This window comes from Panthera tigris, chromosome E2, assembly GCF_018350195.1.
Source record: "Panthera tigris isolate Pti1 chromosome E2, P.tigris_Pti1_mat1.1, whole genome shotgun sequence".
NCBI classification, from domain to species: domain Eukaryota; kingdom Metazoa; phylum Chordata; class Mammalia; order Carnivora; family Felidae; genus Panthera; species Panthera tigris.
Genome location: NC_056674.1, coordinates 18,662,775 through 18,801,091, shown reverse-complemented (window position 1 = coordinate 18,801,091; position 138,317 = coordinate 18,662,775). Strand labels below are relative to the sequence as shown.

The 138,317-nt window shown below is 44.7% G+C and overlaps 4 protein-coding genes, 3 long non-coding RNA genes and 4 pseudogenes across 12 annotated transcripts; 6 read left to right on the top strand and 5 right to left on the bottom strand.

Moving 5' to 3' along the window:
* Window positions 1-1,408: 1,408 nt before the first annotated feature.
* On the top strand, window positions 1,409-3,745 carry LOC102960135 (annotated as a pseudogene).
* Window positions 3,746-22,279: 18,534 nt separating this feature from the next.
* On the bottom strand, window positions 22,280-24,124 carry LOC102949561 (major allergen I polypeptide chain 1). Its single transcript, XM_007096744.3, has 3 exons — window positions 24,076-24,124; window positions 23,625-23,812; window positions 22,280-22,403 (listed from the first exon to the last, which is right to left on the bottom strand). The coding sequence occupies exons 1-3, from the start codon at window positions 24,122-24,124 to the stop codon at window positions 22,374-22,376; spliced, it is 267 nt and encodes an 88-aa protein (XP_007096806.1). The 3' UTR covers window positions 22,280-22,373.
* Window positions 24,125-27,421: 3,297 nt separating this feature from the next.
* Window positions 27,422-29,969, top strand: LOC102950065 (major allergen I polypeptide chain 2). Its single transcript, XM_007096745.3, has 3 exons — window positions 27,422-27,810; window positions 28,324-28,505; window positions 29,751-29,969. Exons 1-3 carry the CDS (start codon window positions 27,750-27,752, stop codon window positions 29,835-29,837), a joined length of 330 nt encoding a protein of 109 aa, XP_007096807.1. The 5' UTR covers window positions 27,422-27,749; the 3' UTR covers window positions 29,838-29,969.
* Window positions 29,970-41,148: 11,179 nt separating this feature from the next.
* ZNF181 (zinc finger protein 181) lies at window positions 41,149-52,889 on the top strand. 3 transcript variants are annotated; one of them, XM_007096747.3, is made up of 5 exons: window positions 41,149-41,418; window positions 42,076-42,152; window positions 47,242-47,362; window positions 47,599-47,685; window positions 48,889-52,889. In XM_007096747.3, exons 2-5 carry the CDS (start codon window positions 42,144-42,146, stop codon window positions 50,364-50,366), a joined length of 1,695 nt encoding a protein of 564 aa, XP_007096809.2. In that variant the 5' UTR covers window positions 41,149-41,418; window positions 42,076-42,143; the 3' UTR covers window positions 50,367-52,889. The 3 variants fall into 3 exon arrangements, with proteins under 3 accessions (XP_007096809.2, XP_007096808.2, XP_015399594.2); XM_007096746.3 differs by having other exon boundaries at window positions 41,335-41,412; XM_015544108.2 differs by lacking the exon at window positions 41,149-41,418 and having other exon boundaries at window positions 41,876-42,152; window positions 47,602-47,685.
* A 681-nt stretch (window positions 52,890-53,570) lies between these two features.
* On the bottom strand, window positions 53,571-65,078 carry LOC122234264. The gene is made up of 3 exons (XR_006212033.1): window positions 64,814-65,078; window positions 60,875-61,003; window positions 53,571-54,294 (listed from the first exon to the last, which is right to left on the bottom strand). It is a non-coding gene; the product is annotated as an uncharacterized LOC122234264 (long non-coding RNA).
* A 545-nt stretch (window positions 65,079-65,623) lies between these two features.
* Window positions 65,624-81,077, top strand: LOC122234261 (proline-rich protein 36-like). Of its 4 annotated transcripts, none has more exons than XM_042970066.1 (3): window positions 65,624-66,623; window positions 68,516-68,690; window positions 81,041-81,077. In XM_042970066.1, exon 1 carries the CDS (start codon window positions 65,624-65,626, stop codon window positions 66,311-66,313), a length of 690 nt encoding a protein of 229 aa, XP_042826000.1. In that variant the 3' UTR covers window positions 66,314-66,623; window positions 68,516-68,690; window positions 81,041-81,077. The 4 variants fall into 4 exon arrangements, with proteins under 4 accessions (XP_042826000.1, XP_042825999.1, XP_042825998.1 ...); XM_042970065.1 differs by lacking the exon at window positions 81,041-81,077 and adding an exon at window positions 70,708-70,994 and having other exon boundaries at window positions 68,653-68,753; XM_042970064.1 differs by lacking the exon at window positions 81,041-81,077 and adding an exon at window positions 70,708-70,994.
* A 102-nt stretch (window positions 81,078-81,179) lies between these two features.
* On the top strand, window positions 81,180-117,480 carry LOC102960700 (annotated as a pseudogene).
* Window positions 95,734-97,588, bottom strand: LOC102960410 (annotated as a pseudogene).
* Window positions 106,746-106,875, bottom strand: LOC122234424 (annotated as a pseudogene).
* Window positions 117,481-119,335: 1,855 nt separating the features above from the next.
* LOC122234262 lies at window positions 119,336-123,304 on the bottom strand. Its single transcript, XR_006212030.1, has 3 exons — window positions 122,945-123,304; window positions 120,823-121,063; window positions 119,336-119,734 (listed from the first exon to the last, which is right to left on the bottom strand). It is a non-coding gene; the product is annotated as an uncharacterized LOC122234262 (long non-coding RNA).
* Window positions 123,305-125,189: 1,885 nt separating this feature from the next.
* LOC122234265 lies at window positions 125,190-130,299 on the top strand. The gene is made up of 3 exons (XR_006212034.1): window positions 125,190-125,446; window positions 125,576-125,693; window positions 128,585-130,299. It is a non-coding gene; the product is annotated as an uncharacterized LOC122234265 (long non-coding RNA).
* The last annotated feature ends 8,018 nt before the right edge of the window (window positions 130,300-138,317 follow it).

Genomic DNA, 138,317 nt, shown 5'->3' with positions numbered 1-138,317 from the left:
GGAGTGGCAGGGTGCCTTCTCCCTTTCTTTTTTCTCTGGCCCGGAGAACACTGCCGGGGTCCCCTCCCTGAGCCTGGCTGTGTGTGTCACAGGTTGACCTTTTCCTGTCCTACAAAGGAGAGCCTTGGAGGCTCTCCTTCTCCAAGGACATCAGGCCCCTCCACCCCCCCGCCCCGGGCCAGAGGGACGGTGGCCCTGAAACATCTGGTACTTGGCAGGGAAGTGCCCAGTAGTGGTGTCAGTGTGCCTGTCACATACTGACCTGTCTGTGCCCAACCACTCACCTGTCATTCCCGTTGTCCCACACCAGTGCACACCCTCTCCACGTCTGCTGTGCAGGTGGACCTGCATGTCACACACACCTGCCCTGCCCACTGGTTACCCCACCTTACTTGCCTGCGTTTACCAGCCTGTCCCAGGCACCTGTGTGATGCAGCTGGCTCACTTCTCTGTGACGGTGCCTGGGCCATCGGTGTCCTTGGCCACAGTCAGCCTTGTGGACCTTGTGGGTGGGGCTCGAGCCCAGGAGAGGCATTTCACCAGGCCCAGTGTGTATCATCCTCCTTGCATCCCAAATTGTTTTGGAAACACCGTCTTCCACCTGAGCCAGCAGTGCCTCCTCACCTTGGCCCTCTGCCTGGTGTAGATTTCAGCCCGGATCTGTCATTGCAGCCAGATGGGGGCTTTGAGTCTCAGCCTGCCCAGCTCGGCTCAGCTATCTCCCGCCATCCCCGCAATGTGGTCTACCATGACCGTGGGGAGAGGGCCTTCCTCTGATGGGGGACAGGTCTTTTGGGGAGTGGAGAGGAGTGCCTATGGGGATCAAAGAAGGCTGTGTCTGCCAGGGGACAAATTGACGAGGCTGGTGCCACGTAGACTGGGAGGCAGAAGTGGTTGTGTGTGGGGGTCGGGAGCCATTCATGTGAGCGAGGCACCACAGGGTCCTAGGGGAAGACCACAGCAGCCCTGGGTGGGGATGGGGGGGTATCTCACTGCTAGGGGTCAGGGGAGAAAGATTGCATTTAGCTGTGAGGCAGGCCCTCCTTTCCTCCCTTCCTCCCTGTCCCCTTCTTCCTTCTCCCTCTTCCTTCTTGTTCGTTCTTTCTTTCTTTCTTTCTTTCTTTCTTTCTTTCTTTCTTTCTTTCTTTCTCTCTTTCTCTCTTTCTCTCTCTCTCCCTTTCTTTCTTTCTTTCTTTCTTTCTCTCTCTCTTTCTTTTCTTTCTTTCTTTCTTTCTTTCTTTCTTTCTTTCTTTCTTTCTTTCTGTTATTTTTTAAAGGTTTTGTTTTTGAGTAATCTCTACACCCAACATGGGGCTTGAATTTATGACTCCAAGATCAAGAGTTGCATGCTCTCCCAATTAAGCTAGTCACGTTCTCTCTTCTTTAAAAAAAAGGAAAAAAAAAAAAAAAAAGACTGTTGTATTTGGTCTCACTGGAAAAAAAAAAAAGAACAATTCACTGGCTTTTGGACGGAGCAAATTTATTATCCCTTCTGTGGAGTGTAAAGATGTGGTAGAACACGTTCTTTGTGGGAGTGTAAAATGAAAATTCTGCTTTGCCATATGGAGACGCCCATTATGTGGAGGAGACAGTTGGATAGTTAAGTTCGGAGCTCAGAGAGGAAGTCAGGGCTAGAGACAGAGGTGTTCAAAATCATGGGTGAGGTCACATGGAAATAGGGTGAGACAGAAAAGGGAAGGGGCCCAAGCCAGAGCCGTGAGGTGCTCCCACATCTAACTCTTGGCAAGGGGGATGGAGGGGGACTGGCTGGGATGACGGTGGATTAAGGTGGCATCAGAGAAGCTTGTATAAAAAGGATTGAGACAGGAAGGCAGGGTCTGCAGCAGGGGCTTTGGAAAGATGGAGATCACTGTGACCTTGAATCAAGTTGTTGCAGTACAGCAATGGGGTAAAAGTAGATCCGAGTCCATTGAGATGAGAGGAGGGAAGGAAGACGAGGCAGGCAGCTCTTTCAAGTATATTGGGAGGAGGTGCACAGGTGAAGGGAGCTTAGGGCAGGGAGAGTTCTTTTAGTATGCAGAATCCTGTCTGAAGCTCCTTGTCCATGTCTGTAAGAGCATGTGTACCCCACATGGGCATTCTCAGGGTTGTCTTACCCACCAGATCCCAGTCTCCATGGGGACAAGGTCTGTGACTGCGGTAGTCACAGCTGTGTCCAGTCCCTTGCCCAGCATCTGGCTCCTAACGTACTGAGGTACTGGTGAATGTTGGTTAAGTGAATCGGTCAATACATGTAAAGCACTGAGAACACTAACAGGTGCATAATAAATGCTCAGTAAAAGTGAGTTACTGTCGTCCGGTGGATGGGGAAGTCACTGAAGACTGGATGGCAGCAGTTCTGGAGACCATGATGCTCCTGTGGTAGACTGACCAGGGTGGTGGCTCCAAGTCCTGAAGGATGAAGAGGTTAAAGACGCCCAGCAGCACCATGCAGGCCAGCTTTGGGAGTCCGCACTGCAGCCCTGAAACTGGATCGCGTCACCATCCAGGAGCTCACAGCTCCATTATTTGCCCCAGCCCTGGTGAAACCAGGAGAGACCCTGGAGGAAGGGGCTAACTCGGGAAAGGAGTCATTTATTGGACATCACCAGGATGGTGTCTCTCAGATTCATCCTTCCAGCCACAATGATGTCTACAGTAGGTGCCAACAGCTTCGCTTTGACTGGGGAGGCATCCGGTGGTGGTACCGTGGAGAACATTAGGCAGAGACTGGGCACTGGGGGCCTTTTTGACCTCCGGTCGGGCCAGAGAGATGTAGATCACCACTCTGTGAGGGTTGCACAGATCCTCTTTTAGACCAGCTCGACACTCAGCTCAATGTCACTGAAAATGAGTGTCACAGCTGCAAATGCTGTTGAAGATCTCTGAGCAAATGAATGAGGATGACTGAACAGCTACAGACAGAGCTAAATGAGATAGACTGGTAGGAAAGCTTGAGAATGCCCAAGCTGAGGCTAAGACTGGATCCAGAGGAAGCTCAGTACCATAGGGAATACAGAGAACATAAACAACAACAGCCAGAACTGGATGATGAGCTGAAGAATGTAGAAAACCAAATGCCCTATGCCCAGATGCATCTGGGCCAGCTGAAGAAAACCGGTTTCTTCAGTGCAACCTTTCATGTCTGGCACAGAGGACAATATGGTACAATCAGAACCTTCAAACTGGGTCGCCTGCCCAGTGTCCCTGTGCCATGGAATGAAGTTAATGCACTTGGGGCTGGAAAGCATTGCTGCTGTGCACCCTGTCCAGTAAGATATGTCTGAAATTTCAGAGGTATCAACTTGTTCCCTGTGGAAACCATTCCCACCTGGAGTCTCTGACAGACGGGTCTAAGCAGTTGCCATTGTACTATCCTGGGACAAGTTAGACCACGTGATGATGGAGATGTTGAGAAAGATGAAAGGAGAGGTTGAGAAAGGGTGAGACACATTTTTGTCTTCCTCACAGGAAGGCGAGATTGAAGACCCAGGAACCAGTGTGGCTCCCATTCCGTTGAAACCCAGTTTAGCCCTGACAGACAGTGGACCAAAGTTCTTAAGTTCATGCTGGCAGATTTTAAGTGGGGTCTTGCTTGAGAATAGTTTCATAACAAGACTTCTTTTTTCCCTTACAGAGATGCTCGCCTCAGAAGCTTTACATTTTGTTTGGTTTGCAACAAGAAATGTTTTAAATTAAACTCAGATAACATCAAACAGCATATTAAAAAAATTTTTTTTAACGTTTATTTATTTTTGAGAGAGAGAGAGACAGAGCACGAGGAGGAAAGGGAGACACAGAATCCAAAGCAGGCTCCATGCTCTGAGCTGTCAGCACAGAGCCTGATGCGGGGCTCAAACTCACAAATTGTGAGATCACGACCTGAACTGAAGTCAGTCGCTCAACCAACTGAGCCTTCACGGGCGCCCCTCAAACAGCATGTGTTTACAATACTAGAAAAGAATAAATCCACAAGTCCACTTTATTTTAAAATATTGAACAACAGGGGCGCCTGGGTGGCTCAGTCGGTTGAGTGTCCGACTTCAGCTCAGGTCATGATGACTCGGTCCATGAGTTCGAGCCCCGCGTCGGGCTCTGTGCTGACAGCTCGGAGCCTGGAGTCTGCTTCAGATTCTGTGTCTCCCTCTCTCTCTGCTCCTCCCCCCCTCATGCTCTGTCTCTCTCTCTGTCAAAAATAGACATTAAAAAAAATTTTTTTTTAAATATTCAACAACAGTTTCCAGAGGAAAAGCCTGCCATGTATGGCCATGTATGAATGTTCACTCTGCTCTGTTAAAGACATGAAATTGTATTTGTTACTGTTTGAGACACAGTGTGGAGAGGTTTGATTATCTGTAATAAAAGATTTGCTGCAGTCTGAAAAGAGTGAGTTACTGTTACAACTTAGGTAAGCAAAAGTAAGATAAGGGATTTCCGCAGTTTGACTCTTCGTGGGTCCCTATGTGGGACAGTGTCTGTGTCACTTCAGCAATGGTATGAGACTTTGCATGTGTGGGCATACCCTGTGTCCATGAGACCTGGGACCACTTGCTGGGGAAGGGCACATGACCCAGAGACGAGGTACAATGTGTGAAGACCTCTAGGCTCCTACTTTTATGGTTCCGGCAGACATTAGTCTGTTTGTTAAGGTCACAGCAGCGTTCCTGACTTAGGTCAGGTCCCTCCTGAGAAGAGACCACTGACCCAGCTGCACATCACTCCCAAGACCATGTCCATGTGGGAGTTGGGTCTTCAGGGCCAAGCTTCTCTGACCAGCCCTCTGTGCAAGTCCTTCCCTGGGTCTCATGGCTATTCTGTATCTCTTCCCTTCCTCTTGTGCTGCGGGGGTTCATCTCACCCCTTGGTGCTGCTTTGAGCCTCCCTTGTGTGGTCTTGGTTGTCTCCCTTCCCCATCCTGCTCAGGCTAGGGCAAGACCCTTCCCTATGTCTTCATCAGGAGGAAATGTCTTATATCTGGTAAGAAGTTGCTATGGCCAATGTCAAAGAGGTTGCTGCCTGTGTTCTCCTCTAGGATTTGGATGGTTTCCTATCTCACATTTAGGTCTTTAGTCCATTTTTTTTTTAAAGTAGGCCCCATGCCCAGTGTGGAGCCCAACATGAGGCCTGAACTCATGACCCTGAGATCCAGACTTGAGCTGAGATCAAGACCCAAGTGCTTAACCAACTAAGCCACCCAGGCACCCCAGGTCTTTAATCCATTTTGAATTTATTTTTGTGTGTGATGTAAGAAAGTGATCCAGTTTTCATTCTTCTGCATGTTGCTGTCCAATTTTCCCAACACCATTTGGTGAAGAGACTTTTTTCCATTAGATATTCTTCCCTGCTTTGTCAAAGATTATTTGGCCATATAGTTGTGGGTCCATTTCTGGGTTTTCTATTCTGTCCCATTGATCTATGTGTCTGTTTTTGTGCCAGTACCATACTGTCGTGATGACTACAGCTTTGTAATCTAGCTTCAAGTCCGGGATCACGATGCCTCCAGTTTTGCTTTTCTTTTTCAAGATAGCTTTCAGTATTTGAGGTTGTGTGTGGTTCCATACAGATTTTAGGATTGTTTGTTCTAACTGTGAAAAATACTGTTGATATTTTGATAAGATTGCATTTAATGAGTAGATTGCTTTGGATAGTATAGACATTTTAACAATATTTGTTTATTCAATCCATGAACACGGAATGTTTTTTTTCATTTCTTTGTGTCCTCTTCAATTTCTTTTGTAAGTGTTTTCTAGTTCTCAGTGCAGATCTTTTTCCCCTTTGGTTAGGTTTATTCCTAGGTATCATATGGTGCCAGTGCAGTTGTAAATGGGATCAGTTCCTTGATTTCTCCTTCTGCTGGCTTCATTTTGATGTATAGAAATACAACAGATTTCTGTACATAGATTTTGTATCCTGTGATTTTACTGAATTCATGTAATACATGAATTAGTTTTAACAATTTTTTGGTAATCTTTTGGCTTCTCTGTTTACAGTATCATGCTGTCTGCAAATAGTCAAAGTTTGACTTCTTCCTTGCCCATTTGGATGTATTTTATTTCTTTTGTTTGATTGCTGAGCCTACGACTTCCAGTACTATGTTAAATAACAGTGGTGAGAGGACATCTCTGTTTTATCCCTGAACTTAGAGGAGAAGCTCTCAGTTTTTCCCCATTGAGGATGATATTAGCTGTGGGTTTTTTGTATGTGGTCTTTATGATGTTGAGGTTTGTTCCCTCTATCCCTACTTTGTTGAGGATTTTTATCATGAATGGATGTTGTACTTTGTCAAATTTTTTTTTCTTTCTGCATCTATTGAGAGGATCATATGGTTCTTATCCTTTCCTTTGTTAATATGGAACAAAGTGTATCACGTGAACAACATGTATCACGTTGACTGTTTTGTGAATATTGAAACACCCATGCAACCCAGGAATAAATCCCACTTGATCATGGTGAATAATTCTTTTAATGTGCTGTTGGATTTGATTTGCTAATATTTAGTTAAGAATTTTTGCATCTGTGTTCATCAGGGATATTGGCCTGTAGTTCTTTTTTAGTGGAGTCTCTGTCTGGTTTTGGAATCAGGATAATGTGGCTTCATAAAATGAATTTGGACATTTTCCTTCCATTTTTATTTTTTGGAATAGTTTGAGAATAGGTATTAACTCTCCTTTAAATGTTTGGTAGAATTCCCCTGTGAAATCATCTGGCCCTGGACTTTGGTTTCTTGGGAGAATTTTGATTACTGAATCAAATTCTTTGCTGGTTACCGGTCTGTTTAAGATTTCTATTTCTCCCTGTTTTAGTTTTGACTGTTTATGTGTTTCTAGGAATTTATCCATTTCTTCCAGATTGTCCAATTTTTTGGCATATAGTTTTTCATAATATTTTCTTATAATTGTATTTCTGTGGTATTGGTTATTATTTCTCCTCTCTCATTTGTGGTTTTATTTATTTGGGTTCTTTCTCTTTTCTTTTTGATAAATTGGGCTAAGGGTTTATCAATTTCATTTTTTTTTCCAAAAAACCAGCTCCTGGTTTCATTGATCTGTTCTACTTCTTTTGTTTGTTTCTATATCATTTCTTTCTGCTCTAATCTTTACTATTTCCCTACTTCTGCTGGCTTTAGGCTTCACTTATTTTTCTTTTTCTAGATCCTTTAGGTGTAAGGTTAGGTTGTTAGAGATTTTTTTCTTGCTTCTTGAGGTAAGCCTGTATTGCCATATAATTCCCTCTTAGGACCACTTTTGCTGCATCCCAAAGGTTTTGGACCATTGTGTTTTCATTTTCATTTGTTTCCATATATATAGTTTTTAAAATTTTTAATGTTTTTATTTATTTTTGAGACAGAGAGACACAGAGCATAAGCAGGGGAGGGGCAGAGAGGGAGGGAGACACAGAATCTGAAGCAGGCTCCAGGCTCTGAGCTGTCAGCACAGAGCCTGATGCAGGGCTCGAACTCATGGACTGTGAGATCATGACCTGAGTTGAAGTCGGACGCTTAACCAACTGAGCCACCCAGGTGCCCCATTTCTATATATTTTTAAAATTTCTTCTTTAATTTCCTGGTTGACTCATTCATTCTTTGGTAGGGTGTTCTTTAACTTCCACGTATTTGTGGTCTTTCCAAAATTTTTTCTTGTGGTTGACTTCAAGTTTCAAAGTGTTGTGGTCAGAAAATATGCATTGTGTGATGTCAATCTTTTTGTACTTGTTGAGGCCTGATTTTTGTGACTTAGTATGTGATCTCTTCTAGAGAATATCCCATGTGCACTTGAAAAGAATGTGTATTCTGCTTCTTTAGGATGAAATGATCTGAATATATCTGTTAAGTCCATCTGTTCCAGTGTATCATTCAAAAGCATTGTTTCCTTGTTGATTTTTGCTTAGATGATCTGTCTATTGTTGTAAGCGGAGTGTTAAAGTGCCCTACTATTATTGTGTTATTACCAATGAGTTCCCTTATGTTTGTTATCAACTGTTTCATATATTTGGGTTCTCTCAATTTGGGGACACAAATATTTACAATTGTTAGATCTTCTTGTTGGATAGTCCCCTTTATTATGATATGATGCCCTTCTTCATCTCTTGTCACAGTCTTTGGTTTAAAATCTAGTTTGTCTTGGGGCGCCTGGGTGGCTCAGTCGGTTAGGCGACCGACTTCGGCTCAGGTCATGATCTCACGGTTTGTGAGTTTGAACTCTGCATCAGACTCTGTGCTGACAGCTTAGAGCCTGGAGCCTGCTTCGGATTCTATGTCTCCCTCTCTCTCTGCCCCTCCCCTGCTTGTGTTCTGTCTCTGTCTCTGTCTCTCTCAAAAATAAATAAACATTAAAAAAAATTTAAAATCTAGTTTGTCTTGGTGCCTGGGTAGTTCAATCAGTTAAGCATCTGACTTCAGCTCAGGTCATGATCTCACAGTTCATGGGTTCAAGCTCCACATCGGGCTCTGCACTGGTAGTGTGGAGCCTGCTTTTGATTCTCTCTCTCTGCCCCTCCCTGACTTGTGCTTTTTCTCAAAATAAATAAATAAATTAAAAAAAATAAAATCTAGTTTGTCTGATATAAGTATTGCTACTCTGACTTTCTTTTGACATCCTTTTGAATGATAAATTTTTCTCCATCCCCTTACTTTCAATCTGCAGGTGGCTTTAGGTCTATAATGAGTCTGGTAGGCAGCATGTAGATGGGTCTTGTTTTTTGATCCATTCTGACACCCTGTGCCTTCTGATTAGAGCATTTCATCCATTTACATTCAGAGTGATTATTGACAAATATATTTAGTACCGTTTTGTTACTTGTTTTGTTGTTCCTAGAGGTTTTCACTGTCCCTTTGTAGTCTTTGTCATTTTTGGTCTTCCTTTCACACTCAAAGAGTCTCATTTCATATTTCTTGCAGGGCTGGTTCAGTGGTCACAAATTCCTTTAGTGTTTGTTTGTCTGGGAAGCTCTTTATCTCTCCTCCTATTCTGAATGACAGCCTTGCTGGATAGAGTATTCTTGACCACAGATTCTTCCCATTCAACACATTGAAAAAAAAAATATATATATATATCATGCCTCTCCTTTCTGGTTTGGCAGGTTTCTGTGGAAAGATTTGCTGCTAACCTTATTGGTCTTCCCTTGTAAGTTAGGGACTTATTTTGTCTTGGTGCTTTTAGGATTTTTTTTTAAATCTCTATATTTTGCAAATTTAACTATGCCTTAATGTTGGCCTGCTTTTGTTGATTTTGATGGGGGTTCTCTGCACCTCCTGGATTTAGATGTCTGTTTTCTTCCCAAGATTAGGGAAGTTTTCAGCTATAATTTCCTCAAATAAACCTTCTGCCCCCTTATCTCTCTCTTCTTCCTCTTGGACTCCTACATTAAAATATTATTGTATTTGATGGAGTCACTGAGTTCCCCAAGTCTACTTTCTTGACCTAACATTTTTTTCTCTCTATTTCACTTTTTTAATGTTTATTTATTTTTGAGAGAGAGAGAGCAAGCAGGGGAAGGGCAAAGAGAAAGGGAGACACAGAATTCAAGGTAGGCTCCAGGCCCTGAGCTGTCAGCACAGAGCCGAACACAGGGCTTGAACTCACAAACCACAAGATCATGACCTGAGCTAAAGTTGGACACTTAACCAACTGAGCCACCCAGGCACCCCTTCTCTCTCTCTTTTAAAAGTTTATTGGAGCACCTGGGTGGCTCAGTCAGTTCAGCCTCCAACTTTGGCTCAGGTCATGATCTCACAGTTTGTGAATTTGAGCCCTGCATCGGGCTCTGTGCTGACAGCTCAGAGCCTGGAGCTTGCTTCAGATTCTGTCTCCCTCTCTCTCTGCCCCTCCCCCACTCACACTCTGTTTCTTTCTCCCTCAAGAATAAATAAACATTAAAAAAATTTTTTTTAAGTTTATTTATTTTGAGAGAGGGAGAGAGAGAGAGAGAGAGAGAGAGAGAGAGAGAGAGAGAGAGAGAAAACATGAGCAGGAGAGGAGCAGAGAGAGAGAGGGATAGAGAGAATCCCAAGCAGGCTCTGTGCTATTGGCAGGGAGCCTGATGTAGGGCCCGATCCCATGAATTATGAGAGATCAAGCTGAACTGAACTGAGTTGAAATCAAGAGTCAGACACTTAACTAACTGAGCCACCTGGGTGCCCCTTTTTCTCTCTACTTAGTGCATCTCATTATTTTCCATAATTCTATGTTCTATATCACTTATTTGTTCCTTTGCTTCTTCCATCCTTGTGGTCATTACATTTAGTCAGTCTTGAATCTTAGTTATTGCATTTTTCGTTTCTGGCTGATTAGTTTTCAGCTCTTTTATCTCTGTGGTAAGGGATTCCCTGATATCATCTCTGCTTTTCTCAAGCCCAGCTAGTATCCTTGTGATTACTCCTTTAAATTCTGAACCAGGCATATTATTTATATCTGTTTCAATTAGATCCCTGGCCATGACCTTTTCTTGTTCTTTCTTTTGGGATGAATTCTTCCATCTTGGCATTTTGTGTAGGTTTCTGTCTTCTTCTCTGTGTAAGGAAAGCCAGTTATGTTTCTTGCTTCTAAGAGTAATGGCTTTATGAAGAAGAGATCATATAATGTTCAGAGCCTGGTGCTCCAGGAAGTGTCTCTGGTGCATTCTGCTGCTGTGTTATGGCTGCTGTATCCCTCAGCTCAGTCTTCTGCAGAGTTTCTTCTTGCCTGCTGTGGGGAGTGTTTTGGACCTTGGCCAGAGTGTGGTGAATGTGCTCTGGTCTGTTTGTGAAAAGAGACCTGATACTATTTCCACTGGAATTGAAGCTATGCAGAACTCTGTGGTCAGTAGATGTGGTGCGTGCAGGGTTTTATGCTGGTCTTCTGGAGGAGGAGCCTCTGTACTGGTCCCATGGCACATTTGCTTGAGTAAAGCAGTATCAGCAGAGTGCACGGGGTTGGACTTGGTGTAAGTGGGTTAGGCAGCTAGTGTGGGCTCTGTGTTGTTTACTGAGGTTGGTTTATGCTGAAGGGCAGAGGAGGGGAATGGTACAACCCCCTCCTTTGTCTCTGGAGAGGAAAGTCTGTGCTTGCTGCTCTCAGGGAAGCAGTTTCTCTGAGAGCAAACAATTTCCCCTGGTGCATCACAGGCGTTTTTCACATTGCTGATTTCACACTGTCTCTGGGTTGTTTGTCTGCTTGGAGCAGCACAGCACACCTTGGGCTCTACCCTAGCCGGGCCTGCTGCTTTTTAAAATTCCAAGCTTCTGGGTCCTGCTGTGGCACGGACCTGCACCGGTCCTCTGGGAAAGGGACTCTCTAGGCTGGAACTGATGCAGGTTTGACTCAGAAGGCCAGTCGTGCCAGAGCTCAGAGCCATGGGATTTGGAGCAAACAGGCTAAACAGCCAGTGTTCCGGTTAGCTGCCCTCAGCAGGTATCTGTAGGCCAATGCTGAGGGGTAGAGGGAAATGGCGCCTGCTGGTTCTCCTCCCTCCACCCCTGCCCCACCAGAGGCAATGCCACCTCTCATAGATGCGCTCCAAAAAGTATGAGCAGTCTCTCCCCATGTCCCTTAGGCGATCCAGAGATCTCACAGTCTGCCCCAGGGTTTTTTGTCTGCCTCTGCTTCAGGAGTAGGACAGCATCCTCAGGTCTCTATCCCAGCCAAACCTGGGGACCTTGGAAACTCTAGTCTTTGAACCCCACTGATTGCAAAACTGGCAAAATTCAGCCCTTCTCGTTTTCAGGGCCAAATGCTTTGGGAAGTGTGCTTGTACGTATCCTTGTGTGCTCCCCTGTCTCTCCCTTTTCTCCATGACCAGGGCTCCCTTCCCTTCATAGCACCCGCAATCCGTTTCTCCCCAAACCATATCTCTGCATTTCCTACCTTCCTCAAAGTGGGCTCTCCTTCCAGCTGTGCACTTTGTTCTGTCAGTCCTCAGGTCAATTTCTTGAGTATTCTGAATGATTTGATAGTTATTTAGCTGTGTTCCAGGGATGAAGGAAGCCTAGACTCCTCCTACTATGCAGCCATCTTAGCTCCCCTTTGAGTTGTATGAGTTCTTTACATATTTTGGATGTTAACCCCTTATTGGATATATTGTTTGCAAATACCTTTTCCCATTCAGTAGGCTGCCTTTTTAAAAAATTGTTGGTTTCCTTCACTCTGCAAAAAGCTTTTTAGTTTCATGCGGTCCTGTTTGTTTATTTTTGCTTTTGTTGTCCTACTTAAAGAGATAGATCCCAAAAAATATTGCTAAGACTGATGTCAAAAAGCTTACTGCGTATTATTTCTTCTGGGAGTTTTATGGTTTCTGGTCTTACATATAAGTCGTTAATCCATTTTTAGTTTATTTTTGTATATGGTGTAAGAAAGTGGCCATCTTTCATTCTGTTGCATACAGCTGTCCTGTTTTCCCAGTACCACTTGTTGAAGAAACTGTCTTTTCCCCATTGTATGTCCTTTCCTCCTTTCCCTAGGTTAATTGAACATATAAACATGGGCTCTGAGCTCTCTATTCTGCTTTTGTGCCAGTACTGTGTATGTTTTGATTACTGTAATTTTGTAGTATAGTTTGAAATCTGGAGCATATGACTTTTAGTTTAGTTTAGTTTTGTTTTGTTTTTCCTCAAGATTGCTTTGGCTATTAGAGGTCTTCTATGGTTCCATATATATTTTTTAAGTTTATTTATGTATTTTGAGAGAGAGTTTTGCACCCCCAATTCCATATACATTTAACTTTTTTTTTTTTAAAGTTTACTTTTGAGAGAGAGAGAGCACACAGGGGAGGGGCAGAGAGAGGGGGAAACACAGAATCTGAAGCAGGCCCCAGGCTCTGAGCTGTCAGCACAGAGCCGATGCAGGGCTGGAACCCACAAATCATGTGATCATGACCTGAGCCAAATTTGGATGCTTAGTCAACTAAGCCACCCAGGCACCCCTTATTTTAAGTAATATTTATAGCCAACATGGGGCTTGAACTCACAACCTTGAGATTAAGAGTCGCATGCTTTACCTACTAAGCCAGCCAGGCACCCCAATTCCATATACATTTTAAGATTATTTGTTCTAGTTCTGTGAAAAATGCCATTGGAATTTTGGTAGCAATTGCTTTGAGCCTATAGATTGCTTTGGGTGGTGTGGACATTTTAACAATGTTAATTCTTCCAATCTATGACCATGGCATGTCTTTCCATTTTTTGTGTGTCATCTTCAATTTCTTTCTTCAGTATCTTTTAGTTTTCAGAGTACAGGTCTTTCACCTCCATGGTTAAATTTATTACTAGATATTTTATTCTTTTTGATGCAATTGTGAATGGGATTATTTTATTTCTTTTTCTGATAGTCTGTTATTAGTGTATAGAAATGCAATATATTTCTGTATATTGATTTTGTATCCTGTGGCTTTACTCAATCTATTTATTAGGTCTAATAGTTGTTGTTGTTGTTGTTTTGGTGAAGCTTTAGGGTTTTCTACATATAGTATTACATTACCTGTAAATAGAGGCAGTTTTACTTCTTCCTTTCCAATTTGGATGCCTTTTAATCTATTTTCCATTTTATGTTTCGATGTCACAACTTACATATTTTTATATTGTGCATACATTGATGATACATTGTAGCTACAGTGTTTTTTATACTGTTGTTCCTTAACCTTTATATTAAAGTTAGGTTATTAACATACCACCATATTATAGTATTAGAGTAGTCTGACTATGACTATATACTTACCTTATCAGTGTGTTTTACATTGTCATGTGTTTTCATTTTACTAAGTTGTGCCTGCTATTTTATCATAAAGAACTCCTTTCAGCATTTCTTATAAGGCAGGTGTAGTGCTGATGAATTCCTGCAGCTTCTGTTTGTCCAGGAAGGTCTTTGTGTCTCTTTCGTCTCTGCAGAACAGCTTTGGTGGGTGAAACATTCTTGGTTGGCAGTAACCTCCCCACCCCCCCCACCCGCCTTCAGCATCTGAATATATTATTCCTGGCCTGGAGGGGTCTGCTGATTAATCTGCTGATGGTCTTATGGAGATTCCCTTGTATTTGAGGATTCCAGAGCCTCACCATTTGCCTAACAGGACTCTTCCTGGTCATCGCATTTGTCAGACTTTGCTCTTGGTGGTTGAGTCAAGCTGTCCAATCATCTTTAATATCTCCACAACCCAGACAAGTGTTATCTATCCAACTGGTATTATTCATGCCGAGGCATAACAGGGTTTATTGTGTTGTAAATTTTCAAAATTTCATATTTTCCTGCTGCCTCTGCATCCTCACAAACAGGTTGCAGTGTCCATCCCTGGTCCCTGGGCTGGGGAAAAGGCTGGTCCCTACCACAAGTTCCCCTTCTTGCCTTCCTGTGACTAACTTAGTGACATGAAAGTGTGCCAGTGAAATGCCCTCAGGCCTTTTGCTTCCAGACCCCGTCCTTATCCCTGACAAAGGCTCTTGCCTGTGAGTCCTCTGTGTCTCTTGACTCTTCACTTCCTTGGTGGAGCCCGTTCCCTTTGTGCTTCTCCCATCTGGTCCCCTGTGAGAATAATAACGCTTTAATTCCGTATGCCTCTTTGAATATAAGTTCCACAGCCGTGTTGAAGTGATCCTTAACGACCCTATGGGGGGACCTGCTCCCCCATTTACAACAGACTGTGTGCAGACTGCCTGTGTGGCAGTCTATGGGAGCAAATCAGCTGTGACCCTGTGTTACCCCTTTTTGGAACACTAGATCTTTGAGTCCTACTAAACAACCCTCGGTCTCCTCCTACTATTCTCCTTTTCCACCATTTTGTTGAAATCTCAAATCCTCTAACAAGCCCCTTCTAATTGACTTTGGTAGGTAAGGTGATCAATTTCGAAATTTCTTTATCCTCCATCTGGTTGGTCACTGGTGAGAGAGGACATGAATGAAGATGCCCAGTCCACCATCTGTAACTGGAAGCCCCTATGGTTTTATCCCAGTGGTGCCATGTGTTCTTTTGTGTGGACGCGTTTCCACCTTGGGCCGTCTTCCCGTTAGCTTTGGGGTGGCCAGGACCCTAGAGACGAGGCTGGGTCGGCCAATTCTGAGGAGGTATGGACTGGCATTGTCATAGACAATGGCAGTCAAGGAAATGAAAGTCAAGAAATTTCAAAGTCAAGACAATGAAAGACAAGGGGCTTGGCCTGAGAGGCTGTGAGAAGATATCTGCCTTCTCCTGGCAATTGTCCCCTTCGACGTGTGTTCTAGGACCTGCAGTTCCCACGGGTCTTGAAGGTCTGAACTGGATAGGGGGTATTTACTGCCCCAAGACACACCCCAGCACTCCCAGTCTGTATTGGGGTTTTATGCAGAGAGATGCTTCTAGCAAAACCAACACTCTGGTAGTGGTTTCCAACCACTTTCTGTGGAAGAACCTCACCATCCACTTGAAAAAAAGTCAATATAGCTTCGCTTTAAAAGTGCCTTTCTACAAACACCGTGTGTTCATCGTAGCCCATTAGCGAAATTTAAATAATCTATTTCTTATAAGACATCATCTGTTTTCCTAGCGGACATTTAAGATATTGCTCTTGTAAACGACGTAGGGATAAGAAATATTCTTGTGTCTGTCCTTAACTATTTACCTAGGGTCAAGACATAAAAGTGGAAATGACAGTTTGAGGGATTTTCAGATTTATAATGATGTTGATTCACATTGCCACTTACCCACTGCATCATTCATGCCCACGGACATTTCTGTCAACCATATGAAAACACTTGCTTTCTGACACCCTCGTTATCCCTGGATTTTGCCAATTAAAAAAAAAAAAGTCTGTTCTGTTTTGGCGAGAATGTCTTATTTTGCATTTTTTGACTATTTATGAGGATGCACATCTTTGCTATGTGATGGCCATGTGCCTCGGTCTCCTGTGACTTTCCTATTTATGACCCTTTCTTCAGTTTGAATGTTCTGAAATGTTTATTCTCGAAGAACTTTAAGAATCAATTCATCACATAAGAGAATAAATATGTGGTAGAGGTTTGACTTGAAATGGTTTCAAATTCTAGATTACTTTGGGCATAATGACATTTTTATTTTCATTTATAAAACGTATTGTATATCAATAATACTTTATGGATTAGGATCTTACTATGCCTCGCGTCTTTTTCTGGCTCTGTTTCATCGGTCCAAATTCCAGAATGATGATAAACAACAGTGGGGACGGAGGCCTGTTTGCTTTTCTTCTGGCTGTAACAGAAGGGTCACAGAGGCAGGTGACATTCAGGCTGCACTGTCAGTCTGCTTTTGGCGGTTGATTTTGTGAATGTGATCGTGGGGTTGTGATGGGTTGTCTGGGTGACTCTGCTCTGTGTGTGTCTGAAGGAGAGATCTGGGGTGGGGGCCGCAGGATAGGGGTAGGGGACACTTCCTGATATGGCATGGTCTGCGTGACTCAAAGAGAGGGAAGAAATGCACTGCAAACAGACTACAGAGAGAAGGCACCAAGGTCTGAGGGCAGATCTGAGGGCAGAGCACTTGCTTAGCAGATTTCATTCTGCAACAGAGACTCGAGAAAGACTGTAGCAGATAAATGTGGGATCAGGGAGGAGTGCAGAGTGGTCCAGGCCGGTGAGCACAGCCCCAGGGGGCTGGATCTTTGCTTTCCCCTTTCTGTCCTCCCTCCTCCTCTGCCCCCGAGAGCACTGCGGGGCTGTCCTCCCGAAGCTGACGGGGCAGTGACAGCTGGAGGTCCTCAGCAGCAGGAGGGTCGCTCTGCAGGACTGAGAGAGCTGGGAGGCTGCCTAGGACATGAGGCCACTCTGGGCATCCCAGGGCTGGAGGACTGTGGCTCTGACATACTTCACCACCTTGGAGGGTGGTGTTTGTGTACCTGGCACACACTCACCTGTTTGTGCCCAACCTCATGTGTCTCCCATCAGCCCACACCACATGCACACATTGTCCACAACTGCCCATGTCATACACGTCGATCACACACCTGGCACATGACTGGGCACATGACTGCCTCACGAACCCCATTATACTTGCCTGAAGTTAAGTGCCAGCACGAGTAACTTCACTTGCATGACAGAGCCCGGTGACACACTTTTCTATGACAGTGCCTGGAGCAAAGGAGGGTTTGTACCTTCAGCTCTGAGGTCCTGGGGGGTGGCGGTGGCTGGAGGCAAGGGAGATCCCTGTGCTTGAGATTATCTGCCTTTTATTCCACTTTATGGAAGGTGGTGAACTTGAGTAGAGCTGAGAGTGGATGAAGATTTACAGCACCCTCAGCCAGGCTCCCTCTGGTTCTCAGTGCAAGTTCTGGACATGGGGCTTGGGTGCTGGCTAGATTCCTCAGTTGTGTGGGTCTCAGGCAGGGACTGTTTTCCCTGAAGCCAGACAGAGGCATTCCCGCCCTGCTCTGGTCAGTTTCTCTGTGCCGCTGCTTTGCGCAGCTCTACCTCTCGCGTATCCACTTCTTTGCCTGTTCTCTGGGATGGAGGGGTCGCACCGACCCTGCCAGTAAGACGGCAGATTGAAGTCATCTTACGTGAAGGATGATGAGGCAGAGGACTAATTCTGACTGAGGATAGTCTTTTTTTTTTTTTTAATGTTTATTTGTTTTTGAAGGAGAGAGAGAGACAGAGCGGGAGCAGGGGAGGGTCAAAGAGAGAGGGAGACAGAATCCAAAGCAGGCTCCAGGCTCGGAGCTGTCAGCAAAGCTGTCGATGTGGGGCTCGAACCCATGGACCATGAGATCATGACCTGAGCTGAAGTCGGAGGCTTAACCGACTGAGCCACCCAGGCGCCCCTAACTGAGGATAGTCTTAACAAATGTGGGAGCATAGGTTGACCCTGACTCCGGCACTCCCTCCCTGGGGGTGTGGGGCACTTACAGTGACGCTGTCTCCCTTCCCAGCAAAACTTCCTATATGACTATTCTTCCGCCTCTCATGTTTTACCATTTGGCTTTCATTCCACATCCCTGCTGCAGTGGCTCCTGAGGAGGTCACTGCTGGCCTCCATTTATCAGATGGGCACTGCCTTGACCTCGTCTGGGGAGATAGTTCTCCACCAAGGTCATGGTGAAGTATACTGAGAGAAGACAATACAGACATGATATGTTTTAGAGATAGATTTATTAGGAAATCTGGTGGATTGGTTGTGAATGGTGAAGGAAAGGGGGAAACCTAGGTTCCAGAGGTACCATTTATTGCAATGGGGGAAGACTTCCCATGGTTAGGAGGATACATGGTATTTTGGTGGAAATTAGGAATTACATTTTGGACTTTCTTATTTTTTTTTAAATTTTTAATGTTTATTCATTTTTGAGAAACAGAGAGGGACAGCATGAGCAGGGGAGGGAGAGGGAGGGAGACACAGAATCTGAAGGAGGCTCTAGGCACAGAGCCATCAGCACATAGACTGGTGTGGGGCTCGAACTCATGGACCATGAGATTGTGACCTGAGCCAAAGTCGGACGCTTAACCGACTGAGCCACCCAGGTGCCCCAAAAGTTTAATTCTTTAAAGCCATCCCCTTTTCAATTTCTGATTGGTAATTTGTGTCTTCTTTTCTTCTTGATCAGTGGTACAGGTTTATCAACTTTAATTGATTTTTCAAAAAAACAGTTTTTGGTGTCATTGATATTCTTAATTTTTTAAAAATTTTATTTTTAATGTTCTTTTATTTTTGAGAGAGAGAGAGAGAGACAGCGTGTGAGTGGGCAAGGGGCAGAGAGAGAGGGAGACACAGAATCTGAAGCAGGCTCCAGGCTCTGAGCTGCCAGCACAGAGCCGATGCAGGGCTTGAACCCACGAACTGTTAAGATCATGACCTGAGCTGAAGTTGGACACTTAACTGACTGAGCCTCCCAGGCACCCCGATATTCTTAATTTCTTATCTGTTTTCTACTTCATTAATATCATACTTTCTTTTCTTCCTGAATTGGTTAGTAAGTATACTATAACGTTTATAGTAGAAGTGATACATTGATAAGCATCTTACCTTATTTCTTATTTTAAGTGGACCTCTTGTAATATCTTACCATCAAGTATGAAGTTTGTCATAGTTTAAAAATTTTTTTTCTTTAAAAACATTTAAATTTATTTATTAATTTTTCTTTCAAATTTTAATTTAAATCCTAGTTAGTTAACATATAGCGTAGTATTGGTGTCAGGAGTAGAATTTAGTGATTCATCACTTACATAGAACACCCAGTGTTCATCATAACAAGTGCCCTCCTTAATGCCCATCACCCATTTAGTTTTGTTTTTTTTTTTAATTTACATCCAAATTAGCATAGAGTGCAACAATGATTTCAGGAGTAGATTCCTTAGTGCCCCTTTAGTTTTTTTTTTATAAATGCACTTTATCATTCTCATGAAAACCTCTTTTATTCCCATTTTGTTAATTTTTGAAAATCGTAAGTGTCCAGTATTATGAAACTTTTTCTGCACCAGTTTAGATGACCATTTGTTTTTCTTCTCTTTTAGTCTCTTAAGGCAGGGAATTCTGTATTTTGTAATGCTAAGTTATGTTTACATTCTTGGAACAAAATAAACTTTCTTTTTTTTACAAAGTATATATTTTTATACATTTTTTAGGTTAGGCTTGCTCATACTTTGTTATTATCTGCATAGTACTGAATTATCCCCAAACTGTTCAAGAGGAAATGAAAACTCTTGTTCCTGTGGTTAAATACATAGAGCAATGTATTCCACGTGGGCTTGTGCTTTTAAATTGTTTTACTGTCTTTTTCGTGGGCCTTTGAGGAGGAAAAGAGAATGAGAGATTTATTTTTCACTATGTTTTTCCCACTTCAAGGCATTTGCTGAGCGGTGGAGTGTTTCGTAAGCCTGTGCTTATGCAGGGAGCACATTGTGTACCGCTGCATGTGGGCACAGTTTCCCTGGACCTTGGTGATCAGCCTGCAGCCTGTCTTGCCTTGTTCCTCCTGGACTCCTTTCAGGGTCTCTCTTAGTCTGGGGCTTCCCAGTAATCTTAGGCCTTGCTTTATTTTTTCCCCCCAGGCAACTAGACCAAAATGGGTTAGATAGCTTGCTGATTTATTCTGATTCCTTCTGTGTCTCTCTTGAAAGAATGTAGTATGGGCTCACCCCTCATGGCTTCAGTCTGGAAGATGTGCCTCGGGCTCTAACAGTCCTGTCTTCTTGCCTTCGGCAAATGTCTTTCACTGTACTTCGTCGCCTTTCCTTCTTGATCAGGCAGATGGATGTCGGTCATCATGTCAGTTTGAGTTCCCAGCAAAGAAGACCCAGACACAGGGACATGAGGGCAGGCACTTTATTTGGGAAGCGACCTCAGGGTGCTCCAGTAAAACAGGAAAACGAGAAAAGCCGCAAGATTGGCCAACTGGGACTCAAGACCACTGGGCACCTATCAGAGACCGTATGGAATTCACTTCAGAACTGACCCGCCAGAAGTTGAGGAGGCTGGGGTCCGAATTGTTTCAGGGTTGCCCTGTAGGCATGATCTGCTTCGCACATGCAGAGGGAGCCGAACAGTGTTCAGCAAGCTCCCAGGTGGTGGAGAAAACCAGCGAACAGTGAAGAAAGATGCAAGTGTTTGAAGAGGGAAGATGTCTCCAAGAGGGGATTATCCACCACCGTTTTGGGCGAATTTAGGTCAGACCACGGGGAAGTGGGGCGGGGCTTTTATGATCTCGGAGGCAAGGTCATGTGTGAATCAGAGATCAAAAGCCTCACCCTTACGTTCCTGACATTTACCTTTCAAGCCATCTGAGGTTTGGATGTCAGACAGAAAGGAATTTAGAAGGGCATCTGACCCTGATTTTTCCTTGGCCACAGATTAGGTAAAGAGTCCATAGGTTGCAGGAAGGCAGCCAGAGGGGAGGGATTACACAGAAAGCGTCCAGATGTCGTAGGTGCCAGCAGTCCCCAGGGAGTTCTGTGCGAGTCTAGAAGCAGTTGGGGGACTGGTTGTGTCTTGGTGAGGACAAACTGCCCGTTGCTCATCGCCTTCTCACCTTTGGGTGGGGTGCCCCTCACTCCCTACACTTGCTGTGGACCAGGGTGAGTCTTCATCTATGACATTGGAAGACCCGGCCCACTCATCTGGGTGACAGTTCTCCTTCTGTAAGCCCAAGAACTTTTAAGTATGTATGGTGGGGGAGTGGTGGAATACACACCCTGGGTCACATATGGGAGGGTGATGAGAAGGGTCTCTGCCCCACAACCTGCTTATGACCTCTGGACTCCCCTTGCTACCATGGGGGCAGTGCTCCATTTCAGAAGTAGCCCCCAGCCAGACCCTGGGGGTCAGAGTGGTGGGCCATAGGCCAAGAGCCAGGTCTCACTCTGGGCAAGGTGGCCTTCCTCTCCTGTCCCCATGACGTGCTCCACAGAGAGAGAGAGAGAGAGATCCCCTCTGGGAACCTCTCCTCAGCCTCTTCACCAAAATGATCACAGAGATACCCCTCCTGGGGGAAGCCCTGTGGTGTAAGTTCAGCAGACTCTTTTCTGGGGGAGTGCTCAGGTGGTGGGGATGGAAGTGTAAGAGAGGAGGCAAGGATCCTGGCCAAGAGGAGACAGATGAGGGCAGCAGGGCCTGAGAAGCCTCCGGAATCATGGCCATAGAGCAGAGCCACAAGAGGAGTTCTGAAGCTCCAGGACCCTGGACATCCACTCTGAGCATTAGACCCAACTTGTAGTGTGTTAAGTACAAGGGGGCAGCTGAATCCACAGTTGGGTGGTCGGCACTAGGGTAAACTGAGGTGCAGGAGGTGACGGGGTTCACCACTCGCACCTTGACCCTTGTTCTTTCTCTCCATCCAGGTGCTTGGGACAGGGGCTGTTTCTCACCCATGATTTTCTGTGGCCCCACCAAAGAGGCCCTGGAGAGGGGAGGTATTTCCATTTTATAGGTGGGAATCAGAGGCCCAGAGGACTAACACGTGCACAGCCACACGGTGAGCTGAGCCGTCTCTCGCAGTGGGTGCACAGATGCCGCAGGTCCTGACGCCCGGGAGCCTGTAATCTTTGGCAGACACTTTACCTCTCCGAGCCCCAGTCTCCTCGCTTGTAAGACTGGGATGATTACTCCCGTCTCTTGAGGTCACTGGGAGGCTGAAATTTGGTAAATAATGCATGTGAGGTGTGGACCCTGGTCCACGGAAGTGCTCAGACATGCCGGCTGTGCTAATGATCATCACCCCTCCCCCCACCTCTGGGATTCAGGGGAGGAAGGACATCTGACTGCATTCAAATCTAGCCACGGTTGGAAGGCACACTGGTGGTGCCCCTGCTGCAACACCCCTCCACCCCCCAAGCCCAGCCCAAGGAGCAAGCACTCTCCATGAATTGCAAGGCTTTTATTGCTGGAATCTTCTAGTCAGACACCTGGACATGGCAGGCTGCTGAGACTACTTAGTGATCAGTTCAGTGGCTTCTTTAGGGCTCCTGGCAGTGATGGCTCCATTAACACAGAGGACTTGTGTATATTTTGTCCTGCAAAGAGAAAGTCAGGAGACCTGGTGAGACCTCGAGGGGTATGAGAGACATCAAGCTCTACTGAGCACACACTGGACACTTTGTGGGGAGGAGCCTGCAGGCTTGTTTGGAGGGTGGCTTCTGGATCTGAGCAGGCCAAGGTGGTTCTTCCCAATCTACTGCACAACAAGAGAATCCCAGGGTGTGCCTAGAAGCTTCCTCCAATGAAACAGAGTAAAGGAGAGGGGGGACTATGATGGGATGGAGGGCAGTCTCGGATAGAAGTGGTAGACTTGGATAGAAAGAGGCTGGCAAGAAGGTCCTGGCAGGGCTCCAGATGCACCTGTGGGCATCTGGGAGACTCCAGGAATGAGCTGGTCCAGCCTGCTTCCTCCTTCTGTCCTTTGGACACTTGTTGCTGAAGCAGTAGCTTGTTCCTACTTTTGGGACAGCAGAGAGAGGATTCACTGGAATTCTCCACTCAGGGCATCCCAGGCCTGGGCAGGGCAGGAGGAGGACTTTTTGGAAGCTGCCTCTCCTCTCCTCCCCTCCCCTCCCCTCCCCTCCCCTCCCCTCCCCTCCCCTCCCCTCTCCCCTCCCCTCCCCTCCCATCATCCTCTCTCTTGGTATGTGAGGCACAGAATGGCAGGGCAGGAGGAGGGCTTTTGGAAGCTGCCTCGTCTCACCTCCCCTCGCCCCTCCCCGTCCCACCCCTCCTCTCCCCTCCCCTCCTCCTCTCCCTCAGTATGTGAGGCACAGAATGGCCCTCTGGGACCCAGGGAATGAAGACACATGAGGGGTTTTTTTTTGGGGGGGGGTTGGAATATGGAACTTGAGGAGTTAAGAGAAAAGGAACTGATGTTTGGAGATAGGAAGCACCTAGTGCAAACAGTTTGAAGATCCAGTCTCACGTGCTGGAGAGGCTGGAGTCAGGAAGGCCAGAGCTGAGGGCCTGACACTGAGGCCAAGTGATGCCAGGGACACAGGAGGGCCTGCAGACTCCCAAGCTGGTGGCCAAGCAGCGTTGAGCAGCCTGGGCCAGCCCCAAAGCTTGAGGGGTAGGCTGAGTCTTCCCCACATGATCCCCTCTACTTCCCCAGCCATGGCGTCTTTCTCCTCCCAGATTCCCAGGGAAGGGCCATGGTGGAGAAGAAACAGGAGCACCCCCTGCCCCTGCACTGCCCTGAGCAGACCCCCCAGACAGGCATCAGAGGCACAGACACACAGAGCTAGACCCACCAGCACGCTGAGAGCATTCTCCTTATCCTCTTCTGTCATTTTTGCATCAACGCAGTTCTTCAGTGTTCTGGCATTGTCCAACACCACAGATCGTGCATTGTATTGTGCCACTTGCTCAACATATTCGTCAGGGGTTCCCGTCAGGAATAGGTCGACATTCCTCTTCACAGCTGAGCAAATTTCACAATCTGGAACACAAAGACAAGCCGACCCTCCCTTTTGAAAGACCTTCATCAGGACACATTCTTCCCTTCCCTTTCCCGCCATGCTCAGAAGTGCCCTGGGAAGGTGTTAGAACCCCTGGAGAATGTGTGTCCCCAGACACTCATGTCCCAGACACCTACTTCCACCCGAGATCAAGAGCAAGGCAGCCCAGAGAAGCACGAGAACACGAGCCCCCTTCATGATGCAGTGGCAGGTGCTCCCTCCCCAGCCTGGAACCCTTTTATACCTGCTGTGGCCCCAACAGTAGGGCAGGGTGGGAGGGCTGCGTCTAACATCCTTTTCCAGGAGGCACCGCCAGGCCTCTCTGGGCTGCAGCTCAGAATTGCCTGGGGGCTGTGGAGGGAGGAGATGTATGTGTGGGCAGGATCCTAAGTCCCCGAGTCAACAGATGACACTACCTTGGCTGCCCTTCCCCGTCTTGAGGGCTCTGTCCAAGTGTCAGCTGACACCAGTAATTTCACAACTGAAATTTTCTAGGTTGATTGGGGAAAGGGGCAAGAGAATCTCCCAAGTCAGGCCTCCCGAATGATGGCCAATGTCAGCCTGTCATTACATGTGACCTTGAAGATGGTCTGGTCTCAACTTACGGATTTTTCAGGAAACCCAGTGCTTAGCTAGTGGGCTCACGGCTAGCAAGTACCAAAAGAAGGCCGGTCTCTGGTGGCTCCTGCCCTGCCTTCATCATAATCTGTGTCCTTGACCTGCTGCTCAGTGGCCTCCCTTGAGCCAGTCTCCTGAATCTGATTCTGGAGCCCTGAACCCTCCCCTACATGCTGGCGCCCAGGTTCTAGTTGTCTCTTGACCGAGTCCTGTCACCTGGTCACTTTAATAGCCCCTCAGACAGACACAGAAATATCATTTCCCCCCAACTGGCTTCTTCCTTTGAGTTTCTCTATACTGTTCATAGTATTCACACCATTATCTCTCTGGAGATACAATCCGAGGAAAAGCCAGACTGCTTCTGTGGCCTGGGACCGTCGTGTGCTCTGCGTATCCAGCGCCCCACCAAAGACCTGCTGCTTTTCTGAATCTACTCCTGCCATTCTCTCCTCCCTCACGGGTCTCCTTTCTGCTTCTTGACCATGCCAGGGCCTTTGCACGAGCTGCTGCCACTGCCCAGGATGCTCTTCCTAACAAGTATATGATTCATGGCATAATTGCTCAGGGCTCCTCAAACGCCGCCTTATCAGAGAGACTTTCCCACATGCTTGATCCCTTATGTCAGGGCCCCCCACCTCCCCCAGCAGCACATGCTGTTCTCTCCCACTTCGTCTCCCTCCATAGCACTCCTTGTCATTTGGTGATCGTCTTCCCCTCCCCCTTAGACGTATAACGAGCTCCAGGAGAGTGAGGGCTCTGCCGTGTGTGCTGCTGCATCCCCAGGATGGGGAGAGGGGCCAAAATGTAGCAGGGACTTCACGAATGTTTGTTAGATGGAAGAAAGGAATATCTCATTTCTGTGGAGTTGATAACCGAGAACATTTGTACTTAATGCTTGCTTGCTGGAGGTACCTTGCTGGGCCTTTTCTCTGAGTCTCTGTGACAGAAGGAGGTTTGCTGGAGCCCAGAGCTGAAGGTAAGACAAAAGTTTTCTGGTTCCAGTCAGAACTCTATGCCAAACAGGATTCACATCCGGTAACTTCTCTTGGCTAAGAGGAACCGAGTCCTGAGCTCCAGCTGTCAGTTAGCCACCATGGAGCCACTCCAGTCATGAGGCCCCAAGGTCATACCTATGATGGTCACCTCATGACGAGCTCAGGTCACTGCAGATGTCTCTCAGAGGTTCCTGGGCACCTATCCGCCTGGGAACACAAGCTTCATGTGCCCCAGACCGGCCATGCTTGCTGTTTCTTCACTGGGACAGAATTTCAGGGTGGTCAGGGTGCTTGGGCAAGGATCACATGTCTGCTGTCCTTCACTAGGCCCTTCCTTCCAGTTCTCCCCAGCTCTGTGAGATGGTGAAGCCAGATTTTGGAGTGCTGGAGCAACACAGTCAGGATGCTGATGTCCGTGCAGACCCACTGGGTGCCACAAGTCCGTCTGAGATATCTCTTCATGTGGGGACATTCGCCGAGGTCAAGGGCACTTGCTGGCTGAAGTCTTGCCAGTATATGCAATCCTTTCCTCATGCAAGTGTTTGGTTTTTTTTTTTTTTTTTTTTTTAATGCATTTTTATTTGGGGATAGTTCTAGACTTACAGAAAAGTTGCAAAGATTTGTCAAAACTGACATTGGCATATTACTACTAACTAAATTCCAGACTTTATTCGGATTTTACCAGTTTGTTCATTAATATCCTCTTTGTGTTCTAGAATCCAGTCCACATCCTACACACACTGCCTTAATTGTCATGTTTTCCCAGTCTCTTCTGGTCCGTGATAGTTTCTTAGTCTTTCCTTGTTTGTCATGGCCTTGATAGTCTTGAGGACCAGGTATTACAGAATGTCCACTAAGCTGACTTTGTCTGCTGTTTTTCTCATAGTTTAAGAGTCTGAACTTTAGGTATGGGGTTTAGGGAGACACCAAAGAGGTGAAGTGTCGTATCGTCACGTGGTAATGTGTATCATCCCTGGTTACGTTAGCCTTGATCATTTGATTAATGTTGGCTTTGCCACGTTTCTGCATGGTTTTCCCCTTCTCCTACCTACTCTTTGGAAATGAATTATTAAGTCTAACCCACTCACAAGGAGGGCAGGCAATGAGCTCCACCTCCTTAAGGGAGAGTACGTATGTGTATTATCTAGAATGCTTTTGTAAAGAATATCTGTCTCTTATCTCCTTATTTATTTATTTAAACATTTATATCAGTATGGACTCACACATTTAATTGTATACTTTGGGTTATCAACCAATACAATGTTATTTCTTTTGTTTGCTCAAATTGTTTCAGATTTGGCCACTGGGAGTTTCCTTCTATAATTTTCATGGACTATCTCATCATGTTTGTGCCAATAAACTACTTTCCTAGATTAGAAGGTTGAGTTTAGCTCTTGAGAGCGTTTAAGCACCTTTGGTTGACCTGGTACCTTGGTATGTGGAGCTCCAACCCACAGTGGACATAAGAGACAAACTGTACAACCCCACAACTATTCACTAATGTTTCTGGATGGGCTAGTAAGTCCAACCTCCTCTTGGGATTAAGTTTACTGATGGAGGAGGGTGAGACAGGGCCAAAGCTGGAGCTACTGGGAGTCAAGAAGGTGCCCAGGCATTTGCTTCCTTAAGGGTGAGAGGGAAGCAGGTGACATGATCCTAATTTGGAGCGTTACCAGCCCTTGAGGAGGCCTACATGCCCAAGCATCCTGAGACTCCCCTAGTAGGGAGTGATTTGTAGCCCAAGGATGGGGTCCACCCATTCTCAGGGCTTGATCCACAGACTGCAGCAGTTAAGGTGTTCAAGAGGCTTGAGTTGGGACTAGCACCCCATACTTATCTCCAGGACTTAAACTTGGGCACAAGTAAGGTTTTTGGATGCTCTTTTGTCTACCCGTAGTGGTGTAGACCTGTCCTTGACCCCTCCTGTGATTTTCATCTCTTTGTCTTGGGAGAGTATCGCATTTGGGAGCCAGGATAGTTTGAGGGAAGGAGTAGCAGGAAACAGGGGTGACAGTTGGAGCCGGGACAACAGAGCAGTTGGCTCAGCATGGAATCACTTAGACACGTCACCTCCAGTTGGTCTTTGGCAAAGAAAAAACCACATCCTCTCCACGAGCTTTGGCCTCAAGAGTAGGAAGGGCTTCCCACTCTTAACAGCCCAAGGGCTGAGGGAGCCACATGTGCCAGGTCCCTGCCCACAGGCCTTTGGAGCTTCTAGGGGGGGTGTGGACTGGGCTTAGGGTGCTAGTAGTTTATAAAGCAGCAGAAATCCTGTCCTGGGCAGAGCATTCTAGCAGCTGACACGATGAGGGGGGCACTGCTTGTGCTGGCATTGCTGGTGACCCAAGAGCTGGGCGTCAAGATGGGTGAGAGCAGATGGAGGGACAGATGACCTTCCTGATCCTTGCCCTGCTCTATCTCACTCCTTCACCTCCCATGGTGATCTCCAAACAGGTTCTAGCCACAAAGTTAGGCAGCAGCTGGGAGATCATTGTCCAGGAGTCCTCCAGAACCCCCCTGATGTTTTTAGTCGTTGAATGGAAGGAGAGGTTTGGAGATGGAGGGGTCATTAGTTGTGCACACAATAGGGGATACTTAGTTGGGGGTAGTGGTGCTTATTTGAAAGGCAGAAACAGGTAGGCTGGGATGCCCGGAGGCACCGGTCAGGGGTCTCTCCAGCTGCTCTCTTCTGCTGAGAGTGCCACATAGAAAATGTTCTGTCTGTCTGGGATGTAAGCAGTCCTGGGAGTGGGCAGATCTCTGCGGAAGGTGAGTCAGAAGACCCTGGATATACGTGAGTTGCTTTCAAGTGGTGGGCAAACAGGAACCTCCTACTCTGCTGATTCTTTTGTTAAGGTGTTTTCTGTTTGTGTCTTCAGCGGAAACTTGCCCCATTTTTTATCACGTCTTTACTGCGGTGACCTCTGGAAATGAATTAGTGTTGGACTTCTTACTCACGGTAGTCAATGCTACTGAACCAGAGAGAACAGCCATGAAAAAAATCCAGGATTGCTACGTGGAGAACGGATTGATATCCAAGGTCTTGGATGGAATAGTCATGGTAATTTCCTATCCTTCCCCGCCTCCCCAACCTTCACGTTGCGCGTGCAGCAGATTGTAATATTCCACATACAGACCATGCAGTCGGGGGCTACATGGCAGGTAAGAGCTATAAACAATCAAGCACATAAACCTTTGCTCCACTCTACAGCACATAGAATACGCAACCTCATGCCATGAGCACATCCAGCCTGTTCTTCTACCACACGTGTCCCTTGTGTGCGAATTACCTTACGCACAGTTGGAAAATAGGGGCCTAATATCGGTGTGGCATAGAAAGCGTGTTGACTCATAGGATTTTTTCTTTCTAGGTTAGGGGTGCCAGAATTGCAGGAGTAGGATTTTCACCTTCCACAGGGAAGAGAAAGTTCTTCATTCAGCTCCTGCACATGTAGGAGCCTTGTCAGTTCTAGTTGAGGAATTTTGAAACTAAGGCACCTGCCCTCAGACTCTCTTCCCAGGAAGGGACTCCCTGGCTTTGGGAAGCTTCTGGTTTTTGGCTTCTGTTTTACTTCCCCTTGTGCCCGCCTTGATGGCTGCTATTCCTTTGGTTCAGAGTCTCACTTCCATCTGTATCATTTCAGGGTCTAAAGTCAGATTTTCCACTCTGCTGTTCTGGTGCCTGAGGCCCTCGAGGCAGCTCCTAGCTACGTGCAGCTGCACCCCAGCGCTAGTCAGTGTACTTCTGGTGAACTACCTTTTTCTGTTATTTTTCTTGTTGCACAGTTAGGTAGATTTTGGTTAGTCTGCCTCTTACCTCTACTTGCCCTTAAGTGCTGCTTCTGTAAAATGAGAGCTTTGTGAAGAAGTGGAATTTCTTGCATGATTACGGGCACCCAGGGCACATGGGATTGTTCACAACACACACATACACATTCCATACGTCCAGTACACCTGACAGATGAGTCTCAGGTGAGGGAGACATCGCATGGACCCAGACTCAGCTACCTTGCCCCTCACCCATGCCCAGCCCCCATCACGCCCTCCAGAATCTTCTCCTCTTCTTGCCTCCCTCACTGGTTGTTCAGACTCCCTCCTGGCACAGGTGCGTGGGTAACGGGGGGAGCCGTCTCCATCCTGGTCTGACTGATCGCCGCCCTCTCTCCAGAAATCGGTCTGTGGGCTAGAGGTTCTTGCTAGGGATGAGTGGAATCACTGTGGACGAGGCATGAGGTGATCCTGGGGGAATGGATAGCGCTGCCATGCGCTCAGGTCTTCTGTCCCTCCTCGTCTTACTCTCTCCCAGGCAACCATCAGCTCCAGCAAAGACTGCATGGGTGAAGCAGCTCAGAACACCGTAGAAGATCTCAAGCTGAACACTTTGGGGAGATGAATCTTTGCCGCTGATGCCCCTTCTGAGCCCCATCCTCCTGCCCTGTTCTCCTTTACACCTAAAGCTGGAATCCAGACACCTGTCCTCACCTAATTCACTCATAATCAGGCAGACTGGAATAAAAAAACTGCATCTTAGCACCCCTGGGTGCCCCGTGTCTGTGTTCTGTGCGGGAAGCGTGGGAGGCCTGGCAGGAGATCCTGGGACATGGCAAAGGGAGGTGACATGTGCTCATTGAGAGCATGGGGACTGGAGGCAGGCTGAATCAGGAGCACATGTGAGCGGTTTCCTCTTCCTCGGGCCATTCTCTCATCTGCAAAATGGGGATTATGTGCGAGGATTAAATTAAATCACATACATGTAACCCCAGGATTCATCACCATGGAAGGATAAAAATGTTGTCCACGTAGCATATTTCCAACTGTGGCATTTGTCACAGCAGCAGAGCCTCTAGTCCCTTAAATGTCATCCTGGCAAGGGCACCTGGGTGGCTCAGTCGGTTAGGCGACTGACTTCAGCTCAGGTCGTGATCTCAAGGTTTGTGAGTTCGAGCTGGGCATCAGGCCCTGTGCTGACAGCTCAGGGCCTGAATCCTGCTTTGGAGTCTGAGTCTCCCTCTTTCTGCCCCTCCCCCACTTGCACGTGTGCAAGCGCTCACCCTCTCTCTTAAAAATAAACGTTAAAAAAAAATGTCACCCTGGCAATTTAAGGGTGGCTCAGGTGATGACCTGAGTGGGTTTATCACAAATCCTCTCTGTGTCTCAGTGGTATTTGCCATTTTCTGCTTCGTTTTTAAAAAATTTCTTAATGTTTATTTTTGAGAGAAGGAGAGAGTGCACACAAGTGGGAAGGGGCAGAGAGAGGGAGAGAGAGAGAGAGAGAGAGAATCCAAAGCAGGCTCCAGGTTCTGAGCTGTCAGTGCAGAGCCTGACACGGGGCTCAGACCCACGAACTGTGAGATCATGACCTGAGCCGAAATTGGACACTTTAACCGACTGAGCCACTCAGGCACCCCACCATTTTCTGCTTCTTTGGTAGATGTCTTCTGAGGAGGCCAACCTTTCTGCAGGAACTCTCAGTTCCACTGCTGTTCTTGGGTTCTGCCAGCGGAACCATGACCCCTATGCAGTCTTGGCTCAGGAGGAAGGGAGAAAAGAAGTGGATGGAAGAAACTAACCCAGAGGGAATGGCTGTCATGGGGGAGATCTGGCTCTTCTCTGGCCTAGTGGTTGAATTGAAGCATTTTAATTCACCTGTTTACTCATTTTACATCTGGGTTTCACACCTACCAAGTCTGCTAGACCTAACATTAACTGTTCAGGTCAGACTAAAGGTCTACAATTTTAGTGAGAAGTACAAAATAGAATTTGAATTGATAAGGGGCTAAATCATATCCCGTATATGTAGGGGATAAATTGACACTATAGAAATGTCAACTATTCCCAAAGCCATCTAAATTAATCTTTGTTCTAATGAAGATTGATTTAAAGTTCCTCCAAAAGAATAAATTCTTGAACTGATATCAAGCAAGACAATTTAGAAAAATAAGAACCATGAGCAAGATCTCTCTCACTAGGTATCACAACATAGGTATAAGACTAACAATTAATCTAGTTTCAGTAGAGAAATGGATGGTCATTGTGATAGAAGAGAAAACACATAAATAGACTCAAAGAAAGTTTAAGATATAATAGTGACAGCTTATTGAGTCATGGAGAAAGAATGGATTTTTTTTAAGTGGCATTGAACAAAATGACCAAAATATTTAACAAATTAAGATGGATCTGCCAAGCCTTTCCCTGTGGATTAATGACTTGATTGCCAAAGTTCCAATAGTTAATTAGCCATTTGTCATGAGTGATCTCTCTCTCTCTCTCTTTTGACTTCCGTGATATCATAGTCTGTTGGTTTTTCTCTCTCTTATCGGGGCATCTTTCTCAGCTTTTTTTCTGGTTGCTTGTGTCTTATACAAGCGATCATTGCCTTTGCATCCCTTTTCTATACAGACTTACTTTCTTCCAAATTTAAATCTCCAAACCCAGTACTAAAACACTTAAAGGCACAAAACTGGCTCTCACTAAATATTTGTTGAATTAATTAATATTGAAAAACCCTAAATTCCTCCTCAGGCCCAAATATACAGAGGACTTAAATAAACAAAAGATTTGAATGGGAATTTTGAACAGCATAAATAAGTCATTTCCCTCCAATAATAACAGTTTATTTATGTTTTATAAACTGGATTTTTGAACAGGATTTTTTTGAAGAAAAAAGTACTTTATTTAAAAAATTTTTTTTGAAAGAGAGAGAGTGAGCAGGGGAGAGGCAGAGGGAGAGGGAGAGAGAATCTTAAGCAGGTTTCATGTCCAGCGCAGAGCCTGACATGGGACTCAGTCCCACGAATCTTGAGATCATGACCTGAGCTGCAATCAAGAGTTGGCCACTTAACCAACCGAGCCACCAGGCGCCCCTGAACAAAAATTTTAAAACAAAATCAGGGGCAGCAAGGCCTATGAAATACTAAAATTTATTTATTTATTTATATTTGACAGAGAGAGCACACATGAGCAGGGGAGAGGGACAGAGGGAGAGGGAGAATCCCAAGCAGCCTCCATGCCCAGCATGGATCCCGACTCGGGGCTCGACCCTGGGATCATGACCCGAACTGAAACCAAGAGTTGGATGCTCAACTGACTGAGCCACCTAGGTGCCCCTATGAAATATTAAAACATAAACATCACAAGCAGATAAATGGACTGTGAAAAGAAGGCCAGACATAGATGTAAATAATCATGGATTTTATGATAAAGGTAACTTGCAAGTAAGTGAAGAAATTAGGATTATTTCATAAATGGAATGGTGCTGGATCAATTGATTGAACATTTGGGGAAGTCGAACTATTGGATACCTCACTGACAGTTTTCTTCAAAATAAACTCCAGATAAGTTAAAGTCTTACATATTAAAAGATGTTTTAAGGTTATTTATTTTGACAGAGACAGAGACAGTGCAAGTGGAGGAGGGGCAAAGAGAGAGGAAGACACAGAATCCCAAGCAGGCTCCGCACTGTCAGCATGGAGCCCAACATGGGGCTTGAACTCATGAAACCATGAGACCATGACCTAAGCCAAAACCAAGAGTCAGACACTCAACTGACTGAGCCATCCAGGTGCTCCAAGGCTTATATAAAGAGTGAGACAAAAAAATCCCATAAAAGTCTTGGAAAAAATTGTAGAACATTTTTATAACTTTAAAGAAGACCTTCTCAAAGATATGTGTGTGTGTGTGTGTGTGTGTGTGTGTATAATATAATCATAACATATATTATTATATATACATACAGAGAGTATAATACTTTTAAAAAATTGTTTTAGAAAGACAAAGTGTGAGTAGGGGAGGGGGACAGAGGGAGAGAGAGAGAATCTTAAGCAGGATCCACACTCAGTGGGGAGCCCAAAGCAGGGCTTGATCCCATGACCCTGGGATCATGACCTGAGCCAAAATCAAGAGTCAGATGCTCAACCGACTGAGTCACCCAGGCACCCCTGAGAGTATAATACTTTTATGATACTTTTTTTTCACATTGCAATTCTATTTGGAATAAAATTCACTCTCTAAAACAAAAGAATAGAATAACAATCTAGATTGGGATTGATAACACTTGTAGAAATAAAATGTATGACACATCGCACAACTGCCAGGGGAGAAGAATGGATGCTTACTGTTCTTATGGTATTTTTTATACCATATGTGAAGAGATACGATATTACTTGAATGTTGATTGTGATAAGTTAAAGATGCATACTATAAAATAAAACCACTTTAAAATCACTAAAAAATAAGTGAATATATAACAAAATATTGAATTGTAAAAATAGTTCAAGGGATGCTTGGGTGGCTCAGTCAGTTAAGCATCTGACTCTTGATCTCAGCTCAGGTCATGATCTCACCATTCATGAGCTTGAACCCTGCATCAGGCTCTGCGCTGATGATGTGGAGCCTGCTTGGGATTCTTTCTCTCCCTCTCTCTCTCTCTGCCCCTCCCCCACTTGAGATGTCTCTGTCCCTCTCAAAATAGCTAACTAAATAAAATAATTCAAAATTAGGCAGAAAAAGGACAGATGGGACAAATGGGAAATAAATAGCAATGCTGTAGATATAAATCCAATATATGAGTAATCACTTTAAATATAAATGGTTTAAAAATTCTTTTTAAGAGATGGAAATTGTTAGAGTGAATACAAAAGGCTCCAATATATGCTGCCTATAGGAAACCCACTTTAAATGTAAAGACAAAATATATACGCTAAAAACATAAAACAAATGTCATTTGCATCTTCTCTCTTTTTATTCTGATCAATGTGGCTAGATGTTTAGGAGTTTTTTGAAAAGCCACATATAGGGTCTCATAAATTTGTCTATTATTTTACAGTTATATATTTGAGTGGCTTTTACTCTAGTCTGTTATTTTTCTTCTTCTGCTTACTTTGGATTTTGTCTGCTCTTTCTTTTCTAGTTTCTTAAGAGAGAGTCACTGATTTGAGATCTTTATTTTCTAATATTGGCATTTAGTGCTATAAATTTGCTAGCAGTATCCTACAATTCTTAATGAGTGTTCTTTGATTTTCATTCAGAACAAGGTACGTTCTAATTTCTCATTTCCTTTTTGACTTGTGGATTGTTTAGGAGTATATGATTTAATTTCCCAATATTTGAACACTTGCCAAATATCTTTTGATTACTGATTTCTAATTTAAATTGATCGAGAGAAGATGCAAATGACCAAATTAGACTGCTTTATAGATTTTTGTCTCATAGTGCTTTAGAGATGTCTTCCATAGACCATAATTTCTCATGAGAATTCAGCTGTCATTCTTACGACAGTACTCCTGTATATGTAATGTGTCATTTTCCTCTGGAAGCTTTTATGATTTCCTTCTCTCCGCTCCCCAATTTATTGAGATATAATCGACACGTAACATTGTGTAAGTTTAAGATGTATACTGTGTTGTTTTGATACATTTATATATTACAAAATGATCACCACCATAGCGTTACCTGGCACCTACATCCCATTACATAATTACCATTGCTTTTGTGTGATGAGGATATTTAAGACAGACTCTCATAGCATTTTCTTTTCTTTTTTTAATGTTTATTTATTTTTGAGACAGAGAGAGACAGAGCATGAGCGGGGGGGGGGGTCAGAGAGAGAGGGAGACACAGATCTGAAACAGGCTCCAGGCTCCGAGCTGTCAGCACAGAACCCGACGTGGGGCTCGAACTCACAAGACCGTGAGATCATGACCTGAGGTGAAGTCAGACGCTCAACCGACTGAGCCACCCAGGCGCCCCTCATAGCATTTTCAAGTATGTAATATAGCATTTTTAGCTATAATCACCATACTGTACATTAAATCCCTAGAACTTGTTAATTTTATAATTGCAGTTTGTACCCTTTGACCAACGTCTCTGATTTTTTCCACCTCCAGGACCTGGTTAGCTCTGCTGTACTTACTGTTTCTCTGAGTTCGGCTTTTTAAAAATTCCACATATAAATGAATGTATATAGTATTTGTCTCAGCCTAAGATTTTACTCAGTGTAATGCCCTCAAGTTTCATCCAAGTTGTCACAAATGACAGGTTTCCCTTCTTTCTCTGCCTGAAAAGTATTCAATTTCTCTGTGTGTGTGTGTGTGTGTGTGTGCCTATTGGCCATCTGTATGTTTTCTTTGGAAGAGTGCCTATTCATTTTCTCTGCTTTTTTTTTAAAAAAAGGGTTTTTAAAATATTGAGTTGTAGGAGTTATTTATATATTTGAGATACTAACCCCTTACCAGATAGATGGTTGACAAATATTTTCTTCAATTCCATAAGTTGCCTTTTCATTTTGTTAATTTTTTTTGCTATGCAGAAGATTTTTATTTTAACTACCACATTAACCAGTTAATTAATTAAACTTCCATCCTTGTCTTTATTCATACATATTTCATGTAGTCACAATCTGGGCAGAAACTATTTTCATCCTGCCTTTTTTTTTCATCTGTTACATAAACCTGTTTCATGTTTCTCTATGCCTTTGTTTTCCCTTGAAATGTCTGTGTACTTTTTTTTTCTTTTCAAATTTTTATTTAAATTCTAGTTAGTTAACACACAATGCAATATTGGTTTCAGGAGTAGAATCACTTACATACAACACTCACTGCTCATCATAACAGGTGCCCTCCTTAATACCCATCATCTATCAAGCCCACCCCCACCCACCTCCCTCCATCAACCCTGTTTGTTCTCTACTGTTAAGAGTCTCTTGGGGTTTCTCTCCCTCTTTTCTCTTCCTCCCCTCCCATATGTTCATCTGTTTTGTTTCTTAAATTCCACATATGAGTGAAATCATATGGTATTTGTCTTTCTCTGACTAATTTCCCTTAGCTTAATATACTCTAGCTCCATCCATGTTGTTGCAAATGGCAAAATTTCATTCTTTTTGGTTGCTGGGTAATGTTCCACTGTATATATATGTACTATATCTTTTTGATCCATTCATCAGTCAATGGACATTTGGGCATTCTCCATAGTCTGACTATTGTTGATAATGCTGCTATAAACATCAGGATGCATGTATTTTGGTATTCTTTGAGTAAATACTTGTTAGTGCAATTGCTGGGTCATGGGGTAGTTCTATTTTTAGCTTTTTGAGGAACCTCCGTACTGTTCTCCAGAGTGGCTGTACCAGTTTGCATTCCCACCAGCAGTGCAAGTGGGTCCCCCTTTCTCCACATCCTTGCCAACACCTTCTGTTTCTTCTGTTGTTAATTTTAGCCGTTCTGACAGGTGTGAGGTGGTATCTCTTCATGGTTTTGATTTGTATTTCCTCGATGATGAGGGATGTTGAACATCTTTTCATGTGTCTGTCAGTGATCTGGAAGTCTTGTTTGGAAAGTAGTGACTTCATAAAGAGGTCCTGGAGTGCCCTACAGTGCAGTGTCCCCTGTTTTAGAACCTGGCACTTCAGGAGAAGTGTTGCTTCCACCCTGCTGTTGTTTGGAGTCACTTTTCCTTGCAGGACAGTCATCTGCATGACTCTCTGCCTGTTGTGGGCTCTGCTTGTTCATCCTCCCTGTTTGTGGGCTCCCTGGCATGAATGTCTGTTTTTCACCTTTCTCAGTGCTACTGGTTCCCTCTCCACGACAGACAGCTTTGCTCCCAACCACGTCTTCACCCTTCCTACCTTCTCTGATGTGGCCTCTTTGCTATCTTTAGTTGTGGAGTTTGTTCAGCGAGTCTTCAGATTGTCCTCTGGGTTAATGACACTATTGTGTCATCTAGTTGTGTCTATGGGATGAGGTGCACGTAGGTTCCTCCTGCTCCATCATCTTCCCAGCCCCATATGTTCTTACTTCTTGTGGAATAGCCGTTAGTTCCTTTTATAGATAAGATTCCTGGTAGTGTGTTCCTATGTCAAAGGATACATGTACTGTAAATTTTAAAATACATTAAATAGATTACTCTTCAAGATATCTACAAAAGATTGACAGCTCCACCAGCAATTTAAGGTCCTGTAATAGTTGATCTTGAGTTATTTTACTTCATGACACATTTTGACTTTTGTTCTAAGGGGTTATGTTACATTTCTTGCTAGGGGACAAGAAGTTTTTCCCATGCTGGAGAAATTGAAGGCGGTATTGTGTGGTTGTAATAAGTAGTATTCTGTCCAACTTTCCTGCAATGTGAAATTTTAAGTTCCCCAACTTGTGTAGAGTTCAGAAAGTTTTTTTTTAAACAGAATCCAATTTTAGGATGAGACCTAGTTGTGCTAAATATATTGCTTCATCACCTGCTTATGATAGGCATGGTCAGGTTTCTCTTAACTGTGTGTATGCAGTTTTAATAATAGGTGTTCATTTAGAATGGCATCTCTAACGTATGAGTGGCATTCGTAAATATGAAGAGTTACGTGGCTTTGGGCAATAGAAGGCTACCTCCTGCCCCAATATTTAAGGAAGTACGGTTAAATAGAGAGATTTAGCAGGGCTTATAACAATGAGTGGATACATGAAGAAAAAGATAGGAAAGCATGGCATTATACTTGGCCCCTTGTTACATGTGAGTACTAGGATTTCTTTTTTATTTTTAAAGTTTATTCATTTATCCTGAGAGAGAGAGAGAGAGAGAGAGAGAGAGAACATGAGTCAGCAGGGGGAGGGGCAGAGAGAATCCCAAGCAGGCTCCATGTTGTCAGTGCAGAGCCCAATGCAGGGCTCAATGTCATGAACCGTGAGATCACTACCTGAGCCAAAGTCAGACACTTAACTGAGCCACCCAGGTGTGCCCACAAACGGGGCCCTTGACACCGGCCCTTAGTTTTCCTCAGGGAACCTGGCCAACCTGCCAAAGCAATGGCTATACACTGTTGGTCGACGTATGCACACTTGACACTTCCCACTGAGTTCACCCTTTAGTGTGAACCTAATGCTGGTCATCTAAATAATCGGAGATGTAGGATGTCAGAGTTCCTCAAGGATGGAAAGAGAGAACATGAAGGTTTTCTTTGGAGGCTCTGCACAGGTTCTACACTGGGCATTCTGGGGTCAGGCCTGGGCCAGACTGGGAATGGAGAGGTCTTCCAATCAGTGACAGAACTGGGACTAGACGCTTGGATTCAAAACTTTGGCCTATAGTGCATGTGTGTAGGCTTATTACAAAGTGACAGATGCAGGATGGGACAATAACAAGGATAAGGATCTCTACCAGAGGCCTCAGCAGGAATCTCTCTCCCCATGGCAAAATTATGTCATTTTTTTGATGTCTCTGGAAGCTAGAGTTCCAAACTTACTTATTGCCATGAGTCTTGGAACAGTTCAGAATCAGTATGAACCAGCTTTTCTTCTCCCAAATTCATATTCTCAAATTTGCCCTGGATTAATTTCCAGCAGCAAAACCATTTACTGTAAATAGTGAGTAACGGAAAACGAAGGCAGGGCTAGTGGAGGAGTGGGTTCAGTATGGCATGTATTTTCCTATCTCCTTACTGATTTCTTTTGGCCCTATTTCCTTTCTCAAGTGACTGGCATATTTAAAACCAGCTTGCTTATTACGCCTGTGACTTCCCACTGCACCTGCCCCTGGATTTCTCTTTATTCTCTACTCATTAGAGTGCATCTATCCTTTTTGGAGTGCTCACATGTTAGGGTTTCAGCTTTGAAGCAAGTTCTTTAAGAGCTGGACATAAAGAGCTACTGAAACAAAAGGACTAGCCCTCTATTTAAACTTCTCACAACAGGGCACCTGGGTGGCTCAGTCAGTTAAGCGGCCAACTTCGGCTCAGGTCATGATCTCGAGGTCCGTGAGTTCGAGCCCCGCGTCGGGCTCTGTGCTGACAGCTCGAAGCCTGGAACCTGTTTCAGATTCTGTGTGTCCCTCTCTCTGACCCTCCCCCGTTCATGCTCTGTCTCTCTCTGTCTCAAAAATAAATAAATGTTAAAAAAAAAAAGTTAAAAAAAAAAAAAACTTCTCACCTCTGCCCCAGCCCCATCTAGTCTTTTATGGTTAGCCACTCCCCTCACCCCACCGTGAACTTAATTTATGTGCCAAATATCTGAAGGCTTATAATGGGAAGACTTCATAATTCTCTCAGGAAGGTTATGAGAAAAAGCAGCAACAATGCAGAATCCGTATGTAAAATTTACTGGATGGACCAAGCAGGAACTGTTATATCTAAATGTAGTTTAAAGTGTTTGCAGACTGGTAGTAATCCCAGAACTTGTCTGAACTTGTCTAGAACTTGTCTGGGGCACCTGGATGGCTCAGCTGGGTGTGAGCGCGCGCACACACACACACACACACACACACACCATCTTCTTTATCCATTCATCTGTCAATGGTCATTTAGGCTCTTTCCACACTCTGGCTATTGTCGATAGGACGGCTATAAACATTGGAGTGCATGTGCCCCTTCGAAATAGCACACCTGTATCCCTTGGATAGATCCCTAGTAGTGCAATTGCTGGGTCGTAGGGTATGTATTTTAATATCGAAAAGGCTTTTGCTCTAAAAGAACGATGACCCAGAGATGTGCAATTCTCAGAGAAGGAAATATTAAAGCCAACAGACACATGAAAAGATTCTCAACCTTATTAACGATAAAAGATATGCAAATTTAGACCACATTGAGCCACAATTTCACACTTAGCAGACTGGCAAAATTTGAAAATTTCACAAAATCAAGTGCTGGCAGTAATAGCTGGCAACCAAAATAACTATCAACCATGCTGGGAGTGCAAATTGGTACAATTTTGGAATACAATTTGTCATTGTATAATAAAGACGTGGATGGGAATATATTTTGCATTGGCAAATCTTTTCCTCTTACACATTGTAAGCCTTAAGAAGAATCTAGGTGGTGTCACAGTGTTTTTGCAAACTACTCTTGCTATAGGAATTAAGCACCACACCCACAAGATACATACCGAGGTGGAGGCACACTGATGAATCTGATACACATAAGTACTTGAAATACACAAGAAAATTCATAGCCACACAATTTATCATTTAAAAATAAGTACAATTGAAATCAACAATTACAAATTAAAAGAAAGTAAAGGATAAACCCACAGATACACCCGCAGCAGGCTGCTTTGGCCTGCGGACAACTGCAGGTGGCGCGCGTTTGGGTGGGCGGGGCGAGGTCAGCGCTTCTGGAGACAGAGGTGGGGGAGGCTCTGCCCGTTATCGGAGGAGTGAAGGTCTTTTTCCTCAAAGCGTTCGCCCGAGCCTGTCATTTCTGAGTCCTTCGAGGACCTGTACACGTGACGGCGGCAGTCAGTGTCACAGCCGCGACGCGACCGCACACATTTCCGGGAAGTAGCGTCTGTGCGCTGACAACTGTTGCCATGAAAGCCCGGACACAGGGCATTTTAGGGAACGACAGGACTGGGCAAGCGGACGCCGAACACTCAAGACCCTCACGTGCTGACCACAGTGGCCCAGGCTTTTGTACGAGAGGAGACCTTCCGCTGGCAGAGGCGAGCTCTCCGCCGGCACCAAGCAAGGGCGGCCCACGTCCCGGCAGGAGGACGTACGCGTGAGCAGACCGGCGACCCGGAAGACCTTTCGCGGCCGCCTAATTTTCTGGGAAGTGTAGTTTCGTGGTTCGGGCGCCATTGTACTTAAGAAGCAAGCAGAGGGCGATCCTGTTGTCCCCTGGATACTTCGCGTGCGCGTCCCGGTGGAGCAGCTCTGCGACGAGAGCCATCCGCCGGGGCGTTCCTCAGACAGCGCGGCCGTTTTTCTCGCCGGGCGCCCGGAGCTCGCACGGCCGCGCAGCCTTCTGGGAAGTGTGGTTTTACGGGGGGACGTACGAAGCGCCGGTAACTCGTCCCTGACGCGGAGGCGTCTGGGAAATGCCGAGCTGGTGTGGGCTCCGTCCTCCGTCCACCCCGCGATAGTGTCGGGAAGGCGGCCGAATTTTCCAGGGATAGTGCGGTTCTCGTGACGGCGGCGGCCCTGGTCCGCGGAGGTGCGGGCTCTGGTCCGCCCGGCCCGGGCCTCGGGGCCAGGGAGGGCCCGCCGGAACTCAGGCAAGTGTGAGTCCCAGCAGGGCGGCGGGGCGCCGGGCACGCTGGTGCCTAGTCTACCCCGCGGGGGGAGCACCGCCTGGGCCTTAGCCTCCTGGACCTCTCTGTAAAAGGGGTATCGCTTACCGCCTAGAGCTGTGACAAGGAAATGGGCGAGTGAGTGTGCAGGGTACGCACTGAAAGAAAACCCCATCCGCAGTGGTGTTTAGCCAGTCCGGTCATGAAACTGACGCTTTTCACGTGTGCAGCCTTCAACAGATGGGTTCAGTATCGCTTAGTTTCAGTTTTCTCACCCTTTAGAAGAGAAATATGGAATAATGTGAATGTCCACCATGCATAGTTGTGAAGATTGAACGAGCTCTTCACATGATTGCTGTTGTTCTGTGAGCCTGTCTCTTGTGTGTGTGTATAAAATAAGTGTATATTTATGTGTATATATATATATACACACATAAATATACACACACACACATATATAGTAGATTTACACACCGTTGGCGCCTGGTGAATGATTACCTCGTGCTAAGGAACACTCTGCTAGTTCAGGGGAAGAATGGAGTCTTAGAAAGTGATTCCCAGTGTACTTTTCCTTGCAAGTGTGTTACAGAGCTGCAAGATAAGCCTCATTTTTCATGGCTTCTTTTTTGTGTTGATCTGCCTTCTCAGGACACTACTCTTCTTTAAGACAAGAGCCTGAAAAGAGGACTGTGTTGACTATTGGAAATTGCAAAGCCATGTTCCAGGTAAGTCGGTAAGATCCCCGGATCTTCCTGAAACACCTTAGCAGAATTCTTGAGTGTTTGCTTTGCTTCTCTTGCCAGTTCCTACCTAACGAAGTCCATTTAGGGACCGGATCTATGATTCCTTTCATTATAGCAAAGGATGGAGCCCACAGAAGAACTCCCAAAGTACTGTCTACTCTCAGTGCTCCTCTTCTGCCATTTTTCTGCTTGAAGCCTCTGTAGAATCTTGAGCAAAAAAAAAAAAAAATTTTAATTACAATTCAGAATTCATGTTTAGAATTTTAGATATGCTTTACAGTTGTCAAAGCAGTATCATGTGGTCTCAGTTAATGGTATGCCAGTCCTTTCAGTTGTTCAAGTCAAGAGATGTTTGGAGTCCTCTTTGATTCTTTCCTTTCTCTTGTAACACATTCAGACGCCCTAGTTGAATCTGAAATACATCCCGGATATCTACAGAATCTCACCAGTGGTTGCAACATCACCATCACCACCACCGCCACCACCATCCTGTCATTCCTCATCTTAAAACTCTTCAGTGACCCTAACTCAAGTCAGAGTTCTATAGTGACTTAAAACGCTTTGTGCAGGGGCGCCTGGGTGGCTCCATTGGTTAAGTGTCCAACTCTTGATTTCGGCTCAGGTCATGATCTCACATTCGTTAGATCGAGCCCTGCATCGGGATCCTTGTTGAAACCTAAGAACCTAAGAGTCTCTCTTTCCTTCTCTCTCTGTGCCTCCCCTGCTGGCTTCTTGCATTTGTTCTCTTGAAATAAAGAAAGAGAGAGAGAGAGAGAGAAAGAAAGAAAGAGAAAGAAAGAAAGAAACCAAAATGCTTTGTGCAATTACGCTTTTATTCCTCTGATCTCATCTTACTACTCTGTCTCCTTGTTCCCGTGAGCTCTAGCCACACTGGCTACGGCTTCCAGGCCTTGGAAATTGCTGTACCATCTGCTTGGAATATTCTTTCCCCAGATATGTAGAAGCTTGATTCATACCCCCTTCATAGCTTTGCTCAGTGGTTACTTTCTCAGGAAAGCTTCTCCTAACACCTGCAGTCAACTTTTCTAACAATCACTTCTACTCCTCCTCACTGCTTTGTTGTTTTCCAAAGTGGTTATCACTCACTAGATAACACGCTATTTAGTAAGTGCATATGCTCGTTGTTGGTCTCCTCCCTCTAGGAGGGATTTTTTTCCCCCTGTCTTGACTGTTTTCAGGACCCAGTGTGGCATCTGACACAAAACTGATGCTTGGTTGTTCAAAATAATAAGTTTTCACCATAGCCGCACTTTTGTTTTCATGGAGGAAGACTTTATTAATTATAAGGGAATGGGAATATAAGGAATTAAACAATTATAGTAAACATAAAGAGGGAGAGAAGTATAGAGAAGAACAGAGAAGGCTTAATACAGCAAATCAGGTACTTAAAACATCTGACCTTCTGGCTCGGGAAACCCTGCGGTGACCAGCCCAGTTGGAGTCCCAAGGGTCCTGGAAGGAGCATCCTCCCCTCAGGTGAGACTTCCGAGTAGCTATCCTACCAGGGCAATATATACATATACTACCCTTGTGTGATTTATGGTTAGTCATTAAGTTTGCCCAAGTGCAGTGCTGAGCAAGCTGTTTTTGTTTCTCTTATCGTATCTCACCCAGGAGCCTGGCATCTGTATATTCCTTTTCCCTTCCTGATCCATTCTGGGAGGCCAGCCTGATTTGGCTCAAGGAGGAACATGAGGCACATTAATCCCTCTTGGCGTCAGGAACAGAAGGGCCAGTTTTGATCTTGAGGCCAGATACAGCATACAAGCTGACTAAGCCCCCATGATTTGTATGTGTGGCTCTGGGCAGAAATGCGAAACAAGTCACATGAACAGCTTTACACGGAACATTGGTAAATCGTTGTCGAGTGAATGAACTTTGAAACAAACGGTTAGGATCCTTGAAAAAAAAGGGTAGGATCATCAGGTGGAAGGTGAAGCCTGGCATAGTGTTAGTGGCATATGTACATGTTGGGCAGAGTCTGGTTTCTTGGGAATATTATTAGATAACTAGGGAAAAAATTTTTTTTTTTTTAAATTTTTTTTTTTCAACGTTTTTTATTTATTTTTGGGACAGAGAGAGAGACAGAGCATGAACGGGGGAGGGGCAGAGAGAGAGGGAGACACAGAATCGGAAACAGGCTCCAGGCTCCGAGCCATCAGCCCAGAGCCTGACGCGGGGCTCGAACTCACGGACCGCGAGATCGTGACCTGGCTGAAGTCGGACGCTCAACCGACTGCGCCACCCAGGCGCCCCGGGAAAAAACTTTTTAAGTAAAAGCTAAAGTGAACTAGTTGCCAACATCATTCATTGATACATTTTGTAAACACTTGTGAAATATCTGTTGGGAAGAATCTTACATAGGTTTGAGCGTCCTATCCCGTGACATGTAGGACTTCGTAATCTAGTGCAATACTAAGAGAACTTTTCTTTTCTTTTTTCTTTTCTTTTTAGTCTTTTATTTCTTTTCTTTCTTTCTCTTTCTTTCTTTCTTTCTTTTCTTTTCCTTCCTTCCTTCCTTCCTTCCTTCCTTCCTTCCTTCCTTCCTTCCTTCCTTCCTTTCATTTGTTTTACTTATTTAGAGCACAGGAAGGGCAGAGAGAGGAGAGAGAGGGAATCCCAAGCAGGCTCCTCACTGTCAGCGTGGAGCCTGATGTGGGCCTCGAACTTGTGAACCATGAGGTCATGACCAGAGCCAGAATCAAGAATTGGACACTTAACTGACTGAGCCACCCAGGCACCCCCTAAGAGAACTGTGGTGGAAATGTTCTTTTTGTGTACCGTCCAATATGGAGCCACCAGCCCTATGTGACTATTGAGTACTTGAACTGTGACTAAAGTGACTCAGGAACTAAATTTTAAAGTTTAATTTTTTTTTTTTTTTTTTTTTTTTTTTTTAAATTTTTTTTTTTCAGCGTTTTTAATTTATTTTTGGGACAGAGAGAGACAGAGCATGAACGGGGGAGGGGCAGAGAGAGAGGGAGACACAGAACCGGAAACAGGCTCCAGGCTCCGAGCCATCAGCCCAGAGCCTGACGCGGGGCTCGAACTCACGGACCGCGAGACCGTGACCCGGCTGAAGTCGGACGCTTAACCGACTGCGCCACCCAGGCGCCCCTAAAGTTTAATTTTTAATTTTTATTAATTTAAACGTACATAGCCAAATGTGGCTAGTGGCTACTGTTTTGAGCCAGTACAGGGCTGGTAGAAAAGTAAGAAAGCATAAGAAATTAAGATAGGTGCTGGAATAAAGATCCTAAGTTCTTCTGGGGACAAAGATGAATGAATATCCCAGGCTGCCCAGGCAACTGAAGGGGCAGGAAGAGTTGAAGCATCCCTGAGGAGGCAAGGCTGGAACTGGTTTTGGTGACCCAGGGTACCAGGGAGGCAGAGATAGGAGTGAAGTTATACCAGACTGAGAGAACTTCTTGAGCACAGGTACATAGGGCTAAGAATCTTTCAAGGAACTGTGAAAATTTTCTAAAGTGGTGGTTCTCCAACAGGGGTGATTTTGTCTCCTTTAGCCCTACCCATAGGGGACATTTGATAATGTCTGGAGGAAACATTTTTGGTTGTCACAGCCCTGGGGTGCAGCGGAATGGGTAGAGGCTAAGGGTGCTACTAACTAAACACTCTGCAATGCATAGGACAGCTCCCACCACGATTATCCAGCCTGAAGTGTCTGTTGACATTGGTCAATAGACCAATGTACTTGAACTGTGACTTCAGCTCGGGTCATGATCTCACGGTTCGTGAGTTCAAGCCCTGCGTTGGGCTCTGTGCTGACAGCTCAGAGCCTGGAGCCTGCTTCTGATTCTGTGTCTGCCTCACTCTCTGCCCCCTGTCCTGTTCACACTCTGTCTCTGTCTCTCAAAAAGTGAAGAAATGTTAACAAAGATTTTTTAAAAGTAAATAAATACACTTAAATAAATAAAACCAAAGACCAGTATCACTAATGAATATACAGGCCGAATATCCAAATAAAATAATAGAATATTGAATCAGCCACTTGGAGTGAAAAATGTATCATAGCCAAACAATGTCCACATCATCAATGAAAGATGATAATAATGCCATTTTAAATGTATACATTTTTTGCACATATTATAGTTTGACTAATGAGTAAGCTGTTACTGAACATTTAAGCTTTTTCTAAAGGTTTGCTATTTTAAATAATATCATGAATGGGTACTATTTTCTTAGAATATTTTCCTTGAAATGTGTTCTCTGATTCTTTGCCTGTACTTTTCAATGTTTTTTTTTTTTTTTTTTTTATTTTAGTGTTTATTTTTGAGAGAGAGAGAGTGCACAAGTTGGGGAGGAACAGAGAGAGAGGGAGACACAGAATCCAAAGCAGGCTCCAGGCTCTGAGCTGTCAGCACAGAGTCTGACGTGGGGCTGGAGCCCACAAACCCTGAGATCATGATCTGAGCCGAAGTCGGATGTTTAACCGACTGAGCCACCCAGGCGCCCCTCTTTGCCTGTACTTTAAGGTCCAATTCAAGGACTGCCTATGGCATGAAACTGTTCTTTAGTTTTCTTGCCCATGGGTCTCAATTTTTTTAAATTTCAGATCATCAATACAAGGTTTAATTATATACCATAAATGGTTTTTGTTTATAAACTAGTTACATATGTATCTTTCTTTAATATAAAGATGTCTTTTTTCTGAACCTACTGGATCATTCTTTTGAACCTTATTGGATCATCATTTTTTATTTACCTGTCATGTAAGCTATAAAAAAAATACAACTAAGTACTTGACTGTATGCTGTCACATGTTGAATGCTGATTTTAAAAATTTTAGAATTTTCTTCCCTTTGGCAGAACAAACTCTCCTGAAGCAAAAGCTCTCATATTTCTCTTACCCTTATTGTAAAACAATGCCAAACACATAATTATCCAATTACTATGTAACTTAGATCCCTGATCATTGCTATAACTACTGAATCTTGTTCCCTTTCTTCTACAACCAGGGTAATTTTGTTCCTTAGTCAGTGACAGAAGTGGCCCTGGCTATGACTGAGCCTAAATATGTTTGCTCTTTCAGGTGACATTTAGTGATGTGGCCATAGACTTCTCTCATGAAGAGTGGGGATGGCTAGATTCTGCTCAGAGGGATTTATACAAGGATGTGATGGTCCAGAATTATGAGAACCTGGTTTCTCTAGGTAAGCACAGCTCCCTCTCTACCCCAGTGGGGGAGACTTTCTGTCAATTACTGGAGATCCTCCTGAGTAAATGGCTGAAATTTTGTTTCAGTTCCCAAGGATGTGTAGAGTTCTTTTGTGCCCTGCCTGAAGCTTATCTTCCCATTTCAGTGAAACTTCCTTTCGTTCCTTTTATGATGATGGCCTCTCCTTCATGAGGACCACAGTTTAAACAGGTTCTGTATTTTTCCTGTAAGCAGGTCTTTCCATACCTAAGCCGTATGTGATCAGTTTATTGGAGGATGGAAAAGAACCTTGGATGGTGGAGAAGAAACTGTCAAAAGGTATGTTTCCAGATGAGTCGTGGAGAATCAGGCAAAAGAAGTCTTTGTTAAACATGCTTGTGGAAAGTATGGAGGCATTTTTGCATATTTTAGGGGTACTCTCTTCAGAGATCCCAAATGTAACATATGAGGGATCCTTAGATTTCAAAACAGCCATTCCTCCACCCCGGGTTATTATCTTTCTGCATTACTTATGTTATCTAAAAAAAAATGGAGGTTTTGCCATCATTATAATTCAGATTGTTATTTTATTTGCAACAAAATAAAGCAAATTATTCTCTTTAAGTCCACTTAAGGAAAACTATACCAATGGTTTTAGGCAAAGAAAGGCTGTCAGTGAGATGGCAAATGAGTTTTCCCCTAAGGCTGAGCTTCGAGGGTCAAATGTGGACATGAGTGATAGAGGAAGTAAAGAATGTATAAAAAAGTTTCTAGGAACAATGTTTTCTAATGTCCAATAAATGATACGATTTTACACAGATCCTACACAAACAAAGCCTAAATCTTTTAGAACGGTAAAGAATATTTATTTTGTTCGTTGTTAACTGTGTAATGCAGTACTATAAATTGTGCATTTTGGGGAGATGGGGTGGCTCAGTCAGTTGGGCATCCAGCTCTTGATTTTGGCTAAGGTCATGCATGATCTCATGGTTTATGGGATCAAGCCCCATGTTGGACTCCGGACTCAGCATCGAGCCTGCTTGGGATTCTCGGTTTCCCTCTCTCTGCCCCTCCCCTGTCTCAAAATAAATAAATAAACTTAAGAAAATAAATTGTGCATTTTAAGCATACTAACTGACAGTAGTAAATTGAGAATAACTGAAGGTTGGAGAACCAAGGCTGTGAGACCAAAATGTGGTCTTTCACATAAATGTAGGTACAGAATAGAACGTTGGCTTGGAATCCAGAATACCTTGTGCGTTTTTTTTTCCTTACAGTTTCACTTTTTTTCCACAGACTGTTTGCCTGTATTTAACTCATTTTCCTTATTACTCTCTGTTCCCGTCTCTCTGAGCTGTCTCTGTTTTCTGCTCCATTTGAACTTTGTTCAGAAATGATTGAATACATGAGAATTGTCAGTTATGTGCTTTCTGGGGATGAAGATGTGCTCTATTTTTCCTCTAGTTCTCTAATCCTTCCATAGAAGTTTCTTTTTAAGAAGTACAGAAAAAAGCAGTGTTTTGCTTTCTTGATATATTTCAGATTGGGAATCAAGATGGGAAAACAAGGAATTATTAATGAAGGAGGATATTTATGATGAAGATTCACCCCAAATGGTAATAATAGAAAAAATTACAAAACAGAATCATGAATTTTCAAATTTTAACAAGGACTGGGAATTTATAGAGGCGTTGGAGGGGAAGCATGAAAATCAGGTAGAACATTTCAGACCTGTGACCCTCACCTTTAGAGAAAGTCCCACTGGGGAAAGTATTCACAAATTTAGAAGCATCCTCCATTTAAAGTCTATTCTTTCTGAACCACAAAGAATTTCTGCTGAAGGGAAATCACATAAACATGATATATTTAAGAAGAGCTTACCAAAAAAACCTGTTATAAAAAATGACGGTATCAATGGTGGAAAGAAACTTTTGAATTCTAAAGAAAGTGTGGCAGCCTTCAGCCAGAGCAAATCTCTTACCCTTAACCATTCTTATAATAGAGAGAAAGTCTATACATGCAATGAATGTGGGAAAGCCTTTGGCAAGCAATCCGTCCTTAATCGCCATTGGAGAATTCATACCGGAGAGAAACCATACGAATGTCATGAATGTGGGAAGACGTTTAGCCATGGCTCATCCCTAACTCGACATCAGATAAGTCACAGTGGAGAGAAACCTTACAAATGTATTGAATGTGGGAAGGCCTTCAGCCACGTGTCATCACTTACTAATCATCAGAGTACTCACACTGGGGAGAAACCGTATGAATGTATGAACTGTGGAAAGTCGTTCAGTCGTGTTTCACATCTCATCGAACATCTGAGAATTCATACTCAAGAAAAACTCTATGAGTGTCGAATATGTGAGAAGGCCTTCATTCATAGGTCGTCTCTCATTCACCATCAGAAGATTCACACTGGAGAGAAACCTTATGAATGTAGTGAATGTGGAAAAGCCTTTTGCTGTAGCTCACACCTTACCCGACATCAGAGAATTCACACTGTAGAGAAACAGTTCGAATGCAACAAATGTCTGAAAGTCTTTAGCAGCTTGTCATTTCTTATTCAGCATCAGAGTATTCATAATGAAGAAAAACCTTTTGAATGTCAGAAATGCAGGAAATCCTTCAACCAGCCAGAATCACTGAACATGCATTTAAGAAATCACACTAGATTGAAACCTTATGAATGCAGTATATGTGGGAAAGCGTTCAGTCATAGGTCATCCCTGCTTCAACATCACAGAATTCACACTGGAGAGAAGCCCTATGAATGTATTAAATGTGGGAAGACCTTCAGCTGTAGTTCAAACCTTACTGTACATCAGAGAATTCATACTGGAGAAAAGCCATATAAATGTAATGAGTGTGGGAAGGCTTTTAGCAAAGGTTCAAATCTTACTGCCCATCAGAAAATCCATAATGGAGAGAAACCCAGTAGTGCAATAAGTGTGGAGAAGCCTTTAGGCCACATGAACCTTTCTACGTGTGAAAAACCATATAAGCGAGAAACTGTATGAATGCGATATTTGTCATAATACACTTAGCCATAGATCCTTCCTGAAAATTTATACTGGAGAAAAGTCTTTTGAATGTAATGAATGTGGGAAGGTCTTTAGCAGTAAAACAAGCCTTACTGTCTATCACAGTTCACACTGTAGAGAGAATGTTTATTGCCTTCATAAAGGCAATAAATACGGGAAAGCCATTAGCCACTGTTAATCCCTTAATTGACAGAAGTAAGTACCACAGGAGAAAAACCCTATATATGTAGCATATGGGAAAGACATTAGGCAATATGAATCTCTTATTGAACACACAGGAGAGAAGCAATATGAATATAAAAATTGTGGGAAGTCCTTCAGTGAAAGTGTATCCCTTATTCTGTCTCAGTTCACACTGGAGAGAAAGCTTGTATGAGAAATGTAGCAAACTGTTCGTTGTGTTATCTTGCTAGACCTCACAAGATTAATGCTAGAACAGCCTGAAAGACGTAGGAGTTATGTGTAAATCTTTCTTTACAATGATGTTATTTGTAAGCAGTTCTACAGGAGAGCAAATGAGTAGATTATAAATGAATATGCATTTCTTATAGCAATAGCAAACAATTTTACTCGAGTCCTGCATAGAAGTTTCTTTAGCTAATGGGCATGTGAAGATAATTTAGTCACCCAGTGGATCCAGGAAATGTTTTAAAGTTAAAAATTAAAGCTGCAAAAGAAGTAAAAGGTGGTGTGAATAAAGTTTTTGGTCTCTAATAAAATCAGTTTGTATATAATGAACTCTTTCACTGTGACACTGATATTTCTTGCAAAGTTTTTTACTTTCCTCTTGAAGCATTAAGCCTTACTGTGTGCTTTAGCGGGAGACTAGCTAAGCTAGAGAAAAATGGCTTGATCTCTGTGCTGAGAATATCCTTATTTTCGTGAAGATAATTCACAGTCCATTTCCAGTTGGCTTAATTCACACATTTTAATTTTTACCAGTGCAGCGAGAACATAGCCAAGAAACAACAAACTATGAAAGATCAGAGCAGGCTTAATGGTGGATGTGCTCTTCAATCTGAATCTTAAAGGATGAGTACTAATTACCTGTGTGTGGGCACATACACTCTGGGAGTCGTTCTAGGCAAAGCACACAGGCCTGTTCTGTCATGTTAACTCTATCTGGACTCCATGATCCAGAGTCTAGTTTCATGCTTTGTGGCTTTAAGGTATCCCTGCTGGGAGCATGACTGATAACAGCAACAGTCACTTCTCCATCCTGGATCATAGTTATGGGAGTTTACATTGAAATTAATAGTACAGAGCTGTCCCCATTACCCTTCCTCCAGCCTGCCTACCAAGTTTGAAAACAGCTACTTGTAATATGTGCCTTCTTGAAATGCTTGAGAGGCATTTTATTTTCTACACTGAACCTTGACAGATAATTACGGTTTGTAAAGGGGCTGGCTTCAAGTAGTCTTAAGTTTTAGATAAATGGAATAGTCTTACTTGTCTCATGGTTTCCTATCTTGTGACTAGAAGGATAGTACAGAATCCTGTCTGGATTGGATTAGGACTGTCTGGACACTTGGGAGTAAACGACACTTATATAGCTTATATTTCAGGTTATGCTCTCTATGGTGTTTCGTGTCATAAGAAAGAAATTATTTTAAAAAGGAGTATTATATCACATGTAATTGTGATGTGGAATGAGTGATAGGGTTTCCAACTTTAGACAAAATAGTATATGTGCAACCCTAACAAAGCCAAGAGATGAAGGCACATTCCATAGCAATTCTCAATAGAGATAGTAGATTTGGAATGGGATGGTGAGTTTTTAAAAAGCAGACATTTATCTTTCCTTTGGTTTAGTTTTATTTAAGAGATTGTGAAATTCTAAGGAATGTTGAAGGATCTTTGAGAGACTTAAGCACAGCATGGTGTCAAGGATTAAGAACTGTTATAATTATGGATAGATTGGCCACTATATATGTACAGTTGTGGGATAATGGCAAGTGTTCTGTTTCTCCCATTCTTTGTCCTTCCTCCTGTCTCAAGCACTGGTACCACACAGTTGAAGGAGTACTTTAATCCTAGATTTTATTTGCTTTCACTACATGTAGTTTGATGTTACCTTGTTATTTTGTTATGAGAGGATTCATCCAAATATTCAAACTTTGAATGAATTAAACACATACAATTAAAAAGCATAAGCATGCACATGATAACGTTTTACAACTCTTGGTTTAAAGTGCCTTCACAGTGATACTGTGGTTCAGGTTGTGCAGATTGTTGTGTTAATCCTCATACCGGTTTTCTAGCAAGATAGTTTAATGTTGATCTGGCTGCATTTCAGGGACGAGAGACACACAAAAAAACTTCATGCTGTTCTGCCATCTTGGCCCCTCTCTTCACAGTAATACTGAACTAGGAAAAGCAAGCCAGGGTTAAATCAAGACAGTGAGGACTTAAAGTGGTGAGAGTGTATTACCTTGCTGCAGATTGGGCTAAGATCATGATGTTACAGTGTCACTGATGGAGAATCCTACTCCATCATTTCTGTTAACCATTTCTTGAGCATCTGTGAGCCAGGTAAATAAAACACACTCTATACCTTTCAAGAGCTCAAAAGTGTATGCGTGCATGTGTGTGAAGACTATGCCCAGAAGTCATGTCACCCGACTATAAACCCAAGTTGCATGTATACTGGCTTTATATGATCTTGGACAAATTACTTCAGCATCTATAAATGGTGATAGTAATACCTCACAGGATTTTATGAAGATAAATGAGTTAATTTGTATAAAATGTTTGCAGTGTCTTGTACCTCAAAAGCATTCAGTGAATATTAGCTCTTAATTTCATCACTCTTATCTACTTACCGTTTCACTTTTCGCGGGGTCCTTATAAGACACTCCCATTTCCTTCCAACACATCCACCTTTCATATTTGAGCCATTTCCAGAGGGAATATGTTTATTACCCCGTATACTCCCAAGGAGACACAAAGAGCACCAGATAAGAGAAGATGAGACGAAAATCCACCTGGGCTGCAGGAAGGAAGAATGGTGCCCTAAAGATGGTTTTGGAGAAAAGGCAGAATAAGGGAGACATTGTCAATTAAACAGTAATGTTTTGAGAATGATCTTTTTTCTTTTCTTTCTTTGAGCAGTACTGTGGACCTAAAATACTCAGTAAACCATGTTGTAAACAGATGTGCTCTCATCAGGCTTTGATGTTCCATTTATAGAGCACAGGCAGAGCAGATTTAGCATAATCCTTAAGGGTCCTAGGATTTTCAGAATGGTAAATGAACACTGGTTTCTGCTTAAAGTCATCAGCTACATTTGCCCTTAATAAGAGTCAGCTTGTCCTTTGAAACTGAAGCCAGGCATTGACTTTTCTCTAGCTATGAAAGTCCTAGATGACATCTTTTTCCATTGAAGATCTTTTGCTTAGTGTAGCCACCTTCAGTAATGATTTTAGCCACATCTTCTGGACAACTTGCTGCAGCTTCCACATCAGAACTTACTACTTCACCTTGTACTTGTACAGAGATGGCTTCTTAAACTGCACGAATCCACCTCCGTTAGCCCCATTTCCTCTCTGTAGCTTCCTCGCCTCTCCCAGCCTACCAAGAACTGAAGAGTTCGCACTCTGGATCAGGCTTTGGTTTATGGGAATATTGTGACTTCTGTTCACACATTTGTGTGTTCACTGGAGTAGCACTTTTAATTTTCTTCAAGAAATTTTCCTTTGCATTTACAACTTGGCTGTTTGGTGCAAGAGGCCTAGCTGCTTTCAGCCTAACTTGGCTTTTGACCACCTTCCTCACTAAGCTTAATCATAGCTTTTGATTTCAAGTGACAGATGTGTAACTCTTCCTTTCACTTGAACACGTAGAGGCCATTGTAGGGTTATCTGTTGGCCTAATTTCAATATTGTGTCTCAGGGAACAGGGAGGCCTAAGGACCAGACAGAGATGAGCAGGTGGTTAGTGGAGCAGTCAGAACGCACTATTGGTTAAGTTCATGGTCTTATATGTGTGCAGTTTCTGGCACCCCAAAACCATGATGACTGTAACATCAAAGATCACTGATCACAGATCACCATAACAAATATAATAATAAAGAAAAAAAATATTGTGGGAATTACCAAAATGTGACAGAGACATGAAAAGGCAAATGCTGTTTGAAAAATGATGTTGACATTTGTTTGATGCAGGATTGCCACCGATCTTCATCAGTTTGTAAACAATGCAATATCCGCAAACCACAGTAAAGTGAAGTGCAAGAAAATGAGGTGTGCCTGTATAACCTCGGGGAAGTCCTTTCATTTCTCAAGCCTTGATTTCTACATCAAACCAAGATTAATTCCTATTTTACCAGGTGTTTTTGAGAATTGAAGAGAAAATACTCCTAAAGCAAACAGTGGAGTGCCTGGTACATGTGAGTTGCTTGGTGTGTTTTTCTTACTTTTATTAATCCTCCCACTGACTATGAGGTGAGTGTCATAATCATCTCCATGGCATTGTCAGCAACCTGAGATTCGACAGCTCTAGTAAGTTTCCCAGAGTCACACATCTCAAACGTAGGCTAAATTTGAACACCACCCCCCCCCCCCGAGACCATGCAACTGCCTCATGACGGTACTGTGTCTCAGAAGATTAAGGTTTCTTTTGCAACCACACAGGTCCTCTCCTGCCTTTTTGAACAAAAAAATATTCCCTTTAGCATGCTGTTCCTTCAGCCTAGAATGCCCTTCTTATCCCCCTTTTTACCACGCTCATCTGTCAGAGTGACTACTGTTCACCTTGCAAAGTTCACTTCAGTTGTCACCCAGGCTTGCTCAGGCACTAATTGAGGAAATGAGGGATAAAAATGCTGTCGGTCATATAGAAAACCAAGAGCAAAAAGGCAGAAGTTCTTGCTCTCCAGTAATTACTTTTAATGTAAATAGATTAAGTTCTCCAATAAGAGATTGACAGAATGGATTAGAAAAATGTTCCAACCAGATGCTGTCTACAAGTGAGTCACAGTGGGCCCAAAGACACAAATATGTTAAAAGAGTGGGAAAAGCTCTTTTATGCAGAGAGTAACCAAAACAGAGCTCTGGTGCCTATATTAATATCAGACAAAATAGACTTTAAATCTAAAAGATTTCAAGTGACAGGATCACTGTATATTACTAAAATGTTCAACACAGGAAAGATATATACCAATTATAAGCGTTTGCACATCTAATAACAGGCCCATAAAAATATGTGAGGCAAAGTTGACAGAATTGAAGGGAGAAATAGACTGTTGTATTAATAGTTGGAGACTTCAGGACTCCACTTTAAATAATGGGTAGATCACCACACAAAAGATAAAGGAATAAAGGACATAAACAACTCAACAAGCCAACTACACCTAACAGACAAATAACATTCCACCTCAAAACTGCACCATACACATTCTTCTCAATTGCACATGGCATATTTTTCATGATGGATTTATATATTAGCCCATAAAACAAATATCAATAGCTTTAACATATATAAAGTAACTTTGTTGATCATAACAGGAGGAAGTTAGAAATTAAGGAAAAGTGGACAATTCACAAATAAGCAAAAATTAAACTATACACTCATAAATAACTGTTATGGCCTCAATGTGTCTTCCCCCAAGTTCCTATGTTGAAGTCCTACTGTCTGATGTGTTGGTATTAAAAGGTGGGGCTTCTGAGAGATGCTTAGGTCATAATGGTAGAACCCTCATGAATGGGATGGGTCCTTTTAGAAAAGAGATCCCACAGAACTCTCTTGTTCCTTCTGCCTGTGAGGATACAAAACAAATCCTGCAACCTGAAAACCTGACAATGCTGGCACCTTGATCTCTGACTTCCACCCTCAAGAACTGTGAAAAATAGGTTTATCCTGCTTACAAGCTATCCAATCTCTGCTATCTTGTTATAGTAGCCTGAATGGACTAAGAAAACAACCAATGGGTCAACGAATAGATCACAAATTAAATCAGAAAATACTTAAAGACTAATGAAAACACAGCATACCAAAATTAATGTCGTATAGCAAAAGCAGTGCTAGGAGGGAAATTTGTAACATAAATTGCCTATATGAGAAAAGATCTGGGAATCCATAACCTAACTTTACACCAAAAAGCTACGGAAGAAGGAAATAATAAAAGACAAAGTGGAGATAAACCAAATAGAAAAACAGAGAAAATCAGTGAAACCAAAAGTTGGCTCTGAAGAAAATCAACAGAATTGACAGAACGTTACCTAGACTGACACAAAAAAAGAAAACACAAATAACCAGAAATGAAAATGGAGATCTTGCTACCAACCTTACAGAGGTAAAAAGGATTATAAGACAATATTAAGAACAACTGTACACCAACAAATTATTTTCTTTCTTTAAATTTTTATTTAGATTCCAGTTAACATACAGTGTAATATTGGTGCACCAACAAATTATATAATCAAGAAGTGGTCAAATTCCTTGAAACACAAAGATTACCTAAACTAACTCGAGGAAATAGAATGTTTCAACAGATCTGCTTTATAAAAGTTAAAAAAAAAAAAAACAGATTTACTCTATAAAAAGTAAAGAGATTGAGTCAGTAATCAGAAACCTCCCAACAAAGAAAAGTCCTGTACCAAATGGCTGTACAAGTGAATTCTACCAAATATTTAATGAAGATTTAACACCAATCATTCTTCTCAAGCTTCTAAACAATTAGAGGAAAAAAATTCTCTATGAGAACATTGTTCTCATACCAAAGCCAGATAAAGAAATCACATGAAAAGAAAATTACAGAGCAGTATTCTTTGTGGATATAGATGCAAAAATCCTCAACAAAATATTAGCAAATAGAATCCACCAGTATATTAAAAGATTTATTCACCATGACCAAGTACAATTTACCCCAGTAATGCAAGAGTGAGAAGAAAATCAACCAATGTAATCCATTCCATTAATAAAATGAAGGAGAAAACTCACATGATCATCTCACTTTATGCAGAAAAGGCATTTGACAAAACTCAATAACCTTCATGATAAAAATGCTCAGAAAACTAGGAATAGAGGGAAAACTCCTCAACATGATGAAGGCTATGTGTAAAACCCACAGCTAAAATCATCTTCAGTGGTGAAAGACTGAAAGCTTTTCCTCTAAGGTCAGAAAAAGACAAGTAGACCTGCTTTCACAGTTACTATTCATCATTGTTCTCAGAGTTTTATCTCAGAGCTATAAGGCAAGAAAAGGAAATAAAAGGTACCCAAAATGGAAAGGAAGTTGTAAAACTATCTTTTTGCAGTTGAAATGATCCCGTATATAGAAAGGATTCACAAAAGAATTCCCCAAAACTAATAAGGCTAATAGATGAATTCAGCAAAGTTGCAAGGAAAAATCAATACCCCAAGTCAATGGTATATCCATGGAACAGCAATGAATGATACAAAAAGGAAATTAGGAAAGTCCTTCCATTTATAATAGTACCTACAAGAGGAAAATATTTGGTAGTAAGTCTAATCAAGGTGAAAGATTTGTATGCTCAAAACAAAACAAAAATGCTGGACAAAATCAAAGATGACCCAAATAAATGGAAAGATATCTCATGTTCAGAAAAATCCAGAAAGACTTAACATTGTTAAGATGTTAATACTACCCAAAGAGACACACAGATTCAATGCTATTAAAATTCCAGCTGCCCTTTTTTTTTTTTTTTTTTTTAGAAAAGGTAAAGTCAATCCCCAAATTCATACAGAATTATAAAGGGCCCCAAATAGCCAAAACAATCCTAAGAAGAATAAAGAATAAAGTTACCCAACTTCACAATTTATTACAGTGCTACATTAATTACAGCAGTATGGCAGTGACATAAGGACAGACATACAGACCAGTGCAATAGAATAGAAAGCCCAGAAATAAACCCTCACATGTATGGTCAATTAATTTTCAACAAGATGCCAAGACCTTTTAAGGGGAGGGACACTCTGAAAAAGTTGAAGAGCAGGCAACATTTCCTAACTCATTTTATGATGCCAGAATTGTCCTGATACCAAAATCAGACAAAGATACTATAAGACAGAAAGAAGGGAAGGGAAGGAGGGAGGGAGGGAAAGAAGGGAAAGAAGAAAGAAAGAAAGAAAGAAGAAAGAGAAAAGAAAAGGAAAAAGAGAAAGGAAGTAAGAAAGGAAAACTACAGACCAGTATCCCTTACAAATACGATGCAAACATACTGAAAAGACTAGCAACAAACATTTCTCCAAAGAAGATCTATAAATGGCTAATAAACACATGAAAAATGGTCAATATAATTAGTCATTAGGGAAATGCAAACCAAAACCACAATGAGATATCACTGCCAGGATGACTATGAGGAATATTTTAAACAGGGAAAATAAGTGTTAGTGACATTGTGGGGAAAATGGAATCCTTTGTGCAATGCTTATGGGAATGTAAAATGGTATGGCCCTTGTGGAAAACACTATTGTGATTCCTGAAGAGGTTAAATATAGAACGACCATATATTTCAGCAGTTTCACTTCTAGATATATACTCTAAAGCATTGAAAGCAGGGACTTAAACAGATAATTGATCACCAACATGTATGGTGACAGCATTATTTACATTAGGTGAAAAGGATGAAAAACAATCTAGATATTCACAACACATGAACTGATAGACAAATTGTGGCATATACATGCAATGGAATATTATTCAGCTTTAGAAGGAATAGATTTCTGATGCGTGCTACAATATTTATGAACTTTGGAAACATGCTAAGTGAGATAAACCATACACAAAAGGACAAATATTGTACGATTCCATTTATATGAGGTACCTAGAGTAGGGAAATTCATAGAGATATAGAGGTTACCAGCCGCTCAGGGCAGTGTGGAAGGGGAAGTTGTTGTTTAATTGAACAGTTACTGTTTGGGATGATGAAAAAGTTCTGGAAATGGATAGTGCTGATGGATGCACAGCACTGTGAATGTACTTCATGCTAATAAGTTGTAAATTTAAAAGTGACTAAAATGGTATATATCCTACAATAAAAAGAAAAAAAAACCTCAATGCATAATAACATAGCCTTCTTGTTCTTGGGAAGTTCAGTGCTTTGTCTTGATTCCAACAGAAGTAAGGTAAAAGGGAAAAACTTAAGCAAATGATCCAAATCTTCTATAAGATAATATATATTTCATGGTAATTTTCAGAGTGCCACAAACCGTACCTGCTAGCTTTTGCCTCTTTTGGAACTGAGCTAATTTATCTCTGAGGGAATTCATTAGTAGACAAGTTAATGGAAATTACACAATAAGACTGGAATGGAACATGTCAAGAAAATACAGAAGTCTGTAAGTACTCACCAATCACACTGAGAAGAACCTGATTTTTGGAAGGGTGGCAGGTTCTAACATGTAAACACATTATTTGGAGTTTTATTTCTCCTTTAAACATTATTTTTGTAGGAATAATAGTCTCATACAGGATTTCTCATTGATAGTCAGTACTTATGCACGAAAATAACGAAGTGTGCAACCATTGTTGATGACCTTAGGTTGCTAATTATGTAATTATTTAAATTTTGGAATTGATACGGAACATACAAACCCATTTCCTCATTGTAAATCTTGGGAGAATTGAGGCATTGAAATAAGGCCTAAGACATAGACGTGGGAAATGTTCAGAGAATATGTGAATTCTGGTAATAATTGAATGAATCAGTAGTTTATAGTATGGTCCCTGGACCTGCAACATTAGCATCACTTTGAAACCTGGGGTAAATGCAAATTATCAGAACATTGTTCCTGGCAGAGAGAAACACCTGAACAAAAGCCTGATAGCTGGACAGACTGGGATTTAGGGAGGGAAAGAAGGTCTGTTGGGAAGATATAGTTTGGGGTGGTTGGGACAGCATTCATCAAGGTAGAGAGGGGAGGGGTTGGAGCTTAAAGTATTTTTCGTGATATATTAGGGGTTGGGATTTCATCCCAAGAGCAATGGAGAATCTAGAAATAAAAGAGAACCCTCTTCATGCCCCAGGGACAGACTGGGTCATTAATAAGGGGAAAAAATGCTGGGTATGGCTATGGTATACTGAAGAATGGACCACCTCTAGAAGGCCCTCTTGCAGACTTCCAGCCTCTATAGGAGGGTCTTCTAGTTTTTCCACAGGAGCAAAGGCCCAGAGCTATTTTAAAATTACCCAGATTCTCCACAGTGGAAACTGATTCATACTAGTTGTTTGTTTGTTTGTTCACATACTGTCTGGGGAGACTCAACCTACCCCTCTAGGCTGAAGGTGGACTCCCAAGAAATAACCTGGTTGGAGACAGAGCAGAGTTTGGTCCTCTAAGCCATTTAGTTACACTTCCATATATCAGATACACATACACTCAGTGCAAATAGAAGGAGTATGAATAGATTACTCATGACTATACAAATGCTATACATTTGAAAAGGTTTCCTTTTACTAAAACATAAATGCTAATCAGCAATCACCTGAGCCGCCAGGAGACATACTAGAAGACAGACTTACAGGTGCATAAATGCAGAGAATAGAGAGAGATCTTCATGGCCCTTCTGAGGACCCACCTTTCAAAGGTACTTCCAGAGTTGTCAGTTTACATTTGTTTATGTAATTTTTGCAAGGATGCCAGTCTTCCCACTGGAATATTTACAGAAATACAAACATATTCACAGATCATGTCTGAAATCTAATAAAAAATAAGTGGTGATACACAGAAACAAAATATAACCCAACTGAGGAGAAAAACAAATCATTCGAAATAAGCACAGAATGGCAAAGTGGAAGACATTAAAACAGAAAAATGTAGGGGTGTCTGGGTGGCTCAGTCGAGTGTCTGATTCTTGATTTCGGCTCAGGTCATGATCTTGAGGTTGTGGGATCAAGTCCTGCGTCAGTGCTGAGTGTGGAGCCTGCTTGAGATTCTCTTTATCTCTCCCTCTGCCCCTCTTCCCCACTCACCCCCTCTCTCTTCCTCTAAAAAAACAAAAACAAAAACGTGTTCCATATGTCCAAGAATCAAGAAGACTGAACATGTTAAGTAGAGACATGAAAGATTTAAGGAAGACCCTAATCTAAGTAAAAGAGATAAAAACTATAAATTATGGTATGAAATGATGTCACTAAGGGCAAAGTGGACATTGCAGAAGAAAAGATCAGGAAAATGGAAGATGTAGCAGTAGAAACTATTCAAAATGAAACAGAAAATACTAAAAAAGAAAAAATTATCAATGAGCAGTGAGACAACTTCAAAAGAACTACTACACATATATAACTGAAGGCCCTGAAAGAGAAGTAGAGGGACAGAAAATCATTGGAAGAAATAATGACTGAAATATTTCCAAATTGGTGGAAACTATAAACCTAAAGAACAAAGGAGCACAAGAAAATTTCACCAAGGCTGGAGCTTGGGAAAATGGTGGAATAGGAGGAAGCTGAGCTCATCTTGTCCCACATTTTCAACTTGGATCCAAAGACGGGCAGGAAAACTCCACAACTAAATACAGGGAAGAAGCTGTATCTCAAAGGTTAGAAAGGTCAGAAAGGTGAAGGGAGGCTGCCTGAAGGAGGGAAGGAGCTGCACTTGCAAAGAGGGCAGAGAAACAGGCCCTCACACCAGGGAGCTCACATGGGGGAAAACTAAGCCCCATAGCATTTGGCTTTAAAAAAACAGAGGGGCTGAGGTGAGCCTGGGTGTATCAGTCAGTTGAGCATCTGACTTTTTATTTTAGCTCAGGTCATGAACCCAGGGTCGTGGAATTGAGCCCTATGTTGGACTCCATGCTGAGCATGGAGCCTGCTTAAGATTTCTCTCTCTCTCTGTCTCTCTGTCTCTCTGTCTCTCTCTCTCTCTCTGTCTCTCTCTCTCTCTCCCCTCCTGCCCTTCCCCACTTGTGTGAGTGTGCACTCTCTCTCTCAAATAAAAAAATAAAACAATAAAAACCAGGGCTGAATTCTGTGAGTTTGTAAAACCAGTGGGACTTGGAACCTGGAGGTTTGGAGGTCAGCTAACTCAGCATTGGGGGAGCCAGGAAGGTGAGTGATAACTGGGTTGCTGCCCTTAAAAGGACATGAGCCTGCATGGAGAGACAACATAAAAATGGCAGTTTGCACAATGCTGGGGGCAAATAGGAGACAGATCTGTTCATATTGATTTTGGAGTGTGTTAGGGGGACTTCTCCTAAAACAAGGGAGCTGGCACATGCCATTTTCCTCCCTGTCCCCCTAGCATAAGCACAGAGACACCTGCAGGGAGCAGGGCTGCACAGAACTTGTTACCTAACCCACTAGCAGTGTGCCACACCCATGAATTCTCCTGAAGACTTGCCCATTCCAAGCTTGCTAGCCTAGGCCCTGGGCTCAGGGGTTTAAATTTGTTAAAGCCATGAGCACCCTGCCCAGACTTCAAGCGCACATCCACCATGCCACACCCAGTTGTGTGCTCTAGCCACCCCCATGTTTTACCCAATCACACATGCCAGGGAAGTGTCCCATTCTGTGCCCAGCCACAACTCACGCCCCACCAGGAACCATCAGATGGCCCACCCAGTCATGTGCCCCGACCACCTTTGTGGGTTGTGACCAGTCATGCACCCTGTCACCAATGTGCACTGTGCCGAGCCACCAGGTGCACAGGTGCTGCCACATGCTGTACCCAGCCACCACGCCAGGCCCAACCACTGCACTCCACCTAGCTTCCCACCCCAGCCAATGTTGTGCACCATGCTCAGACTGGCACATCGAGCCACCACAGTGATTAGGGAGATCCTGCATAGGACTAGCGGCCCAGTGCAAATTTAGCTAATTTGCTCCCAAGTTCCTAGGCAGGTACTACCCCCAAGAGGTGGCCTGACTGGGTCCCACTAACACCACAGAGAACAAGCACAGCCCACAACAGGCAAAGTCAGTGTAGACAGCAGCACTGAAGAGAAAACTGACTCAGACACAGCAGCAGGGCATAAGCAACGCATGTAGGATACTCTCCTGAAGTGCCAGGTTCTGAACAGGAGACATTGCACTGTAGGGCACTCCAGGACCTCTTCTTCATAAAGTCATACTTTCAAGAGCAGAAGACACAGCTGACATTTTTTTAGTTTTCTTTTTTTTTAATGTTTATTTAATTTTGAAAGAGAGGGGGTGGGGAGGGGCAGAGAGAGAGGGAGACAGAAGTTCTGAAGCAGGCTCTGTGCTGAGAGCAGAGAGCCTGATGAGAGGCTTGAACTCACAAACCACGAGATCATGACCTGAGCCGATGTCAGACACCTAACCAACTGAGCCACCTTGGTACCCCTTTATCTGACTTTCTTAACACACAGGAACAGAAACACAGAAGCAGGCAAAATGAGGAGACAAATTTATCCCAAATGAAAGAATAAGACATGGCTATCTATAGCCAGAGATCTAAGCAAAACAGAATAAGTAAATGCCTGATAGAGAATTTAAACCAAAGATAAGGATACTCACTGGACTTGAGAAAAGAGTGGAAGACATGAGTGAGACCCATAACACAGAGATAAGGAATAACAAAGCAGAGATAAAGGACACAATAAATGAAATGAGAGACACACCTGATGGAATGAAGAGCAGAATGGAAGAAGCTGAGGAACGAATTAGTGATCTGGAAGACAGAGTAACGGAAAGTAAGCTGAATAAAAGAAAGAGAAAAGAATTCTGCAAAATGAGGATAGACTTAGGGAACTCAGTGACTCCATCAAACATGATAACACATTATAGGAGTCCCAGAAGAAGGGAGAAGGGGGCAGAAAATTTATAGGAAGAAAGAGTAGTTGAAAACTTTTTTAAGACATGCTCCCCCCCCCCCTCCCCGCCGATAGATTTGCTAGCTCTCACCCTGTGGGCAATCTGGCAGTCCCAGTACAAGCTCCAGATTTAACCTCTACTGATGTACAAACCCCATCGAGTACTTACAAACAAATTGGCAAAAGCCGTGGAAGACCTAGAGTCCCAAAACCATAGAGCAGTGGCTTCAAACTTTCTCGAAAAAAGCCCGATAATACATATATATTATAGCTTTGTGGATCACAGATCTCTGTCACATATTTCTCTCTCTCTCTGTCTCTCTCCCTGTGTGTGTGTGTGTATGTGTGTGTGCGCGCGCGCGTGCAGGGGTGTTACAACTAAAGTTGCCAGCACGGTTCTTAGCTCTGGGGTCTTATAAACACAGGCCATGAATATAGCCCACAGGCCTCAGTGTTATCCTAGTACCAAATATTGCCGAGAGAAAATTCCAACGCCCTGAATAGATGGAGACCCAGAGCATCTTTGCCGCCTGGATAAGTTAGCGTGAGTAAACTGCCGAGTTGGACTAGGATTCCAAAGCCTGGTCTATGGACTGATTCTAAGAACTGTCGGTGCCTTCCGGGCAGGAGTTCCCGGGGCAGGGGACCCTGGGCCCCTCCCCCTCCCCCATGTGCACCCCTGTCCCTGCACCTGGGAGAAGACGCCTCACTGACAGCCGCGGGGTTTGCTGCGCGACTCAGTTCGGGAGCAATCTGCCACCGAGATGTTCTGACCACGCGTGGCCCCCGCCCTCATCTTCTGAGAGACGGAGGCCCGGTGTGCCCAAGGCGCACTTGCAAGTGCCCCCGAGTTGGCCCTCCGGGGCGCTCATCCATCACTCGTGTGCCCCGGCGCCGAGCGCCCTAAGGACCATCGAAACAGAACACCACGAAGTAATTCGTGACGTGTGCATGACGAGGACTCGCCAGGATCTGATGGTTCCAGGAGCGCCAGGCAGCCCGGGTCAAGCCCTGGCAGGGCCGCCACCACCTGGGCGAGCCGAGGCAAGTTCTGGGCCTTGAAGACCGTTCGCCCACATGCGTAGAGCTAAGTGAAGAGGCCCTGCCCTCCGGGACCGGCTGACGTGGGGGCGGCGGGCGGGCAGGTCGGGGCACCTGGGTGCCACCTCAGGATCCCGGCGGCCCAGCCGCGGGTGCCGCGGGCTCAGCTTCCCCGGGCGGCCGCGCCGCCGCCGGCTCCGGGATGCCGGGCCACCCCGTCAAGCATCTGGAGGTGGCTGTCCCGGGCCCTGGGCTACCCGCACGCGGCGGCGGGGCGCCGGCCTAACTGCTGTCCTCTGCGGCGGCGCTTGGAGAGACGCGCCCGGGGGCTCTGGCGCCCGGGGCCGCTCCGTCCCGTGTCGCTCAGCACCTGGACGCTGGCCCCGCTGCCGCCTGCCCGGCGACCTGGGGCTCTCCCTCCCGGGGCCAGCTCCCCCACGTCCCCCGCATCCGGCCGAACATGGCTGGCCCCGCCGCTGAGCCCGGTCCCCCATCGGAGGGTCCCGGCTGCCGCCCTCGGGGACCCAAGGGAAAGGGCGGAGGACCCAGGGCGCTGAGGCGGCGGTTGCGCGCCCACGCCGCGGTCGTGGCCGGTCCCACCGAGCGAGGCGACGCCTGGTCCCTCCAACTGCAGCCCGGTGCGCGCGGCCAGAGGCTAGCGAGTCCCGCGGGGCCAGACCGTTGGCCTCGCCCTTTGCCCTCGTCGACTTTTCTGGAGCCCGTGCGTGGCCCGCTGCGCGCCCGTTCTCTGTCACCCGGCCCGGTGGCCCTCGCGAGCCTGGGGCGAAGGGCGCGCTGGCCGCCGAGGGGTCGCAAGCTAGGACACCCGCTGACTTTTCTACAGAGTCCAGGGATTCGCCCGCAAGCGGACAGCTCTTCGTGCCACCTTGTGCAGGCAGCTCGCCCGCCCGCCTGTGCCCCCCAGTGTCCCCATGGATCCTGGGTCACCCCTGCCCCGCCCCTCACCTCGGATGCTTGCAGCCTCCTGGGCCTGCACCCCTCGCTGTTGGGTCGCCCCCCAGGGGCCGTATCTGGCCCCGCGGCTCCCCTCGGGGTCCCTGCTCTGTGGGGACTCTGCAGGCGGCACTCCCAGAGAGAAGCCACTGTGTCTGCTGGCACCTCCAGTGTGTTGGCCGCTCAGGAAGGATAAAGATCCTTCCCCAAGGGCGCAAATACTCTCCTCGGCCAGCCCTCCTGCCCCACCGGGGGAGAGGAACTTCTATGAAGCTCTGCTGTCCCAGTCACTCTCCCAGACCCTCGTCCAAAGGAGGCTGACCTGAGAGACACCTGGAAGGGCGAGGACGAGGATGAAAAGTGGCAGTGGCAGTGGCAGGATGATGAGAGAGGGGCCACACCAGAGCTGGAGCACATCCCATCCACGTCTAAGTCCTTGGAGACCACATCTTTCTGGTGAACTCCTGGATTCCAAGGGAAACCTCCATTTCTAAGAATACTCTGTGGTAAGGGTAGATGAATTCCAGACCATGGGTCAGGTATATGTGTCATCTCCGGACACTCCAAAACCTCATCACATGTCCGGAGATGACAGCCAAGGAAGAATTCTAGAAGACACCTTTGGTGCAAAAGGTGATTTTATTAAAGCACAGAACCGGGCCCGTGTTGGCAGGAAGGGCTGCAGTGGGATTGTGTAGAAAGGCTGGTTATATCCCATGGACTTGAGGGAGGTAAAGTCAAAAGGGAAGTTTCCAAGGACTTTCATATGCTAAAGACTCAGAGATCACTGAAGGCCTGCTGTTGCCAAGCTAAGGTTGTTTTTCCTCTAGCAAAGCATTAACATCAAGTAGGTAGGGAGTCCCTGGAGAAATGGTTTCCTCTGCCAGCCTCAAGTACTTGTCAATGGGCCCCAGGTTATAAGGAAATTCAACACTGTCTGCCATTCCCTTCTTGCCTTTGTTCCCTACATCACTCTGGATCCAGGGGAGGGTGAGGTTGGGGCTCCAGGAAACTGAGTCTATAGGGCTCTGGAGATCCGCTGGGCTGGCCGTTGATAAGATTGCCTTTTTCTTGTAATTTACTAAGATATGTGTAAACTAATGAAGACTCCCCCCCCCCCCCCCCACTCCGTCCTGCAGGACCGTGATCTCTATCAGTTAACCATTTGTTTTCTTTCCTTTCCTTTGGTCTTGGGCAGCCAGGAGTGACTAAGGGATATCACACAGATCCCACCTGTGGGGGAGGGGTGTGCGAGCTTGTATGTCGCCCTCATCCTGCCTTATGCTCCCCCATCTCATATATATTCTCATATATATATATATATATATATATATATATATATATTCCTTTTTAGACAAATTACAAGAACAATAAGAGATTCACATTCTTTTTAAAATTTTACCTTTCATTTTATATGTATGTTTAATGTCTTTAAATGCTCTTAAAAACATTTTCAATATTCCACCATTCTCATTTCACTTTTTTAAATTTTTTTTAACGTTTATTTATTTTTGAGACAGAGAGAGACAGAGCATGAACAGGGGAGGGTCAGAGAGAGGGAGACACAGAATCCGAAACAGGCTCCAGGCTCTGAGCTGTCAGCACAGAGCCCGATGCGGGGCTCGGACTCACGGACCGAGAGATCATGACCTGAGCTGAAGTCGGACGCCCAACCGACTGAGCCACCCAGGCGCCCCTCTCATTTCACCTTTAAGTGGCTTTCTTTTTTTGCTGAGTTAGATTACATTCTCGGGCTTTATTTAGGAAGTGACCATCATTGTCATGAAGATGCTTTCCTTGCTGGTGGTAATGATGTGAAATGTTCAGGTCCGGAGCAAATGGTCAACAAAGAATTCTTGCAGGGTTTTTGGTGCAAAAAGGGAGGTTTTAGGAAAGCACAGGGACAGGACCGTTGGGCAGAAAGAGCTGCACTGGGTTGTGTGAAGTGGCCCATTATATACTTTCAAGTCGGGAGGGGGTTAGGGATAGCAGAAGTGTAACGAATTTGGAAGGAAAGTTTCCAGGTCCTCCAGGTGCTCACTGGTGTTAGCAAAAGGTCATTTATTACTTTCTAGAAACACCTCAGTCATGAGATACTTCAGATGTATGTCAGTGGACCATATGCTTGGAGGATGATTGCTAACATACATCTGGGGGAGGGTGGGTAGAGATAAAGGAAGTTTCCAAGGGAATTTTTATTATGTTAAAAGAGACTTACAGGATCTAGGAGGTTGGACTAATGTTAAGCTAAGACTGCTTTTTGCCCTTAGCAAACTACTAACATGCAGGCAGCTGAGTTCCTAGAAGGTCACTGTCTGTCGTCTCAAGGACTTGTCAATGGGCTGTAAGTTGTAAGGCTGTTCAATTGTTTTTCTTCTGCCTTTGTTTTCCACATCAGTAAATGTGGCCTGGAAGCTGGAAACAGGAGGAAGAGGTGCTTCGTGAGCGTCCTCTGGGCCCTGGGCAGGGCTTCCCAATCCCCTCAGAGGAGCAACCACAGCCCCCCGACAGACCCCCTTCTCTCCTGTTCCTCAGAGCTAGTTTGCCTTTGGCACAACGGAACAATGGCCAAGGTACACAGAACATTAGACCTGCTTTCTTCAAACTTAAAACATGGTGAAGGCAGATCATTCCAGGTAGAGTCCACATTAAAAAAATTTTTTTTTGTTTATTTGTTTTTGAGACAGAGAGACAGAGCATGAACGGGGGCGGGTCAGAGAGAGGGAGACACAGAATCTGAAGCAGGCTCCAGGCTCCAAGCTGTCAGCACAGAGCCCCACGCGGGGCTCAATCACACGGATCGTGAGATCATGATCTGAGCCTAAGTCGGATGCTTAACCGACTGAGCCACCCAGGCGCTCCGGTAGAGTCTACATTGTAAACAATAGATGGCTTTCAACGGGAGATGGTCACACTTTACAAAAGCAACCAATGTCTTGGCTAAAGCCCAACATGAGCAATGAGAAGGGATAGAGCCACAACCCTGTTCCTTTGCAGCTGAGTTGTGGGGTCATGTAATGCCCCAGATTTCGAATCCGAGAGACCACCAAGGAGCCGATACCGATGCAAGCACACGAGGGTTTATTTGCAAGCTCGAGCTTGGGCCCAAGTATCCCCGACACAGCCGAGCAGGGACTTGGACCCCTAGGTTAAGAGGCGTAGCAGTTTTATAGGGCCAGTGGCCAATGAGATTGTAACACACACAGAAAGTTGCATAGTCATGTCAGTCCACACGCAGGTGGCCAATTGAATTACAATTTACCCTATAGTAACTGAACTAGCCTATCACTCTGGTCAGAATTGGCGTGCAAGTTTGGTGATCAAAAGGCGGGGTTTACATTCTTTGGCAGTTAGGGGTTTTGTATTCCTATATGAGCCGGTTTCCAGTAAGGGTGTGCTCAGCGGCTTGACTAGGGTGGGGGAATGTCTTAGGCAATAAGTAGGTCATGTAGGGGTTATACATGAGATGGTGGGTGTAGCACAAAATGGAATTAGTCTTGCTCTGCTTGTCCAGGGGTAGGGGATTTTTGTTAAATTCTTTGGGTCCCATAGTCAGAGGTGGGCATGAGGCCTCTGGGGGTAGACAGGGCTTGAAAGGTCTGAGAGGCCAGCTCTGGGAACCCCCTCCACTCTGAAGATGTGGCTGCAGGACAGAGGGAGGAAGGGGACAGGAAGACCTGAGAGCAGGATTTCCTTCTGCTGCCACAGGGTCTGAAGCTCCACTAGCCCCACAGGGACACTGCACATTTGCATTAGGGACAAAATACGTTCTGAATGATCTTAGGGAAAATTGGTTACTCAGCAGTGGCACAAAAAAACATACAATTTAGAATTAGGGTTTAAAAGCAAGAAAGGGCTATTGGTGACTTCCCTCTGTGTTTTACATGTGAAAGGGAAAAAGCAGGGCAGGGAAATGCAGGATTTCAGGCTCTGGATGAAGGACAGTGAAATCCCTTCTAAGAGAGGTTTCCATGACAATTACCATCTAAAAATACACATATTTTCAGAAAATAGGGAACTGGCAAGTCCCCAAAGTTACTAAATTGCTACCTTGAGTGTGGGGCAAGGCAAGCAGGGAGGGGGTGGGGGAAGCCAGGAGAGACCTGCTTTGCTCCACTGGACAGACAGCAGCGCTGTGGGGTGAAGAAACCAAACGTGAGGAAAGGGGACCTTTGTGTGGCTCTGTGGTCTGCCCCCGCCTGCATCCTACAGGGACTCTTCAACCTCACAGGTTGTTTTCAGCTTCTGAAATGAGGAGATAATTTGGCTTAAAGCCGAAGACTTTTACCTACTGGTTCAGAGAAAATATTTGCAAATCATGTACAGTAAAACCTTGGCTTTCCCTGTCCAGCCTGCATTACCCAGTTGTAGCAGAAATATTAAGCTGGCTTACCTAAAATCCCCTCCACTCAATATCCAATAAAATTCCTTATCCCCCACAATCTACCAGGTTCTATCCAATCAACTTGGCCTCCCTTCAATAAGACTCCTATTAAGTCTATTCTGCCAGAATCCCTCTTACCCTTGATACTTCCTGTCAGTAATTTTCTACTCACTGACCTCCCCCCTGTTCCTTGGATATTCTTTTAGGGTACCCAGCTGCAATGTCAACATGCACCTGTAGGTTTCCTCCCCACAACACCAAGCAATTTTCAGCTCAACTCTGCCACCGTCTACCTGGAGATAGCAACAGATTCCACAGGTGAAGGGTTCAGTCCTACAAGACACCTTCCACCCCCCACCGCAGATACTTATCACAAGCCCCAGGCTGTTACCTGTCTTTTGACCACCTGCCTACACACCAAAGTTTCCAAGAACCTCCTCCTTAGGTTTTTTTTTAATTTCTTAGAGCAGCATGCAAAACTCAGGGAAACACTCACTTGCATTAACCAGTTTATTAAAAGATGTGATAAAAGATTTGAATCTGTCGCAGACTTTGAGTCTGGAGTTCTCTCTTGTCCAGCCAGAAAGCAGATGCAGAATTAAATGTGAGAGGGGCTAATGTCCGGGTAGAGACAAGAGCCCTGAGTAAGGGTCCTTCCTCCTCTTTTATTTGGATCAGAAGGCTAACAAACATGGTGGACAATGAAACAGTTATCATTAACAGTTATCACACACTCAAGTGTGTGAAAGAGGGTTTTGAAGATATGCGGTGTTAGGGGTTTGGGTCAATACAAAACAAAATCCCAGCGCCAAGCAGATGGCTGTTTATGGCAGGCACTGGACACCAGGCGCCTTGTCTGTTATCTTAACTTGCCTAGGGGACAAGACAGATAGAGCATGCTACCTCAGGGTCAATGAGGCACCTTTCTTTTGCAGATTAGCTCCGCTCTGGGCAATTTCACCCTATGTGGTGGTCTATTACCCTGTTTAGCTATTCTGGACGCTTTTGTCCTAAGCCTTGTTAACCCACTGGTGCAAGCTCAGGGAATTCTTGAACTTATTTCCCACATGAATCAACAGCTAGATGAAGAGATACATAGAGGGAGGTCTGGGGAAAGGGTGTGGAGCTCTCATGCCTTCTCTAGGCCCACCATTCTTCCCAAATCTCCACCTGTTCACCACCAACCGGGAAGCTCTCCAAACCCAGTCCCTTTGCTTTTTATGGAGGCCTCATCGATAGTCACTATTGACTAAATCATTGGCTGATTCAACCTCCAGCCTCTCTCCCCTTCCCAGAGGTGGGGGTGGGGCAGGGCTGAAAGTTCCAGTTCCCTGATTACAGGGTTGGTTTTCCTGTCAACTAGCCCTGCCCTTGGATGGGGTCTAAAAGTCACCATCATTAATAACAAGACACCCCTTTTACATGTATGGCTCTAAGGAGTTTTTAGGAACTGTGGATGAAGAGTAAATATAACTGAGAAATATATATATATGTGTGTACATATATAAACATACACACACACACACACACATATATATATACACATGATTTGAATGATGAAATATATTTCTTTTTTTTAATGTGTATTTTTGAGAGGGAGAGAGAGGGAGAGAGAGGGAGACAGGGAGTGAGTGGACAAGGGACAGAGAGGGAGGCACAGAATCCAAAGCAGGCTCCAGGCTCTGAGCTGTCAGCAGAGTCCCACATGGGGCTCGAATGCAGGAACTGTGGGATCGTGTCCTGAGCCAAATTCAGATGCTTAACCAACTGAGCCACCCAGGTGCCCCTGAAATATATATTTCTTATAAATCATTATATTACAGCTATAAATCCTGACTTTGACTTGTATTCAGAATTGAGCCCAGTTCCATGGAGTCTGAAATCTAGTGTCCCTATTGCAATAGTTCCTAAAGAAAATCTGTTTTTACTACTTAAAGCAGTCTGGTTCTGGTTTGGTGTTTTGTTTTTGTCTTTTTAAATTTATTGTCAAATTGGCTTACATACAACACCCAGTGCTCATCCCAACAAGTGCCCTCCTCCTCAATGCCCATCACCCACTTTCCCCTCTCCCCCACCCCCCATCAACCCTCAGTTTGTTCTCTGTATTTAAGAGTCTCTTATGGTTTGCCTCCCTCGTTTGTCTTTGTTTTTAACATACGTAAGCTTATGAATTAAGAAATATTATCAGGATAAGACAGTGTTGCTCCTGGATTGGAAATAGACTGGGAAGTGTTCTGTTTGAACCAGTGGCCCAGCACAACCCTTGTGTTATGCCCAGAATTCGTGATCCCCAAAGACCGCCAGGGAGCCGAGTCCGATGCAAAAGCAAAGAGCCTTTATTCGAGCTAGCTCGAGCTCAATCCCCTACCTGCACCGACGCAGCGGTGAAATGCCGGGGAGAGAGAGCGAGTTTCAAAAGCACAAAGGTTTTATGGGGGTCTAGGGGCAGTTGGTGAGGTAATGGCTGTGGCCTCAGGGCTGGGGAAGGGTGGGAGTCCTGTTACCCAGGTCGCTGGGCGTGTTTTGATCAGGAAGTTTGAAAGGGTGAGTGGGAGGTTACTCAAGGGGAGGAGGCGTGGTCTGAGGTTTCTGCGATTTTCCCGGAAAAGGGGCCATGTCGGGACATAGTCACTCAAGGTGGAGGACACAGAACAAGATGGAGTCGGTCGGCATAGGTCCGCTCTTTCATTCCCCCCTTGTCATGTAACTTGCGGACCCAATCATGGGACCAGCTGCATTTCTATTTTGTAATCTGGGAGTGTATGGTGACAAGGGGAACAGTTTGGAGGTCTACGCAAAGTTCTGGGAATCAAGTGTCCCTGGGGTGGCTCTGGGAGGTCTGATTAAGTATTGTCTCCGAGCTGGTGTCTATGATCTGCCAGGTGATGTCTTGGGGGGCATGGGGACTCCCGGCAGCATGAGCAGTGACAAGCAGAGCTAACAGAGTTACCAATATTAGGTGGGTCGAATGCACTGTAGCTTGAGCTTGAGCGGGTTGTGTTGGTCCCGACTGATGGCCCATCGCGTGTCAAAGTCCTTCCGGATCGAGGAGGGGTCCGCTGGCCGAACATGGGTGTGATGGACCCAGGTCACGATGCCATCTACTTTGAGAGCGGTGGGGGTTGTCACCACCACGATGTAGGGTCCCTTCCAGCGTGGCTCAAGGGTCTCTCAGTGGTGTCTCTTGACGTAAACCCAATCTTCCGGCCTGTACTGATGAGGTGTCGGGGTCTGGCCAGCCTCGTAGATGGCACGGAGGCGTGGCCAAATGTCCTCGTGCGCCTTCTGGAGCCCTCTCAAGGAAAGAAAAAGTTCTTGATCTTTAAACTCAGCAAAAGTTCAGCTCAAAGGTTGGGAATAGGGGGTGGCCTGCCAAACATGATCTCGTAGGGAGTAAAACCCAAGGTGTAAGGAGTGTTCCTAACCCGGTAAAGGGCATATGGTAGGAGAGTCACCCAGTCCCCGCCAGTCTCCATGGCTAATTTGGTAAGGGTCTCTTTTAGGGTTCTATTCATTCTTTCTACCTGTCCTGAGCTCTGGGGCCTATAAGCACAATGTAATTTCCAGTTTGCCCCCACCACCTTGGCTACTGCCTGCGTTACCTATGAGATAAAAGCTGGTCCATTGTCTGATCCTATCGTGGCAGGAAAACCATACCTGGGTAAGATGTCTTCTAGTAGCTTCTTAGCCACCGTCTGAGCCGTTTCATGCTTGGTTGGGTATGCCTCCACCCAGCCAGACAGAGAAGGTGTCTGTAAATACTAAAAGATATTTATAACCATACTTTCCTGGTTTGACTTCAGTGAAGTCGAGTTCCCACTGGGCTCCCGGTCTGGTGCCTCTGAGCCTGGTTCCGTTTTTATTTGATGTGGCTCTCGTGTTGGTGAGTTGGCAGGTCTTGCAGGCAGATATGACGTGTTCTATTTTGGTGTCCTGTTGGTGAATCTTGATTCCGGCATGTCGGATTAAGTCTTTTAATTTTCGGGCCCCCGTGTGAGTAGACCGATGCATGTGCTCTAATATTGAGACTCGGAGCCGGTCTGGCAGCACGAGCTCCTTGTTAGGTGTATACCACCATCCCTTTATCTCCTGGGCCATGGGGAGTTTCTTGATCCTCTGTAACTCCTCCTGGGAGTATTTGGGCTGGTCTGGTAAAACTGGGTCTCCCAAGTCCGGTAGTTGTTAAGTCGTTTTCTAGCTCCCAACATTAGCGCCTTGGTAAGGGCGATGAGCTCTGCTCGCTGGGCTGATGTTCCGGGGGGTAGAGCCTCCGCTCATACGGTGTCCGTTTTGTTGCCCACCGCTGTACCCGCATACCTGTGTCTGCCCCGCACAAAGCTGCTGCCATCAGTGAACCAAGTAGCCTCGGCATCGGGGAGGGGCTGTTCGGTCAGCTCCGTCTGGAATCCATGTACTTGTTTCAGGATTCCTGCACAGTCATGTAGTGGAGCACCTAGGTCAGGGTCAGGCAGCAGGGTTGCAGGATTGAGGGATGCACTGGGGTGGAACCGCACTCGTGGAGGGTTGAGTAGGAGGCTCTGGTAATGAGTCACACGTGTGTTGCTCATCCATCTATCAGGAGGCTGTTTCAGGACCCCTTCAATGGCGTGTGGGGTCGTGATCCAGATCTCCTGTCCTAGGGTCAGTTTGTCTGCATCCTTGACTAGGAGTGCTGTCACCGCAATAATTCTTAGGCGTGGTGGCCAGCCGGCAGCCACTGAGTCTAGTTTCTTGGACAGGTAAGCCACCGGGCGATTCCAAGGGCCCAAGGCTTGAGTTAGAACCCCTTTTGCTATTCCCTTATGTTCATCTACAAAGAGGTGGAAGGGCTTCGTAATGTCTGGTAGGCCCAGGGCTGGGGCACTTAGGAGGGCCTTTTTTAACTGATTAAAGGCAGTTTCTTCTTTTTTAGCCCATTTAAATGTTTTCCCCTCTTTGGTAGCTTCATATAGGGGCCTGGCGACCTCAGCAAAACCTGGAACCCAGAGGCGGCAGTAGCCGGCTGATCCTAAGAATTCCCTCACTTCTCTTCGGGAGGTGGGAGTAGGGATCTTTAGGACAGTTTCTTTTCTGGCATCTGATAACCACCGCTGTCCGCCCTCCAGGATATATCCCAGGTAACTTACCCTCTTCCTGCATATCTGAGCCTTCTTCACGGATGCCCGGTACCCTAAGGCCCCCACAGTAGCCAGCAGGTCCTGGGTCCCTCGCTCACAGTCTTTGGCCGAGCCGGCAGCAATCAGGATGCCATCAACGTACTGCAGGAGGGTGAGGCCAGGGTGCTCCCTTCTGTACTCACCCAGGTCCTCGTGTAGTGCCTCGTCGAAGATGGTGGGCGAATTTTTGAATCCCTGAGGTAGCCGTGTCCAGGTGAGTTGCCCACTGTAGCCCTCCTCCGGATCATGCCACTTGAAGGCGAACAGGGGTTGGCTCTGGGGTGCCAGCGGCAGACTGAAGAAGGCGTCCTTTAAATCTAGTACAGTATACCAGACCTTGGAGGGCGCCAAGGAGCTCGAGAGTATATGGATTGGGAACAGTTGGGTGTGTGTCCGCGACCCTCTTATTTACTTCCCGGAGGTCTTGTACCGGTCGGTAGTCATTTGTGTGAGGCTTTTTGACCGGCAGTAGGGGGGTGTACCACGGAGACTGGCAAGGAACTAGTACCCCTAGGCTTCACAGTCTCTGGATGTGTGGCTGGATCCCCTTCCAGGCCTCCTGAGACATGGGGTATTGTTTGATCCTTACCGCACTTTCTCCTGGCTTGAGCTCTACCAAGACCGGGGTCCTGGGAGTGGCTAGTCCTATCCACCCCCCCACCCCCGTCTCTGCCCAAACCAAGGGGAATTCTTGTAGCCATCTGTCTATATTATCCTCTCTCGGGAGCGCCTCCTGGTGGAGGCGGTATTCATCCTCCAGTTTCATGGTCAGGACCTGGATGGGGTGGCCCTTGCCATCGGTGACCTGAGGCCCCCCTTGTCTGAAAGTTATCTGAGCTCCCATCTTGGTCAGTAAGTCCCGTCCTAACAGCGGGTAGGGGCATTCTGGTATTACCATAAAGGAGTGGGATACCCGGCCCGTCCCCAAATCTACCGTTCTTCGGGTAGTCCATGAATACTGGCTCATACCAGTTGCCCCTTGTACCCAGGACTTCTTGCTAGCTAGTTTTCCTTGTGGGGTGCCGAGGACCAAATGTTGTGCTCCAGTGTCGATGAGGAAGTCAACAGGGGTCCCCTCCACTTTAAGAGTTACCCTGGGTTCGGGGAGAGGGTCCGAACCCCGACTCCCCTAATCACTCAGTTCATCTAGCTCTAGGACTTTTACTTGATCAGTCTTGCTTCCCTTCCTGCCGGCCTTTTTCGGACAATCTCGGGCCCAATGCCCTATCTCCTTACAGTATGCGCACTGATCTTTCTGCAGCCTCTGCTTCCCCCCCGTGGTGGTTCCTTTACTTTTTCTTGCGTCGTTTGCCAGCTGCCGGAGACGGCGGTCTCGTTCCTCGGGGGAGTCAGCAGTGATAGCTAGTAGTATTCTGGCCAGGTCTCGGGTCTGCTTACTGCTGGCAGCCGCCATGGCACGAGCCTGCTTGTCCTCAGGAGACTCCCGGTTATTATATACCTTTTCAGCTACCACCAGTAAGTCCTGCAGACTTTTTTCTCCTAGTCTATCTATTTTCTGTAATTTTTTCCTAATGTCTATGGCCGATTGGTTTACAAAGGCCATGATAACAGCTGCCTTGCTTTCTGGAGCCTCTGGATCCATGGGGGTATAGGTACGGAATGCCTCCATGATCCGTTCTAAAAAGGCAGCCGGAGATTCATCTTTTCCCTGTTGCACATTTCCTACTTTGGCCAAATTGGTTGGCTTTCTAGCAGCCATTCGGAGACCCCCCATTAGAGTCTGGCGGTAGACCCGGAGCCTCTCCTTACCTTCTGCCGTGTTGAAATCCCACTGGGGCCGAGTTAAGGGGAAGGAGGCATCTATCTGAGCCTGGTTGGTGGTGGGATTCCCGTCTGCGCCCGGAACTAGTTTTCGGGCCTCATTGAGGATTCTTTCTCTTTCTTCAGTCGTGAACAGGACCTGCAAAAGCTGCTGGCAATCGTCCCACGTGGGCTGTTGAGTAAAAAGAACAGAGTCTAATAAATCAATAAGCCCTGCCGGTTTCTCGGAAAACTTAGGATTCTGAGCTTTCCAATTGTAGAGGTCACTAGTGGCGAAAGGCCAATAGTGATGGGGCTGATTCCCCTCCGTGTCTGGGGGTCCGGTGGCTCGCAGGGGCGGAATAGTGGAGTCGGCAGCGGAGGCAGATTGCTCCCTCTGAGCCCTTTGTCTGGTAAAGGGCGGGCTTCCCACTGGAGCGTTTCCGCCTCCCGCTCTCGGAACGGCGTCTGCCTCCCCCGGAGGGGGTGGATGGTGTTCCTCCGGCATCCTAGGGTGGTTATACGGGGGAGGAACAATTAATTCTTCCTTAAAGTGATGAATCATAATACTTAGAGGAGTAGTCTGAGTCTGTCCCATAATGTCCATCCAGTAAGTCCACAGAACAAAACAGAGAAACACAGAAACAGACAAACAGAGGGCCCCTAGAAAGTCTTCCAACTCCATGGAAGCAAAACTGAAAGCTAGACGACGGCCTGGCACTGACCGGCGGGAGCGACCTGCCTCGTCTCAGACCTTTGAGGGGATTTCACATCCCGCCAAGACTGATGAGGGGATTCCACGTCCCTCCAAAACCGATGAGGGGATTCCACGTCTCTCCAAAAGGGAGGATTGGAACGTCTTCCGAAACTCCTGGCCCGTGGTCCTCCAGTGCATCCACTTAGACCGCGTCGGGCACTACCAGAATTTCAGAAATGAGCTCACACAGAAAAGACGGAACAGACACTAACCGTGGCCAGTCAGGCTCTCCGGGTCGGGGGTCCCTTGAGGGTCTTGGGGATCCTGGGCCGAGCCCCCAAATGTTATGCCCAGAATTTGTGACCCCAAAGACCACCAGGGAGCCGAGTCCGATGCAAAAGCAAAGAGCCTTTATTCGAGCTAGCTCGAGCTCAATCCCCTACCTGCACCGACGCAGCGGTGAGATGCCGGGGAGAGAGAGCGAGTTTCAAAAGCACAAAGGTTTTATAGGGGTCTAGGGGCAGTTGGTGAGGTAATGGCTGTGGCCTCAGCCGATTGGCTGGGGAAGGGTCGTGGCCTTGGCCGATTGGCTGGGGAAGAGTCGGAGTCCTGTTACGCAGGTCGCTGGGCACGTTTTGATCGGGAAGTTTGAAAGGGTGAGCGGGAGGTTACTCAAGGGGAGGAGGCGTGGTCTGAGGTTTCTGCGATTTTCCTGGAAAAGGGGCCATGTCCGGGACATAGTCACTCAAGGTGGAGGACACAGAACAAGATGGAGTCGGCCGGCATAGGTCTGCTCTTTCTCTTGTTCACCTAAAATTTCTCCTGAAAGATGCCCCTCATAGCCTTGTCTGGAGTGTTTTCCTCTCTCCACCTTGAGGAAATAAACTGAGGTTCACAAAGTGAACTCTAAAGCTTCAGTCCACATATATTTGTAAAGAATCAAAATAGCATCTATTAGCTCCCACCTAATAGGGAACACATTTTGTATCAGACTGGCATTGGGATATTTTCCAGCTTTGGAGGACATCCAAAATCAGGTCTCTAAACATCCATGATCAGTTGCATACTACACTTCATGGAAATCGGAGGGTGTCTCTTTAAGAAGAGCGAAATTCCCTCCAGTTCTCAGAGCTTGGCGGGGCGGGGGGGGGGGGGGGGCACCATTTCTCAGCTTCTACCCCTTCCTAGGTTGTGCCCCACGCATGCAGGGAGCGCGTATCACTAAGGTCCGAGGCTCCTGGGAACTACATTACCCAGATGCCCCTGCGTCGTGCATCTGCAAGCGCTGGGCCAATGAAGGCCCTGGACAGACGCCTTTCTGAGAGGGGGGAATCGCCCAGACGGGACTTCCGGCTTCTCTTGGCAGTGGTCCTTTTTATCACTCTTGAGCCTGGCCGTTTGATCCGATTCTTAAATAATTGTTGGAGCCCAAGATAAAGTGAGCGGGAGGCATGAAAGTAAATGTGTTCCCACCGACAGAGGCGGTGCTGAGACTTGGTGAGAGTGCCGCCTGGGGTGATACTGTGCGTTTGGCTGAGGCTGCAGCACTGTGGCCTGGTTCCTGGCAACTCCCGGCTTTGCCTTGAGGGTCCTGTGTGCCCTGATGGAGCCAGTGCAAGTTGGTACCGTATCCCTCACACCCACATCAGTGGGAATCCCATCTCTGAATCCCAAAGACCCGGATGAGTCCCTATGCAGTTCGCTTTCAGTCACGCCCTTTGTTCGGGACTGTGGCGCCTTCCTGGCCGGGATGCCCATTTTTGACTTTCGGTGTGATAAGGAGTTGAATAGTGTTACAGGCAGAGGGACTGTCACGTGCAGAGGCTTGTAAGTGCTACTGAGTGGAGTGTTCGGGGAAACCTGCAGCCTGTTTCCTGTATACAGGAAACAGATAGTGAGTGGTGTGGCAGCCTGAGCAGTTAGGCTTTCATTCCGAGGGCATGGAGAGTTTTGAATCGAGAGACCTGATGTGAGATAGGATTTTAAAAGTTTCCCAAAGGCCGCTAAGTGTGGAAGGGACTTTGGGGAGGGATGATGAGAGGAAGTGGGGAAAGTTTGAGAAAGTTCCTGTAACAGAGTCTGGGAGCACTACCATGAGGCTGGACCAGAGGGGTAGCCAGAGGACTGTCAAAGTAAAACTCCCCCCTGGGCAAAGTTGAAACAAGCAAGGAAGACAATTCAAGGCTATTGCAGTAGGAGAGAGGGACTGAATTCAACTCCAATGAAATGAAAGGCAGGAGGGTTTTTAAGTGCTGGAGTGAGCCATTGGAAAAGTGCTGGAGGACGTCAGATGGGGAGGTTGATCAGTGGGATCTGCGGGGCATAGGGAGTTACTCCTGAGATCGCATGTCCTTTTCTCTGTGATTAAGACGTATGTGTTTTCTAATTGGTATTTATAGAAGTTAGACTTCTCCTGGCCCACGGAGACTGAGAGATAGGGCTGCTGTGTCTTTTGGTGTTCACATGGCAAAGAGATGGTTCCCAAGTCCTTGAGAAAGTCATTTCCTGGGTTGAAAACTGGGCCAGGAGAAGATTTACATATATTTGGGGGGAAAAAAATGGAGAAAGAATTTACAATTGCAAGATTCCTAAAGTAAATGCTCTAAGAAAAGGGAGTTTAGGAGCCTATAGTCAGGAAGAAACCTGATTGACACTTAGTCAAGCTGAGGAAATGCTAAGGCTGTCTTGGTAAAGGGGTAGAAATGATACAAGGTAGACCCTAAGGAAAGAAGACTATCATCTGCCCACCTCCCAAGGCCTATCCTCCCTACCCCCTATTTTTAGCTTAGGGGGACACCATTTGTTTTAAAATTAAGCAATCACTGTTTCTCTAAATGTGTTCCTATAGGTAGTCAATTAAAATTTAAAATGGATTTAGCAAGGCAAATTAAAAAAAAATTTTTTTTAACCTTTATTTTTGAGAAGGAGACAGCGCGAGCGGGGGAGGAGCAGAGAGAAAGGGAGTCAGAATCTGAAGCAGGCTCCAGGCTCCAAGCTGTCAGCACAGAGCCCGATACAGGGCTCAAACTCACAAACTGTGAGATCATGACGAAGTCAGATGCCTAACCGATGGAGCCACCCTGGTGCCCTGAGCAAGGTAAAATTTTAAAAGCAATTAATACTTGGTTTACCCTTAATACGCAGCTAAGCAGTGCACTAATATACTAAAATCAAAAGTGTTAAATGTCATATTTTCTTAAATGAATAAAATACCTGAAACATTCAGAATTTCAAAATCCATCACTTAATTTGCATTGAGAACAATGACAAATATGATAGTCATAGCACACACTCAGCACTTAATATGGACTAATGTGTTTGATCCCAACAGCAGCCCTATGAGGATGGTTCCCTTAACTATCCCCATTTTACAGAAGAAGACACTGAAGCAAGGAGAGGTTGAATTGTCCCAAATCACACAGCTGATGAGGTCAAGCTAATGACCGAGGCTTCTAAATTAGACATTCAAATGGAGGTCACCTTGATTCAGGGCAGTGATGAAGGTTTGGATGAACCCTTGAGACCCTACCATGGATACGTATCACTCACAGTCTTACTCTTCTCACAGGGACCCATGGCTGCAGAAATGTTTGTGGATCATGCACAGGTGAGTGGGGGGTATCTCAGTCCCTCACCCACCCCATCTTTACCCATATAGTCTCTGGGGTGTCCTGGAATGCTGTACCTGCCACCCTCATGGCTATTGGGACTGGGGCCCCTGGATTCCTTGAGATTCAAGGTCCTGAACCCACACCAGGCATTATATGAAGGGGTTTCCATTTCTGACAACCAAGAGAATGCTATTTAGGGGTGTTATAGACACAGAGATCAGCATTTGCAGATACTTGGAGGTGAAACTGAGTTGGCAGGATTCAGGGAACTGCACGTCTCCAATACGTCTGGTGGGACCAAGGAGCAAAAATGTAAGAATCAGGTCTAGAATGGCAGTCTCAGGAACTATGCCTCTATTCTGAGGATGTTAGGAATGTTGGAACATTCAGAGTAGAGAAGGGAGGTCATTTGAATCAGGTCTTAACAGATTTCCTCTGGCTGCAGACTGGAGAACAGAGAGTAGGGGTGGGGGAGGAAGGTACTGAATAGTCCAGATAAGTATTGGTAATGACTGGATCAGGATGTTGGTTGTGGAGGCAGGGGAAAAACGTATGGCTTCTGAGTTGGTTTGTAAAGTAGGTCTGACTACTTTGTGATATGGATGATTAAAGAGAAAGAGAGGAGCTGGAGATAATTCCAAGGGTTGTGGCTTTTGCAACTGGACGAAAAGAATTACCCTCTATTGAGATGGAGAAGTCATTTGTAGTGTTATGGAACCAGGCTGGAACGCTGGTGGAAAAACCAAGCGGCACTCGGAGATCTTGGTGGATTGGAGATTTATTTAACATCGGCGGGCGGGCTCAGAGGAGACCGTTTCTCCAAAGATCTGAATCCCGGATGAAGGGTGGAAGGGTAATTTATAGTTGTCAGCTTCCATATCTGTGGTGGGTTTTCCCCGCGCAGCAAACAGGGCAAGAAGAACCGGGAAGAGGGGTCTCTAAGCTAGAGACCAGAGCTTGTTTTAGTCCCGTCGCCATCTTATGGTATAAAACTTTATTCATTTTCCCAACAGTAGGAATAATTTTCAGAGGGAATATCAGGAGTTTGGTTCAAACCTGTTGAGTGTGAGAAGTTCCGGAGACTTCTGAGTGGAGGCATTGAATGGACGGCAAGATGCACATGTCTGGATTTGAGGGTAAGGGCTCAAGTTCCAGACACCACGAGGTGATGTCCTATATGGGGACCAGGGTAGAGCTGTGAGTCACATTTGGGAAGGGACATCTTCAGGTCATGGTGACTGAGGGGCAGAGAAGGGGAGGACAAGGCCAGAGGACTGGATCTGTGCCTTGGGCCCCTGAGTGGTGTTGGTGAGCATCACAAAGACAGCTGAGGGAGGGTGGTGGCCGTGGGGAGGAGGTGGGGCTTGTGAGGGTTTGAGGCTTCCACAGAGGAGTGCACATGGGATGGATGTGGAAGCACAACAGTAACGGGAGTGAGATGACCGTGAGGCCAAGGCCAGTGCTTCCTCAGCCCTCTGCGGGCTGGCCAGGCTTTTGTGGTGACCTTGTGGGGCCTGGAGAGGTTTACACAGGCTGGTAGACGAGCTCAGGAACACACAAGGCCAGGGGACAGTGGTGGGAGTGCTGGGTGAGGCTTGACTGGAAAGAGGGAGGCCGAGACTAGTGAGGGGACAGTGTGTGCAGCACAGCAGCAGAAGGGCCTTAAGGTGTGGACCCCTGAATGTGGTTCCAGGTGGGTGAGGCCGAAGCAGGAAAGGATGTGGTGCAGAGGCCTTTAAAGCAGGGCTGGGGGCTTCCCCTGCCAGTGTGGGCCACCCGGGGACCAGCGCAGGATGGATCTTCATTGTATTTGCCAAGTGCTCTTTGGGTGCCAAGGGAAGAGTGGAACATGGGGAGGCCAGGGACATACCCTGGATGGGGGCTGGGGTGGAGGAGGTGGGCGTGACCATGGGGGTGATGGATGGGAGGGCAATATGGTCCATGGAGTGATGAGTCAGTGGAGAGAGGGAGAACTGAGGGTCCCGGGGCCTCACTCCTAGCAGCTTAAGGGAGAAAGCTGAACCCGTGTTTGCTTGTGTCTCAGAGGCATGATCTGGGAACCCCTGGGGAATGTGCTGGCAGCAGAGGAGGTGGAGCCTTTCATGCCATGCCTAGTGCTTGAATGACATTTATTTATTTGCCATCATGCCTGTGTGGGAATGATATGGGGTGACACAGGAATCAGTAAGAAGGAGGAGAGAGCTAGCACCAGGAGCATCCGGGCCTTGTCGATCCTGTGAGGGGATGTGTGTGGAGTGGATGTCTGGGGGGTAGACGGAGGGTCCCAGTGAGAGGTGGCTCAGGGCCACTGCTCTCCGCATCATGGTGGGCTGTTGTGACCTTGGAGCATGTGGCCCTGGACTGGTCTCAGGAGGAGCGGGAGCTCCTTGACAGGGCTCAGAGACTCCTACCGTGCTCTGGTGCTAGAGAACTTTGCACTTGTGGCCTCACTGGGTAAGTCTTTCACGCTCACCCCGGCGTCCTTGGCCAGGCTCTTTCATTCTCCGTTTCTGCTCTTTTACTTCCATCCCCTGACATTTAATTTTTTGACGGCACAGTTTGCATCTTTTTATGTTGTATATCCATTAACTAAGTTACGTAGCTATGATTATCTTAAATACTTTTTTTCTTTTAACCCTTGTACTAGAGTTAAGTGATTTATACATCACTATTACAGTATTAGAGTATTCTGAATTTGACTACATATTTACCTTTACCAGTAATTTGATACTTTTATATGGTTTCATGCTACTAATTAGCGTCTGTTCATTTCAGCTTGAAGAACTCCCTTTGGTGTTTCTTGTAGAGTAGGCCTAGCCGTCATGGATTCACTCAGCTTTGTGTTTCTGGGAAAATCTTTATCTCTTCCTCATTCTGAAGGACAGCTGTGCTGGGTAAAGTATAAATATTGGTTATCACATGCTCCCCCAGCACTTTGAATATATCATCCTACTCTTTCCTGCAAGGTTTCTTTTGAGAAATAGGGATGTAGGTTTATGTGGGTTCCTTTGGATGAGATGACCTTTTCCTTTTGCTGCCTTCAGAATTCTGTTTTTGACTTATGACGGTTTTATTATAATATGGCTTGGTGAAGTTTTCTTTGAGTTTAATCTATATGGGGACCTTTGAGCTTCCTGTACCTGAACATCCATATCTCCTCCCTGAGAGGCTTTTAGCCATTATGTGTTAAATAAGCTTTTTGCCTCCCTCTCTCTCTTTTTTTCTGTGATTCCCATAATGCAAATACTGTTTATTTGTTGGTGTCCCATAATGCACAGAGGCCTTCTTCACTCTTTTTCATTCTTTTTTCTTTCTGATAGGGGAATTTCAAATGACCTGTTTTTGAGTTCACAGATTCTTTCTTCTGGTTGATCAAGTCTGTTGTTGATAACCTCTATTGCCATTTTCATTTCATTCATTGTATTCTTCAGCTCCAGAATTTCTGTTTGTTTTATTATTATTATTTCAGTCTGTCTGTTGAACTTCGCAGTTTGCTCCTGTATCATTCTCTGGAATTTATTGAATTTTCTGTGTTCTCTTATAGATTGCTGAGCTTCCTTAAAATTATTTTGAATTCATTGTTCAGCAGTTCATAAATCTCCATTTTTCCTCCTGGTCACTTATCGGAAATTACTGTGTCTCGTTTGAAGTGCGTGTTTCCTGTAGCCTGCATTAGCATCTGTAGATTTGGTTGAAAGTCACCCCTTCTAGACTTTACGGACTGGGAGTCACCCCTTCCAGACTTACGGACTGGTGTGCGTGGGGAAAGACCTTCCCTGGTAGGTGAGTGCAAGGGCACCAGCTGGGTGGGGTGTGGCGGTTCCAGCTCTGGGGAAGGCCCAGCTGCATAGTCTCCACGCAGCTCTTTCCGTTGAGGCAGCGACAGTGAGGATTGCAGCAGTCCTCGACAGCCAGCGTTGTAAGGTGTCCACGGGGCCGACGAAGACCACTGGGATCTTTGGTGGCAAAAGTGCTGAGGACCACCTCATCTCTTTTCCTCTCATAGCCCATGTTGTGGCCAGGGGGATCCCTCTTGGTAGCAGGTGTGGCTTTCGGGCACCCTTGCGGTTGTGGTAGCACTGGTGTCCCGGGCATACGTGCCATGGAACAGCCATGGACCTGGAGTCTGGAGTTGGGTGCTCACAGAGCAACAATGTCTCTGGGGTCTTGGGAACTGGCTAGCCTACGGATGCAGTGGTTCCGGTGTCTGAGGCACGGGCATGTGCAGAGCAGCCACAGAGCCGGGGACTGGAGCCCATGTACCAGTGGAGCAACAGTGGCTTTGGGCGTTGGACGGTCTGAAGCAGCAGTGGCTCTCATGCCCGAGATGTGGGCACACGTGGAGAAGCTACGCATCTGAGGTCTGAAGTGTCGGCACACGCAGAGCAGCAAAGACTCTGGGATCCAGGGCATATGCAGGCCGGGGGGGGGTGGGGGTGGGGGTGGGGCTGGCAGCCCTGGTCCCAGGGTAGCGTAATAGCAGCTCCCTCTGAGGGAAGGACCTGCAGCAGCGATGCCCTCCCCGAGGGTTCCAGGGTGGCACGGCTGTGGCAAAAACTGCTGGTGTCCTCTCTGGAACGGAGTATGGGTCTGTGCTGATTAATGCAAGGTTCTCTGCCGTAAAAGCTGCAGGTGTGGCTGATGTGGGGGATGTTTAAGTTCTCAATGGCAAGGGCTGCCAGGCTCCTTGCAGAGCAGGCTCTGAGGGTCAATGATGGCACCCACCATGTGGTTGATACTGATGAAAGGTCTCTGCCCCTTCTCTCTTCTGCTAGCCGTCTCCGGACATCTCAGGTAAGCTGAGCTCCCCGGCAGTCCATCCTGTGAGATTAGTCCTCATTTTTTTGCTCTACTGTGTTACTGTAGGTTCTTTTTTTGTTTTGCTTTGTTTACTTATTTATTTTGAAAGAAAGCGTGAGCAGGGGAGGGGTAGAGAGAGAGAGGGAGAGAGAGGGGTAGAGAGAGAGGGGTAGAGAGAGGAGAGGGATGTGGGGCTTGAACCCATGAAACCATGAGATCATGACCTGAGCTGAAATCAAGAGTCAGACGCTTAACCAACTGAGCCCCCCCAGGTGCCCCTGTAGGTTCTTAATTGAACTCTCGAGTCCTCTCCAAACTATTTTTAGTCGTGGATAGTTTTTTTAATTGTTGTTTTTCTGTGGGAGGATGAAGGCTTGTAGCTCCTACCCAGCCATCTTGATGACATCAATCTTCCCAGAGTCTCACGATGCAGTAGTGTGTGGACCACCTGCTACGGGTGCCTGTATGAGCCTGGACCTAAAATGTGATATTTTAACATATGTGTATACCTGTGAAACCACCATAATAATGATAATGAATATATAGATCACCCTCAAAGTTACCTCATGACCCTTTATAGTCCCTGTCTTCCTTCCTGGCTCCTTATCCCCATGATCAGAGATTAACTGTCTTTCATTCTAGACTTGTTTGCCTTTTCTAGAATGTTATATAAATGGAATTATAAAATATTTATTCTTTTTTGTTTGTTATTTCTTTTCATTTTGTTCAATTATTTGGAATTCATTCAAGTCATATGTTTGAGTACTTCATTCTTTTTATTACTGAGTAGTGTTTTCTTGTATGAACATACCCTAATTTCTTATTCTGTTCATCTGTTAATGAACCTTTGGATTGATTCAAGTTTGAGGTTATTATAAAGCTGTTATGAACATTCATGAACCAGTCTTTTTGGGGGGTTAATACTTAGTGGTACAATGCCTGAATCAAGGGATTGGTGAGTGTTTGTCATTCTGTGAACTGACAAAACTGTCCCAAAGTGGTTTTACCATTTTACATTCCCATCAGCAACTGATGAGAGTTCTAGCTTCTCTAGAGCTTCATCGACACTTGGTAGGTCAATCTTTTTAATTTCAGCCATTCCCAGATGTGTGTAGTGATATCTCATTGTGACTCTAATTTGTATTCCCTTAGCAACTAGTGTTTTTAGAAATTTTACATACGATTAATGACTTTCTCCTATTTTCTTCAGTGAATTGTCTGTTAAAATCTTTTCCTCATTTTAAAACATTTGTTTTGTCATTTTATTGAGTTTTAAGAATTCTTAATAAATTCTGGATATGGGAAACCCGTTAGATATGTGGTTTGCCTATATAGGCATCCAGTGTGTGGCTTCTCTTTTCATCTCTTAACAGTGTCTTTCCTATGGCAGAAGTCTTTAATGTTAGTGAAGTCAGATTTGTCTTTTTTTTTTCTTTTATTGAACCCATTTTTTCAGTTATATAAAATAAATCTGTATAACTCAAGAGGAAAAAGACCTCTAATGTAAAGGAGGATCTATAGTTAGATTTATAATTCATTTTCAGTTAATTCTCCTTTATTGTGTGAGACATGGGGGTGAAAGTTCCCTTAAAAAAAGGACATCCGATTGCACCATCTAAATTAGTTGAAGAGTATCTTTTCTCACTGAATTGGCTTTGCACCTCTTAAAAAATCAGTTGCTCTTATGTGACGTTATTTTTGGATTTTCTATTCTGTTTCATTCATCTCTTTATCTGTACTTTGGCAAGTATCTTAAAGTCCTAATATGATTTTATAATATGTCTTGAAATTGGATAATATAGTCTTCTAACTCTGTTTTTCTTTTCCAATTTGTGTTGGCTATCCTAACTCTTGCATTTCCATATGGTTTTAGACCCCCTTGTCAACTTCTAATGAAAACATACTAGGATTTTGACTGGGATTGCTTTAGATTAATTTGAAGATAATTAACACATTAACAATAGTGAGTGTTTCAGTCCATAAAAACAGAATATATTTCCCTTTATTTATATATTTAATTTTTCTCAGAAGTATTTTCTAGTTTTCTGTTTATATTTCTTGTACATTTTATCTCCAAAAATTTCATGTCTGAGGCTCTTTTAAAAAGTATTTTTTGTGTCAATTTCCAGTTGTTCTTTGGTACCGTATAGAAGTAAAATTGCTTTATTTTTATTTTTTATTATTTTTGTATTTTTAAATTTTCTTTCTTAAATTGAAGTATAATTAAAATACAGCATTATATTAGTATCAGGTGTTACAATATAAGGATTCAACAATTTTGTACATTACTCAGTGCTCTAAGTGTACTCTTAATCCTTTTCACCACCTCCCCTCTGGCAACCACCAGTTCTCTGTATTGAAGTATCTGTTTTGTTTGTCTCTTTTTTTCTTTGTTTGTTCCTTTGCTTTTAAAAATTCCAAATGTGCATGATATCATATGGTATTTGTCTTTCTTTGGTTGACTTATTTCACGTATCGGTTGCACTCTTAACTGTATGCCCCAGATCATGAGTACTTAAGTTCATGCAAAAACTTGTGCCCAAATGTTTATAGCAACTTTATTCATAATAGCCCCAATGTCATTCAGTAGGTGAATGCTTAAATAAACTGTGGTCCATCATACTATTTGGCAATAAAAAGTACCAAACTATTGATACATGCTACAACTTGAATGGTTTTCAAGGGAATTAAGTGCAAAGAGCCAATATCAATAGGGCACATAGTGTGTGGTTCCATTTATGTAATATTTTTAAAATCACAGATTAGTGGTTGCCAGAGAAGAACTAGGTAGCTAAGGAGGGAGGAAGGTGGCTGTGGTTATAAAAGGGATCCTTGTGATGGAACAGTTTTGTGTCTTGACTGTCACACAAATCTACACTTGACAAAATTGTGTAGATATAAATACACACGAGTACGTAAACTTGAAATATTAGCCTGGTGAACTGTATCATGTCAATTTTCTGGTCTTGATATTGTACTTTAGTTATGCAAGTTGATGCCAAGGGGGAAACTTATGGGTTATCTTTTTGTTTCTTACAACTGTGTGTGAATCTACAGTGACCTCAAAATGAAAAGTTAAATGAAAGTAAGGGGATGGAAAAAGATACGCTACACTAACACTAGTCTAAACAACACTATTATGCCTATAGTGAAATCATACAAAGTAGGTTTATCAACAAAGAATATTACTAAAGTAAGTATATAAAAGACTGATAAAGAGGCCTTTTCTAAGAGATTATGATAATCATAAATGTGTATACACCTAACAACAAACTTTAAATTATTTAAACAATAAGTGAGAAGCTAAAGTAAAACATAGACTAATCCACAATTACAATAAAAAATTTCTGCAGTTTTCTCAATAATTGATAGAACAATTGAATGAATAATTGGTATGGATATAGAATCCTTGAAGAAATCAGTCAGCTAACTTGAACTAATTCACATTTATTTTTAGACTGCTCCATCCAACAACAGAATACACTTTCTTTTCAAGTACCCAAGAGATGTTCACCAAGACCACCATATTCTAGGAACTAAAATCTCAACAAATTTTAAATGATTAAAATCATGAATGTATTTCTCTGGTCACAAAGAAATTATACTAGAAATCATTAAAGTACATGATCTGGGAAAATCCATGAACATTTGGAAATTAGACAACATATTAATGAAGCCTCAGACACAGAATAATAAGGCAACTTAAGAAATACTTTTAACTGAACGAAAATGAAAATCCAATATAGAATTGATACATCTGCAAGTACAAATAGATGAATCCACTATTATAGTTGAAGACTTCAACACCCCTCTACAAAAAAAGAACAGATCTAACGGGCAGAAAATCAATGAGGACATAACTGAGCTTAAGAGCATCATCAGTTATTTATTCTGGTATACATAGCATCTATAGAATACGTCATCCAACAGTTGCAGAATACACATTCTTCTCAAGTGTGGAATATTCACCAAAGAGACCACATTCTGAGTCATAAAACACAATTTAAACTTAAAAGAATAGAAATCATGTAACATGTTTTCAGACTACCATGGAATTAAACTAGAAAAGATAGCTAGAAAATCTCAGAATATGTGGAGATTAAACAACACATTTCTAAACAATGCGTGGATCGAAGAGGAACTTTCAAGAGAAATTTTAAAATATTTTGAAATAAATGAAATGAAAATATAATCTACCTAAATTTGTGGGATGAAGAAAAATCTAAAATCAGTCATCTAAACTAGAAACTTTAGCAATTGAAGAAAGAAAGGAAAATTAAATCCAAAGTAAGAAGAAAAGAAACAATAAGAGGGTAGAAGTCAATGAAATTGAAAACAGGAAATCAACAGATAAAATCAACAAAACAAAAACTAATTATTTGAAATATCAACAAAATCAATAAGCCTCTAACTGGGCTAGTTCAAAAGAGAGAAGACACAAATTACTAATATCAGAAATGAAAGAGTTCACAGCACTACAGACTCCATGGATACTAAAAGGATAATAAAAGAATATTATAAACAACTCTATTCCACAAATTTAATAACTTAGATGAAATGAACCGATTCCTTAAAAGACACAGTCTGCCAAAATTCACGCAAGAAAAAACAAACTGAATAGGCTTTTTATGTCTATTAAAGAGTTTGAATCAATATTTAATAATCTTCCAAAACAGAAAGTACCAGCCCCAAGTAGTTTCACTGGTGAGTTCTACCAAATATTTAAGAAGTTATATCATTTCTCTACAATCTCATTCAGAGGATAGAGGCAGAAGGGATACTTTCTAATTCATTCTATGAGGCCAGCGTTGCCCGAATACCAATGTTAGACAAAGACATTACAAGAAAAAAACTACAGACCAATATCTCCCATGAACATAAGTACAAAAATCAACAAAATATTAGCAAATCAAATCCAACAAGGTATGAGAAGTTCTACACCTCAGCCAAGTGGGATTTATTCCAAGGATGCAGTCTGACATTGGAAAGTCAATTAATGTCATCCATCACATCAACAGACTAAAGGATAAAAATCGCATGATCATATCAATAGATGCATAAAGAGTATATGACAAAAATCTAGCATTCATTCATTATTTTAAAAAACCTCAGCAAAGTAGAAATAGAGGAGAGCTTTCTCAGCTTTATATTGAACAACTTCAAAAACACTACAAATAACATCATACTTAATGGTGAGCAGCTAGAAGCTTTCCTGCTAAGATCAGAAACAAGGTAAGAATATGCTTTCTCATCATTCCTTTTCAGCATAGTATGGGAAGTCCTAACTCAGGCAATAAGGGAAGGAAAGGAAATAGAAATATTTAGGTTGGGAAGGAAGAAATGAAAATCTTTGTTTGTAGGTGACTATATTGTCTGTATAGAAAATCCTAAATAATCAAGAAAAAAAGAACTCCTGGAATTAATAAGTGATTATAGCAAAGTTTCAGAATATAAGTTAATATTCAAAAGTGTTAACTGCTTTCGTATATACCAGCAATGAACAATTGGAATTTAAAATTAAAAATAATACCATTTATATTAGCTTCCCCCAAAATGAAATACTTGAGTGTAAATGTAACTATATATATAGATATATATAAGATGTTTGTGAGTAAAACTACAAAACCAATGAATGGAATTAAAGAACTAAATAAATGTAGAGATACTCCATGTTCATGGATAGGAAGATTCAGTATAGTCAAGATGTCAGTTCTTCCCAACTTGATCTATAGATTAAATGCAATCACAGTGTAAATCCTAACAAGTCATTTTGTGGATATTGGCAAACTGATCCTTAAGTTTAAGTTTGTATGAAGAGGCAAAGGATCTGGAATACCCAGCATAATATTGAAGGAGAACAGAGGACTGACAATATGTAGTATAAAGCTATAGTAATCGAGACAGTAGGGTATTGGTGAAAAAATAGACAGATAAATGGAACAGAAAAGAAAGCCCAGAAGTAGACCCACATAAATATCGTCAACTGATTTTTGGCAAAGCAGCAAAGGTAATTCAGTGGGAAAAAGATAGTCTTTTCTATAGTTGCTGCTGGACAATTGAACATCCACATCTAAAAAAAAAGTAATCTGGACACAGACCTTATACCCTTCACAAAAATTAACTCAGAATGGTCACAAACCTAAATGCAGGAAACCAAACCAAACAAAAAACCCACAAAAACTCCTAGAAGATGGAGAATTAAAGTGACCTTGGGTTTGGTGATGATTATTTATTTATTTATTTATATTTATTTATTTAAAAAAATTTTTTTACATTTACTTATTTTTGATAGAGACAGAGCACAAGTCGGGGCGGGGCAGAGAGAGAAGGAGACACAGAATCCGAAGCAGGCTCCAGGCTCCGAGCTGTCAGCACAGAGCCCGACCTGGGGCTCGAGCTCACAAACCGCAGATCACGACCTGAGCTGAAGTCGGACGTTTAACCGACTGGGCCACCCAGGTGCCCCTGGTGATGACTTTTTAGACATAACATCAAATGCACAGTTTGTGAAAGAAAACATTATTTAAACTTTATTCAAATTGAAAACTCAGGATTTGCAAAACATGGTGTTAAAAGAATGGGAAGACAAGCCACAGACTGGGAGAAAAATCTTTGCAAAACACATATATGATAAAGGACTGGTATCAAAAATATGGAAATTTCTTAAAACCCAACAATAATAACATGAAAAACTCAAAAAGGGTATAATAGGTCAGAATAGACATGGTCCCAGAGAATATATACAGATGCAAATAACCTCTGAAAAGATACTCAACTTCACGTGTTATTAGGAAATTACAAATTAAAAAACAATGAAATACCACTACACAGCAATTAGAATGGCCAGTATCCAAAACAGAAACACCAAACAAAGGAAGTGTGTGGAACAAGAGGAATCCTTCATTGTTGTTGGGAATGCAAAACAGTACAGTCACTCTGGAGACTGGCAGTTTTTTTTACAAAACTAAATACACTATTACCATCCGATCCAGTTGATATTTACCCAAATGAGTTGAAACATATGTCCCCATACAATACTTCCCATGAATAATTTCCCAAACCTGGAAGCAAGAAAGCTGCCCTTCAGTAGATGAGTGGAAAAACAAACTGATACAACTATAACATGGAATATTATTCAGTGATAAAAAGAAATGAGCTACCAAGCTACTAAAAGACATGGAAGAAACCCTTAATGGATATTGCTAAGTGAAGGAAGCCAATCTAAAAAGCTGCACACTGTATGGTTCCCGCTACATGACATTCTAGAAAGGAAAACCATGGAGACAGTAAAAAGATCAGTGTTTGCCATGGGATCAGAAAGAGGGAGGGAGGGATGAATACACAGGTGGAGCACGGAGGATTTTTAGGGCAGGTAAAACTATCCTGTATGATACTATAATGGTGAATACATGTCATTATACATTTGTCAAAAGCTAGAGAATATACAAAGAATGAAACCTAGCGGAAATTGTGGAAGTTAATTAATGATAATATATTCGCATTGGCTTCTCATTTGTAACAAATATACTAATGCAAAGGATTAATTATAAGAGAAATGGTATAGAGAGGGAGAAGGGGAGTTGGCTATGGAAAATCCCATGTTCTGTCACTTTTTTTTTTTTTTTTTGTAAATCAAGAACTGCTTTAAAAAAAAAAGTCAAGTGGGTGATGGCCATTGAGGAGGGCACCTGTTGGGATGAGCACTGGTTGTCATATGGAAACCAATTTGACAATAAATTATATATATATATATATATATATATATATATATATATATACACACACACATCTATATCTATATCTATATCTATATCTATATCTATATCTATATATATGAGAAAAGTGTACTTAAAAAAATGTAGGAAACCAGAAATTAGACTGTGTTTCATTTTCAGCTAGGTGGAAGGGCCGAGAAGTGCCCCTTGAGGCCTCTGGCTGGACAGAGGTCTGAAAGGATGGAGAGGCCAGTTCTGGGACACTCTCTCACTCTGGAGTTCAGGGTAGACCGTGGACCAGGAAGGGAAGACCTAGACTGCAGGACCTGCTCTGCAGCCACAGCTGACAGTCAGGCTTCTGTGATCCTATGAGAATATTTTCATCTTGGGGCACCTGGGTGGCTCAGTCAGTTAAGCATCCAACTCGTGATTTCGGCTCAGGGCATGATCTTGTGGCTCCTGAGTTTGAGACCCATGTCAGGCTCCCTGCTGATAGTGCGGATTCTGCTTGAGATTCTCTGTCTCTCTCTCTCTCTCTCTCTCTCCCTCCCCTGCTCATGCTCTCTCTCAAAAATAAACAAACTTAAAAACATTTTATCTTGCACTGAGAGGAAAACATTTTTCCTGAATTATTCTTGTGTAGAAATAAGTTGATCGGTGTTGACACAGAAAAACATACAACTTGAGAATCAGAGCCTTTAACAGTTGGAAAGGGCCCTGAAATTAGTAAAGTTTGCTGCCAACAGAAGAGAAATAAATGTTGCTCCTGTGCAACTTGCCTCTGCCCTTTGTGTATGAGGGGAGAAGCAGGACCAAGGGGGATGCCAGATTTCATGACACATAAGAGCCTTGTTGAAGGGCACCAATATCACTTTAAAGTAAAAACAACAGGTTCTCATGAAAATTACAAACTTCCTATTATCATCTACACATAGGTTTACTTCAGCTAAGAGGACACTGGCAAATCACTAGTAAATTGAAACTGACACAGAAGCAGTCAGCAGGGGAAGGGGAGGCAGAGAGATCTATTTGTCTCTCGGACAGCTGGCCGTGTTTGGGGATAGACAAGAAGCCAAGCACCGGGAAAGGATGTCTTTTTTGGTGTCACTTTCTTCTTTTAGTTTTAACAAGGAAACTAAATGGAAGGCTTGCGGGCATCTGCTTGGCCAAGGCCAGAGCAGGCCCGTGTGTGACTTTGTGCCACAAGAGACAGGAGACTTTGTGTCTAGGAACCTCTTCCTTGTTTTGGAAAAGATATCTCCGATCCCTGATATGTTAGGACAAGGAGAGACCACCCACCTCCTCCATCCTGAAAAACATTGGGAGCACACAGAATTTAAAGTTGATGGCAACTCAGGAACCATGCTTGAATTCTGGAATCAGGCCTGCCTAAGAGTGTGTGTTTGGTGTATGGTGGTAGGGGAGGACAGTACAAGGAGTGCCTACATTTGGGGAGATGGTGGGAGGCATTAGCAATTTTTCTCAACCAGACAGGAAAAGGAAGAGGGGTTATACCGTTTCTGGGTAAAACTGGTTTTAATTTAATGCCAGGAAGAAGATGAGGGCTGCCTTACCATCACCTCAGTCCTTTCTAGAAGCTTCCTTTGATAAGTCTTGATTTCCTGGTGCTTCTTCCATAGTCACAAATCCAATGCACTTTATGTTGGAAGACAAGTTTCCTACCTGCTGATCCCAGGTATTCTGCAGCATGTTGTGATTCCACAGGTACTCAGGACCTTGGAGGGTTTGTGGTAAAGCAGATACTCGTTCCGGTGGCTCTCACATGTCTCTCAGCCTTGATGTGGTTGGCTTGGTTGGCCATTTGTGCCTCGTGGCGGGCCTTGCTGAGCCTGTAAACCTCTGGCACTGACCCCCCAAAAAGGCCCCTGTGTAATGAAAGTCCCCCTCATCTTCAGGAACATGGGCTTGTGACTGAGGCCAACGTTCATAGGGGAAGTGGGTCCGACTGAGCCCACGGTAGCCAGGATGCAGGGTGTGGAACAAGGAGGAGAAGATCTCCACGCCCGTGTGGTCGCTGAACTTCATGTCCGCATCCACACACACAAGGTAATCTGCTTCCTGGTGGAAGCGTGCCGGGGAAAATTGATGTGCGGAGCGTGGAGATGTCCTCCCAGCAGGCATGGCTCTGGACCTTGAGGATGATTGTCTGCCTTCCTTTTTGGATGTTAATGTGAGGAACGTGGTCTGGCCGGTCAGTGAAGACGTAGTAGTTCACCCTGTGTCCCGCCATGAAGTACATCTCTGCAGTTCCAGCAATATCTTCAGGTGGGTTTTGGGTCTTTTAGCAGGAAACGTGATGAATCCAATGGTGGCATTCTGGAGCCGGAACTGCTCATTCAGGATGTCAGTTTTGAAAGTCCCCTCCCAGAGGATGGGAGCCAGCCGAGGGGTCATGACAAGGACATTTTCCCAGAGGGTGTCAGAACATCCGGCTGGAGATACGTCATCTTTGATGATTTTATACTTTCCAGGCCATGGATTTTGCTAATAACCTTTCTTGTCCCAGCCGAGCTGCTTCCTAGCATCTGGTTTCTTGGATTCAGGTAGTAGCAGCCAAAGAAGGCCAAGGCAAGAGCTATTAAAAGAAGGAAGCTCACTCAATGAGGCGAGTAACATTTCACGTCCTCTGAGAATATCCTCAGCAGCTGAGCCATGACCCCACTTTCAATATTGCAGCCTAAGTCTCCTGGATGCTGCTAAGGACCTGCACCTCCTCAAGGCTCCACTCACAGCAGCCTCCCCTGGGCAGAGTGAGGTGGAGCGCATTGACTATGAGGTGCTCATGCCCTCTGCTTCTCCTGAGGTCCCACCTCCATGCAAAGGGCCCCTGGAAGCTGGGAGTTCAGGGTCACCGAGCTAAGTAAGATTCCTAGACTGGCAGAACATTGATAAATTCAGTTCTGATTTGAGGTTGTATCAGATAACCAGGTAGCAGGACTCAGTCAATGGGCCACTAGAACCTCCGGGCCAGCATGTAGGAGGGCAGTCCAGACTCCTGAAACTGGCTCATGGAGGCCACTGAGCAGGTAAAAGGCAGAGATTGTGATGAAAGCAGGGCAGGGCAGTAGCCACCAGAGAGCCTGAACAGGAGGGTAGAGGGCTTGTGCTCCAGCCTTCCCTTGACACTTACTGGCTGTGAGGTCTTTACATAAGCACAAAATTTCCTGAAAGTCAATAAAATTGAGAACAGAATGTCTTCAAGTTCACATCCAGGCAGGCTCATGTGGGCCATCATTCAGGAGGCCTGATTTGGTAACCATGCTGCAAGAGAGAGGATCTACAGATCAAGGATTGTTTTCCTTTATTCCTCTAATCACTTAAAATTCCACTGAGCCCTTACTCTGCAGATTCCAGGCCTTATACTGTGGTCAGGATTAGGCTGCTAAACCTTATGGGCATTATGTTGCTGACTCCTCAAATCAAGGCCAGGGGCTGGATGGTACACTACCCTCAAGGTCTAAGTGGAGAGACACGCTCAGAGAGATGGGTGAACAGCCCATGACCGCATGGCCAGCTGGCAAGTGTCAACTAAGCAGCCAGACTCCAGGACTGGGTTCTTGGCCACCCTGTACTCTGATTCTCTGCCTTGCCTGTGTAGACTTTGCAGTTTCCTTTTTCCGGGCTCTTTCCCCCATCACGTTCCTTTGGTTTCCCCCTTATGCTTGTCATGTCCGTTGACCCTAGGCAGGGCCCTCAAGGTGGAGAAGGGAACTTGATCCAGGGCGATTTTAGACTCGGGGCTTATTGTACTCTGCCCACACCTGTATCCCCCTCTGTGGTCCTAGGAGTTCCAAGCTTATGTCTCTTGGAAAATAAAACGTCTGGCACAGACTTCTGCAGCGCACTGTGGGACTAAGAGTTGGTATAAAAGAGTCCCATGGCGGGTAGGGAGCACTTGCCATCTGCACCCTGAAGCTGGCTGGCGTTCTTGTGTTGCTCTGCGACACCTTGTTTCTGCCTCCCACAGAAGTAGGTGGCTGAAGACATGGTTTTTCCAGGCTTTCTGAAATCTTCTTAGGGTAGTTCTGAGCATGTTAGGAGGAAGGAATGAGTGACTTTTGGTGAGTGTCTTAAGGGTCTGACACTTCGCCCTTGTGGTCCAGATAGTGACATTTGCCTAGCTGTGCATAAGAACGTTTGTGTAATCTTTTTTAAAAAGATTTTATTTTTAAGTAATCTCTGTACCCAACGTGGGGCCTGAACTCACAACCCCGAGATCAAGAGTTAGATGCTCTACTGACTAAGCCAGCCAGGCGCCCCAAGAATGTTTGTGTAATCCTGATTGTCACCCCTAGTCAATGATGCTAACGTAGTGGAAAAATATCAAGACAACCCTGTGATGTTGCAAATGCCAGAAAACTGAAACACTGCTTTGAGGAAAAAATGGCACCAGAGGATAAGGAGCATGTGCTTGACATGCTGGTGGGTCTAGCCGTATGTGTCTGTGGCTCTGGTGCCTATCTGGGGACTCCGCTCATCCCAGGGCAGGCTCAACCCATTGCCCTGCTCACCATGGCATTTCCCTGGGAACCTTGGAGATTCAAGAACCTCACAGAATAAAGAGGTAGGAGGGATGGGGCAGACACTGGCGATGTAGGAAACGACCAGAAAGAGACCAGTGTAGCCTCTGACCACTCGGGCAAGCCCTGACTGCTCGGCAATGCCAGGCCACTAGCCCGAGAACCTCCAGGCTCGCCTGTCTCCATGGCACCACCTGGCCAGTGTGTCAGGCCCTGGGCTCTGGCCTTCCTGACTCCAGCCTCAGCAACACAAGTGCCTGGATCCTCTTTAGACTGTCACCACTGCCACTGGCCACTTACATTGTCCAGACTTTATCCTAGCACCCCCAACCCTTTGTCCATGCTTCCCTAATATCCTCATTTTACCTCTTTCTGTAGAATCCAGGGGGTTATTCTGTGGCTTACACGCCAGGACACATTCTCCGAAGGGCCCCCTGCTCCCTAGACCTGTTACACACCAAGACAAGGACTAGAACATATCCTCTCTCAATTGCTGTCATACCCGATGGGGACAGGGCCCTGCTTCAAGCTGCTAGTCCCCGGAAAAACAGCAGGAGGAAGCTGACCTGGAACAATAAATTGCTGCAGGTTCCTTGCAGCCCCCATCCTCTCCCAGATGAGTCCCATAGACTCATCTGGAATACTGGCAAGACCTCCTCAGCAACTTCATTCTGTCCTGCCCCAGAATACCCACTCCTATCCCTCCAGATGGGACGAGTTACCCCTTCCTCCTCTTTTTGCTATATTGGAGGGAGCCTTAAGAGAGCTTTTCAGGCATACCTTTGGATACTCTTATGCACGAGATTGAGAGGAATCCACCTTTACTTGCTCAGATCCAAAAGCCCCACTCCAAACAAGGTGTCAGGCCCCTTTCCGTAAGTGTCCAATGATCTTGCCGTGCAACTTGGTGTCTCTTTCTCCTTGAGGCCTCATCGGGTTGTAGGACCTTTTCTTTTTAGGATGCAGCGTACTCATGTCCTTTGTGTTACTGGAGCCATCCTGGCCGGGAGCCCTAAAGAAGCCATTTGCCTGATATAGGTAGTCTCAGCAACCCGCCACGTCCAGATGTCTGACTGGAGGATTCCCATAAAGCCTTGCAACTCTGCCGGCAAGTGCTTACCCCCTGGGCTAGAGGTTGGGCTCTTTGGGGGGATACTGCACGGACCACACCTGTGACTTCTGGCTGGGGCTGGATGTGGATGCCCTCAGGATGCGGTTCCTCAACTGAACTTGTTATAGGGTTGGGAAGGTGGGGAAGACGGCAATCACAGCAGCTAGAGTGTCTGAGCACTTCTGTGGACCAGGACCCACAGGTCACATGCATTATCTACCAAAGTTCAGCCTCTCAGCCACCTTGAGAAATGGGAGTAATCCTCACAGTCTTACAAGTGAGGAAACGGAGGCTCAGAGAGAGAAAGTGTGTGAAGAAATGTTGATGGCTCCTGAGGAGCAGAATCTGCTCCTACCGCCCCCTGTTGGAGAGACAGGCTCGGTGAACTCACTTGTGTCTGCATATATTATAGTCCTCTGGGCCTCTGATATACATCTAAAAAGTGGGAAAAAGTACCTCCCATTTCCATGGCTGTGGTGAGTGGAAAGTAAAATCATTGGTACGAAGGGGCTCCTGTGTCCCAAGCAACTGACACGGAGAAAAAGAACAAAGATGCGGTTCTTGGTTGCAGGATAAGTGCTGAGCCTGTCCAGGACCAAGAAACCGCCTCTTACATTTCAGTTTTTTTTCTGTGGTGGACTGAGCTGCCTCCACATACTCTTACTACAAAGTGGGTCTTATATACAGAGCTGGGTTCCTGGGTCCCAGGGCTTCAGAACTCCTCCTGTGGCTCTGCTCCGTAGGCGTGATTCTGGAGCTCTCTCATGTCTAACTGCCCCACTCTCGCCTAGTTCAGTGATGGCCCACTGAGAGCTGCCTGAGGGAAGAGCCTGCGAGGCCTTCACCACCGGGACCTTCTCAGGATGAGTGTTCCTATGATCCTCGTGGCAAGGAGCCTATGGGATCCTCCCTAAACTGGATACACTGGCAGTCACTCATCTTCTTGTGATGTGTGCTCTGTTGGTGGCAATGGAAGGCCACCTTGCTCGGGATGAGATGTGGCCCTGGGGCTGCCCTCACCCCTCAACACCACCCCACATCACGGGTAGAGGCTGCTTCTAAAATGGGGTACGAGCCTCTGTCTCTGTGGAAGCTAAGGGGAAAGAAGGTGACACAGGGAGGTTGTGGGCAGAGAATCTACACTCCAGCCAAGTGTATGTGAACCAGGAGTTAGGTTCCACTGCTCACCCATTCCGGGGGTTTACTGGAACGGTGCTAGCCATCCAGATGAGTTGGACGGGTGCAAGGTCTCAGATAAGTACTCTCACCTATAGATGAGCATACAGGTATGATGGGTGCCTTGTCTAAAGACGAGGAGAGATGATGAAGGGTAGTTTGTTCTCACAACACAGACAATATCTTGGCTGTTGCCCAACTTCCACAGAACTGCCTGAGGACTACTAGGCGTCAGTAGCACGGGTGCTTTCCATGTGCTGCCTCCCCTCTCACTTCCCTCTTCCAAACTACAGAATCTTTATCTAATCTGGTGTTGGGGAAATTGTCATGACAGGACATCCTTCTAAATCTCTGATACCAAAATTTAGGATTTGGAGGTGAAAGCCACAATTTGTCTTTTCATGTCTGCTGCTGACATGTCATTTCCTCCATTAATCATGAAGCCCCCCCCCCCCATTTTCACCTGCCCGAGTTCACGTGCAGCGATAGTGGACAGCCTCCCCCGCCCCCCAGCAGACATGGTGCCTCCTCAAATACTTGTATGTCTTCTTACTGCTTGGCAGCTTTCTCCGCCACGTGGGAGCTTGGCGGGCCATTGTCAGGCTCACTCTGAAAGTGCAGGGGTACTTAATATCCATAGAGCAGCCTTTAAAAAAATACACACCTCCTTGATCTCTAGCGGATCAATTCTGAGATACGTCGCATACTGTCTCTGAGAGGGCTGGCCGCAGGTTTGAGACCTAGTTGCTAATAGCGGCGGCTTTTCCCCCTCCCAGTTTCATACCTGTTCACCCTGAAATCACACCCCAAATAAACATCCTGTCCCCAGAACTTTGTCTCAGAATCTGCTTTGGCAAGAACACAACTAACATAGTGAACCAGGTACAGCTTCTTAAGCAGGAAGGGAAGGCAACCAAATAGAAGGCCAGTGAAGAGTGGGGGTGAAGGGTGGGGGCAGGGCATGGCTGTTGATCTTCCGAGGGAACCTTGGTTGGGTAGAGAGGTTTTCTTTTCTCTTTTATTTATCTAGGGGCCATGCATTGTAGATGCCCAAACTGTCCTGGCAACATGTTCTTATGGCACCCTCCTTGCCTCAGCCCGTGGGAATCCTTGGGATTCCAGGCAGAAGGATGCACTAGCCACTTGCTCAGGGCCTACGACCCGAGCAGAGAGAGAATATACGGAAAAAACTCTGGGTGCCTCCCATTACAGAGGCAACAGAATTGAGATATGTCCCTCAGAAGAGAAAAATCCTAGATCCATTACCCCAGTTATACACAGTACTCGTGCCAGGTCTTGTGATGAAGATTGGCATTGGCAAATGCACATTGGCATTGGGTTTGCCGTTATCTTAGCCGGAAGATTCTCTTTGATGTCTTTTTTCTTTTCAAAGTATAAAAGAAGGATAAACTTATTATTCAACAGAATTCTTTTTGAGGTCACCTGAGGAATGCCCAGAAATCCTTCATCCTTACCCAGAACACTTCCCCAATTACCCTCTGATTAAAAAAAAAAGCAAACTTTATGTTTTCACTCTTGGTCTGTGCATCCGTTTTGTTACTGTGTAAACATTCAGGTATGGGAGACACTTGAGGCTTCAGGCATCGTTTTATTCATTGTAGTAAAATATTCAGAACACAAAGTTTGCACTCTATTTTTAAGAGACAATTCATTGACATTAAGTGTATTAACATAAATGTAACCATCACCACCATCCATCTCCAGAACTTTTTTCATCTTCCCAAACTGAAACTCTACCCATTAAACAATAACTCCCCATCCCCTTTATCCCCTGCCCCTGACAAGCACCAGTCCACTTTCCGTCTCTATGAATTCAACTGCTCTCTAGTTACCTCATATAAGTGGAATCATACAGTATTCGTCCTTTTATCACTGGCATTACACTTAGCATAATGTCTTCAAGTTTCATCCATGTTGAAACGTGGCAGAATTTCCTCGCATTTTAAGGCTGAATATATATGCCACATTTTGCTAATCCTGTCATCCTTCAGCAGGCACTTGGCTCACTTGCACCTTTTGGCTATTGCGAATAATGCTACTATGAACATGGGTGTACAAATAACTTCCAAGTCCCTACTTCTTTGGGTTAGTACCCGGAAGTGGAATTTCTGGATCATGATGGTAATTATATTTTCAATTTGGGGGGAGGGGGAGGTACCATACTACTTTTCATAGTTCTGTCCCGTTTTACATTCCCGCCAGCATTATACAAGGCTTGCAGTTCCTCCATGTCCTCACCAAATTTTTTTTTTAAGTTTTTATTTAAATTCCAGTTAGTGGGGGCACCCGGGGGGCTCGGTCGGTTAAGGGTCTGACTCTTGATGACGGCTTGGGTTATGATCTCACGGTTCACAAGTTTGAGTCCCGCATCAGGCTCTGTGCTGACAGTGCGGAGTCTGCTTGGGATTCTCTCCTTCTCCCTCTCTTTCTCTGCCCCTCCCCTGCTCATGCTGTCTCTCTCTCTCAAAAATAAATAGCCTAAAAAAAAAAATATATATATATATATATATATAAATATATATATATATATATAAATAAATATATATATATATATATATATATATAGACACCACATGTTCTTTATCCAAAATTTTTATTTTCTGTTTTTGGTAGTAGCTGTCCTAAGGGTAGTGAAGTAGTATTTTTCACTGTGTTTTTGATTTGCAATTCCCTAATGTTGAACATCTTTTCATGTGCTTACTGGCCATTTGTATATCTTCTTGGAGAAGTGTTTATTCAAGCCTTTTGCCTATTTTTTAGTTGCCTTGTTTTGTTGTTGTTGTTGTTGTTGTTGTTGAGTTATAATTCTTTATATGTCCTGGGTGTGAACCCCCCTTTTTAATGTTTGTTTGTTTGTTTATTCATTTATTTATTTATTTTTGAGAGAGAGAAAGAGGGAGAGAGAAATCCCAAATAGGTTCCACGCTGTAAGCACAGAGCCCAACTGCATTGTATTATATTATTATACAGAATATTTAACTGTTCTCAAAATCTGTGCTTTGCTAATTTATTCCTCCTCCAAACCCTGGAAACCACTTTTTTTTTTTTTTAACTATCTCCACAATTTTGCCTTTTCCTGAATGTTAGACCATTGGAACCATACAAGATGCAGCCTTTTTTACTATGAAAACTAATTGAATTTTATCTTCTTTTCAACTTGATTGAGATATCACTGACGTATACTATTTTGTCAGCTTAAAGTGTGCGACCTGTTGAATTGGTGCTTATATATTGCAACACGATTGCCAACACAGTGTTAGCCAAAACCTCCAACTCATCACATAAGTTACCATTTCTTTTTTTGAGGTGAGAACATTTAAGAGCTGTCTTAGTAACTGTCAAGTGTATAATACAGTATTATTAACTATAACCACCGTGCTGAACATTAGATTGCCAGAACTAATTCATCTTCTAATGGAAAGTTTTTACTTTTTGACCAACATCTCTTCATCTCCATTTCTCCCACTCCCAAGCCCCGGGAAAGCCACCATTCTTTTCTCTGTTTCCTTGTGTTTGACTTTTTTAGATTCTACATATAAGTGATATCATACAGTATTTATCTTTCTTTGCCTGACATGTTTCATTTAGCACAATGTCCTCAAGGTGAAATCCACATTGTGGCAAATGGCAAGATTTTCTTCTTACTTATGGCTGAATTAAATGTATTGAATTAAATACATATTTAGAATTTCTATATATATATTCACATCTTCTTTATCTCTTCATTCATTGATGGACACTTAGGTTGTTTCTATATTGTGGCAATTGTGAATAATGCTGCAGTGAACATGAGAGTAGAAATGGCTCTTCAAGATCCTATTTGTACTTTTTTTTAGATATATACCCAGAAATGGTAGTTCTGTTTATGATTTTTGAGGAATCTCTATAACGTTCTGCATAGTGGCTACACCAACTTAAACACCCACCAGCGGTGCACAAAGATTCCCTTTTCTCCACATTCTCACCAATACTTGTTAATCTCTTATCTTTTTGATGACAGTCATTCTGACAGGTGTGAAGTGATATCTCATTGTGATTTTGATTTGCATTCTCCTGATGATTACTGACTTTGTACCTTTTTGTGTACCTTTTGGCCATCTATACATCATCCTTTGAAAAATATCTATTCAGACCTTCTGCCCATTTTTTAATTGAATTGTTTGGTTTTTGTACTATTGAGTTGTGTATATAGTTATATATTCTTTATATTTTGGGCTCTTTATATATTTTGGATATTAACCTCTTACCTGTTACAAGTTTGCAAATATTTTCTCCCATTTGGCCTTTTCATTTTATTGATGATTTCCTTTGCTGTACAGAGTGTTTGTTTGTTTGATGTAGTTCCACTCGTTTATTTTAGTTTTTGCTGCCTTTGATTTTTTATTTTTTTAAGTTATTTTTTTTTTAATTTTGAGAGGAGAGAGAGAGAGGGGAAAAAAACACAAGTGGGGGAGGGGCAGAGAGAAGAAGAGACAGAATCCCAAGCTAGGTGCTGTATTGTCAGCACAGAGCCTGATGTGGGACTTGAACTCACCAACTGTGAGATCATGACCTGAGCCAAGATCAAGAGTCAGGGGCTTAATCGACTGCGCCACGCAGGTGCCCCTGCTGCTTTTGCTTTTGATGTCAAATACAAAAATTATTGCCTAGACTGATGTCAAGGAGCTTACCCCCTATGTTTTCTAGGAGTTTTATGTTTTCAAGTCTTATAGTCAAATCTTTAATGCATTTTGAATTGATTTTTGTGCATGGTGTAATAGAGGGGTCTAGTTTCATTCTTTTGCATGTAGTTTTCTGCTTATCCTAGAACCATTTATTGAAGAGAATATCCTTTCTCCATTGTATATTCTTGGCCCCTTTGTTGTAAATTAATTGACCATGTATGAATGGATTTATTTCTGGGCTCTTTATTCTATTACATTGGTCTCTGTGTCTTCTTTTATGCCAATACCATACTGTTTTGATTACCATGGCTTCATAATATAGTTTGAAATTAGGAAGTGTTTATTTCTTTTTTTTCCAAGTTTTTATTTTTATTAAAAATTTTTTTTAATGTTTATTTTTATTTTTGAGACAGAGACAGTGTGAGCAGGGGAGATGCAGAGAAAGAGGGAGACACAGAATCTGAAGCAGACTTCAGGCTCTGAGCTGTCAGCACAGAGCCTGATGCAGGGCTCAAACTCACGAACCATGAAATCACGACCTGAGCCGAAGTTGGAGGCTTAACCAACTGAGCCACCCAGGTGCCTTTTAATGTTTATTTATTTTTGAGAGAGAGAGAGAGTGAGAGAGAGAGAGAGAGAGCAGGGGAGGGGTGAAGAGAGAGGGAGACACAGAACTCAAAGTAGGCTCCAGGCCCTGAGCTGTCAGTACACAGCCCAATGTGGGCTCGAACTCATGGACTGTGAGATAGTGACCTGAGCTGAAGTCAGAAGCTTAACTGACTGAGCCACCCAGGTGCCCCTCCAAGTTTTTATTTGAATTCCAGTTAGTTAAAATACAGTGTGATATTCATTTCAGGTGTAGAATTTAGTGATTCATCACTTACATACAACACCCAGTGTTCATTACAAGTGCCCTCCTTAATACCCATCACCTATTTAACCCATACCCCTGCCCACCTCCCCTCTAGTAACCATCAGTTTGTTTTCTATAGTTAAGAGTCTGTTTCATTTCCCACATTTGGGAAAATCACAGAGATCAGTACATTCAGAGTGCAATGGATAAGCCTTGCCCCAGGAAAACCACCTTCATGATCATGGTATCTCTCCTGCCAGGTAAGTACAGCTTTGTTATTCCTCAAGACTGCCTTGACTGTTTGGGGTCTTTTGTGATTCTGTACAAATTTTAGGATTTTTTTTTTCTGTGAAAAATGCCATTGGAATTTTGATAGGAATTGCGCTGAATTTGTAAATCACATTGGGTAATACAGACATTTTCATGACATTAATTATTCCACTCTATAAGCACATAATATCTTATTAAGCACATAAGCACATAATATCACTTATTTGTGACTTCTTCAGTTTCGTTCATCAATTTTGTGTAGTTTTCAGCATATAGATCTTTTACCTTCTTGGTTAAATTTATTCCTAAATATTTTAGTCTTTGTGATGCTTTTGTGAATGGGATTTTTCATAATTACTCTTTTTGTTAGTCTATAAAAATGCAGCCAATTTTTATATATTGATTTTATGTTCTGCAACATTACTGAATTTATTTTAATGGTTTTTTGATGGACTCTTTTCTGTATTTAATATGTCATCTGTAAATAGAGAAAATTTTATTCCTTCCTTTCTTATTTAGGTGTCTTTCATTTCTATTTTTTATCTAATGATTGATCTAGGACCTCCTACTATGTTGAATAAAGTGGAGACAATCGGCATCCTTGACTTGTTTCTGATCTTACAGGAAAAGCTTTTAGCTTTTCACCATGCAGTGTAATGTTACTTGTGGTCTTATCATGCGTGGCCTTTATAATGTTGAGGTACATTCCTCTGTACCCAGTTGGTTGAGAATTTTTTCACAAAAGGATGTTAAATATTTTCAAATGTTTTTTCTACATCTATTGAGATGATTTATGATTTTTATCCTTCATTTTGTTAATATGGTGTATCACATTGATGAATTTGTGGATGTTGAATCATTCTTTTTTTTTTTTTTAAGTATTTTGAGAGTGAGAGAGCATGCAAACAAGTGGGGGAGGGGCAGGGAAAGAAGGAGAGAGAGAATCCCAAGGAGGTTCCACACTGATCGTGCCAAGCCAGATGTGGGGCTTAAACTCACAAACCATGAGATCATGACCTGAGCAGAAACCAAAAGTTGGATGCTTAACCAGCTGACCCATCCAGGCACCCCACGTTGAATCAGTCTTTTTTTAAAAAAGATTTTTTTTAACGTTTATTTAATTTTTGAGACAGAGAGAGACAGAGCATGAACGGGGGAGGGTCAGAGAGAGAGGGAGACACGGAATCCGAAACAGGCTCCAGGCTCCAAGCTGTCAGCACAGGGCCCGACACGGGGCTTGAACTCACGGACCACGAGATCATGACCTGAGCCGAAGTCGGACGCTCAACTGACTGAGCCACCCAGGCGCCCCAAATCATTCTTGAATCCATGGAATAAATCTCACTTGATCATGGTATATAATCCTTATGATGTACTGTTGAATTTGTTGTCCTAATATTTTGATGAGAGTTTTTGAATCCATGTTCATCAGGGTTTTGGCCTGTTTTTCTTTTCTTGTAGTGTCCTTGTCTGGTTTTCTTATCAGGGTAATGCTGGCCTTGTAAAATGAATGTGGAGGTGTTTCCTCCTCTCCTGTTTTTTGGGAAGTTTGAGAAGGATTTGTATTATGTCTGACCCTTGAACAATGTGGGGGATGGGGCACTGACACACCATGGGGGGTGGGGCTATGCATAAAACTGGGGGAGGAAAGAAGTGGGGGATCCAATGAGATTGGCTCTCCAGGAATAGCATTTCTAGGACTTCTGAAATGAATTACTGCATGTCCTCTTTGCTCTGTGATGTAAGCTTTGGAAGGAACCTAACCTAACCTAGAAGATTAGGGAACGAACTTTCCTCCTTTCATTTCAGAAGGATCACTAATCTCATGATGCTTATTTTTCAGATCTCTCATTACTGAGGAGTGGCCCTTTTTAAATGTAGGGAAACCCTGGGGGATCCTGAGATCTTTTCTCTGTAAGACCCATCTGCAAAATAATGTATCTTTTGACTCATCTACTGTTGACTGGAAGCCTTACTGATAATGCAAACAGTTGATTAACATGTATTTTGTAATATGTGTTATGTACTGTATTCCTACAGTAAAGTAGCTAGAGAAAAGAAAATGGTATTAAGAAAACAATAAGGAAAAGTGGCTGCACCAGTTTGCATTCCCACCAACAGTGCATGAGGGTTCCCCTTTCTCCACATCCTCACCAACACCTGTTGTTTTAGCCATTCTGACTGGTGTGAGGTGATATTTCAGTATGGTTTTATTTATGTTTCCTTGGATGATGGGTGGTGTTGAGCCTCTCTTCATGTGTCTGTTGGCCTCATGTGTCATTATGTCGTCTTTGGAAAAATGTCTATTCATGTCTTCAGCCCATTTTTTAATTGGATTATTCATTTTTTTGAGTGTTGAGTTTTATAAGATCTTTATATATTTTGTTTGGATACGAGCCCTTTATCAGATGTGTTATTTGCAAATATCTTCTCCCATTCTGTAGGTTACTTTTTAGTTTTGTTGATTGTTGCCTTTGCTGTGCAGAAACTTTTTATTTTGATTAAGTCCCAATAGTTTGTTTTTGCTTTTGTTTCCCTTGCCTCAGGAAATACATCTAGTAAGAAGTTGTTATGGCCGATGTCAAAGAGGTGTTCTTCTCTAGGATTTTGATGGTTTCCTGTCTCACATTTAGGTCTTTAATCCATTTCGAATTTATTTTTGTGTGTGATGTAAGAAAGTGGTCCAGTTTGATTCTTTTGCATGTTGCTGTTCTGTTTTCCCAACACCGTTTGTTGAGGAGACTGTCTTTTTTCATTTGGATATTCTTTCCTGCCTTGTCCAAGATTAATGGACCATATAGTTGTGGGTTCATTTCTGGGTTTTCTATTCTGTTCCATTGATCTATGTATCTGTTTTTGTGCCAGTACCATACTGTCATGATCACTACAGCTTTGTAATATAACTTGAACTTCAGAATAATGATGCCTCTGGTTTTGCATTTCTTTTTCAAGGTTGCTTTAGCTATTTTAGGGTCTTTTGTGGTTCCAAACAAATTTTAGAATTGATGGGAAAAAAAGAATTGTTTATTCTAGCTCTGTGAAAAATGCTGTTCATATTTTTGATAAGGGATTACATTAAATGTACAAATTGCTTTGGGTAATATAGACATTTTAATAATATTTGTTCTCCCAATCCATGAACATGGAATGTTTTTCTATTTCTTTGTGTTATCTTCAATTTTTTTCATCAATAGATTTCTATACGTTGATATTGTATCCTGCAACATTACTGAATTCGTGTATCTGTTCTCATTGATTTTGTATCCTGCAACATCACTGAATTCGTGTATCTGTTCTAGCAGTTTTTTGGTGGAGTCTTTCAGGTTTTCTATATAGATTATCATATCATATCAAAATAGTGAAAATTTGACTTTTTCCTTGCCAATTTGGATGGCTTTTATTGTTTGTTTGTTTGTTTGTTTTGTCTAATTGCTGTGGCTAGGACTTCCCATAAACTGTTAAATAACAGTGGTGAGAGTGAATGTCCCTGTCTTGTTCCTGACTGTAGAGGATGGAACTGTGTTTTTCCCCATTGAGGATGATATTAACTGTGGGTTTTTCATATATGGCTTTTATCATGTTGAGGTATGTTCCCTCTAACCCTACTTTGTTGAGGGTTTTTATCATGAATGGATGTTGTATTTTGTCAAATGCTTTTTTGTGCATCCATTGAAAGGATCATATGGTTCTTTTCTTTTTTTTAATGTGGTGTATCACATTGATTGATTTGTGAATATTAAACCACCCTTGCAGCCCAGGAATAAATCCCACATGAAGGTGGCGAATGATTCTTTTAATGTATTGTTGGATTCAGTTTCCTAGTGTTTGGATTGAGAATTTTTGCATCCATGTTCATCAGGAATATTGGCCTGCAGTTCTCTTTTACAAGTGGAGTCTGTATCTGTCTGGTCTTGGAATCAGGGTAATGCTGGCATCATAGAATGAATTTGGAAGTTCTCCTTCCTCTTCTATTTTTTGGAATGGTTTGAGAAGAACAGGTATTAACTCTTCTTCAAATGTTTGATAAAATACGCCTGTGAAGCCATCTGGTCCTGGACTTTTGTTTGCTGGGAGGTTTTTGATTGCTGGTTCAGTTTCCTTCCTGGTTATTGGTCTGTTCAGGTTTTCTTCCTGTTTCAGTTTTGGTTGTTTATATGTTTCTAGGAATTTATCCATTTCTTCCAGGTTGTCCAATTTGTTGACATATAGTTTTGTATAATATTCTCTTATAATTGTATTTCTGTGATGTTGGTTGTTATTTCTCCTCTCTCATTTGTGATTTTATTTATCTGGGTTCTTTCTCTTTTCTTTTTAATAAATCTAGGAAGGGGATTATCATTTTTATTCATTTTTTTAAATAACCAAATCAGCTCCTGGTTTCATTGATCTGTCTTTTTTTATTAAAAAAAATATTTTTTAACGTTCATTTATTTTTGACAGAGAGAGAGAAAGAGAGAGAGAGACAGAGCATGAGCGGGGAGGGGCAGAGAGGGAGACACAGAATCTGAAGCAGGCTGCAGGCTCTGAGTTGTCAGCACAGAGCCCAACGCGGGGCTCTAACTCACAGACCGCGAGATCATGACCTGAGCCGCAGTCGGACGCTCAACTGACTGAGCCACCCAGGCGCCCCTCATTGATCTGTTCTATTGTTATTTTCATTTCTATATAATTTATTTCTGCTCTGATCTTTATTATTTCCTTCCTTATGCTGACTTTAGGTTTTGTTTGTTCTTTTTCTAGCTCCTTTTGGTGCAACGTTAGGTTGTTTATTTTGAGATATTTTTTGCTTCTTGCTTAAGGTAGGCCGGTATTGCTATATACTGCCGTCTTAGAACCACTTTTTCTGCATCCTAAAGATTTTGGACCATTGTGTTTTCATTTCTTTTGTTTCCATGTACTTTTTTAAAAAACTTTTTTTTAATGTTTATTTATTCTTGAGAGAGAGAGAGAGAGAGAGAGAGAGAGAGAGAGACAGAGTGTGAGCAGGGGAAGGGCAGAGAGAGAGGGAGACACAGAATCCGAAGCAGGCTCCAGCTCTGAGCTGTCAGCACAGAGCCTGACGCGGGGCTCGAACTCACGGACTGTGAGATCATGACCTGAGCTAAAGTCGGACGCTTAACTGGCTGAGCCACCCAGGTGCCTCTGTTTCCATGTACTTTTTAATTTCCTCTTTGATTTCCTGGTTGACCCATTCATTTTTTAGTAGCAAGTTATTTAACCTGCATGTATTTGTGGTCTTTCCAGATTTTTTTTTTCTTGTGGTTAACTTCATAGCATTGTGGTCAGGAAAGATGCATAGTATGAATTCTATCTTGAATTTGCTGAGGTTTGTTTTGTGGCCTAATATATGATCTATTCTAGAGAATGTTCCACGTGTACTTGAAAAGAATGTGTATTTTGTTGTTTTAGGGTGGAATGCTCTGAATATATCTGTTAAATCGATCTGGTCCAGTGGGTCATTCAGTGCCATTGTTTCCTTGTTGATTTTTGTTTAGATGATCTGTCCGTTGATGTAAGTAGGGTGTTAAAGTCCCCTACCATTCTTATACTGTTATTGATTAGTTCCTTTATGTTTGTTATTAACTGCTTGATGTATTTGGATGCCCCTATGTTGAGTGAATACATATTTACAATTGTTATATCTTTTCACTGGATTGTCCCCTTTAATATTATATGGAGTCCTTCTTTGGCTCTTGTCACAGTCTCTGTTTTAAAGTCTATTTTGTTCAAAGTAAGTATTGCTGCGCCAGCTTTCTTTTGACATCCATTTGCATGATGGATGTTTCTCTGTCCTCTTACCTTCATTCTGCAGGTGTGTTTAGGTCTAAGATGGGTCTCTTGTGGGCAGAATATAGATGGGTCTTGTTTTTTTTTATCCATTTTGTCACCCTTCTTTTGATTGGAATTTTTAGTCCAATTATATTCAAAGTAATTATTGATAGTATATGTATTTATTTCCATTTTATTACACGTTTTGTGGTTGTTTCTAAAGATTTTGTCTGATCCTTTCTTGTCTCTCATGTTTTGCTGATTTTCTTTAGTCATATATTTGGATTTCTTTCTCTTTATTCTTTGCATATTTATTAGTGGTTTTTGATATATGATTACCATTAAATTTGTATATAATCTCTTCTGCGTATAGCAGTCTATATGAAGTTGATGGTCATTTAAGTTTGAACCCATTGTTTTCTCCTCTCCTCCCCATGTGTTAGATATATGTTATTATACTCTATGTTCTTTTTTTGGTGAGTTCCTTTACTGATTTTTTACAGAAATATTCATTTATACTGCTTTTGTGTTTCCTACCTTCATACTGTCACTTTTGGTCTCTCCTTTGCCCTCAAAGTGTCCCTTATAATATTTCTTGAAGAGCTGGTTTAGTGGCTATGACTCCTTTAGTTGTTTGTCTGGGAAAATCTTAATCTCTCTTTATATTCTGAATGATAGTCTTGCTGGATAAAGTATTCTTGGCTACAGATTTTTCCCATTCAGCACTTTGAATATATCATGCCATTCCCTTCTGGCTTACCAAATTTCTGCTGAAAAACCTTCTGCTAGCCTTATTGGTTTTCCCTTGTAAGTTAATGACTTCTTTTGTCTTGCTGCTCTAAAAATGTTTTCTTCATCACTGTATTTTGCAAGTTTAATTGCAATATGTCTTGGTGTGTGTTTGTTCTTGTCAATTTTGTTGGGGGTTCTCTGTGCCTCCTGGATCTGATGTACTGTTTCCTTAACCAGATTAGGAAAGTTTGCCGCTATTATTTCTTCAAATAAAATTTCTATCCCTTTTCTCTCTCTTTCTCTGGGATTCCTACAACATGAATGTTATTGTGTAATGGAGTTACTGAGTTCCCTAAGTCTATTCTCATTCTACATAAGCCTTTTCTCTTTTTTGTTCAGCTTCATTCCATTCCATTAGTCTATCTCTAGGTCACTAATTCATTCCTCCACTTCTTCCATCCAGCTGTTCATTCCATCAAGTACATTTCTCATTTGGTTTAACTGTGCCCTTTATCTCTTCTGTGTTATTCCTTCTCTGTGTTAAGGATCTCACTCATGCCTTCCATTCTTTTCTCAAGTCCGTGAGTATCCTATGATCATTGCTTTAAATTCTCTATCAGGCATGTTACATATATCTGTTTCACTTAGATCTCTGGCTGTGGCCTTGTCCTGTTATTTCATTTGGGGTAAATTTCTCTGTCTCCTTATTTTGTCTGCCTCTGTGTGTCTCCTTCTCTGTGTTAAGAAAGTTAGCGGTGTCTTCTGCTATCGAAGGTTGTGATTTTATGAAGAAGAGGTCCTACAGCACCTTGCAGTGCAGTATCCCTTGTTCACCCAGACCTGGCACATCAGGAGAGTATCCTTTGGGTGTTGATTATGCCCTGCTGTTGTGTCTGAGTCACTTTTCCTTTCACTGCAGTCATCTGCATGGACTCTCTGCCTGTTATGGGCTATGCTTGTTCTCTGTGGTGTTAGTGGGACCCAGGCAGGTTATCTCCGAGGAGGCAGGCCTGCTGGGGGACTGTGAGCAGGTCAGAGATGTTGGAAAAAATTACGCTGGGCCACTAATGCTATGCTGGACCCCCTGAAGTGCTGTGGCGGAAGGGTCGTGAGGCTGGCGGTACACTGTCATTCTTATGCACAGCCAGGCAAATGTCATGATCCACACCACAAAGAGAAGATGACTGCAGTAAAAGACACTCAGAACACTCTTCCCTCCCTCTTCCAACACAATAAGAACTGTTCTAAGAAGACTTTTTAACCCCTGAAAACCCACATCTCCAGCCAGCACTTCTTTTTTTTTTTTTTTTTTAACGTTTATTTATTTTTGAGACAGAGAGAGACAGAGCATGAACGGGGGAGGGTCAGAGAGAGAGGGAGACACAGAATCTGAAACAGGCTCCAGGTTCTGAGCTGTCAGCACAGAGCCCGACGTGGGGCTCGAACTCACAGACCGTGAGATCATGACCCGAGCCGAAGTCGGCCGCTTAACCGACTGAGCCACCCAGGCGCCCCAAGCCAGCACTTCTGCATGAAAGCAGGAGCAAGGTGTCACAGAGAGAGCAAGGTGTCGTGAGAGCACCAGCCCACTTCGTGTTGCAGGTGGCAGGTGCTCCTTCTCCACCAAGGGGTCCTTTTTCACCTGCTGTTGGCTCCCCAGTGTGGCATCAGAAGTCTGTGTCTGAGGCTTCATTTTCTAGGAGGCACATGTTTGGAGTTTCCCAGGACATCAGCGGGAGGAGGTGTATGAAGTGGCAATAGAATAAGCCCTGCGTCAACAAAGGGTCGTGTCTTGAGGCCTCTGTCTGAGGAACAGCTGACATGTGAAGGCTCAGCGAGAAAACCAAAGAACCTGACTTTAGAAAGAACCCAATAAGGGAAACCTTGAAGACACAAGTGAGACGAAGGGACAGAATACAGAATATTCTCAAATCGGGCTGCTAAGGCAGCTTCAGCACTTACCCACCAGCCATGTACTTGTGGGCCAGTCACCCACCTGTACAACGTGGGTAACATAGCACCCATCCCCCAAGCTTATTGTAAGGATTGAACAAGATAATGCACATTAAGCTCAGCAGCCTAATCCTAACAACGGTGTGAGGTCTGTAGCATAAAAAGCAAATGCTAGTGGATTTTAAGTAATTATTAAGAGAATGAAGGAAAGCATTCCTAATCTGTAGGTTTTCTGTTCCCTCCACCATGGCTTCCAAATCAGGCCTCCGAGCAATTGCCCATGTTAGCTGTATGGATATGATCTTGAAAACAGTCTGATCTTGACCTTGAGGATTTTTTCAGGAAACTCGGTGCTTAGCTCTCAGCTGTTAACAAGGGAGGGCCACACCATAAGTCCTGACCAGGGCATCACTGGTGACTACTGCCCTGCCTTGCTTTCGTCACAGTCTCTGGCCTTTACCTGCTCAGTGGTCTACCTTGAGCCAGTCCCCTGAATCTGTTTCGGGGGCCCCGACTTGTCTTCTTCCTGCTCGTCCTTAAGTTCTAGCTGTCTGTTGGCTAAGTCCTGACACCTGGTTTCTTTGACAGCACTTCAGAAGGAACCTAAATTTATTAGGGTCTCCTCAGATCCTTCCTTTCTCCGAGGGCATCCAGGACATCCCTGTGCTCAGGTACTCACTTGCACCGGTTCAGGCCTCAGGGGAACCTGGGCTGCTGGAGTAGTGAGCAGGAAGTGGGAGTGTGGGTGCTTTACGGTCGGGCGATCAGCTCCAACTTGCCTCAACCACCGAGAGGGGAAAGTTAGGAGAGACAAGTACCCTTGTATCTTGGAGGAGACAAGAGCTGCATCCTTGGGTCATGCAGACATGGCCCAGCTAATGCACATACTGGCTGCAACACAGAAATGCCGTTCACTTCATCGAGTGACCTTTCTTCTTCTCCTAGCTCTTATCATCATTATCTTCAGGTCTAAGGGTTACCTGAACCCAAGAAGCCAGAAGCTGGAAAGCGTCCAGGTTGATGCAAGCATGGCTGTTAGAGACCAGAATGGTCTGAAAAGTGTAAAATTTACCAAGGATGGTGTATCAACAGCCACAGGTGCTAACACCCTCTAGGAAGGACGTCCTAGTCATGACCCCTCGGCTGGCTCCCATCCTCTGGGAGGGGACTTTCAAAACTGACATCCTGAATGAGCAGTTCCGGCTCCAGAATGCCACCATTGGATTCATCACGTTTCCTGCTAAAAAACCCAAAACCCACCTGGAGATATTGCTGGACCTGCAGAGACGTACTTCATGGCGGGACACAGGGTGAACTACTACGTCTTCACTGACCGGCCAGACTATGTTCCTCATATTAACATCCAAAAAGGAAGGCAGACAATCATCCTCAGGGTCCAGAGCCATGCCCGCTGGGAGGACATCTCCACGCTCCGTACATCAATTTTCCCCGGCACGCTTCCACCAGGAAGCGGATTACCTTGTGTGTGTGGATGCGGACATGAAGTTCAGCGACCACACGGGCGTGGAGATCCTCTCCTCCTTGTTCCGCACCCTGCATCCTGGCTACCCTGGGCTCAGTCGGACCCACTTCCCCTATGAACGTTGGCCTCAGTCACAAGCCCATATTCCTGAAGATGAACGGGACTTTTATTACACAGGGGCCTTTTTGGGGGTTCAGTGCCAGAGGTTTACAGGCTCAGCAAGGCCCCGCCACGAGGCACTAATGGCCAACCAAGCCAACCACGTCAAGGCCGCGAGGCATGGTGAGAGCCACCGGAACGAGTATCCGCTTTACCACAAACCCTCCAAGGTCCTCTCCCCCGAGTACCTGTGGAATCAGCAGCTAACGTATTATTTTAAACCACAAAAATTTAACTTGTCCAAAATCATAAAGTGGAGAAGATTTAAGGTCTTAGAGATGAATTACCAACTGAAAGACTGATGAGCAGAACTTCTAGGAAGGGCTCGGAGAGAGGTAATGCTTAGCTAGCCTGGGTCTTCCTTCCTTCTGGCATGGTATTCTTCATTAAACCAGTTTTAGCACAAAGGGTGTGACTCTGCTTTTCCTACCTGATGGAGGCCTAGAACCACCTCTCCTAACGTAGGCCTAATACCATCCCCTCCCCACCCCTCCTGCAACCACCGAAAGCACACACGTTTAGGCTGGCCTGATTCTTGGATTCAGGCACAAATTCCCAGGGTTTCCACCACCTCTGGCTTCTCACTGTGTGATACCACCACCCCTCAGGATGGAGGAGGTGGGTGGTCTGAGTCTGTCCTGACAAAGGATCAGAGGTGAGATCTTTTCCAGAACAAGGTAGGAAGCCTTCAGACACACAGATCACCACAATAAGGTTGGTCAACATCCCTCACCATACATAGTTACAAAAATTTTTTTTTCATTTTTTTCTTGGGGTGAAGATTTTTAAGATCTACTCTTTTAGCAACTTTCAAATATGCAATACAATACAAATTATAGTCATATGCTGTGCATTATATCCCCATGAATAATTTCTAACTGGATGTTTATAGTTTTTGACCCCTTTAACCGGTTTTGCACACCCTCCAATTCCCCCTATGGCAATCACCAATGTGTTCTCGGTCTCTGTGAGTTTGATTTGTTGTTGGTGTTTGTTTTGTTTTTTAGATTCCTGATGTACGTGATATCATACAGTATTTACCTTTCTGTCTGACTTCATTTAATTTAGCATCATGCCCTCAAGGTCCATCCCTGTTGTTGCAAATGGCAAGATTTCATTCCTTTTAATGGCTGAGGCATAGTCCTGTGTGTGTGTGTGTGTGTGTGTGTGTGTGTGTGTGTGTGTGTGTGTGTATAGATATACCAAACCCTTATCCATTCATCTTTGGATGGACACTTAAGTTGTTTCCAAATCTTGGCTATTGTAAATGATATTGCAGTGAAGCGGGGTAGAGCTGTCTTTTGGAGTTAGTGTTTTCATTTTCTTCGGTAAATACCTAGAAGTGGAATTGCCAAATCATATGATAGTTCTGTTTTCAATATTTTGAGAAATCTCCATATGGTTTTCCTTACTGGCTGTACCTGATGGAGGTAAATACCCACCAACAATGCCCAAGCGTTCCCTTTTCTGCAGAGCCTGGTCAACATTTATTATTTCTTGTCCTTTTCATAACAGCCATTCTGACAGATGTGAGGTGATATCTCATTGTGTTTTGATTTGCATTTCCCTGATACTGAGTAATGTTGAGGAGCTTTTCATGTGTCTGTTGGCCATCTGTATGTCTTCTTTGGAAAAATGTCTGTTAAGATCCTCTGCCTATTTTTTATTCGGATTGTTTGTTTGTTTGTTTTGCTATTGGGTTGTAAGAGTTCCTTATATGTTTTGGATATTAACCCTTTTCAAATATTTTCTCTGAGCAGTAGGTAAAAGTCTTCGGCTTTAAGCCAAATTATCACCTCATTTCAGAAGCTGAAAACAACCTGTGAAGTTGAAGAGTCCCTTTAGGGTACAGACGGGAGGGGACCACGAAGCCACACCAAGGTCCCCTTTCCTCACGTTTGGTTTCTTCATTCCACAGCGCTGCTGTCTGTCCAGTGGAGCAAAGCAGGTCTCTCCTGGCTTCCCCCACCCCCTCCCTGCTTGCCTTGCCCCACACTCAAGGTAGCAATTTAGTAACTTTTGGGGACTTGCCAGTTCCCTATTTTCTGAAAACATATGTACTTTTAGATGATAATTGTCATGGAAACCTCTCTTATTTAGAAGGGATTTCACTGCCCTTCATCCAGAGCCTGAAATCTTGCATTTCCCTGACCTGCTTTTTCCTTCTCACATGCAAAACACAGAGGGAAGTCACCACTAGCAATCTTTATTTCTCTTCTGTGGTTGTTCAGTTTTCCTAATGTTAGTGGCTCTTTCTTGCTTTTATTTTTTATTTTTATATTTTTATTATTATTTTTTAATTTTTTTATCTTTATCTTGCTTTTAAACTCTAATTCTAAATTGTATGTTTTTCTGTGCCACTGCTGAGTAACCAATTTTCCATAAGAACATTCGGGAACGTATTTTGTCCCTGTTGTAGGTCGAGATCACTTATGAACTCCGGACAGCAAAAACAGGATCAAAACAAGTTTATTACGGCCAGGCCAGACAGGGAAATACAACAGGTCCTGAAAATCTGGCCGGAACAAGCTTTGGGAATGTCTTATAAAACCTGTATCGACCAATCGGGTTGCAAAGGGTGGCAGTTTGAAAGGGCAGGCACCAATCACACAATGTTGTAGGTTTTTAAAATATAAGGCGGGCACCAATCACACAGTCCTGAAGAATTTTAAAATATAACTTGATGACTCTAGCTAGTTGAATGCTGAATCATGTGGTTTACAATATTAGTCTTCTATCTAGTTCGAACAGGATGCCGTGCCTGAAAATGGGGAAGGGTGATTACGCCGAGCAGGTTTACAGAAGCTCAAACAAGCAGTTAAGAGGAAGTTTTATTTCTCAGTAACTCAGCAAATGTGGTTTTAAGCAGAACTAATATTTAGGGAACAGGAACAGCACTTCTATGAAAGCCCAAAACAAACACTGGTTCAGCATCTCATACTCAGGGGTCCTTCTAAACTTACAGAGGTCATAGTTAGACACCTAAGATACGGTGGGGCAGTGAGTTCATGACTTTTTACATGTTGGTCTTGCCTAGGCCAGATCTTGGTAGAAGGGGTGGGGGGAGCGTTTTGCAACCTAAGTTATCTATTTAGCAAGCAGGCGAAGTTACAGAAGGGAAATAGGGGAGATAGGGCTGTTAGTAATTTCTGATAACCCTAATAGGGAACCACATAAGCTTTTATCTCAATTATTCATGAAAGGTGAGTTTAAGCCGAACTTATATACAATAAGCTTTCTGATATCTCATAAGTTGACCTATTACAGTCCCTAATGCAAACTTGCGGTGTCCCTGTGGGGCTAGTGGAGCTTCAGACCCTGTGGCAGCAGAAGGAAATCCTGCTCTCAGGCCTTCCTGTCCCCTTCCTCCCTCTGCCCTGCAGCCACATCTTCAGAGTGGAGGGGGTTCCCAGAGCTGGCCTCTCAGACCTTTCAAGCCCTGTCTACCCCCAGAGGCCTCATGCCCACCTCTGACCTCGCAACTCAGCTGCAAAGGAACAGGGTTGTGGCTCTATCCCTTCTCATTTCTCATGTTGGGCTTTAGCCAAGACACTGGTTGCTTTTGTAAAGTGTGACCATCTCCCGTTGAAAGCCATCTATTGTTTACAATGTAGACTCTACCGAAGCGCCTGGGTGGCTCAGTCGGTTAAGCATCCGACTTAGGCTCAGATCATGATCTCACGATCCGTGTGATTGAGCCCCGCGTGGGGCTCTGTGCTGACAGCTTGGAGCCTGGAGCCTGCTTCAGATTCTGTGTCTCCCTCTCTCTGACCCGCCCCCGTTCATGCTCTGTCTCTCTGTCTCAAAAACAAATAAACAAAAAAAAATTTTTTTTAATGTGGACTCTACCTGGAATGATCTGCCTTCACCATGTTTTAAGTTTGAAGAAAGCAGGTCTAATGTTCTGTGTACCTTGGCCATTGTTCCGTTGTGCCAAAGGCAAACTAGCTCTGAGGAACAGGAGAGAAGGGGGTCTGTCGGGGGGCTGTGGTTGCTCCTCTGAGGGGATTGGGAAGCCCTGCCCAGGGCCCAGGGGACGCTCACGAAGCACCTCTTCCTCCTCCTGTTTCCAGCTTCCAGGCCACATTTACTGATGTGGAAAACAAAGGCAGAAGAAAAACAATTGAACAGCCTTACAACTTACAGCCCATTGACAAGTCCTTGAGATGACAGACAGTGACCTTCTAGGAACTCAGCTGCCTGCATGTTAGTAGTTTGCTAAGGGCAAAAAGCAATCTTAGCTTAACATTAGTCCAACCTCCTGGATCCTGTAAGTCTCCTTTAACATATAATAATTCCCTTGGAAACTTCCTTTATCTCTACCCACCCTCCCCCAGATGTATGTTAGCAATCATCCTCCAACCTATGGTCCACTGACATACATCTGAAGTATCTCATGACTGAGGTGTTTCTAGAAAGTAATAAATGACCTTTTCCTAACACCAGTGAGCACCTGGAGGACCTGGAAACTTTCCTTCCAATTCGTTACACTTCTGCTCTCCCTAACCCCCTCCCGACTTGAAAGTATATAATGGGCCACTTCACACAACCCAGTGCAGCTCTTTCTGCCCAACGGTCCTGTCCCTGTGCTTTCCTAAAACCTCCCTTTTTGCACCAAAAACCCTGCAAGAATTCTTTGTTGACCATTTGCTCCGGACCTGAACATTTCACATCATTACCACCAGCAAGGAAAGCATCTTCATGACAATGATGGCCACTTCCTAAATAAAGCCCGAGAATGTAATCTAACTTAGCAAAAAAAGGAAGCCACTTAAAAGTGAAATGAGAGGGGCGCCTGGGTGGCTCAGTCGGTTGGGCGTCCGACTTCAGCTCAGGTCATGATCTCTCGGTCCGTGAGTCCGAGCCCCGCATCGGGCTCTGTGCTGACAGCTCAGAGCCTGGAGCCTGTTTCGGATTCTGTGTCTCCCTCTCTCTGACCCTCCCCTGTTCATGCTCTGTCTCTCTCTGTCTCAAAAATAAATAAACGTTAAAAAAATTAAAAAAAAAAGTGAAATGAGAATGGTGGAATATTGAAAATGTTTTTAAGAGCATTTAAAGACGTTATACATATAAAATGAAAGGTAAATTTTAAAAAAGAATGTGAATTTCTTATTGTTCTTGTAATTTGTCTAAAAAGGAATATATATATATATATATATATATATATATATATATATGAGAATATATATGAGATGGGGGAGCATAAGGCAGGATGAGGGCAACATACAAGCTAGCACACCCCTCCCCCACAGGTGGGATCTGTGTGATATCCCTTAGTCACTCCTGGCTGCCCAAGACCAAAGGAAAGGAAAGAAAACAAATGGTTAATTGATAGAGATCACGGTCCTGCAGGACGGGGCGGGGGGGGGGGCAGTCTTCATTAGTTTACACATATCTTAGTAAATTACAAGAAAAAGGCAATCTTATCAACGGCCAGCCAGCCGGATCTCCAGAGCCCTATAGACTCAGTTTCCTGGAGCCCCAACCTCACCCTCCCCTCCAGAGTGATGTAGGGAACAAAGGCAAGAAGGGAATGGCAGACAGTGTTGGATTTCCTTATAACCTGGGGCCCATTGACAAATACTTGCGGCTGGCAGAGGAAACCATTTCTCCAGGGACTCCCTACCTAGTTGATGTTAATGCTTTGCTAGAGGAAAAACAACCTTAGCTTGGCAACAGCAGGCCTGCAGTGATCTCTGAGTCTTTAGCATATGAAAGTCCTCGGAAACTTCCCTTTTGACTTTACCTCCCTCAAGTCCATGGGATATAACCAGCCTTTCTACACAATCCCACTGCAGCCCTTCCTGCCAACACGAGCCCGGTTCTGTGCTTTAATAAAATCACCTTTTGCACCAAAGGTGTCTTCTAGAATTCTTCCTTGGCTGTCATCTCCGGACATGTGATGAGGTTTTGGAGTGTCCGGAGATGACACATATACCTGACCCATGGTCTGGAATTCATCTACCCTTACCACAGAGTATTCTTAGAAATGGAGGTTTCCCTTGGAATCCAGGAGTTCACCAGAAAGATGTGGTCTCCAAGGACTTAGACGTGGATGGGATGCGCTCCAGCTCTGGTGTGGCCCGTCTCTCATCATCCTGCCACTGCCACTGCCACTTTTCATCCTCGTCCTCGCCCTTCCAGGTGTCTCTCAGGTCAGTCTCCTTTGGACGAGGGTCTGGGAGAGTGGGACAGCAGAGCTTCACAGAAGTTCCTCTCCCCGGGTGGGGCAGGAGGGCTGGCCGAGGAGAGTATTTGCGCCCTTGGGGAAGGATCTTTATCCTTCCTGAGCGGCCAACACACTGGAGGTGCCAGCAGACACAGTGGCTTCTCTCTGGGAGTGCTGCCTGCAGAGTCCCCACAGAGCAGGGACCCCGAGGGGAGCCTCGGGGCCAGATATGGCCCCTGGGGGGCGACCCAACAGCGAGGGGTGCAGGCCCAGGAGGCTGCAAGCATCCGAGGTGAGGGGCGGGGCAGGGGTGACCCAGGATCCATGGGGACACTGGGGGGCACCGGCGGGCGGGGGAGCTGCCTGCACAAGGTGGCACGAAGAGCTGTCCGCTTGCGGGCGAATCCCTGGACTCTGTAGAAAAGTCAGCGGGTGTCCTAGCTTGCGACCCCTCGGCGGCCAGCGCGCCCTTCGCCCCAGGCTCGCGAGGGCCACCGGGCCGGGTGACAGAGAACGGGCGCGCAGCGGGCCACGCACGGGCTCCAGAAAAGTCGACGAGGGCAAAGGGCGAGGCCAACGGTCTGGCCCCGCGGGACTCGCTAGCCTCTGGCCGCGCGCACCGGGCTGCAGTTGGAGGGACCAGGCGTCGCCTCGCTCGGTGGGGCCGGCCACGACCGCGGCGTGGGCGCGCAACCGCCGCCTCAGCGCCCTGGGTCCTCCGCCCTTTCCCTTGGGTCCCCGAGGGCGGCAGCCGGGACCCTCCGATGGGGGACCGGGCTCAGCGGTGGGGCCAGCCAGGTTCGGCCGGATGCGGGGGACGTGGGGGAGCTGGCCCCGGGAGGGAGAGCCCCAGGTCGCCGGGCAGGCGGCAGCGGGGCCAGCGTCCAGGTGCTGAGCCACACGGGACGGAGCGGCCCCGGGCGCCAGAGCCCCCGGGCGCGACTCTCCAAGCGCCGCCGCAGAGGACAGCAGTTAGGCCGGCGCCCCGCCGCCGCGTGCGGGTAGCCCAGGGCCCGGGACAGCCACCTCCAGATGCTTGACGGGGTGGCCCGGCATCCCGGAGCCGGCGGCGGCGCGGCCGCCCGGGGAAGCTGAGCCCGCGGCACCCGCGGCCGGGCCGCCGGGATCCTGAGGTGGCACCCAGGTGCCCCGACCTGCCCGCCCGCCGCCCCCACGTCAGCCGGTCCCGGAGGGCAGGGCCTCTTCACTTAGCTCTACGCATGTGGGCGAACGGTCTTCAAGGCCCAGAACTTGCCTCGGCTCGCCCAGGTGGTGGCGGCCCTGCCAGGGCTTGACCCGGGCTGCCTGGCGCTCCTGGAACCATCAGATCCTGGCGAGTCCTCGTCATGCACACGTCACGAATTACTTCGTGGTGTTCTGTTTCGATGGTCCTTAGGGCGCTCGGCGCCGGGGCACACGAGTGATGGATGAGCGCCCGGAGGGCCAACTCGGGGGCACTTGCAAGTGCGCCTTGGGCACACCGGGCCTCCGTCTCTCAGAAGATGAGGGCGGGGGCCACGCGTGGTCAGAACATCTCGGTGGCAGATTGCTCCCGAACTGAGTCGCGCAGCAAACCCCGCGGCTGTCAGTGAGGCGTCTTCTCCCAGGTGCAGGGACAGGGGTGCACATGGGGGAGGGGGAGGGGCCCAGGGTCCCCTGCCCCGGGAACTCCTGCCCGGAAGGCACCGACAGTTCTTAGAATCAGTCCATAGACCAGGCTTCGGAATCCTAGTCCAACTCGGCAGTTTACTCACGCTAATTTATCCAGGCGGCAAAGATGCTCTGCGTCTCCATCTCTTCAGGGCTTTGGAATTTTCTCTCGGCAATATTTGGTACTAGGATAACACTGAGGCCTGTGGGCTAGATTCCACACATGGCCTGTGTTTGTAAGACCCCAGAGCTAAGAACCGTGCTGGCAACTTTAGTTGTAACACCCCTGCACACGCGCGTGCACACACACACACACACACACACACACACACACACACAGGGAGAGAGACAGAGAGAGAGAGAGAGAGAGAGAGAGAGAGAGAGAGAGAGAGAGAAATATGTGACAGAGATCTGTGATCCACAAAGCTATAATATATATGTATTATCGGGCTTTTTTCGAGAAAGTTTGAAGCCACTGCTCTATGGTTTTGGGACTCTAGGTCTTCCACGGCTTTTGCCAATTTGTTTGTAAGTACTCGATGGGGTTTGTGAATTTCATTTTTCAATAGTCCATTGGTGGTTTTCAGGAAATACTCTCTATGATCTTGTGGACTGGGACCTTGCGAAAATCACCTCACTTCTGGTAGTTTCTCTGTAGGTTCCTTAAGATTTTCTACAATATATAATGTTTCCTATGAATCATGATTTTATGAATAGAGCTAGTTTTCCTTCCGTTTCAATCTGCACGCCTGGTATTTCTCTTTCTTACTTTTACCTTTGCAGAGAGCAACAGCTGTCAGCACGGCACCGTCAGGCTTTTCTTTCCAATGAAGACGCACCACCGACCACACAGCTGTCTGTGAATGGCCCCGCGGGTACAAGGCCAGGCGATACACGGCAGGTGGGTGCAGGGTCTCAAGCCTTACCCAAGGGCACCGACATCACTTACTGTAATTCCATAGACCGGCTGTCAGGGTCCTGACTGAAAATGACAACTTACCAATATTTCCCAGTGACAAGTGTGATGTGTGCATATACACATATATTGTGCAATGGGCCGTATACACGTGGTGGTCTTGGCTGGTACACAGACAAAACAATTGCCTGTTGTGTATTGGCCTTTATACTGGAAACTCAATTCATTGCGTGCTTCTTGATAGTTTCTTTGTACGTGCCATTGGATTTTCTACATGGGCAATCGTGTGTTCTATGCCTAAAGGCACTTTTCCTTCTCTTTTTTTTTTTTTTTTTTGAGTTTATAGATTTAATCTGAGAGAGAGAGAGAGAGAGAGAGAGCAAGTAGGGAGGGGCAGAGAGAGAATCCCAAGCAGGCTGTGCACTATTGGCACAGAATTTGATGCGGGGCTGGATCCCATGACTGTGGCATCATGACCTGGGCCCACATCAACTGTCTGATGCTTAACGGACTGAGCCACTCAGGTGCCCCTGTAATTTTCTTCTCTTTTGCGATTTGGACCTAGAATGACTTAGCAAACTTTCCTTCTCTCCTTTCTGAAAGGATTTGTGTCACATTGGTAAAATAATGTCATTTTAGGTTGTATAGAGTTCATCCGGGGGGAAAGAAAACCCTTGGAGGTGGAAATTTCTTCCTTGAAAGGTGTTTATCATCTCTTGTTATCATTTTCCTGTCTTGCAGATGGCCAGTCAGACTCCCTTTTATATTGGTAGTATTGCTAATTTGAATTTTCTGATTTCTTCTGCAGTCTAAGTAGGTGTTTATAAATTTTCATCAACCTTTTAAAAATTCCTCCTTTAGCTCAGTTTTAGGGGCTGTGTAATCTCTATTTCTACTCTTAATTTTATTATTTCTTCATTTCCACTTCGTTTGGATTTAATATACACTAGCTCCTCTTAGGACGGAATCTTGAACCATTGTTTTTGATTATTCTTGTTTTTTAATATAGACACTTAAAGCTGCAAAATTCTCTGAAGCATTCTGCTTAGCTGTGTTATTTATTTCACACAGTTTTATTTCGTCTCCTTTAATTATCATTCAGTTAAAAATATTTCCTGGGGCACCTGGGTGGCTCAGTGGGTTAAGTGTCCGACTTCGGCTCAGGTCATGATCTCACGGTCCTGAGTCCCAGCCCCATGCTGGGCTCTGTGCTGACAGCTCAGAGCCTGGAGCCTGCTTCAGATTCTGTGTCTCCCTCTCTCTCTGCCCCTCCCCAGTTCGCACTCTGTCTCTGTCTCTCTCTTTCTCTCTCTCTCAAAAATGAATAAACATTAAAAAAAAATGAAAATTTTTTTTCCAATTTTCCTTATTTTTCTTTGACACATTCGTTATGAAAAAGTATGTTTTGTATTCTTTCTGAATATTTGAGAATTCTTACTCATATTATTATTGATTCTATTTTAATTATATTGTAGTCGCAGAAAACATTCTACCTGGTGTCCACTGGGTCATGATTGCTCTTCCTTCCCTGACTTTTCATGTGGTATTTCCCCGACCTGATAGTAATCCATGTCTACTTGGCCACTTCCTTCTTCTTCTTGAGGTGTAACTGATGTCCCATCCGTCCCAGACTTAGTTTTACGTCCTTCCTACCTGCTCCGAAAACCCCACCACTGCCCCCTCCCGTGTGATATTTGGTTGATTCATCCGACTCTCACCATATTGTACATTCCTGTGCAGCAAGGGACACCTGTAAACTCTGTATCACTAGGGTCAACCGCGATGTGTAGGACAGAGTCACCACCAGACAAATGTTTAATAACATATACGTAAGAGACTGAGGGACCTGCCGGCGTTTTTTCTTTCCCCCATCTTAAGCTGGTTTCAGTGGGTTGGAAATGTGTTAGAAAAGATTCTGTTTTCAGCAGTAAAGTCTAGTGGCCACACAGCATGACTCTAAGGTGAGCCAAGCTTGAGTGACTTTGTATATCTTGCAGTTTGATATTTCCGTGGGTCAGAGGAGGGGAAGACTTGTCGGTTTTCCAAATAGAACTTATGCAGTTGTTTAACCTGAAAAGACAACCATTTCTGATTCTTTAAAGCAGCACGAGCGCAATGTCTGTATGTTGACCCCCGACTTAAATTTTACAAAATTATAAAGCAGGCATGAGTCTTCCTTTTTCCCGCCAAGCCCGTGCTCACTGTGCAAAGTGTGAACGCGTGGGGATTATTGGCAGAGTCAAAATTTAAGGAAGACTCATGTCTAAGTGAGTCTAAGATTCTAAATGCTTCCAAGACTATTTCTAAATGACTAAAGTTGAACAGTGTGGTTTGTTTGGTGAGAGTGACATGGCCTCCAGTGGGGGCAGGTATTCGGAGAAGCACAGGAGGAAGAGGAGAGAGAGAGAGTCACGCCCTATCTCCCCCGTCTGCACCTGGCTTTCTCCTGGGCTGCTGTCCCTCACACTCACCGCGCAGACTTCGGAGGGCAGCTCATGCTGTCAGTAGTGGGGCACCTCCACCCCCTGTTTCCTGGGCCCCGGAGCTTTGCAGACTCACCCCATCGCCACCTCAACCCATCGCCACCTCTACAGGTCAATTCTTCCTCCCTCGTTGAGTTAAAGCCGCCAAATACGTAAGCAGAGGACAAATGGACAAGAACGACGTATGTGTAAGGATATTATATCTGGGAAAGAAGGTAAGGACCCGTTGAAGCCAATGGGTAAGAGGAGAGGGACAGCTGTAGGCAGCAGTGGGTGTCCTGCCAGTTTTGAGACTAGAGGAAAACTGGCCTAGAGCTGGATTCTTCCAAGCCAACAGTCGAAACCAGCGTGTTGCACGCTTGATATTCATAGATCTCTCCCTTCTCTCCACAGTGGACCTTTCAAGGCAGTGTGTTGACCTCTGGCCAGTCTCAGCGGAATCCACAATCTTCGATACCTACACAAACACTGAGCTGGTGGGGCTCCCGCTTGCTCTAGGGAAATGAAACACAGGTTAAGATTGTTTGACATAACTAGTTGGGCCTGAGACCGTTCCCAGCACAGAAAATCCATTAGGCGGGGATGGTGGTTGCCCGCCATTTGGAGAGGAGGATTTTGCTTCTTGGTTGCCGAGATCCTATTCTTGCCCGAGAAGACAATAATTGGGTTGCTGCCCCCACGCTTGTGTCCCCAAGGAATCCCTGGGCAGGTGACAAGGATACCCCAAAGCAAGGCTGCTCCTGGCCGGACCCACTGAAGAGGCACATATGACCTGCTCAAAAGTTCGTAAAAAAGTGCCCGAAGCACAGGTGTTTTCTCCGTGGTGGTGGCTTCTACGAAGTCAAGGAGGGGGATCCTGGCTGGGAAGGCCCAGGTGTTCCGACTGAGGGCAAGACTGCAAATGTCTTCCTAAAAGTGATGTTGTCCCATCTGACTGCAACAGATGTGCTCTGGCCATGAGCCAGCTGCTCTGAGCGATGTTGGAAACAGAAGTGTCCCCAAACCCTACGGTTGTCCTGTCCCACTACTACACTCCCCGTCCTGTGGACCTGTGGACCCCAGGCGCCCTGACTGTATTCATGGACAACAGTTCCTCCAGCCACACACGTGGTGCCCTGGCCAGCCGGTCCTGAGGAGTGACAGAAGGCAGGGACAGAAGTATCTCCAGACATGTGTTTCTTCTCAGTGGTGCAGGCTTCTCCAATAGTGACTGGTTTGCTGTGGTCATATGGGGCCCAAGGGTGCTGGCCGGCCGCAGGAAGGATGACTGATTCTCCACCACAGTTATTGTCCCGGCCCCCCTCACTGGAAGTGTCCCTGTGCTCCGGCCAGGTGGAACCCAAGTGCTCTGATTCCAGGTGGGACTAGGAGAACCTCCACACGCAGGTGCGGCGCTGCCCTCTTACTGCAGTGATGCGTTTGCACCAGATGGTGGTCGGGTGCCTGGAACACAGGAAGGAACAGAAGTGTCGTCAGGCACGTGTGTTGTCAATGATGGCGTCTCCTCCAGTAGGAACAGGTGTGGGTGCCTGGGGGTTCCAGGTGGTCTGACGTGGGGCAAGAAGGAACGTGTCTCTCAGGGGAGCCTTATTCTCTGCAGATGAAACAGAGGTGCTACCGGCTGGCAGGACTCTGATGTTCAGGCCTCGGACTCCCCGGCAAGACTTGAGGTGCCCGCTGTCGCCCTCAGGCGTTTCCTAAAGCTGAGCGCTTCAGACATGGAGCTGGGGCGGGTGGCGGACACGTTGACCCCAGAGCGTCCTTACCCAAAGGAGCTGCGGGTCCCTTGCAAAGAAAGGGGCCTGGAGTGATGTTAGCCAAAGCTGAGCCGTGCCTAGTGCTGGGCGTCCTGATGATGGCTCCAGGTCACGGGGAGCATGACCTGCTGGGTCATGTGCTGGGGAGCAGCAGCTGTGCAAATGGAGACAACCCCGGAGGTGCCACCAAAGCCCGGCTGACAGATGCCAAAGGGGGAACGTGGGCATGTCAGGTGTGCAGAAGCTGACCGAGCTGTGCTCCCACTGGGTGCCTGTGCGTCAGTAGAGGTTAAGTCTGGAGCTTGTGCTGGGACTGCCAGATTGCCCATAGGGTGAGAGCTAGCAAATCTATCGGCGGGGGGTGGGGGGGGGGCATGTCACATGGACCCTGGGAGGGGTTTGTGGCCATATCAGTTTCATCAGAGGCAAAGGCAGGCTTGCTTGGAAGCCCAGGTGGCTGAGGTCCTGACCGCTGGAAAGCAGGTAACTGCGAAACCAGTTACGGATCGATTGGTAAAGACAGACACTGGGGAGAGTGCCTCTCTGCTACTGCCCATCAGTGCTTCCGAATGTGACTGAGGGGTGGCTCCTAGACTCAAGGAAAGGCTCAGAATTGGGGGTAGGGCTCCTGGTCGTAAATGCAGTGGACTAATAGAGACTGGACGTGTTGCACACTGAATTTTCCTGCGTCAGGAGGAGATAACTCACAGCGGATCCCGGGGGAATCAGGAGGTGAATGCCTGGAAATGGGGAGCCGAGCCCATGTTGGTTACGGCCAATTGCAAAAGAGGCTGGAGGTCATGTTTGCGGATGCACTGACTGCTTCAGTGGAAGTGACAGGGAATCTGTGATGGACTGGCCAGTGAAAACTGAGGTATCGGTAGAAGTGAGGCAGGAACACCGGGACTGGACGAATGGGTGGGTGCCAGCTGGTCAGAGGACAGCAGCTGGGTTGCGGAAGGGCAGAAGCTTGCTTTAACAAATTGCCCACCTAGAGCAGCATGTTCACGTCTGCTCCCGTGAACGAATATACGTAATTTGACGTGCCTCCCAACTACCGCCTCTCCCAAGGCAAACCATGCACTGTTCAGCCTGATGCTGGTGACTCCTCCCTGGAATGTGTGACAGAGAAAAGACTGGCCAGGATGAGTGGAAGAAAGGGCACCGGAGAGCAAAAAGGCAGGGGCGGTGTCCCTTCTGCAGTCCCTTTGGGATATCCGCACCTGGTTGCAGGTGTTGGGGACCAGATGTGCCCCTGCACTCTGTGGGCACAGCTCAGGACTGCAGATGCTCCTTGCCAGCGGCCCGGGGACCGCCGGGGCTTGGGGTCTACAGCCCCCTCGGCACCTGGCCCAGGGCCGTAGCTGTGGCCATCCCTGCCTCTGGGTCCACTGGCCATTTGTCCCGGGGTCAGAGGAAGCAGAGCCTGCTCAGAGCCCAGCACTGGGGCAAGCTGCGTCTTGCTGCGGTGGGGGCCTGGCTCGCTCTAGGTCAGTGTAAGAGAGAACCTGACGGAGGGAGGGTATGAGGTTGGCTCTTTCCTAAGGAGACTGGTGCAAGTCCTGGAGCAAGACAGACCTCCTTTGTGGCGGTCCTGGAAAAGCGTGAGTCCCAAGCATCACAGGCCGGGTTGCAAAATGTCCTGAGGTGGGGGCGGATGGAGTGCCCTAATGTGCCCAGATGCCGTACCCCACAATATCCCTTCCATGCAGGCGGGTTCTCTTCACCTCTTTTTACAAATTTTACAAATTGCAAACAGCATTTAACCCTTAGACCCTTGCTCAGCTCCCCCATGTGGCAGTGCAGCCAGGATTTGAACCCAGGCTGCCTGATTGCAGAGCTCACGCATTCACCACCTGACTATGGTGCCCCCTCATCATTTAGGCATCACGGACGACCATTTTTATAGTCAGGCGCTCAGCACCTTGGCACTCCTCTAAGCATCATACACGCTGCCTACTAGGTCTGAATTGGTAGCCCTCATAAGGCACCCACAGGCCACCCTGGGTTCCAGTGTCCTCAGAAGGTGTAGGACGGAGATCAGCGGTTGCCAGCATATCCCGTGGGGCATTTGTCTTAGCCTTGTGGCAAACCACACAGCTGACCGTGAGCGTTCTCTCCCGGGTGCAAGGACCCAAGCTGCACTGCAGTTGGGCGCAGAATCCACTCTGGCTTAAAAGTCTGTGTCCCAAGGCATAATCTCTTGTGGTAACTCCTTAACCCTGCTTTGCCTTGGGATGAAGGAAATTCCCTCCGATTCCTACCGTACCGAGGGATTTTTTTGAAAGCTATGTTAAGCCTCATCAATTACTTCCCCCACAGCTTTGAGATGTGCGTATTCTCTCAATGTGGTGAATTACACTGACTGATTTTAAATATTAAACCAACTTCGAATTCCTGCTACAAATTCCATTCGGCCATTCTTGGTTACCTTTTTGCATTTGACAAGTTTTGATTTCCTAAAAGATTAAAGATTGTCATATCTGTTTTCATGAGGTATATTAATCTGTACATTTCTTTATTATTATGTTTTGGTATGAAGGTGGTATTAACCTCATAGAATGAATTAGGAGAGTCTGTCCCCTCTCTATTTTCTGAGAGTTTGTGGAACACGGGTAAAATAGCTTATGTGTATGATGAGATTCACCAGGAAAACTATTTGCCTCTGCAATTTTCTTCCTGGAAAGGTGTCTATAATCACTTGTTATCCTTTTAACAATTCCTGGTCTGTAGCAATGCCTCCTTTTCCCCTGATATTGGTAATAATTTGAATTTTCACTTCTGATGTTACAATTAGTCTCAGTAGACATTTATCAATCTTATCAGTCTCTTAAAAATCTAACTTTAATGTTGTTGATTTCCTGTGCTGACTATTTTCTATTTCTGATTTCTGTCATTTCTATCTTGGGTTTAACTTGCTTTCTGTTTCTCTGGTTCTAGGATGGAAACTTGTTATATCTTAGTGATTAATGTAAACAGTTGAAGCTGTAACATTCTCTTAGGCCCTGTTTAACCACATTCCATAAAGTTTAATTTGCTCCACTTTGATTACTATTCATTTCAGACTGTTTTCTAATTTTTTGGTTGTTTCTTCTTTGACGCATTGGTCACACAACCATCTGTTTTATGTTATTTTTAAATAATTGCAGATTTTGTGGATACTTTATTAGTTTCTGCTTTAATTCCACCGTGTTCAGGAAAAAACCCTCCCTATATGGGTTCAGTCCTTGGAAATTTGTTGATACTTAGTTTTTGGCCCCATATAGGCCAACTTTATGAACACTCCACGTTCACTACTATTTCAGCTACTGTTGGATATAGTGATTTACAAATGCCACTAAGTCAAGATAAATCTTCTGAACTCTTACTTGCTTTCTGTCTACTTGGTCTGACAACTAGTGAGAAAGAAGCGTTAACATCCCCAAACACGATTGTAATTTGTGCGTTATCCTTTAGTTTGGTCAGTTTTGGCCTTACATATTGAAAGCCTGCACTTAAGTTCCTGGACATCTTTATTTATATCTTCCCCATGAACATTTTTTTTTTTAATTTTTTTTTTCAACGTTTTTTATTTATTTTTTTGGGGACAGAGAGAGACAGAGCATGAACGGGGGAGGGGCAGAGAGAGAGGGAGACGCAGAATCGGAAACAGGCTCCAGGCTCCGAGCCGTCAGCCCAGAGCCCGACGCGGGGCTGGAACTCACGGACTGCGAGATCGTGACCTGGCTGAAGTCGGACGCTTAACCGACTGCGCCACCCAGGCGCCCCCCGATGAACATTTTTAAGTGTGCAGACTACCGCGGTACAAAATGCACTTTGTGTGCATCAGAGCACATGGACTGAAGCTCACGGCAGCAGTGGTTATAACCAAATAACCAGTGGGTGTGTTACTGGTAACAGGGCGGTACAAAGGAGCATCAGCAGCGGAATGAATAAATCGCTAGCTAAACAGCAATGAACATGGATACTGCACATACACCCGAGATAACATGGGTGCGTCTTATGTTTACTTTGACCAAAAAGAGCCCATAAATTATAATTCCCTTCACATAGAGGTCAGTAACAGCCACGACCAAACCATATTCTTGGGACTCCTACCCAATAGGAAAACCTATCCAACAAGGAAGGTAATACCGACATTCCAAGTCAGGATATGGAAATCCTCTTGGTGTTGGGGGAGGAGCACACGGTGACTGGGATGGAGTTGTCAGGACTATGGACACGACTAATATTCTTTGCATTGCTTTTGGTGGTGGTTGCATAGGTATCAACTGTAAAAAGATTCATGAAAATCTACACAAATAGTTTTAAATTTCTGAGAGCTGTGCCATAATTCACAACGTTACGGACTGAATCGTATTTCCTCAAAGTAAGTTGAAGGCCTAGCCCCTATTACCTCACAATGTGAGTCTATTTGGAGATAGAGTTTTTGAAAGGTAATGAAGGTAAAAGGAGCTCATATGGGTGGACCCTAATCCAATATGACTGGTGTCCTTATCAGAAGAGGAGATTAGGACACAGACAACACGGACTGAGGGACAACCCTGTGAAGACACAGTGACAAGGTAGCTTGTCTGCAAGCCAAGGAGAGAGACGTCAAAGGAACCCAAACCTGCCAATACTTTAATCTTGGACTTCTAGCCTCCAGCGCTGTGAGAAAAGAAATCTCTGTTGTTTAAGCCACCCGATCTGTGATAGTTTGTCACAGCAACCCTAGCGAACTTATGCACATACTAAGAGTTTCTCTAAGAGAAACATGGGACAAATAGAAGTGTATTCTTACAGAAGTGCAACCGTATGGAATCCAACTTTTTCATTCACAAATATGTGAATTTTAATGCAGCTATGAAAATACCTGACTGCATGGAAACCAAGAACTAGAGTTACGTAAATGTAACACTTAAAAAAGAAAGCCTGGTTTTTGGCTTCAATCCCAGGTCCTTTACAGATGAGATCTCTGTTGTCACGGACAGGGGTAAGACGTCAAGCCAGGATTCATTCCTCACAGACCCAGCATGTGAGCCTCCAGGTGACTATCAAGTGAAACAGAGAAAATACCCATATAGGTAAGTAAAAACGTCTCCAAAATGATTCACTTGCTTTCAAAAACCAGGGAAAATCTGCATTATTTAGAAGCAAAGTATTATGATTAAGGTCTTTGTTTGGAACTTAGACAAACCATAATCGGAGTCAAGCTGTGCTGTGTAAAGGTGCCTGGCATCTAGAGCCTGTAACAGTGACATGAAGATACTCGTCAGCTGAGTTGTGTGGAAAATTATTGCAGTCATACAAATAATTTCAGACCTACTATTAAGAAAATATAAATCTGGGGCGCCTGGGTGGCTCAGTTGGTTCAGCATCTGACTTTGGCTCCGGTCATGATCTCGTGGTTCGTGAGCTCGAGCCCCGCGTCGGGCTCTGTGCTGACAGCTCGGAGCCTGGAGCCTGCTTCGGATTCTGCGTCTCCCTCTCTCTCTGCTTCTCCCCCACTCACACTCTGTCTCTCTCTTTCAAAAATAAACGTTAAGAAAATAAATAAATAAGCATTAAAAAAATTGATAAAAAATTTAAAATATATATATATAAATCTGCTAAAGAAGCTGTAGATATATCTATATGTTTTGATATAAACAAATGTATACATCAAAGGGAACATGTAGATTGAATTTTGAAACCCATGATATTTTGCCCCAGGTGTGACTCCCATGAATGCTGTGTTATGTGGCAAATGAGATTTTGTATATGTCAGTAAATTACTAATCAGTTGATCTTCAAATAAGATTTGCCTGGATTATCTGGGTGGACTTATTCTAATCTCAGGAGCCCTCAAAAGCAGAGTAGTTTCTTTGGCTGGTTGATCAAAAAGGAAGTAAGAGAGATTCAGAGCATGAGAGAAGCCCTCGACCCACTGTTGTGGCTTCAAAGTCAAGGAGGACGCATGGAAACCCTGAGCAGGACACGAATTCTGAAAATAAAAACAAAACCGTGATTGCGGAAGATGGCCCAGGGCCCCAGATGAAAACTGTAGCCCCTGCCAATACCTTGAGTTTGTCCTTGTGAATTTTTATTCAGAACGTCCAGCAGAGCCCTCGAACTTCTGATCAGGAGTTCAAGTGCTCAGAGACTGCAAGGTAATAAATCATGTGTTTTCAACCACAGAATTTGTGGTCATTTCTCTTTTAGAGCAGTGACAGAAAACAAATACAGGGATAGACACGCGACAAGAGGAAAGAACTGAGACAGAAGAATGATAGGAGGTGGGACCAACGTGGATAAGGAAACTGCTTCACTTTCTGTGGCAAAATACATTAGGTTAGGGTATAATTTACACAGGACGCCTCATCGCAAAATCACTCCTGTGTGAACCGGGCCAGCCACAGCAACTACAGAGAGCCAATAATCTCTACCATACCTGGCATTAAAAACGGTTTTGCGGGGCGCCTGGGTGGCTCACTCCCGCGTCGGGCTCTGGGCTGACGGCTCAGAGCCTGGAGCCTGCTTCCGATTCTGTGTCTCCCTCTCTCTCTGCCCCTCCCCCATTCATGCTCGGTCTCTCTCTGTCTCAAAAATAAATAAAATGTTAAAAAAGAAAAAAAAATTTTACAAAAAAAAAAACGGTTTTGCTTTCAGCTCCTATTTTTTTGGCTAGTGTATGGGTTTGCTGCAAACTTCTGCACCTGTCACGGAACACTGGGACTTCTGTCCCAGGAAAGGCACTTCCAGTACATGGGACTTTCAGTGCTGAGATCAAGACAGTCTGGTCCAACGAGGGTGTTTGGTTAATGCATCTACACAAGGGGAGCGCGTGTCCAAATCTGCTCTGTTAAGGCAAAGTCTCTTTTTAAATTTTAGGCCAGTTATTTGCTCTGCATCGGTAGCTCTCTGATGGGTTTGAAAATATGGAGTCACAAATTTGATGTTCACCAAGCTTTTTTGTTGTAGAAATGTTCTCTTCCATCCTGGAGCTGAAGCCCAAATCTGCATCTTTTGTTGTCTGAGAGCTATATTCTTCCACAGATGTGTGATCAAATTTCTCTTTTATACAATAAAAGGACATAATTTTTCTGTGGGTAGAGGAAAAGTACTTATTGCAACGTGTTGTCATTTTAAAATTCTGCTTCATGTTATTATGACCCATTTTTACTTTTATCGTAGGTTAACTTTTTTTTATTGTAGGGTAATTTTTGTTTGCTACATTTACCCAAGGCAAAAATTGTAAAACAATGTTGATTCCAAAAGGTTTGTCTCTCAAATGTGCCCCTTCACTATGTTCAGCATGTCCCCTCTCTTTCCCAATATATTAGGTTTTAATTTTATTTGTTTTTGAAATGTTTTCTTTTTATGTAAGGACACTCCCAAACACATTATTTTCTGCTTCTTTAGAAAAGTAGTTGCAAAATTGAGAGACTGTACTGGAATGTATTAACAACTCCTCCTCCCCCTCCTCCCCCTCCTCCTCCTCCTCCTCCTCCTTCCCCTCCATCTTTTTCTTCTTCTTTCTCTTCTCCCCCTTCCCTTCTCCTTTTGTAATGGCTTGAAGCTACTGTACTGAGTCATATACTGTGTGAATGAGGCTTTGTTTATTCAGCAAATTCCCTGTCATTGAACATTTCTGTGGTTTCCCGTTTATTTTACTTTTGAGATATTACTTCAATGAACAAGTATTTGTATGGTTATAGGACATATTATCAATGTTAATTTTAAATGGGAGATATGAGTTAACTATGAGGGGATAAGGAAGAAGTTAGTATGTCTATTTTGATTTTTCTCTAGATTTCAGTGAGTACAATTAAAACCCATATTCCCTAGATATTAATGTGATAGATTTCACCAACTTAGAAATGTGGATTATATTCCTCACTTGGGTGAAAGCTGGGGGGCACCTGGGTGGCTCACTCAGTTACACGTCCCACTTTGGCTCCGGTCATGATCTCTCGGTTCATAAGTTCGAACCCTGCGTTGGGCTCTGTGCTGACAGCTTAGAGCCTGGAGCCTGCTTTGGAATCTCTGTCTCCCTTTCTCTCTGCCCCTCCCCTGCTCATGCTATGTCTCTCTGTCTCTCTGTCTTTCAAAAATAAACATTAAAAATTAAAAAAAAAAGAAAGCTGGCATCCTAAAAAACTCCACCCTCATTTTTTCTTTATAACATGAGTTTGCTCACTAGAGACAACCTCAGACCCATAGACCATATTCTTAACCAACGGGTCTTGGCTGTTCTCCATTAGGATCCTTCAGACAATGGAAACTTTGGGAATGAAACATTTTCTGGTTCATGTCAACTTGGCTTCTACTGACAGAGGGGGATGGGTGTTTTTCCTATGAAGGGGGCCATATGGATCCATTCTCAGAGAATTGTGGTTGTGCGTTTT

Excerpts from the sequence above, each read along its gene's own strand:
- ZNF181 (XM_007096747.3), top strand. Across the intron at positions 47,363-47,598 it reads TGAGAACCTGGTTTCTCTAG|CAGGTCTTTCCATACCTAAG; the intron begins GTAAGCACAGCT and ends TTTTCCTGTAAG. Across the intron at positions 47,686-48,888 it reads GGAGAAGAAACTGTCAAAAG|ATTGGGAATCAAGATGGGAA; the intron begins GTATGTTTCCAG and ends GATATATTTCAG.
- LOC122234261 (XM_042970066.1), top strand. The coding sequence starts at position 65,624 with ATGGCTGGCCCCGCCGCTGAGCCCGGTCCCCCATCGGAGGGTCCCGGC.
- LOC102949561 (XM_007096744.3), bottom strand. The coding sequence starts at position 24,124 with ATGTTAGACGCAGCCCTCCCACCCTGCCCTACTGTTGGGGCCACAGCA. Across the intron at positions 23,813-24,075 it reads TACTGTTGGGGCCACAGCAG|ATTGTGAAATTTGCTCAGCT; the intron begins GTATAAAAGGGT and ends TTTGTGTTCCAG. Across the intron at positions 22,404-23,624 it reads AGAATGCTCTCAGCGTGCTG|GACAAAATATACACAAGTCC; the intron begins GTGGGTCTAGCT and ends TTCTCTTTGCAG.
- LOC102950065 (XM_007096745.3), top strand. The coding sequence starts at position 27,750 with ATGAGGGGGGCACTGCTTGTGCTGGCATTGCTGGTGACCCAAGAGCTG. Across the intron at positions 27,811-28,323 it reads AGAGCTGGGCGTCAAGATGG|CGGAAACTTGCCCCATTTTT; the intron begins GTGAGAGCAGAT and ends TTGTGTCTTCAG. Across the intron at positions 28,506-29,750 it reads TCTTGGATGGAATAGTCATG|GCAACCATCAGCTCCAGCAA; the intron begins GTAATTTCCTAT and ends ACTCTCTCCCAG.